Source organism: Diplotaxodon limnothrissa, linkage group LG23, assembly GCF_057381915.1.
Source record: "Diplotaxodon limnothrissa isolate DT_005_m linkage group LG23, D_limnothrissa_male_GT1.1, whole genome shotgun sequence".
NCBI lineage: Eukaryota > Metazoa > Chordata > Actinopteri > Cichliformes > Cichlidae > Diplotaxodon > Diplotaxodon limnothrissa.
In genome coordinates, this window is record NC_140617.1 from 2,620,692 (window position 1) to 2,762,754 (window position 142,063).

At 41.0% G+C, this 142,063-nt stretch overlaps 9 protein-coding genes across 14 annotated transcripts in view; 2 read left to right on the forward strand and 7 right to left on the reverse strand.

The window, feature by feature from the left end:
* Positions 1-7,346: 7,346 nt before the first annotated feature.
* On the forward strand, positions 7,347-9,767 carry LOC146607236 (diencephalon/mesencephalon homeobox protein 1-A-like). 2 transcript variants are annotated; one of them, XM_085348210.1, is made up of 4 exons: positions 7,347-7,500; positions 7,671-7,849; positions 8,722-9,157; positions 9,349-9,767. In XM_085348210.1, exons 1-4 carry the CDS (start codon positions 7,347-7,349, stop codon positions 9,765-9,767), a joined length of 1,188 nt encoding a protein of 395 aa, XP_085204336.1. The 2 variants fall into 2 exon arrangements, with proteins under 2 accessions (XP_085204336.1, XP_085204335.1); XM_085348209.1 differs by having other exon boundaries at positions 7,347-7,498; positions 7,654-7,849.
* Positions 9,768-26,789: 17,022 nt separating this feature from the next.
* On the reverse strand, positions 26,790-43,091 carry LOC146607237 (vitamin D3 hydroxylase-associated protein-like). Of its 3 annotated transcripts, XM_085348170.1 has the most exons (16): positions 42,969-43,091; positions 41,836-42,073; positions 40,819-40,932; positions 39,324-39,464; positions 38,315-38,448; positions 37,912-38,118; positions 37,786-37,826; positions 37,542-37,666; positions 36,185-36,310; positions 35,308-35,405; positions 35,010-35,109; positions 34,780-34,823; positions 34,642-34,681; positions 28,191-28,299; positions 27,617-27,762; positions 26,790-27,269 (listed from the first exon to the last, which is right to left on the reverse strand). In XM_085348170.1, the coding sequence occupies exons 1-16, from the start codon at positions 43,061-43,063 to the stop codon at positions 27,147-27,149; spliced, it is 1,881 nt and encodes a 626-aa protein (XP_085204296.1). In that variant the 5' UTR covers positions 43,064-43,091; the 3' UTR covers positions 26,790-27,146. The 3 variants fall into 3 exon arrangements, with proteins under 3 accessions (XP_085204296.1, XP_085204294.1, XP_085204295.1); XM_085348168.1 differs by lacking the exon at positions 42,969-43,091 and having other exon boundaries at positions 41,836-42,071; XM_085348169.1 differs by lacking the exons at positions 26,790-27,269; positions 42,969-43,091 and having other exon boundaries at positions 27,620-27,762; positions 28,217-28,299; positions 41,836-42,071.
* An 8,125-nt stretch (positions 43,092-51,216) lies between these two features.
* LOC146607238 (vitamin D3 hydroxylase-associated protein-like) lies at positions 51,217-57,085 on the reverse strand. Its single transcript, XM_085347233.1, has 15 exons — positions 56,796-57,085; positions 56,347-56,460; positions 55,861-56,001; positions 55,584-55,717; positions 55,226-55,432; positions 55,088-55,128; positions 54,838-54,962; positions 54,483-54,608; positions 54,295-54,392; positions 53,961-54,060; positions 53,839-53,882; positions 53,697-53,736; positions 53,513-53,621; positions 52,542-52,687; positions 51,217-51,602 (listed from the first exon to the last, which is right to left on the reverse strand). Exons 1-15 carry the CDS (start codon positions 56,973-56,975, stop codon positions 51,480-51,482), a joined length of 1,728 nt encoding a protein of 575 aa, XP_085203359.1. The 5' UTR covers positions 56,976-57,085; the 3' UTR covers positions 51,217-51,479.
* Positions 57,086-67,224: 10,139 nt separating this feature from the next.
* LOC146607239 (vitamin D3 hydroxylase-associated protein-like) lies at positions 67,225-75,255 on the reverse strand. The gene is made up of 15 exons (XM_085348945.1): positions 74,976-75,255; positions 74,528-74,641; positions 74,042-74,182; positions 73,765-73,898; positions 73,407-73,613; positions 73,269-73,309; positions 73,019-73,143; positions 72,700-72,825; positions 70,441-70,538; positions 70,107-70,206; positions 69,985-70,028; positions 69,843-69,882; positions 69,659-69,767; positions 68,968-69,113; positions 67,225-67,347 (listed from the first exon to the last, which is right to left on the reverse strand). Exons 1-15 carry the CDS (start codon positions 75,153-75,155, stop codon positions 67,225-67,227), a joined length of 1,728 nt encoding a protein of 575 aa, XP_085205071.1. The 5' UTR covers positions 75,156-75,255.
* Positions 75,256-76,958: 1,703 nt separating this feature from the next.
* LOC146607240 (vitamin D3 hydroxylase-associated protein-like) lies at positions 76,959-84,325 on the reverse strand. Of its 2 annotated transcripts, XM_085348942.1 has the most exons (16): positions 84,286-84,320; positions 83,695-84,098; positions 81,981-82,094; positions 81,595-81,735; positions 81,318-81,451; positions 80,960-81,166; positions 80,822-80,862; positions 80,572-80,696; positions 80,217-80,342; positions 80,029-80,126; positions 79,695-79,794; positions 79,573-79,616; positions 79,431-79,470; positions 79,247-79,355; positions 78,283-78,428; positions 76,959-77,343 (listed from the first exon to the last, which is right to left on the reverse strand). In XM_085348942.1, exons 2-16 carry the CDS (start codon positions 83,917-83,919, stop codon positions 77,221-77,223), a joined length of 1,773 nt encoding a protein of 590 aa, XP_085205068.1. In that variant the 5' UTR covers positions 83,920-84,098; positions 84,286-84,320; the 3' UTR covers positions 76,959-77,220. The 2 variants fall into 2 exon arrangements, with proteins under 2 accessions (XP_085205068.1, XP_085205067.1); XM_085348941.1 differs by having other exon boundaries at positions 83,695-84,325.
* A 987-nt stretch (positions 84,326-85,312) lies between these two features.
* LOC146607241 (vitamin D3 hydroxylase-associated protein-like) lies at positions 85,313-93,638 on the reverse strand. The gene is made up of 15 exons (XM_085348943.1): positions 93,275-93,638; positions 91,941-92,054; positions 91,218-91,358; positions 90,754-90,887; positions 90,410-90,616; positions 90,278-90,318; positions 90,041-90,165; positions 88,644-88,769; positions 88,466-88,563; positions 88,138-88,237; positions 88,002-88,045; positions 87,856-87,895; positions 87,672-87,780; positions 86,645-86,778; positions 85,313-85,553 (listed from the first exon to the last, which is right to left on the reverse strand). Exons 1-15 carry the CDS (start codon positions 93,497-93,499, stop codon positions 85,431-85,433), a joined length of 1,761 nt encoding a protein of 586 aa, XP_085205069.1. The 5' UTR covers positions 93,500-93,638; the 3' UTR covers positions 85,313-85,430.
* An 11,785-nt stretch (positions 93,639-105,423) lies between these two features.
* On the reverse strand, positions 105,424-116,883 carry LOC146607242 (vitamin D3 hydroxylase-associated protein-like). Of its 2 annotated transcripts, XM_085348813.1 has the most exons (15): positions 116,374-116,883; positions 114,178-114,291; positions 113,869-114,009; positions 113,561-113,694; positions 112,947-113,153; positions 112,822-112,862; positions 110,837-110,963; positions 110,586-110,709; positions 110,387-110,484; positions 110,115-110,214; positions 109,951-109,994; positions 109,816-109,855; positions 109,632-109,740; positions 109,194-109,339; positions 105,469-106,559 (listed from the first exon to the last, which is right to left on the reverse strand). In XM_085348813.1, exons 1-15 carry the CDS (start codon positions 116,620-116,622, stop codon positions 106,437-106,439), a joined length of 1,797 nt encoding a protein of 598 aa, XP_085204939.1. In that variant the 5' UTR covers positions 116,623-116,883; the 3' UTR covers positions 105,469-106,436. The 2 variants fall into 2 exon arrangements, with proteins under 2 accessions (XP_085204938.1, XP_085204939.1); XM_085348812.1 differs by having other exon boundaries at positions 105,424-106,559; positions 110,586-110,711; positions 110,839-110,963; positions 112,822-113,153.
* A 20,990-nt stretch (positions 116,884-137,873) lies between these two features.
* uqcrh (ubiquinol-cytochrome c reductase hinge protein) lies at positions 137,874-140,961 on the reverse strand. Its single transcript, XM_085347717.1, has 4 exons — positions 140,827-140,961; positions 140,498-140,524; positions 140,000-140,161; positions 137,874-138,071 (listed from the first exon to the last, which is right to left on the reverse strand). The coding sequence occupies exons 1-4, from the start codon at positions 140,866-140,868 to the stop codon at positions 138,039-138,041; spliced, it is 264 nt and encodes an 87-aa protein (XP_085203843.1). The 5' UTR covers positions 140,869-140,961; the 3' UTR covers positions 137,874-138,038.
* Positions 140,962-142,041: 1,080 nt separating this feature from the next.
* LOC146607244 (cytochrome P450 2J6-like) overlaps positions 142,042-142,063 on the forward strand; it is a 4,346-nt gene continuing 4,324 nt past the window's right edge. Inside the window, exon 1 of the mRNA XM_085348834.1 lies at positions 142,042-142,063. This exon is cut by the window's right edge and continues 277 nt beyond it. The gene's annotated coding sequence lies outside the window, so the exon portion shown is untranslated.

Sequence of the window (142,063 nt, forward strand, 5' to 3'; positions counted from 1 at the left end):
GTTTTTGCATTTAATCTCGCTAATTTCAACATATCCCTCTAAGGATCTTAAAGCTTAACTTTCGAAAAGAAAAAAACCCTGTACAGCCCTTTTTGGAATCCTGGTGTCTGTTTTTTGTCAGTCTTTTAGTGAAAGCCTGTCAAAAATGGTTAGCTTCTCCAGTGAAACTACTTCTTTGCATCTTAGCTCCCGGTCTTGCCCTGTGTCTGCACAATTTCTTTCTATCCTCTTGTTTCTCTCCTTTTGTTTAGATAAAGCGAGGGATTAGGAAAGATTTGCCCCCATAAAGCAGTGGTTTGATGGGCTTTTATCCCACCATGTTGCTAAAGCTGTGTAGCCCCTGGATTAGGTCTTGACAATAGGAACCCTTGTGCTGGGCCGCAGCCTGAGGGGCACAACCAAAGACCAGTTCTGAGAAAGAGGGAGGAAACAAACCTGCCAACCTCGATATGTCAAGTCTGCCACAGAAACCGTTCAGAGGAGCGGCCCTGGCTACTGCATGGTGCGCCGCATCTACAGGATCATACAAGGATAAACAATAGAGTGAACAACTTGTGGTCAGCCTCACATGTGGAGAATAACTGTGTCTCTATCTCAGTGCTCTCTGTTCACCTCACTTTGGTTTCTACCAAAGTGCTTAATGTAGAAAGTTTCAGATGCATGCTCCACTCTGGGGAGATTTTTATAGATATTGTGGAGTATTTTAAAAATAGCTCTTAAGTGATGGCACTTAAGTCAGCATCAGGTGGGCCTGAAGGCTATTTTGAAAGTGAAATCTGAAGGTTGTGGAGTTAGAAGAAGTGAGGTTAACACAACCACATCGCTAACTGGTCGAATCTGCAGGCTTGAGGCTACATCGTGAGCTGCTGGGGTAACACACCCGAGTCTCTGACTGAGCTTTTGGTGTTTGAGTTGCATTAGATAACATAGAAAAATGACAGTTGCATTGAATGTATGTGTATTTTTTCTTTCTTTTACTATCTCATATTAATATTGTGTCAGTGTATAGAGAGTGCAGAGTACTCTATAAAACGGTACACTAATAATAATTTTACATAAACAGCTGATTTGACAACTGTGTGTATTATGAAAAGAGTTGGCGATAAAAGGGGCGAGTAAGTCACCAGTGTTTACAGCAGATCTATTAGACTCACACTATGTAGGCTATGTGGTAAGCAACAGGCAGCTGTCAGACAAATTAGTGATGAGCACTGACAATTTAGCATTTGTAACATTGCAAGTTAATAAATGCAAAAAGGTGTAAGTTATGTGTTGACATGACGAAATAAAAGGCAGTTAGTGCAGTTTTAAATGTGATGCTTTGCTTTGCTTTTGTCGCACAGAAAGCTGTTTACTTTTAAAATAAGTGTTTTAATACATGAAGTCTGGAAACAAAGTCTATGGAGCTGGAGATTTGTCCATTTAAATCAGGTATTCAACACATATGAGGACGGTCTTAAAGGTGAACGCCCTGCTAATACACAGCTGGAGAATTGCTAATGGCAAGTTGCTTTGTTACTCCAGTCACACAACTCCCATGGAAGCAGTCAATTCTAAACGATACATCAAAATGATTAATTTTACCCAAATGAGCACAAGCTAACCTTGACTAAGAGCATGTGCCGGCCAGAGCAGCTGGTTTGAAACCTAATATATTCATGAAGTTAAAGAAAACCTAATGACAAAAGTTAATGGGCTCTGAAGGCTGAAGGCATCAACTTTCTCCTGGAGTTGATGTAAAATGCCACTTGGAAGTATAGGGAGCCATTTGAGGAGAAGAAATTACAAACACTCATGCGTTATAAACCTGATTAAAAACTGAAGATGATTTATAAATCGCTGCTGCTTCCTCGGCTGAGCGTTGATTCAGGCTGCCAAAGTCCTGATGCAGGGATAAAGTTTTGAGGCGCGAGGATGATTGAGAGCAAAGGCGATAACTCAGATCTGAGGAGAGGCTTTAACATGATAAAGCCTGAATGCAGCCAGAGTGCAGAGAACAATGAGTGTGCTGATAAAATCCACAGAAATCTGAGATGAATTTGGGGTTTAGAAAGTTAGCCTGGGGTGAACAGTGCTCGGATCCTGAAGGTGAGCAGGATGAGAAGTGTGGTTTGAAAATGGTAAATGACGAGGGGTGAACTACGGGTTTTATTCAGAATAATCTTTATCATTAGGCCTCAAAAACAGCAGTGAGGTTCTGCAAGGGATAACAAATTTGGAACTACTGATTTTTTCTCTAAACGTCAATGATTTGCAAATCAATTGACTGATAAATCGTAATATTTTGATAGTTTTTATATTTTACAGTTTTAGATGGTTGAGAACCGAATAAACTTGAGTGAACATTTAAACAAGCAATGGTGACACCAGTGGGACTGGTGATGTTTTGCTCAGAAAAGCAGACATTATATTCACTAAAGGTAAATCAGTATACATAATAATGATAATAATGCATTATTAATAATCCCATTAGTCATGTTTCAAATGACCTGTTTTATCCACATCCGAAATTTAGATTAGATGTTATTAAACCGTTTCAATGAAACAAACATTTTCTCATTATAAATGTCAAACATTCTCTCCGCTTATCACAAGCTCTTAATGATAGACCAGTAAGAAAGGTAAACAAATTCATATACATTTAATTTGTTCTTAAATTGCTCTGTTACACCACATACAATAGACACACTGTTGGGATTTAATCCAGACATGCCTGTCCAAATCGTCTTTTAGGCACCAGAAGTCGAATACTTTTAAAAACTGAGATTATGCCTATTATTTTGACTTAAATTAAAAAAAAACATCACCTGAAAATGTGACATCCCAGAGTCCAGAGTCATGAAGAGCCTCAGCGAGTGTGAGCCCTGAGCTCAACATCATGATTCTGTCCAACATTAAAGAAATAAACAGAAGACAGAGGAACTGGGGCAAGTTCTGCAACATGCTAATAAGAACCCAGACTCACCTCTTCTAAGGGAAAGGGCTGATCTCACCGAATACTACTTTAAAACTGTTTTTCACTCCTTTTTCTTAATTGATAAATAAGCTTATAATTTATAATAGCTACATAACGACTATTAATAACAATATTTTGAAAGCATCTTCACTTTTAGGAAGATTACATTTTAAAAGATTACATCTATAATTTGTCTAAATGTTATTTTACAAGTTAAAACCAATTCTGTAAATCACAGTGAGTTTATTGTCCATTCAATCCCTGCGTGGGAGGGGCTGCTGCTCCACTGGCCTAATATCACTCTAATAGCAGGCCCTCTTGACACTTGCGCTAAAACCCTCAGCCATGCTGGACATTAGCCCGCATTATACGTTCCGTAAAAAAGCTGATTTGAGGAAGAGCAGCTGAGAGGAATTCCTTCTCGCTTTAATTGCTTTAGAAACGGTTCCCACAAAGAGACACTGGACAGATTTACCTCCAGTTTAAGTTCTTATTTTCATCGGTTCACAAGTTAATCCGATTTTTCTTCTCCTCTCTGCCCAAATGCTCTCCGGCAAAAAAAGGCATAGGACAAAACATAGCTTCGGAGTATATATATATATATATATATATATATATATATATATATATATATATATATATATATATATATATATATATATATATATATATATGAAATCGGAACTTATGTTTAGCTAACATGTTTTTAAGACCCATGTGCGCAGTGAAACCCACTTGTTGCTATAAATCGTTGATTTTCATTGTTGCTTTTTCATATTCTGCACTTTCTCGATTAAGCTCTATAAGACACCGACCTTAGCTCAACAACATGAAAAATCTAAAGAGGGACTTTGATCTTTGCTCAAACGCGCTGACGTGAGCTATAAGGCGCATACAGCCTGTTTTCAGACGTCTAAAGTTCTATGAGTGAAGGTGAGCAAAGATCAAATTTAGGATTTTAACCCCCTCCCAGCCCACCTTCGTCTTTCTCCCTCACTCTCGGAGAAAATTCAACAAAATATGCAAGCTTTACATTAAAAGGCTACTTTCGCTGCCCTTAATTCCAGCCTAAACGGTTTTTCCTCGGAAGAAGAAATCTTTTCTAAAAACCTTGAAGAAGAAGAGAGGGGCATTATTGTTTTAATCCTCTTACCAGCAGTCATTTTAAGACATTTTTTGGAGGGTGAAATGGCGTCTTGTCTACCCAATCCTAACCTAAATCCCTCGGGGCCGGGGAGCTGCTGGAGGCAGTGCAGCCCAGCCCGCATCTCTCCATCTCAGCTGCATTCCGACCAAAAAATGTAGTCATTGCCAGGCAGCAGGAAAATAAAATTAATGCACGGAATTAACCTGAAAGTCGCTGTAGTCACTGCAAGAGGGTAGCAAAGGCCAGTAGCTTCTCGTCATTTGCATATCATTTCATTAAGACCCGTGTGATTAACGTTCCCCCCTTCCTTTTGCTGATTTTTATGAGTTTCATCTAAATCAGCTCATATTTCTTACAAACATTAAAGATCATGTGAAGCAAATGTTTACTTTCTAGATTATCTCGGATTTGTTTTCATTATTTTGTTTTCTAAAAGGTTGTTTGGAGCTAAAAATCAATCCAGAAAGCATCACTGACAGGCAAACAAACGGAAGCTTTAATGGACTTTTTTATTTTTGTATTTTCTCTGTAGTGGATTAAGTAATTTTCTAAAAAAAAAATTTTTAATAAAGCAGCATGAAACATACTAAAATTAAAAGTAAAGAATGGCAACTGAGAATTAGAAATGAAAACAAGTACAGGTTCCCCTTTGAAGTGGGTTTAAGCGCTTACTCAGCAACAAATTCTCAGAATAACCCTGTAATGTTGAAATTATGAAATCAAACTCACGCTGTCGCGTAATTTTCTCTTTACATTTGTACAAAACAACTTTAAGTTATCAAGATGAAACTTCGTCAGCCTGCAAAAAGCAACACGCATTTCATCATCACGGTCACCTGCGAGCGATATGCTTAAAACAAGGAGGACCTATAATAATAATGATCATAATAATAGTAATAATAATTGTCCAATGTGACAGAACGTGTTAAAACAAGTACAGCGGCACCTCGGTGCAGCACTCACCCACAAAGTGAGGTGTATAGAAGAGAGGTGGGGCGGGTGGATGAGGAAAGCGACGTGATTGGCACAGAGAGGAAAGCGTCTGGGCGCCCCGGTGACCCCACCCGGAGCGCTTTAAAGGCCGATAGATGGCAGCTCGGCATCCTCCCTCAAGCAGAGAAGCGAGCCGGTGCACGGAGCGGACAGACCGGAATATTCTCAGGATATCTGGCTGAATGAAAAACTGTAATGAACTGAATAAGATGATCAACCACCTGGGGATTTTAGAGCAGAAGATTTGAAAGGCGAATATTCGGCTGAGAAATTTCTATAAGACAGAGAGGTAAGAAGTTTGCTGAACGCAAGTTGGGCATTACAGATCATTTTCCTACAGGTTTTAGATTTTAAACTACACAAACGTTTAAACTAAAACTGTTTTAGCCTTGTCTCTTCTGTTTTTGTCTTCGCTTACATCGTGTTCCAAACTTCCTGATAGAAATGATTCCCAAAGTGCAGCGATCTCGAGGTGTCCAAAATAAACAGTGGCAGCGGTCAATAACAGCACGTGTTTGCTCGGTTTCCCTTTATTTTTGACTGTAAAATAACACGCAGTGTTATAGGATTTGTCAGAAGATCCCTCGGTTCCTCTCGGTGTGTTACTCCATGTTGTTAATTTTCCGTAGGTTAATGATTCCCATTCGCTCTCTCTGCCTTTTCAGTTTGTAAATGGTGATGGATTGACGCCACGCATACAGAACTACGGCCCCAAGGCACTCTTTAGTAAATGCAGTATAACTCATAAATCCACGGCAATTAGCATAATTAGACTTAAATCAGAGCCCGAGGCATCGTGACATTGTCCTGAAAGAAGAGCATTATGTTGAATTTTTAAGCTGTAGATGTGGGGGGAAACTAGCAGATTACATACTTCCAGCCAGAGGCTCATTTAGCAAAATAATGCAATGAAACAGACAAAAAGAAAAAGAAAATTAAAAGCGAAAGAAAATTTTGTATTAGTTACACGGTTTCCTCTCAAACAGTGATTTATACACACACACACACGCCCACCGGGGCCCACGTTTCACGTGTCAGGCCTGATGATAAATTAATAGTCCTGTATAGTTGAAACCTATTTGCACCCACATTAAACAGGAGTCCAACCGGGGATCTTGTGCATATTTCACCGCAGACCTGTCACACGTCGCCGTCAGCCTCTAGGCGCTTGGAACCGGCCTGGGACCCGCCGCAGATTGAAATAAACGGCTCCCACTCGAGGCGAACTCACAGGGAGCAAAGTAAATATTTTCCCGCTATTCTGCCGGTGCAGACTGCAGAGGTTTGGCAGCGATTACCGTGAACTGCGAGCGCGCAAAAATAAACCTTTAAAATATTAATAACAATAATAATCATGATTAAAATATATTCAGTGTAAAAGCTCATTTTAAACCCAGACCGTGGATAAAAAATACTGAAGATAATTTTCACTGGAATATTTTTGGATATAAATTAAACCACTTTAATTTATAATAATAATAATAATAATTATTATTATTATTACTATACAGACTTGTATAAAAATAATAATAATAATAATAATACATGCCTGCATTATAATTCAGTAATAATGATTTTACAGAACTGTATTACAATACTAATAATAATAAGGTAAAATCACCACAAAAAGCCACAGAATAATGCAACAATCCAAAAAAGCCGATATTGAAAATTCTACTTTATACACTACTTTAAAAATACATTTGATCTGAAACAACACTTTATATTAGCAAAATACAAAGCAGATTATTAGCAATGAGATCAATGGAGAATCTATTTTACGACTTTTCTCAACACTAAATTGAACAAAAAGTGTTTGGTGCTGGGGTCTTTAATCAAATGTAATATAAAAGTTATCGATTTTCTAGTTTCCATGTTTTTGATGATATTTTTGACTAAATTGATTTAGTTTCTTTCAGTTTTTCGTTTTACTTTGCTACATTTGTGCGGATCTGACGACACACATGAAAGTTCTTTGAAAATTCTAACTGTATATTAACTCATAAATCATTATCAGTTATTCGCTTTGTTATCCTTTTATAAAACGAACCATCTTCCCTTTGGCGGGAGTCTAAAGCTTGTCTTTCACCTGTTGCCATTTAATTTTCTCCTCTCGGAACAAAGACGCACACAAAAATAAAAAATAAGAAATGGCCTCCTGGAGCTTAAACTTTTCTTTAGAAGTAAGTTTGTTTGTTCCGAGGCCTGAAACTCACAGCAGCTTGTGACTCTTCAGTCAGCTCGCCGGTCATGCAGCACTACGGAGTGAACGGCTACTCTCTGCACGCCATGAATTCACTGAGCGCCATGTACAACCTTCACCAGCAGGCGGCGCAGCAAGCACAGCACGCGCCTGACTACAGGCCCTCGGTGCACGCGCTCACTCTCGCGGAGAGACTGGCTGGTAAGACTCAGTTGCTCATTTTCTATCCCAAATCGTCACTTCCTCCCGTTCTCAGTTAAGTTATTATATTTATGTGACCCTGGCACGTGAAGGTGCTCGCGTGAACATTTAGCTCGTCCCTAAATTAAACTGGTCATGTTTCTTGTTTCTCAACGGCTGTACATTTCAAGACATTATCCTTGAGGCCCGCTATGGCTCCCAGCACCGAAAGCAGCGGCGCAGTCGGACAGCGTTCACCGCCCAGCAGCTGGAAGCTCTGGAGAAAACCTTCCAGAAGACGCACTACCCTGACGTGGTGATGCGTGAACGCCTGGCCATGTGCACCAACCTGCCCGAGGCACGTGTGCAGGTAAAAAAACAAACCCAAAATTCATTTGTCTAGCAGTCTCGTTTCGCTATTAAAAATGTGAAATAACGCAGTCACGTGATATGAATGGTCGTTTTTCGCTGTTTACGAGCCGATACTGTGCTCTTTCAGACTCACTGTCCTATAAGGATAGTCTTACGTTTGTTTTCTTATACAGTGCACTGCTTTTCACCTCTGTTTGAAACTCTGTCATACTCAGATTTAGCCTTTTGTATCTTTTAAAGCCCACCTGCCAAGAGGCTCCCTGATTAGTCAGGTGGGTGCGCAAAAAAAGTGTTCGTTTCGTAGTTTTTCTCTTGGTAAAAAGCCCCGTAAAAGATCTTGGATAACACAGCTTTTAAGATCATGCTTTAACCATAATTAGACCTAGACCAGAAGCTTCTGCAGAAGTAAATGTTTTAAGAAAAGCGTTCAGTCAGTAGGACTCACTTTATCACAGATCAAGGCAAAAGCAGTTCATTAAATATCAGAAAACATATCAAGGTATTCTAATAAGAGTCTTGTAAGACTACAGTTTTTCATTGGCGTGACGTTCTAGACCCTGCAAAATCTAAAAATAAAAATGAAATTGGGGAAATGGCCTGCTGTTTTCATTATTTACACACCTGCTTGAAAGACTGACTGGATCCTTTTCATTAAAATTGTACAACAGGACATTTGCATTGGTAGACGATGAATTTCCTGAGGCTCAGTTTAGTTTTTCACATGTGCACCACATCAGGGGTTTTTGTCCAAAGAGCCATGGTAGCCATACTAAATTTTTACAACACACAAGAAGAAGAATATTAGAATATTAACTTTTAATGTATTTTTACTCTTTTACTCAGGCACTTATCTATTTTTCTATCTGCCAGGTTTGGTTCAAGAACCGTCGGGCCAAGTTTCGTAAGAAGCAGCGCAGCTTGCAAAAGGAGCAGCTCCAGAAACAGAAAGAAACTCAAGGAGCTGCCGAAGGTGCTACAGAGGACTCCAAGAATGATCTCACTACTGCCACTACCCTGGCTCCTGAGACTCGCACTCCTCCTCCTCCCTCCTCCTCTTCATCCTCTCACTCAGAGACAGAGAGGCAGGCAGCAGCACGGCCCCAGCCTGGCGAGATGAGCGTGGAAGTAAACGTCACCTCCCCTGAACCATCAGACAGCGAGTCAGCAGCAGAAGATAATGCTGACAGAGAGGAGGACGAAATAAGAGGAGAGACGAGGGTGAAACTCAGGGAGGAGATTCAGGGGGAGGGGGTACTGCCGACAGGGAGCAGCTCCCCATCCTGTAAACGGCTGAGTCCAAGCTCAGGTAAAAAAAACAAACATATTCAGTTTGTCTTTCTTTTGTAGTCTCTAATCAATTACTTTATTTTAGAAATCCATCCATGTGCGAGATAGTTTTATAGAATTCATTCAAATGGACGGTATATACAGAAGTTATCCATGCAAAAGGTGCGTCAAAACATACTGAAGTCCTCCTTCTCGCTTCCTGTCTTCCAGATTCTCCTTTGAGCTCCCCCGCCTTGCCCTCCTCCAGCAGTGTAAGCAGTGGTCTAGCGCAGAGCAACTCCTACGCTTCGTCTCCTCTCAGTCTCTTTCGCCTGCAGGAGCAGTTTCGGCAACACATGGCGGCCACCAACAACCTGGTGCACTACCCATCGTTTGACATGAGCACGCCGTCCAGTCTGCCCTACCTGGGCATGAACGTTAACATGCCTTCCCCACTGGGGTCGCTGCCCTGCCAGTCCTACTACCAGACCCTGTCGCAGGCTCAGCAGGTATGGAACAACCCACTGTTGCAGGCAGCGCCGGGCAACCTCCCAGGAAGCCTCAACAGCAAGACCACCAGCATCGAAAACCTCCGTCTGAGGGCCAAGCAGCATGCGGCCTCGCTGGGATTGGATACACTCCCCAACTGAAGCTTGGCTGCTCGTTGTACGTGCTTGGCCTCTAGGTCAGGGACTACGCTACAGAATGGAGGCCTGCACAGGAGGTGACCTAACAACACCTCCTCCTGACCTCTCATGAACCAGCAAAAGAACTGTGTGTCCACCCAGAATTCAGAATTACCTCCAAAACCGCAGTAGAACCCTCTCCAGTTTAATGTCAAGATTATTTGCTCTTCAGATGTTGTAATGAGAATCACAAAGTCTGCCCACATTTCAAATTTGTGCTCATACAAATTAATTGCACAGCTGAGATTTTTTGTTTGCTCTTTTGTCGATTTTAAATAAACCCAGTTTCAAAGTATTTGTAAGTACACACCAAAAGAGCATAAAGCATGTTTTAGGGGCTCTCCTTTAACTGAGTGCCAGGGTTGTCAGTTCATGTATTGCCCTTATCCTCAACACCATCATTTGAGCATGCGGCTCACTGCTGGGAGCACACGGAAACACAAAGAACATCTCTGCTGGATAGACCGAAGAGAAAATACGATTATGACAAGAACTCAACGGACTTAATGAAAATCCCACCTGGACTGAAGCTGTGACTGAACAGCACTGTTTAGCACTTGCTTGCATTTGACACCACCTGGTCAATAGAATCAGGAAGTTCTAATGCCAGCTGTTCACTATGATTTAAGCTTCTTCTATAAAGTCACTGCAGGAAGGCTTGAACTCCAGAGCTGTCAGTCTCATTCCAGGACAGATATGAAAGATATATATATAAAAAAATCTTATAATCCTACAAGAACTCGAACTATGCATGCTTGTACCCCACTGAAGCATGGCTTATAGCCACATGACATAGTTGACATGGCATTGGCAGCAGGGTAAAGTTCTGATATCAAATTGGTTACTATAATCTCACAACCAAATACATTTTTCTTGATAGATGACTTTCACAGTCAGAGCTTTCAGGTCAGCTTTCAAGAATCCATTGAGCATTGTAAATATCCTTCAGTATTTGTCCACCTTCCTGAGTAAGGAATACCTCCATGTCTCTTCTTTTTAAAGGATTTAACAGGAAGTAGCCCATGTATTTTCCAGTTTTGGCTTTAAGCAAAGGACCTAACAGAGAAAATGAAGCAAAGAGGAGAATCTGCAGATGAGGCACAGTTAAAAATAATTTCGCACCGCCAACATTTATTTTTGTCAGACTGAACTCACCACTTTTCCTGAGCCGGTGGCTTCAGCAGAAAAATGCACAGGCCAGTTCTCTATGTATTATATGACTGTACATTGAAAACATGTATTTCTCATTTGTTTTAAATGTGAGTAATTTATCTGTTCAATGCAAGGGAATAAATCAAAACATAAGAATGACTTATGTTCACAGCATGAAAATGTCTGTCTGTATTTTTTCATTAACACTTTCAAACCAGCTATTTATTAGGTAATTAAGTATTTATTAAGAAAATGTGACATTGAGAAAAAATCAACTTCTTCATAAAATACATGATAAAACTCTTGTGGGATGAGTTGAAGGAAGTTAGCCAAAAGGTGAGTCTGAAGAAGACCAGGAAAGCCATTTACTTTCTAACCAGGATATTGAACCAGTTACCGTGCCCTCTCACAGACGTTACTTTCCAATGAGAATAAGTTGGCAACAAAACAAGGGTGGGCTTGGCTTAGATTGTGCAGACCAGAGAAAGTCTAGCTCATAATAAATGGTTTAAAATTTCAGAAAACTTACCTTCACTTTTTTATAGTAAAAATTAAATTTTAGTTCCTGTTTTATTGAAGACACCTTGATGATCCATAAATAATTTATCCACAGGGTTCATGCTGAGGTTTACACACCAGATAGGGGAGAACCTGCCACTTGTTCACTCACTGCAGAAGATTTAATCCCAAATGAAATGACTGAAGCACAGTGTCAGGCCCTAAAGAGTCTCCCAATCCACCATCCACCCACCCACTCACTCCTCATACGCTCTCTTTCGCTGCTTCCCCTCTTCCCCCACCCTGTCAGCAGAGGTTTGGCTGCACCGAAACAGAATGCTTCGCCATAAGAAGATTACCTTTGGTTGGAATATCGATGGATTAAGTAAGAATAGAATGAGATAAAATAGGGCTAAAAGGGTTTCTAGAGTCAGCAAAGTTCAGACACCTGTTTTCCCCCTGCTCTGTCCTGCCCCGTAAATCCACGACCATAAAGATTATATCACTTTCTGACTAGCAAAAGGTAGGTGGCTGTTTTAAAATAGGGCATGGTTACAGCGTGTAAAAATAATTTTGGGGGCGCAAAGATCACTCATTCCAATATCCTTGGTTTATTACTTTAAATATGTGGTCAATTTTCCACGGACATCTGGGTTTTGTGTGTTCCTAAAGATCATGTGGATGTATGTTATTGGGAATGGTGTGTTTGTGTGTGCTAGTGTGTCTATGGCAGCTAAGCCGCTGAAGGTTTCCAGGAGCTCTTTGATGTGTATCTGGGCAATGCGCTATTAGAGGGATTTTCCTAGTTGACAGCTCAGAGAATGTGTGGAGGAATTGCGATGCCAGCAGGCTAAAAGAATGCTGGAAACAGGATTAGGATCATATTCTGGCAGCTCCTGTCACTTCATCAATGGGCTAAGGTTTCCTCAGTGACAGCCCTCCTTCTCTGCCCGGTTAAAACCTTTAGTGGGACCATAAAAGGGGTGAGAGAGGGGAAAAAACAATGATTGAATGGTGTGCTATGATTTCTGTGCTGGGTTTGCTCTAAGGGCTTTGTGTTGGGAGGTCTGGGAGGACTGCATTGATTTGGAGGGAGGGGTAGGTCAGGGGGATGAGAAAAAGGTTTTTTGGGGGGGAGAGGCTGGAGAAGGGGGGGGGGGGGGGGCTGCTTTTGGTCTTTCTTGGGAGTTTTACATCCAAATCCAAACAGAAGAGCATGTGGAGGGTTTTTACACTGATGCTAGCAGACAGGGACAGCAGTTTCGTGTCCCCCAGGGGACGACAGCAGCAGCAGGTGGGAAGGAAGAAAGCTGTTTCTTCACTTTGTATAAGCCCTGCCTGCCTGCCTTTGCAACGTGAAGGCTCTTTCACCTTGTGATGGCACAGCGTCTTAGAATCATGTCTCTTTTACACTTGTAGGCTTTCTGAGGTTAAGATAATGCCTCTGTGTAGATAAGCTCTATGCTGTGGTGTGCTGGGGGAGCAGCACAGCAAAGAGGGACTCATCCAGGCTGGAGAAACTGATCAGGAAGGCTAGCTCTGTGGTCGGCATGAAGCTGGACACTCTGGTGACAGTGGCAGAGAAAAGGACATTAAAGAAACTGATGGACATTATGAACAATGCTGGGCATCCTCTGCACACGGCCATAAACAATCAGAAGAGTCTGTTCAGTGACAGGTTGCTTCTCCCCAAGACAAGAACTAACAGACTTAAAAACTCCTTTGTCCCACACGCCATCAAACTGTTTAACTCCTCTCTGGAGGGGAGAGGGAGGGGAAACAGGAGGACAAAGGAGGGGGGAACAACTAAGCTGTAGTGCCTCTTCACCTCACTGTACAATACCTTGTGCAATACTTTTTGTAAATAGTCAACGGTGCAATAGACTCAATACTTGAAATGTGCAATTCACTTGTATTTTTATTTTTTATTCCTATTTATTCTATTTATCCCCTTTGTATATTTTATTTATATTTGTCTCTGTATTTATATATGTGTGTGTGTGTGTGTGTGTGTGTATATATATATATATATATATAACAATTCTGTAACTGTAACTTCGGTCGTTGCTGTGCTTTTTGGAAGTCGAATTTCCCAGAGGAACCCACCCGAGGGATTAATAAAGTTCTATCTTATCTTATCTTATCTTATCTTATCTTATCTTAAGCTTATTTTTGTTTTACAGCGTATAGCCTGTAATGGGCTCCTTAAGTTACACTAGAAACTTTAAAAATGTTATTAAAACATGCAATTGCATTTAAAGTAAACTTTGCAGTACACAATACAATGGGAAACCATATGTTAAGCCCAAACCATTACAGTTTTGCACTCTTCATATGTGAGTCTGAACATTGTCATTGGAAATGGCTTCACTTGAGTTGTTGCATCTTTTCCCTGTGCATCAAATCTTGTATTTGTCATTTCTGAACAGTGCCAGAAAGGAAACAATATCAAACTGAATATGCTTTAACATTACCTTAGAGAATAATGCTTCTCTGTTAGCAGTGAAAATGCTGTAAACATGGAAATGATGATGTCAGTCCTATAGACTGTACATAAAAAGTGGACACAGAAATTAAAAACAGGATTTTGTGTGTGTCATATAACACAGCGGTCCCCAACCGTTTTTGCGCCACGGACCGGTTTATGCCCGACAATGTTTTCACGGACCGGCCTTTAAGGTGTCGCGGATAAATACAACAAAATAAAACTAGTACCGGTACCGAAAAAAGAAGATTTATTGATAACACACGTGAAAAGACCCAGGAAAACCGAGTTAACGATAAAAACAATAACAAAATAACGCTGAAAACCGATAAAAACCCTGAAAACCAGACATTTCACACCTGAGCCGCAACTCTCGCGGCCCAGTACCAAACGACTCACGGACCGGTACCGGTCCGAGGCCCGGGGGTTGGGGACCGCTGATATAATACAAACAGTGTTGGTCAAGTTACTTGAAAAAAGTAATTAGTAACTAATTACTGATTACGTCTCCAAAAAAGTAATCCCATTACTTTACTGATTACATATTTTCAAAAGTAATTAGTTACTTAGTTACTTTTTAAAAACATGATACACCACCTGAATACAGCGGTCATGTCAGTGGGGGGGTCCGGTGCTTTGTCTATGAATGTGACATTCCCGTGGCAGCGTGCTCGGTGCTCGCTCAGATTTGAAGTTAAATTTTTCACTGCAGAAAGAAGCTTTCCTCCCACGCGCGTACAGCGGACGCTAATGTTTTTGTCACTTTTTACAGACTAAAACTTAAAGTAATGTAAGTACGTCCACACTTTAAACGCTGCATGGTCGTACTCTCTCCCGCGCTCCATATTATCCATTGTTGATCTGCACATGTCTGTCACACGTGGTTACGTTATTGTCATGAGACACTCTCACAAATAAAATCAAGACAGTTTAGCAACGCAGTAACGCAGTGTGCTTACGGGAAAGTAACAGTAATCTAATTATTTTTTTGCAATAGCAATCCCTTACATCACCTGTTACTTGAACAAAGTAATCGGATTACAGTAACGCGTTACAGCCCATCTCTGAATACAAATACTGAATAAGCTTAGCAAAGTGTTAAAGACATTTAACCACGTGAAGGGTTCATTTTCATAGTGTTTCACCATCCCAATAAATATAAACTGTTCAAAGAAAGAACACACACTGAGCGTCACGGTTTCTTTGTCAGTAGCCTATAAAGGCAACTTGTATTGTTACAGCACCCACATCACAGTCAGGCAATATGATTTATTTACAGATGTGGACATGGCACACTCACACAGGGGGAACAGCATAAGTAGCTATAATGTGCTAAATCCTTGATCCCTCATCTCTGGTGAAAAATCTTTAAATTGCCCTTTGAACATATCACACGCCCAAGTAAGTCATTTATGCGCTAAGCTGTATATTTTCAGGATTTTTAAGTGCATGTTCTCTAGTTGGGCCTCAGGCTGTGTTGAAGAATAGCTACTCCAACTGGGATTACAGGGTGGTCTCCGGGATGCATCTTGGACCAACTGCCACTATACAGCACCACGAAAAAACACCTTCCCCCAAAGTGAAACTCCGCACTTTGCTCACCCATGTGAAACAATACTTTCACAATACCACAGGAGTTTGATTGTTGGCGACAAGTTATATAATGCTAGGAATTACAGACTAGCATGCAAATGCTAAATCCTCCTCTCTTTCTCCTGAGAAGTGGATGAGACGGACTGTATCTGCAGGCTTCACTCTGGCTCCCAAGCTTTGTGCTACAGAGACGCTCTCCTTTCTCCCCCTGACTTGGGTGATAATCCTGACACGCACTGTCTGCATTTTTTACTGTACGCATTTAAGCGCATTTGCAGAGCATTTATCTCTCCAATGTAAACCAATTTGGCTATAAGGGCCTTGGGCCAAGCAAGGCGCTGGAGGGAAGAAAGGAAAACCCAAACCTAGCAGATGTGCAGAGAAAGGAGGATGGGAGAGTTGGCAAAGATGCGGGGGTTGATGAACACGTGAATGCAGCAAAAAAGGAAAAGCGGAACCATGGGAGAAAAAGAGCATTCGTTGTCCGAAGGGTAAGCTTTTGAAACTTGGGATAGGGGCCTTTAAAGCCGATAGAACGTGGATCACTGAATTGTTGAGTCACAGAATCTGAGAAAATCATATGAAGCTCCCAGTTAATCCTGTCATAGTGAAATCAGTGGGCATACTTTAGGGATCCCAGCCCCATCTGAAGAATTTTGAAGCCTGCAGTATTGACAGAGCTGCTGTTTGATACCGCCTATACACCTGTATCAGCTGTCTGTTAATCTGCCTTCCCCTCCTCCCACTAGTCCTCCACAGCATGCCGCCACTGCTGGTAGTAATGGCTGATGAAATGGACCAAGGACCTAAAAGCTGCCAATCTTGCTGCTTCTTGATGTCGCCTGTAAGTGGCTCTGGTTGCAGGATGAACTTGTCACTTTGATCATCTGAAAGGCAGACTCCTGCTGTGTCAAACATTACTTCCTGCAATTCTGTGGAGCCATAAAGACTATGGGCTCCTTGGTCCCTGAAATGGGACATTAAGACAGAATCATCCTAGTTTAGTTGTGGTGATATCAAGGTGTTTTATTTGCTGGCTCACAGGCAGGGTCTGAATGTGTTTGGATGGCTTTTAAAGTACCTGATCTTATAGCCTAAGGTTCCTGTAAATGAGGTGTTTGCTGCTCTTATCAATGAGACGTTACATGAGAATAACACCTGGCACTGTCTTGACCGTGAAGACCACTGGATGCTTTCACTAGGTGATTACAACAGGTTCCTTCTCTTTCACTTATTTTCTTTTTCAAGTTTTGGTGCTATATTCAGTAGCTTTTATGAAAACATTATGGTATTAATCCTTAAGACTATGATTAGCAAATGCACAGGGTTTTGTTAATTACTTTAAAAAGTGTAAAAAACTAGTTGCTGTGTTGGCGATGCAGATGTATATACGTTTTTTGGACAGTTGCAATCACACACCTGTTCAAATTTAGAAAGGAGCTGTGCAGAATTCACAGTAAGAACTAAGTTACAGGAAATGACTAAATTTACCAGGATTAAAATGTAATATTACGGCATATGTGTATTACAAGCCTATGTATGCTACAACAAGATACAACAAGATATGAACTTTCCCCATCTGTGCACTACCCGGTATCAAAGACACTGATGTGATAGCTACACCTGCAGCCACAAACCTGTGAAGTCAGAAACACCATGCTCCATCTCTTTGCACAACATATTTTAAATCTTATTTGCTATTAATTTCTTTCTCCTCTTTTATCAGTGCTGGTGGCTGGGAAAGGGGTTCTTGCTAAAACCTGCCTGGTTCTCAGCACAGTGGAAACTTCAAACCACATGACACATCCAAAATAAAATACAATAACAGCATTGTATTGTATTGTATAATAAGCAGTTATTAGACAATAACTGAAATAGCCATTGTACTACTTATAAACTCATAAGTCTTTGCATTCTCCAAAGGAGAGCTTATATTAATTGGGCCAAATTAAAATATTAATTTCGTTGCATCAGCTGAAAACAACAATTTTTCATCTGCAATGATTTCCAGAAAGCTGCCAATAACAGCAAAATTTAAGTTACTACTAATGACTAAACACATAACACATTACCATTTACAAAAGAACATTTTTATCCATTTTGCAAAATATTAATGCTAAAATTAAAAAAATCAAAGGGAAAAGGTTTTGATAGTATTGTAAAAAATAAAACGAAGATATGACATAACGACTACACATTTTTGGCATACTAACAAATATTGTATGTTTTATTTTTTCACAATGCTGGACAAAAATAATATTTAAATGTATCGTAATGTCTGCAAAATTGTATTTAATAGGCCAATTTGAAATCAGGCACTTGTATGTGTGTGTGTACCATTACTTCTGTCTCAGATCCTGAGGGATTTATGAACAATGTCAAGTTCCCTCAGAAGACCTGAGACTCTTCACTGCCTCTTAAAGCTTAATGCTCCCTGACTGAGTAGCACAGCAAGAGCCACACACTCTCTCTCTATGTGCCTCAGATAATGCTAAGAACAACCTCTCAATTCCAGCTCTCCTTCTCGCCTAATGTGCCCTCCTTCCTCTATTGCATGCGCATGGCCATTTCCATTCTGTGAAACAGCACTGAAAACGTGGGTGCCTATAATGGAAAACGCTAACATTGTCCCTAATGGTTTCCCATCCCAGGAGAGTTTTAAAACATATGTAAATTTATGTAAGCCTAAGAGAAACACATATTTACAATAGCACAGGGTAATCACAATATGACGACATGGTGCGCTGGCCTTGGAGATGGAGGCGCCATGTGTCATTAGTCTCCTTTATCTCTTTTCTTTTTCCTGTTATCATCAGTGTAACAATCACTCACAATATGAATGAAAATGATCTGCGCTCATCTGTGGGACAGTGATGGAAAGGCTGAGGTGGAGGGGGGAGAAGGTAAAGGAAGATGTTTTGTGCCTTCACGCGCGTCCTCGGGTGCCTCGAGGATGCGCGTTTGTGTAGGTGAAGGTAGTTTATTAAATACTGGCACAGTTCAACAGAACAGTTTACTGAACAGGAGTAATTCAAAGGACACATAAATCTACCACAAGCTAAACATAATATATGTTAACAGCTGATGTTAGATGTACAGGAAAGAGAGAAAGAAGAGTCGTAGTTTAACAGATTTTTGCTGTGGATAATAATCAAAAATTTTCCCGTGCAAATCAGTTGAAAGAAAAGCTGTTGTTTTTTGTACCCTGATGTCAGGGTACAAATGCTCAGGCATTACTTTTGCTACAGTGTTTAACGTTTTTGTCCCTCGTGATTACATGATCTAATTTTTCTCTGAAGCATCTGTAGCACCTTTTCATGCTATCGTTCATAAAATATGAAGGGCAACTAGAATCTCACAGGATTGACTCAACTGAACATATCATCTTTTTAAAACCGAGAATGCTCCACTGTTTATGACACATTGAGCTCTTATTTACAGGATATACTCAAGTTAACATGTTGCCTCTGAAGTCTGCAGCCACTCCTGCAAGACTGAGGAAGAAAACAGGCTTTACTTCTTGCTTTGTTTGTTGTTCCGCTTTCTTGAGTTCATCCTGCCATAGCAGCGCAACACACTGAACCACCACCGACAGACTCACCTCCAGTCACTGCCTGAACAAAATAACACAGCAGCTGGACTCACTACAGTCTTCTGCCTCCATCTACTGACAAACTATGGAACTACTGTATATATCTGTATGACCTCAAGGAGACTAACAAGTGACAAAAACTGTAACAGAATCAGCAGAAAAAAAGATATAAAACTTCTAAAATTATTGGAGTCACCTCATGGTTCAGTTCTCAGTTCTGTGCAGGATGGACCGGCCTTTTACATGCCTGTGTTCAAGGGCCTGTTATTACATTATCATACCCACACTGGAAATCTGCCTGTGCATGAGTGCATTTATTCTGATGTGAAGTCATGTTAAAAAACAGAGTTGATATGATTGTTGAAGACTTATACATCATTTTTACTTTTTTATTTATTTAACAGAAAAAACGTTCATTTCAGCTTCAATATCCAAGAGCCAAGACTCTTTATTGTCATTACATAAGCAATACTGCCACATGTGGTCCAGCAAATGAGATTTAGATAGCATAAATATACTGACATATTATAAATACAAATAGAATGCTTATACACAATTTACTGACATGTTTTAAAAAGTAAAAAGTCTGAGTATACACACACATTAAGTCAAAGTGTGTGTGTGTGTGTGTGTGATTTATTTCTATAGCACATCTAAAATAACAGCTGTTGACCTGTATATTGAAAATAATCAAATAACATAAAAACATAGTACAAGATGACAGAATTTAAGAAAGGAAACATAATATGAGAAAAACTAAGTAAGAAATAAGACAAGTAAATGTCACTGTGTCGCAGGCAGGATGTGGACCCAAATGCAGGACTCAAACTCAAAAAGTTAACTCAAAGAGGCAGCTTTATTGCTGTAGCAATAAAGAGCGCGAACTAAAACTCTGGAAACTAGAGACATGGCACCAAATTGGGGAAAACTAGAACCAGGACTAGGACTCTTCAAGGAACACAGAGGAAACACACAGCATATCAAATTACACAGAATGAGACAGAGGACGCAAGGCTAAACATAACACATGAGACGAGGTACCTTCAAAGTAAGAGAAGACTGGGACTCTCCTCAGCTCTTACTGGAACAGTGGCGCGGCTGCCCCTCTGTTGGTCTTCCATGGTCTCTTGTGTTCTGGGGGCCTCTGGATGTCTGGAGTTTTGATCTCCTCCATACCCGCTTCACACCCTGGAGGACGGGGCTGTGGCCCCCCCACACTCCCTAGCAGATCATTACATGGAGAAACCTTTGGAATGCAAGCATGCTGATCCACACAGGTATGCACACATGGGTATTCACAGACGCGGACTAAAGCTTTCTTGGCTGCTACCTCAAAGCACACTGTGCGCTGTCTATCTTGCGTGCTGCACAATATCGTTTATTATTTAGTAAATATTGATATCTATGACTAGCTAGTTTATTGTGATGGTGCTTTGTTTTCTCTATTATTATGTTGCTCTTTGTTGTTTGCTGTCTCCTCTGTTTGTTTTTTTTTGTTTTTTTGTTTTTTTTTTTTTTTCTCCATACAGGTGACCCAGGAGTTCTTTTTTTTTTCTCTCTCTTCCCCCCCCTTCTCACCGTCTCTTCTCCCCTTTGGTTTTCTTTCTTTCTCTCCCCCTCTTTCTCTCATTCATTCCCCCTGTCCTATTTATTAAAAAAAAAAAAAAAAAAAAAAAAAAATGACAAAGGATGAACTGAAGCTCTGCCATCACGTAATGTCGCATACTGCTGTTTCTGATGTCATTTAAAAAAAAAAAAAAAAAAAAAAAAAAAAAAAAAAAACTGCAGCAGCTGCTCCTCCAAGTTCTATAAAATTTGCAGAGTGCTACTAAAAAAAAAAAAAAAAAAAAAAAAAAAAAAAAAAAAAAGTAAGAGAAGAAAAACAAACATGGTGCACACAGACAGGAGCCTACCAAAGTAAAACAGGAAGCAACAGGAAGCAACAGGAACATGCGTACAGAGACACAGACAGACACACAGAGACATGACTGGGGAAACATGGATAAACATGACAGTCAGCGGGGAAAAGAATGAAACACGAAGAGGGAAGCAAGACACATGAACTCAAATATAAACACAGACATACAGAAAGAGACACAGAGGACAAACACAAGAGGGAATCGAATAATCAAAAGCTAAACAGAACAACGATGGCACTATAGAATAAACTCAAGACAAACAAAGTGGACATAAATCATAATACAAAATGACAAGTATTTTGTAGTTGCTGCTTGTTGGTGTCTAAAAGCCACCTGAAATTATTTCCAGGCGGCTCATTACAGCCATATTGCGTGTCATATGGGTTCTGTTAAAACTGTGGAGCGAATAGTGGCCCGGTTTTATTGGCCCTGCATTGGGTGGGCCAATAAAACTGAAGAAATCCTAATTTAAAAAAAATAAATAAATAAAAAAAAATTTTATAGCTCAAAAAAATAATCTTTATTTTACATTTCGGGAAATGGAGACCGAACACACATGCTCAGGTCTGAATGCAGTAGCAGCCAGCATGGTTATATAGTTCTGCAGCACGTCACACACACACACACACACACACACACACACACACACACACACACACACACACACACACACAGTTAGTTCCTCTTTCTTTTTGTGTCTGATTTCCTGTGCAGCTCTGCACTAAACTGGGCTTGGTTTCCAAAGGCCTCTCTTATTAAAATACATAAAACAATATAAGCAGAAAATAAGCATTAAAAATATATATCTACATCCCAACACTGTCCCTCAGTCTAATGGGCCGGTGGAAAGGCTGAATAAAACTTTAAAGTCCATGATCCGTAAGTTAATTCACGAGGATGAATGCAATTGGGATTGCTGGTTAGACCCTCTGTTGTTTGCAGTGCGGAATCTGCCCCAGGCCTCAATGGGATTTTCTTCCTTTGAATAACTGTTCATCCGGAAGCCATGGAGGTTGTTTGACCTAATTAAAGAAAACTGGGAGGAAGGTAAAGATAAAGTGCTTGTATTACTCCTTTATTCCAGGTCAAACTTACTCACCAAGTGGCAAGGACCCTTCGTGGTCACATGGCGAGGGGGTGACGTAGACCATGAAATGGTATGGTCACACAGGTATAACACCTCAACCTCCTTAAAGCACGGAGAGAGGCTGAAACCGCTTCTGTGCTGACATTTGTCACACTTCCATTCGGTTTGTTCGGAGCCCCAGCCACTTTCCAGCGCTCATGGACCAGGACATGTCCTTCAATGCACATATTAAACAAATATGTAAGACTGCTTTCTTCCATTTGCGCAACATCTCTAAAGTTAGAAATATCCTGTCTCAGAGTGACGCTGAAAAACTAGTTCATGCATTTATTACTTCCAGGCTGGACGACTGTAATTCATTATTATCAGGATGTCCAAAAAACTCCCTGAAAAAACTTCAGTTAATCCAAAATGCTGCAGCAAGAGTCCTGACAGGGACTAGAAAGAGAGAGCAGAAAAAAGTGTTGAGACGGTTCTTTGAAAAACCTGATCAGCCCCTTGACTGATCTCAGCTGGAAGGGTGCCCCAGGTCAAGGTAGCAGTGCCAGGCGGCATTCGTGCAGGTGAAGTAGGCTCTCTGTGGGGAACACCTGCTTCACAGTCCTATTTCTCCCTCCCTTTTATTCTGCCTATTGATGCCTTGAACAGAGGGCTGGAGGCCATTTTGTCCCGCAGGTAAAGGGAGTCACTGCCCTGCGGTCTATATCAGCAGGAAACTGTCAGAGCGTGAATCTTGGTATAGCATTGTTGAGTGCCTGGCCATTCGGTGGGCGGTTGTCGTTCTTTCTATTATCTCCCGGGCTCCCGATTCACCCTCTAGAACATCCCGCGAAAATTCAGAAGCAGATTTGCGATGCAAAAACGCGTCAGTCGCGCTACTTGCTCGCGCGAATAAAAATACGCGCGGCTGTTTGTGTGTTGCATTTTGTGCATTTGACCGTATTGCGTTTACCGCTCAAGTTGGAAAAATAGGAACTCCAGCGTCAAGTCACGCTGCGACAACCATTTAGGAGCCTGGTGACGTGATGCTCTGACCTAGGTCAAAGGGGTAGATCCAGCCAAAGCCCTTCATTCTTCATTCAATATGGAGGAAAGGCTCATCAACGCCGTAGCAAACCACCTGGAGCTGTAGGACACCAGCTGCTTTCTCTACCGAGAATTTAAATATTATTTCAAATAAATTTTTGCAATGACTTATGTCTCAGTTCTACTACACAGCAAATATTGGCACACAACTTGACACATGTAGAATTTATTTCATATTATACTAATGAATCATGCTCACAGGTGTACACACGGGTGCTCACTCACACAAACTACACCCTTTTTGGCTCCTACCTCAAAGCACACTGTGTGCTGTCGATCCTACGTGCTGCACAACTCTCTCTCTTTTTTTTTTTGCTTGTTTTCTCTTTTTTCTTTCTCAGCAGGTGATCCAGGTGATTCATATATGTATTTTTTCTCTGTTTGTTTTGTATTTCTCTTTCTTTCACACCTTTTCACCCTTTTCGTTCCCCCAGTCATGTCTGTCCCGTGTGTAGCAAGTGGAAATAAAATACAATAAAATAAACAATAAAAGCAAAGGTAAATCAAATAGACCATTACGGTAAGGCTGGGATGGTCCATTTGGTAAAGTAAATCCGTTGGGCATCTTGCTTTGCCTTTAGACAATAATTCTGATGGCAAAAGAACCAAACGGGACACCTTGTCCCACCTTTCTGCAGCTTTGATAGTTGGCTAACCTCCCTCAGTGCTACCTTGATCTTAACCTCTAGCCTCCTTCTCCATGGAGGGTACTGCCCCCTTGTGTCTGTTTAACTTGTAGCCACGCATCTCACTTGTCACTGCTGCCATATTGTAAATCAGCTTGTTAGTCTTGGTAATGATGGCTTTAGGTATCGTCCGTAACATCATCTAGCAGACCTTCTGAGGGTACTTCATGTAGTCTGGGTAACCGCCTGTGGGGGGTCCAGGTTTCAAGCTTGGCCATGATCTTATCTTTCAGGTCAGTTCCTCTCACACTCAACGATCCTTCTCCTATCGCACTTGGGGCGTGGTACCATCTCAGGTGGGGGTGATGATATCTCCCCCCTGACCTGGTGTCCTGGCTCCCCCTTGCCGTGGCATTTATGTTGTACCTCATCAATCTCTAGCTGTGAGAGCAGTCCCTTCTTTTGAATGTTGGAACACTGAGCTACTAGTTGTTTCGTCGTCGTGGATGTTGGGTATCGAAGAATCCATAGGTCCCTCATCCTATTCATGTAGCCCCTTCTGCCAGGGTTACTTGCGTAGTAGCATTCCAACAACGCCCTGTTTTTGTCTCTTGCTCACCGATAGCTTCTTGTTCCAGTAGCCCATTTCTTGTCAGGGTGCCCTGGTTCCTCATCACCTGACGCGGACCTTATTGAGCCGGGCGACGTCCGAGCCAGCATGCCTTCATATTCATCTATCATGTCCGCGGTAGGCTCGCTTAGCATGGGGGGGTCTAGCCTTAGGACCCTTACTGGATGCAGACACCCCAGGCGGGAATTGAACTTGCAATCCTCCACTCCAAAGACATGTAGTCTAACCATATATATATATTTAATGTATTGTATTATTTAATGTATTGGTTGGGGTGAAGAAACATGGGTGTGCTACCAATTTTCATACCTGTTATGAATTCTAATTTTCAACATTTTTTATTACATGACTGCATTTTCTCTGAAGTCCGTAATTTAATTTCAAGCTTTATTACGTAAAATTGAGAGCAGAGGACAAAATAAAAAGCCTGGTCTTAAAAAAATATAAAACCTTAATTTTTACAGTTAACATTTATTCAATCTTTAGCAAAGAGTCAAAGAACTTTCTAGATACACTTGCAGAGGGAGTGTGTCATGATTTATGAAACAATTAACATATTAATAATGCTAATGATAATTAAGTTAAGATCTTAACTATATTTAGTATTAATACTAAAAATACTTTTGAATCATACTTGAGTCACACTTTTGTTGTTGTTGTTTTTTTTTTCTTTTGCATGATATTTATTTTGTTTTTGCATGTGAAAGAGCTGAGTTGAATCAATTAACATTTTAACTTTCTAAAGGGGGCAAATTAGCATGAAGATGCAACCTCAAAAATCAGTGGTAGAGTAAAGTTCTGTTGGTTATCTAGTAATAAAGCACTAATATTCATGTTCATGTCAATAATGAACCACATTCTTCATACAACAGCAAAAACTGCTGGGTCAAAAACAAGAACAGTAAGAATCTACTAACAAAATAAAATGCATGACCACAGGTTGAAAGCATGTTTGAAATGAATCTCAATATACTTTGATAAAAGGGTGAACTCTTCTGGTAGAAGTTTATGAGGGGGTGGGGGTCTTCCTGAAACAGCTATTCACAAGAAACAGGTGGACAGTAGCATTCCCCCAGAAGGGTTGGTTTGTTAAATGTGCAGGCAGTCATTTTTTTAAAGGTTATTTAATACAAAATCTTAATATTGAATACATAAATATACATTAATTAGTGTGTAATTACATCTTCCAACAAACTGAGAAATTTTCATAAACTTAAGCTTAATCCTATAAAAATAGGGTCACCACAGAGTGTGCAACATTTGTGGAAACCGTCATGTTCCCCTGACATCCTGACAATGGCTCATCAGGTGGTTGTAGTGTAGGAGGTAGAGCAGCTTGGAAGGTTGCTGGTTTGAGCCCTGGATGTATCCTTGGGCAAGAGACTGAATCCCAAGTTGCTGTCCAATGCATTCATCAGAGTATGAATATGTGTAAATGTCAGCTAGAATGCCCTTAGGTGTAGAAAAAGTGCTTGTGTGACTGTGTTTCAATGGATGAATGAAGCATGTTAAATAAAGCAGCTTACAGTAGAAGAGTGCTACTGTATATAAGAACCAGTCCATTTACTATTTACCAGATGGCTCCATGTGCTAATTACACATCTATTTACAAAATGTTAATTTTAAAGCTTTGACCAACCATGTTGGTCTACTACTTCCATTCATGAAATTTGCAAGGAAAATTTTACCACTCATTTGTTATGATTAAAAGAAAAACTCCAAAATAGAAATCATCTGGTGAATGGCATGTTAAACAAAATGTATGTCTATTGTAAATCACTGCGCATTAACTGCACACGCAGTAACTTTTCATAGGGAAGGAGTTGATAATCAGTAGAGCTCGCCTAAGAATAGCAGTTTTTAGTTTCAAAGTAATTCAGTGAGAGCTGCCAGGAGACGGTTACATGTCAGAAGGGAGCTGTCAACAGACAATTAGTGGACTTAAAAGTCTAAAGAAAACAAAATAGCATTATTTAGCGGGTTTAATACACCTTACTGTGCTGAAGCATATATTACAGGGTAAATATCGGGCAGCAGAATCTACTTTGACCTCTCGAGTATGACGAGAACGAATGGTCCCCTAAAGTTTTCTCATAAAAATAGTATCAATATGTTTATCCTGACTGACAGCAGATGCTGATTTTTAACTTACTTCATTGCGTCCTCCAGCTTTCTTTAACCCAGATATTGTATCATGAATATCTCCGTCATTGTGACTGAATAAGAAGACACACACACACTCAATTCAATTCAATTTTATTTATATAGCGCCAAATCACAACAAAAGTCGCCTCAAGGCGCTTCATAGATACTCCTATACATATAAATTATGTCTGTTTTAATATCTTAGTGATTTCAATTTTTTAAAATGTACTGTTCCATTTATTAATGGCTGTATGTATTTATTTGTTCATTCCCTGTGAAGAACCTTTACATGTGATTTTGGCATAAAGAAATAAAACTGCCTTGACTTTAGCCTGAATTTTAACTGTTAAAATTTATTTAAACTTTACCAAATAGTCAAGGCACAAAAATTGCCAGATTATATTTGTAAAAAAAGAGAATGCTCTGCTATTTATGAAAGATTCAGCTCTCATTTATAGGATCTACTCAAGTCAACACATTGCCTCTCAAGTCTGCAGCCTCTCCTGTGAGACTGAGAAAGAAAGCAGCTTTACTTCTTGCTTTCTTTGACCAGTTGTTCCACTTCCTTCATGAAGCGCAGGCAGAGCTCATCCTGCCACGGCAGAGCAACACACTGAACCGCCACAGGTAGACCCTCGCCACCAGTCACTGCCTGAACACAAAAACACACTCCTGTCACTTAACGCTCAGCAGCTGGACCGCAGTCTTCTGCCTCGAGCTGACTAACAAATTGTGGAACATTTAATAAAGTTCATGTATAACTGAGAGTCAATAAATTACAGAACCACAAGAAAAAATTGTCTCAATCGTCTGATCTGGTTTAGCTCTTGGTTCCATGTAGGATAGATGGGCCTACCCACCACCACACCTGAAATCTTCCTGTGTGTAGTCAGTGTAGTTGAAAGTTGTATTCATTTGTTTAGAAATTTTAAAACTGCATGAAAAACTGGTCTCACAGTAAATGTGTTCAATCTGTCTCCCCACACTGGTATGTGTTACCTCTTTGAGGGACTTGTCAAAACTGTCCTGATAACAGCCCTTATAGTGCTTTAGTTCCTCCTCATCGATCGCAGTCACTGTGGAAACAGTGACTACACCCGCAGGAAATTTTAAGAGATTGTAGAGCATCGTGCAACTGACTGCAGCTGAAATAACAGAAAATACAAGTAGATTAGTTATGATGAAAAATTTTAAGACAGATTCACTTTTCTTTAGCCCTTCAAAATTCTGTTGCTCTTTAATTAACATGTGATTTATTTAGTGTAACAGTGCCTTTATATTATTATTTGTCCAAATGTTCTAATCTACAGGTGACTTTCCTAATTGACTAATGTCTGGAGATATTGTTTTTCTTCACTCTCTGCCTTTTTTGATCATGCATGTTAGCACTAGAGAAGGGCAGCAATCCTAATTTTTTATGAGATAATTGTTATGTGATCCCAAATCCCAGGAACTATGCTGCCACCTAGGAGCATTTCATACATCCACAAACTTATCCTGAGATTACAATAATGAAAAAAAGAGAGAGATAGATGGACAATAATGCTTTTTTTAAATACTCAGTATACCATACTTGAAACTTTGTCAGCGTGCAATAACCTGCTGGCTGGCCCTATCATGGGGGACAACAGCACATCGATATTGCAGCTCCTCCAATGTGCTATTGTCTCTTGAATATAGTCCTAAAGAAAAAACAGGAAATTTTCTTGATCCTTTATACAACTGCGATTCCAAAACATTTGGGAGACTGTGTAAAATGTAAACAAAAACAAAATGCAGTGATTTACAAATTTTGAAATATTTAAACTGAGAAATTTTAATATCTATCCATCCATTTTCTTCCACTTATTCAGAGCCGGGTCACAGGGTTAGCAGCCTAAGAAGCAAAGCCCAGACCTCTCTCTCCCCAGCCACCTCCTCTAGTTTATCCGAGGGAACAACGAGGCCTTTCAAGGCGAGCCAAGAGAAATAACCTCTTCTGCATGTCCTGGTTCTACTCTGAGGTCTCCTCCTATGTTGATCTGTGGAACCAGCACTCCAAAACAGGAACTCTAGATAAATAGTCTAGTCTCTGATCCTATGAGTATTACACAGCAGGCAGTGCAGGGCTTGGATGGAACCGATGGCTGAGGGGAACTGCCCAGTCCTTCTTGAGGTTGGAGGCAATGGGAATGGGATAATGGGATAACCTTTTATAATTCAGACATACAAAACAAACAAACAAATATATTCGCATAAACATATACATAGATAGCTGAATATATATATGTACACACACACACACACACACACACGGGTGTGCACACACACATATATGACATGAAATCACTTGATCATCACGTCCAAAATGGAGTAGGAAGAAGTATGTACATACTTATTAATCCCTACCTCGTGCTTAGCAATCTATTGATTTACAGTAATCATCATTTCTTCCCCCCAGCTCTTGTATACACTTGCTCTGTTCAAATTTAGTAATAACTAGTTTTATCAAACCATGTTTTTAACTGAATCATTTCTTGTGTGACAATTTTCAAGATCTGCTCTGAATGCGCCCTAATGCAGTAAGTAGTTGTATCATCTGTATCATCTGCAAATAAAATAAAATGCAATATATCAGATGCTTTACATATGTCTTTGATGTACAGGATAAACAATTTTGATCCCAATACGGACCTTTGTAGGACTCTACAAACAATGTCTGCACACTAAATGAAAATTCCCCAATTTTCCCAATTTTTCCAAATACCTCTCAACCCGCTGAAGCACAACTCCTTTAACGTCACAGTGCTCCATTTTATCAAGTAATATTTCAATATTTCACGATTAATTTTATCAAAAGCTTTTTTGGATCAATGAAAACTCTAAAGTGTGCATTGTCTTGTTATATTGTGTTTTGTATCTATGTAATTAGCGATGTTTTCAATTAATTCCAGTAATGCCATAGTTGATTTGTTTGATCTGAAACCATACTGAGTCCATTAATATTTTATGTTTATCAACGAATTGCCCATAGCCTCACGAAACCCTGCTTGTTAATGAAAACCTTTTCCAGTATTTTGGAGAATTGTGAAAGTCTGTACATGTAATTTGTGATTTCCATTTTTGTACAATTGTATCACTTTTGTGATGTTAATGCACCAGTTTGTAGAGAGAATTCGCACATTTATGCTTAAAGCTTTAGAGATACCATTAATAGTTTATTTAACAATTTTTGTATCACGGCCATTAAAGTCTGTAGAAGTTTTATTTTGTGGTTTCCCAACAATGTCCATGATTTTCTTTTCTTCCACAGCTGATACAAACATTGAAGTTTGTCTGCTCTCGCTGCAAAACTTCTATCAGTCTGGTCCAACACTTACAAAGAATCTATTAAATTCATGAACTACTTCATCAACATCACTAATATTTGTATCCTTATTAATACCCTATTACACAGGGTAATTTAAATGCCTAGACCTATTTTATAATGGTGTTTAATGTTTTCCAAATCTCTGTTAATGTTTTTCTTCATGTCTAATAAATTTGCACAATTTTTGTCAAAATGCTATTTAATTTACATTTTGTTATATTTATTTTCAGCTTTTTAATTTCATATGGTATATATGGTATTTTTCTTTTTACATGCATTTTGTAATCCTATTGTGATCCATGGGCAAACTGCATATTTTTCTTTGTTGCAGTATTGCTTTATTAGTCAATGCTTGTCATATAATAATTTAAATTTTCCTAAGAATGTCTCATAAACTTTATCAATATCCCTTTCCTTATACACTACCTCCAAATTTCCCCTCAAGTAGGTCACTTTTAAATGCATTCATGGATTCCTCTGTTCTCACCTGTTTTATTTTAATTTATTTTCCTGTTTGTCGTTACTATGATTGTTGTCATATACTGGAAAAAATGCACAATGATCACTGATGTCACTAATTAGAGGGCAATTTTGTTTTCTGATTCATTAGTTAAAATACAGTCTATTAATGTTTTTCTGGACTTATCACATCTGTGTTGAAATCCCCATAAATAAAAAGAATTCTTTGGTTTGATTTTGTATCCACCCACTCCTTAAATGCTGGTTTACCTTAAAACCTTAGATGGTTTTCTATATATGTTGTCCACCAACATAGTCATTTTTTCTACCACCTTGTAAATTTTCTGTTCACAATAGGCATCTCATATCCATACCTACTGCATCTTACCTTCATACCTTATGATTCTGTCTTTACTTTTCACCCACTTTTAACTAGAGCAGAGGTTACTTCATTAACATCACTTCATTGCATTCTCTACTTTTCTATGTTGCACTTTAACATGATTTATCAAACATTCTATCACATATGAATATTAAATCACAATATGAATATACTTCCGTACACGTTTATTCAGTTTATGCTATTTTTCTTCACTAGGATTTATTAATAGTTCAATGACATATGAATATTAATTTCAACACGATTTTCATCAACTTATTCACATAGGACTGCTTTTCTTACTTTTTATTTATAACTATGCCAATCACAATATACACAATATAAGTGTTTTTTGTTTTTTTTAATCACACATGTTAAAATCTGACATTCTCTTGTTTACTTAGTCAATTTGACCAAGACAGGCTCTGGGCTGTGTGCCATGTTTGCATACCCCCTGGGTACAAATAACACCAACAAAGACACACACACACGCACACACACACACCCTTGTTCCCAAATATTTACTTTTCTGTGACCCTCAGGCTGCAGAATAATCACTCTTCCCGCTGGGTGGTGGGTCTGGTATTCTTGGCCATTGGTCCCTGATTCTCTCCCAGCTTGGATTGTTTTTGTGATGCAGCGTCTAGTCTTCTTTTTTTATTTTTATTGTTCTTATCATTTTCACTGAGCTCCATAAACTACAGAGTTTGTGACCTTCCGATCTTGCCTAATTTGGCATGTGGGAATCCAGATCTGCTGCTGTCTGCCAGTGGCTCTCTGTCTCGACTTACTGGCTACATGGCCCAGTGTGTCATAGACCTGCCCCAATTTCCACATGAACTCTTCTGCTCTTCTGCTTTTTTGTCCATCAAATGAGGGATTTTCTCCACTGATGCGCAGATATCTTCTCCCACCTGCAGACATTACGCAGGGTGACCCATGCCTCCTGAGTCACTATCTCTTGGGCCCTCAGATGGAGGCCACATGCGGGCCACTGTGATGATGTTATTCTGCTCCAGCACCAGTTTCTCTGGGTCTATACACCAATTTCTTGGCTGGAGCCTCCCTCGATTTGGCTTCTGTGGACTGCTTCAGCCACCTTCTCCTTCAAAAAAATGCCATTCTCGCCCTGGATTGGTTCCCTGAAGGCCCTCTTCTATACTAATTTTCACATTTGCATCCCCCACTCTCTTGTCCCCTCTTCCTCTGCGTACATTCACTCAGTGTTGTTGACCTTGAACCTTTCTCTCTCTGACTTTTCACCCACTTTTATCTCTGAGGTATCTATGAGCAGTGTTGGGGAGTAATGGAATACATGTACCGCCGTTACGTATTTAAAATACAAAATATGAGTAACTGTATTCCATTACAGTTACCGTTTAAAAAGGTGGTATTCAGAATACAGTTACTTTGTTGAAATAAATGGATTACACGGCGGTACTTCCCTGTTTCATATTGTCGCGGGTCAGGACTGTTTGGGTTTTGTTTGACAGCTATGGATGCCATGGTTACAGGGTGACGCTCTCTCTCTCTGCGTGTTTCCTGGGTGAGAGAGAGCGCCTTTTTGTTGTTGTGCTAAGCTAACAGGCAGAATGCTACAGGTATAGCTCTAAAGAATGTAGCATCATAGGCAGTGTAGTCCGTGCTGCAGGGAGAATGGACTGCCATACCTGTTATGTGTCTGTGAGCGCGAGGAGGGAGAAAAAGGAAAGGTACGAGTTGTCATCGAGCAAAAACGGGAGCTGGAAGCATGTAAATATAATAATAACCACTGCAGCCAAGAAGAGAGCCTGACGAGCCCAGTTGTAAGTAAGCTATTAAGACTCGACTGTACACCGTGTTCGTGTTTTCCTCTGAAAACAATAAGTTCCGTTGGAGCAGCCTTTCAACGCCTCTCTCTGTCTCTCACTAGCAAAGTGACCCAGACAACAAAGTAAAGCTAGTTTTTGGCTACGAGCCCAAGGTATTAGTCAGAGGTCCCTTTACTACGGTGTGGAACAGCAATAGTATATTCACGTAGTTGTAAACAGCATGATAATATATTAAGTAATCCAAAGTATTCAGAATAGGTTACTCTCCTTGAGTAATGTAACGGAATACGTTACAGAATACATTTTGGGGCATGTATTCTGTAAGGGAATAAATTTTAAAAGTAACCTTCCCAACACTGTCTATGAGGTAGAGGTTACTTCATTAAAATCGCTTCATTACATTTTCTTCTTTTCTATATGGATATTAAATCACACATGAAAATACTTCCCTTCATGTTTAACTCACTTGCACCTGACTGCTACAATGCCTCCTGCACCTTTTCGAATGTTTTTAATTTTTTCATGAAAAACATTACCTTATTTTGTTTTTGATGACAGCAAAAACAGACCTAAAAAAGGTGTAAGGGGGTCAACAAAAGCCAAAAGATATGTGAAAAAAAGAGAAATAAAGAGCTGGATGAAACCGATGCAGCTAATTAGCTCAGTATCATGACTCTGATGGAAAAATAAAGTTTTTCAGAGAGGCAGAGTTTCTCAGAAGTAAAGAAAACTGCATCTACATATTACAGAACAATTTCAAAATAATATTTGTCAATGTAAAATTGACAAACAAAAAGACTTTTAACTATCTCATTATCTATGGTACATTATCATTAAATGATTCAGAGACTCTGGTGAAATTTCTCTGTGCAAGGGACAAGGCCAAAAGTTTGTGTTTGTGAACTTTGGGCCCTTGGGCAGCAGTGCATTAAAAACAGGGATGATTTTGTCATGGAAATCATTGCTTTGGCTCAGCAACATTTCCAGAGATCACTGTCTGCGAACACAGTTCGCCATGCTATCCACAAATGAATCTTATGTGTTGTCTTTATACGATCACTCATCTGCCTGCTGTCCTGGATGTTTGGCTGCTAATCTTTGTTATATAACTTTTTCTTTCCACACTGCCAAACTCAGTGTCGACAGCGTTGTTCTAGTTCACTCATCTTCTAGCCTGTCCACTCAGAGCTCCATGCAAGCCTCCAGCTTCATCTTCACCACTACCATACTCTACTTCTAATTGCTATCACCTCTAAGATTCTGCTATGATGGGTCAATCGCCAAACCAGTAGCTGAACTCCGTATCTCAGTAAATCATGTTCAATTCTTCCAAATGAGCTGTCGCTATTGAAATACAGCTTAAAGCTCTAAAGCTCATGCAAACGGGAATTCATATATGAACATAATCCATAAACACCACCACCACCTTCTTTGGGCCAAACCTCTTTAGAATGGACTGACACAAAGTGAAAGACTGTTTTGTGGCCAGACAAATCACAATTTGACATTAGTTTTGAAAAACATGGATGCGGCATCCTTCGGACTAAAGAAAAAGGAACCATCTGGTTTGCTATTAGTGCTCAGTTCAAAAGCCTGCATGTTTCAGTGCCATGGCATTGGCAGCTTGCATATCTGGAAAGACACTTTTTAATGCTGAAAGTTGTGTACAGGTTTAACCTTCACAGACATATGTACAGGTTTAGGTTTAGAGGAACATAAAACTTCCATTAGAATGATATTTTCTTGCTGAAGATATTTGAGCAAGTCAATGCTAAAGTGTATATTGCAGCTATTACAATAGCATGGCTTTGTAGTAGAAGAATCATTTTTCTGAACATGGTATACATTATTTTTTCAGTTTGAATATTAGATTTGTTTTCTATGTGCTATTGTGGATAAATGTAGGTCGGTAAGATTTGCCAATCATTGCATTCTGTTTTAATTTACGTTATACACAGTGTCCCACCTCTTTTGAAATTGTACTGTGATACTCAACCATGCATCATTAGTTGAAAGTTAAAGTTACCTCAACAGCAGCATGTTGCTTCCACAGATCGGAAACAGATCTAAAAAATAAAGCATTATTTTGTGACTTTGCCCATTACATGTATTATATGAAAAAAGAATCATGTACAGATGATGAATTTCAACAATAATTTCTCACCGAACTCCACAAATAGCACTCACGTTGGAAGACAGACGAGGTGACTGCAAAAAACAAGTGAACGTTATTGACTGGCCTGCACAAAGCCATGGCTTTAATCCCATTGAAAATCTGTGAGTTTAAACATTCTGGCACTTTACAACATAGGCTCTATCAGATAAAAGTTCCAAGATTATGTTCAGTCCTGTGCTTGAATTTACACATGTTTGTCACCAAATGAGAAAACTCACCACAGGTTTTAGTAGGAAGGAAAGGATTTTCTTAAACCACTTAGGGAGCGAGTGTATGAAAACCTGCCGCTTCAGAGAAGGGTCCAGAAGTGCCCCTTTCCTAAAATGAAATGAATTATTTACACACACAAAATAACTGTGTTGACACTTAATGACATGTAATGATTTTAGTATTCTACAGTATTTTAGTTTATCATGCTAGCACCTGCAACTTAGCACTGAAAAAAAATCATACATTTATTAGATGTTTTAAGTTCATGAGAAGTGATTAGATGAATTATTAAAAGGTACAACTCACAGTTTTTGTAGAAGGGTGGTAGCACCATCTGCATATACACCCGTTATTAATAGCTCAGGAACAATTTGGCTGATTTTCAGTGGAGCGTAAGGAACCAACTAAAGGCATAAAAGAGAACATTAAAGATGTATGGCTATCAAATACTAGGCAGTGATTATTAGTGTGTGTGTGTGTGTGTGTGTGTGTGTGTGTGTGTGTGTGTGTGTGTACATATTTACACTCTTTAAGCCAAGCAGAAGAAGTTTTATATAAAAAAAAATACTTTTAACAATTTTTTAGATTTTTTAGATGGCTTAACTTTTAAAAGGGTCAGTTTGGACACTGTCTCAGCTGAACTCTGGACACGCACACACATACACATACACTGATACGCACTCACTCATCCCCCCTCCCTTTCCAAACGCCTTCGATGCTTGTTCCCTCCTGGGAACACGGCGGGTCAGGGCCCGCGCTGGAATAATAGCGCAGGGCAGGATGGCTGCTGCGTTTGCTTCGGATTACTCTTCACCCCCCCCCCCAATGTTGTGCTGTGGACATTTATGTGCTTTTTGTGCAGAGGAGGTTTTTTTTGTTTCCCGTTCTCATGCTGTCCTCCCAGGAGCCCAGCATGAGTAGAGGTCTCTTTTTTTCCTCTTGTACTTTCCCATTGTAGTGTATATTTCAGTGTTTTTCTGTAACGCTACCGATTTCCGACTTGTATCCCCATGTGATGTCTGTGTTGTGTGTGTAAGGTCGGGGGGGGGGGGGGTCCCATTTCACAGCAGGGCAACGTGCATGTGGCGAATAAAGCCTTGATTGATTGATTGTCCTGTAACATAACAGGGGGTTCATAACAATTCAGGACAGTAACGATTACATGTGTGTGGTGACGTCTTACTGTGTGCCCTGCTTGCTCTAACAGAGCTTTGACCTCTCTGACACCTCGGACCATGCTTGGAGACGGTTGCAAGTAGCCATCATTTTCCAAATAACCAATCCTAAGAGGTCTGGAGCTTCTGTATATCTGTAGATGAGGACAGAATTATTAGCCCACCAAAGAAAATTTCAGCTTTTTAAAAGTATTCCCAAGTGCTGTTAAGAAGAGCAAGGGATTGTTAACACGGTTTTTTCCAAGCATCTTAATTTTATTTTGGATGGTTACATTATTTTACTTTGGTCTTTGTTTAAACTCACAGATTTTCAGTGGGATTACAGCCATGGCTTTGTGCAGGCCAGTCAATAACGTTCACTTAACAAGTGGGAGGCACATATGCAAACTGCTGTAATTCTCTACACCGTTCACCTGATTTGGATCTAAATACCCTCAAATAAAAGCTGACAGTCTGCAGTTAAAGCACATCTTGTTCATTTCATTTGAAATCCATTGTGGTGGTGTATAGAGCCCAAAATGTTAGAATTGTGTCGATGTCCCAATATTTATGGACCTGACTGTATGCAGGGTCATAGCGAATGTTTTCTTTGAGATTACAATTCCAGGCTTGGTTAAGACATTCACTAGTGTCCTGGCTAAGGTCTTTAGACATATTTCTCACTAGTTTTCTTCCCAAAATCAATTAAATCTTTCAATTTTCACCTCTGCCAGGCTTGTTCTGTACTCTGTGGCTCTCTTTGAATTTCTTGATACTTCTGACTCCACATTGTGACACTTGGAAATGCTGTGATAACTTTGTATAACCATCTCATCCTTTGCAAGGATTAACAATTCTTTTTCTCAAGTTTAAAACTTTATTTATGTATTTATTTGCTTTTTTTTTACATGATGCTTTCTCAACAGCTCAAACCCTTCCTGAGGTTTTTGTACTGTAAATTGGAAAATAGCCCTCAGTTTTAACTTGACTTGAAGAGCTTTGAACATTACAAATGCAATGACTTTTAAAAAGGTCAGCTTTTCCGGGGGTTATTATATTATTGGCCCAGGTTAATTTTGTTGTATTTCTGCTACAGTTCAAAGATTGTGTGTAAACAGAAATAGTGTATGTGTTCAAAAGAAAACTGGTATATTTAGAAATGGTGAAAATGTTGAAAATCGTTTGCTCTCATAAAAAAAAGCACTTGGAAATGTTATAGGAAGACTATTAACTTTGTCCTTTAGAACTTCGTCTTTTAGCATAGAGAGATGTGTTAAGAAAATTAACTTGATTAATTTCTAGTTTCTAACATCTATGAATGATCTGAAAATATATAGAAAATATGATCATCAACAGAGGACATGAATCCCACAGTACAGGACACACCTCCATATTAAAAGGTAATGGTGGAACAGTGGGGTCCAAAGAAAACATGTGGTCACAAAGAAGTGCCTGCATGCACAGAGCCAGGCTGTCCACATCTCTTGCCATGGGTCCAGGTGATGACGACACTAGTTTAGTAGCAAGCATAAAGCAAATGTTTTGAACAAAATGTTCCAGAAAATTTGTGTAATATTATTAGACACTGGTTATATATAATCTGCATTTACTTCATGTGCTAGTTTCTTACCTGACTTTTGTCCTCGACAAATTGAACGAAAACCCTGTAAACTGTTCATTATCCAAAGGTGTTAACAAATAAAGAAACCTTAACTCATCAATTTACAATAATTTTCTATGACTAAAAAGGATCTACCTCAGTCGGTGAGCAGTTGGCTTGAAACCACAGATTCCACAGAATGAAGACGGAAGACGGATACTGCCACCTAGATCAGTGCCTATACCGAGCAGGGAGCCCCCTCCCCCAATGAGAGCCCCCTCCCCACCAGATGAACCACCAGGAGTCTTCTGGGGGTTATGAGGGTTCACAGTCTGCCCGTAGATAGGATTACTGCAGTCATAGCTAAAGGTGGACGCAGACAAACAAAGACAGGTTATGAGTCTTTACATAAAATACACACATGGAAGATGCAAATGGTACATGTATTGGTTCTTATATAGTGTGTTTCTACTCTATCAGGGGACTTAAAGCACTCTCCTCATTCACCCATGAGTACACAGAGTTGTTTTAAATTTGAATTCTTGATTAAAAAATGTACCTCATGAGGGCTTGGGCCAAGTTGGTTTTCACAAAGGGAATAGCTCCTTGTTTCTTCAGGACTTGAACAAGCACACTGTCCTTTTCAGCGGGCTGGTCCAGGTTAATGATCACACCACAAGAACAGTCATGATCCTTGTGAAGTAAATTAAAGAACACAAGAGTGCATCAAAGACTACACAAATGCCATACCTTAATATTTTGAAAACCTGTAAGTGAAATTCAGAGATCATAAATAACATTATTATTAAGACCTTAATTTATACAGTATTCTCACTGAGATTGAGATCTCTTTCTAAAGAGGGACCTGCTTACAAAAAATGCCAAGAAATTGAGAAAGATAAAACAACACAGTAAACGTGATCACAAATTAACAAAGACATGTGTCTAAAACCTTTTTAAATTATCAAATGAAATCAAAGATTGTAACATCATAGTTTTTGTGTAGTTCATTTAATTCATAGGCAGCAAACCATTTAAAACCAGCTTTTCCAAGTTCTGTGGAAATAAGAACTAGAGTCAGTATTTATGTGTTGCTCATGATTTATAAAATTAACTGTTTTAATTCTAATACTTGGTAAAATGGTAAATGGCGCTTTACTTAGTCCCCGGAGTGCTTCACACTACATTCAGTCATCCACACACTGGTGATGGCAGCTACATTGTAACCACAGCCACCCTGGGGCGCACTGACAGAGGCGAGGCTGCCGGACACTGGCGCCACCGGGCCCTCTGACAACCACCAGTAGGCAAATATGGGTTAGTATCTTGCCCAAGGATATTGTGAAACTGCTTGCTCACTGGCTAAGTGAGCAATTTAGACCCACTCCTCCATGTCAGGTTTAGCTTTTTGCAACCAACTTGGCAATGGTGGAAAAGTTCATCTTGAGGTTGGACTCCAGAAAGCAATGGTTGGTGTCCTAGCTGCATTCGTCCATTATTATACTGCCTATAGCGTAACTGCCATTTGTTTGCACTACAAATACATTAATTTATTAAATTATTCTTACCTTAAATGCAATATTTTCTTTGATGCTAACTGGAACTCCGTACAAGAGACCATCCTTGTTGGAGCCAACAGTTGTCAGCTGGTCCAAACTCTCCAGCAAAATTTCAGTGCAGCAGTTCAGCTTTTGGTTTACAGCCAGAGTCTGTTGAAGTCAAGTCAAGTCAAGTCAAGTTTATTTATAGAGCACATTTAAAAACAACCAAGGCTGACCAAAGTGCTGTACAGTAAATACAGATAAAAATACAATAGAACACAATTTCGTAATAACACCTCGCTGATAAAAATAAAATAAAAACAAATAAATTAAACCTTTCTAAAAGCCAATGAAAAGAGGTGAGTTTTAAGAGCAGTTTTAAAAGTTTCTAGGCTTTTGGAGAGTCTGACGTGAGGAGGTAAACTGTTCCACAGTCTGGGTGCAGCCACAGCAAACGCCCTCTCTCCCTTTGTCTTTAATTTATACCTGGGAACATCTAAAAGCATCAGGTCGGCTGACCTCAAAGATCTCCTGGGGCGATAAGTACTAAGGAGTTCTGACAGGTAAGAAGGTGCAGTGCCATTTAAAACCTTAAAAGCCAGCAATAAGATTTTAAAATCAATCCTAAAGGCAACTGGGAGCCAGTGGAGAGAGCAGAGAACCGGAGTGATGTGGTCTCTTTTTTTTGAACCGGTCAACAGGCGAGCGGCAGCGTTCAAATAGGACTGGAAAAACTTTAAGACAGTGCCCTTTAAACCGACACAATGTTGAAGGCGGGATAGCAGTATGTTGTGATCAACAGTGTCGAAGGCTGCTGTCAGGTCCAGGGTTACTAAGACAGCAGCACAACCAGAGTCAACAGTTAAAAGCAAATCATTAAAAACTCTCAGAAGGGCGGTTTCTGTGCTATGCCGAGCTCTAAAACCAGACTGGAACTTCTCATAGAGATTGTTATTGTCAAGAAATAGCTGGAGCTGCGTGAGGGCGGCTCGTTCCAGTACTTTAGACAGAAAAGGGAGGTTGGAAATGGGCCTATAGTTAGAGAGTAGGGATGGATCTAGATTAGGCTTTTTAAGGAGAGGTTGAACAACAGCGTGCTTGAAGGGTGTTGGAAAACAACCAGAACTGAGGCAGGCATTGATCAGGACCAGAAGGAAAGGTCCGACTGAGTCCAGAACCTGCTTCAGAAGCCGAGAGGGGATAGCATCGGTGGAACAGTTGGTAGTCTTAACCTTGCAGACTATTTCATGCAGCTGAGAGAGAGAGATTGGTTCGAACTGATTAACTGTTGAAAGGAAACAAGCACAGACAGATTCAGGTGAACTTATTTACTTTAAAGGGATACTGATCTGTGTAAGCGCTCTGTAAAATATTAAACTCTCACTGGAAAATAAAATAGATTACTTAGTGTTTATGCTAGCTAAAATAAACTGGTGTATATATTGTATTTCGGTCAACCTTCAGATAAAAAGATCTGTGTTATGTTAGGCAGTGAACTCTTGTGTCATGCTGGATAATGAACCTTTTCCATGTAAGAGTAAAGCACATTGTCAGGGTTCAGTGAGCCGTCCTTCAGCTGCTGTGTCAGCTCAGACAGGGAGAGCTTCAGGATCAAAGCAGAGTCAGTCGTGGGAAGCTAGAAGACACAGACCCACACAGAATCATTATGTTATAAAAATTTATAAAGCTGTAAGAAAGAAAGAAAACCATATCAGTGTATAGATTCAGGACTCCTACTTCCTGTACTTCTGCACAATTGTAAAGTGTAGAAGTAAATTTAAATCTAATTTGATATACAAAGAGGTGTTTACAAAGGTTATAAAGCTAGTTATGTAGCTATTTGGTGGTTACGTGTTTTGATATTTACATGTTTACACGTTTGAATGTTTAGACATGCATGTTCAAACCAGTAATATGTGTTATATCTACCTAGTTGTTCTCCCTGTTCTGATCTGAGTTCAAGATTTCCTGGCTTCTGAGAGGCCAGTGAAGTATTCATGAGGGCGGTACACAGAAAGTGTGAGTTGTTGCGGTGTGGAGAGTAAAGAGGCTGCTAAAAAGTTATCCATCTCCATCTTGCTGTTCCTAATTATTCAGAGAGATTCCAAACCATCTAGTGAGCCCTCGCGTTACACAATCACCAGATTTCTACGGTGGTCCCTAGAGACAAAGCACGCACAAAATCCAAAACACTTACAAAAGTTTTGGATTTTGCAAGTGTTTTGGAGTTTGTGCGTGCTTCGTCTTTAGGGGCCACCACAGATCCAACAGAGCAACTTTAGGGTGAGGTGGAACAGGAGACGTGCAGCTGACAAACCGCGTGTGTGAAGTTATGTGTCAACTTGGGCCAACAAAACAAATCCAGAAGAGCAGCATAATATTAATGTGTTTTTAAGTTTTTTGACAACAAAAAGTGTCAGTAATTTGGAAATTAATAACTAAACCTCCGCTAGGCTTAAACTAAAAGCACATCATTTGTTTTGATTTCTATCTAAAGAAAAAGTTAAACATTTCAGTGTTTAAAGCTCTGAACTCTCACCGACTGTTTGTACCGGAGCACCGCCTGCTCTGCGCGCTGCAAGCTCTTATCTCTCCTGTTTCTGGCTCTCTTGATCTTTTCCTCCGCCTGTCGGAGGCTGTTGATCTTTTTCACCCACACAACCAGGTATCCCACAATGCAAGCAACACCAGTGAGCAGAGCCGCTGTCCAGTTGTCCATCTTCACTCTCTTAATAAACAGTTCAGTGTTCTGCGTGGCTTTCGTCTTTGCCCTGTGGCTGCAAAATGCAAAAATCCAAGTGGACCTAACACACAGCTGTTTAAACACGACAGGCTATCTTGTTTTAGCTGTGGGCGGGTTGTGCATGTACCATGCCTTAATTTAGGGGTGGACAGTTAATTTACCCGACGCACCTCGGGGCCAATTGAAGCACCGCTGCGCACTGTACCATACACGCACCATTCTAGCCCATTCGTTCATTTTCATTGCCGACACTGTAATACCCAATCAAATCTCTTAATGACACTTGGGCCTCTCCTACCTTCGCTGTGACTTATTGAAGAGTTTAGTGTGAAAACTTTCAGCTGAAAGGCTAAGACAGAAAAAGAAAATGAAAGTAAAAATGAATTCAGCGCAATGTGTGACATTAAAAGACATATTAGCTGTGGCACCAGCCAATGCCTCGCAGGCGTGTATATATACACGTGTGTGTGTGTGTGTTTGTTTACATGTGTACATAACATGATACCTATCAGTAGAGAAGTGCCACAGGCAAATACTAAAAAGGTAAAAGGTAAAAAAAGAGAGTCATTTATTGCCTTTATAACATATTTTCATTCATAATACTTTGTTGAAACATATTCTGTGGGGTAAATATCATAGTATGTTAATTATTTAAAAAAATGAACACCAGCTACCTTGACCTCAAAAACACATTTTCAGAAGATTGGTATTATTATCTTGCTTCTCATTAAACAGTGACAGCTCATTGCCACTGATTAACTAAAATACACACGTACAAACACACACACAGGGCCATGCAGAGAGGTTTAAAGGGGCGGGTGCTCAAAGTTAAAATGGGGCTCATTGAACCAGGCTGAATAACAACAACACACATTCATCAAGAATCTAATATGGGCAACAAGGCAAAGCAAACGTAGCCAATGTTTTACCTGATGGGTACAATGTTGCTGTTGAGGGGTTGCTGCTGATAGTGCTGGAGGGCAGGGCTGTGTTGATCTGAGACTGTAGACATTAAAAAGTCCATAGGAGAGATGGTAGCTGATTAAACAAGTGTCATGAGATAATAACAAAATGCAAAGATTGGTGACAGCGCTTGGCAACAAAAAACTGTGAGAAATAATTTAGGCTCTGCCTGTGAATCACTCTTTGCTTCTCTTCTTCCTTCCATCCCATCATTTCATATATCACTCTCCACTTGCTGTCTATCTGAGAACAAGGCACAACTTGCTATTGCAATAAACTATAATCTAATTATCCACACCTAACAACTCTTGCACTTAATCTATAATAAAATGATGACAGAAAAATGTTATAGCACTGCCTTTAGTAGCCTCACACAGCGCCTACTGTTTCCTCCTCATGTCCTTACCAGCCATGTCTGGACAATGTTATATCATGAGTAATATTTTTTTTTTAAATCCATCTAAATAAAACACACACATGCACACACAGTGACATTTTAGACCTTCTTCAGAATACCATATATACTATGGGCATCATGGTGCTGATCCAGAATCCTTACATTATTATTTATTACTAGAGCTACAATAATAAAGCAATGAGGAGGGGGAAGTAATAAATATGAAATAATGTATTTATGATGATTCCATTTGTTTCACTATCCACTCTGTGCAGGGCAAAGCTTATTACATTTTTAAACTGTAGAGATACAATCATTTTACTGCTGTAAATTCCAAATTTTGTCTTATTTAAAATATAAATCTAATATAATCTGCTTCTTAATGTATGTTCTTTAAAGTATAGCGTGTGTTTTTTAATATATTATAATTATAATTATTATTATGTGGACATGCATATTAGATCGTTTTTTAGTGAAATATAATCCCTCCAGAAAGACAGGAAAAGCCCGGAAACTTACTTTAAAACTAAATATGTTCCCTAAAACGGTGACAGAGCTACAGACCCATGACAGCCTTACACAGGTAGCCAGCAGCTATGACCAGCACTACCTGTGCAGTTAATAAAAGGACAGGTAATGTTTGTCGCGCTGTTGCACACACAGCATGCTCGTTTGTTTCAGTTCGTCAGTTGCAACAAGACAGCTTACCAACGTGTACATAATTAAGCCAATACTCCTGTGTGCTACACACTACAGTGTACGCTGTACACCTACTTACTGGTTTTGTCGCATCAGTCTGTGTCTCTGAGTTAACTTGTGTTGCTCCTACAGCAGAGTGAAGCTGACCCCCCCACCCACTTGAAACGTAAAGGCAAATAGGCGGAGCGGTTAGTGCTACGTTTGTGCAGATTTGTGCAGGTAAAATTAGCGTTTGTGCTGCTACGGTTTCCGAGATATTAAACTTTATTTTATAGGTCATTCAAAGGTCACCATCCCCCCAGACTGCTCCAAAACGGGCCAAAATGGTCTACTTTTTTAGTGCTACGTTTGTGCTGATTTGTGCAGGTAAAATTAGCGTTTGTGCTGCTTCTGTTTTAAAGATATTAATGAAAATGTAAAGGTCAACCAGCCCCCCCACATTACCCAAATCCAACAAAAGTGGTATCAAACGTTTGTGCTACGTTTGTGCTGGTTTGTGCTGCAAAGATTTTCGTTTGTGCTGCTATCATTTTAAAGATATTAATAACAATTTCTAGAGGTCATCAGAGGTCAACCAGCCCCCCCACATTAATTAAATCAAACAAAATGGGTGTCAATCAACTGTGCTACGTTTGTGCTGGTTTGTGCTGCTAAAATTTTCGTTTGTGCTGCTTCTGTTTTAAAGATATTAATGAAAATGTAAAGGTCAAAAGGTCAACCAGCCCCCCCACATTACCCAAATCCAACAAAAGTGGTATCAAACGTTTGTGCTACGTTTGTGCTGGTTTGTGCTGCAGAAATTTTTGTTTGTGCCGTTATTATTTTAAAGATATTAACAAAAATTTCTAGAGGTCAACCAGCCCCCCCATATTAATGGAATCAAACAAAATGGATGTCAAACGTTTGTGCTGGTTTGTGCTGCAAAAATGTTTGTTTGTGCTGCTAACATTTTAAAATGTTTAATAAAATAACGTCTTGATGCGTGCTTAATCATCCAGGTAAGTAAATCCCAAAAGGTTGATTCTGTTCATCTGGACATTTTCAGTTGGAGAAATGTTTCGTCACTCATCCAAGTGACTTCTTCAGTCTCAGCTGACTGCAGGTTTCCCCAACCTTATAAACACCCGTGAGTGAAGTTGCCCCCCCTACCTTCTTCAAATCGAACAAAATTGATGTCAAACATTTGTCCTGCAAATTATTTTGTTTGTGCAGGTTATGTTTCCCTAATTTTATAAACAGTACATGTACAGTGAGAGAGAGATGTTACATCTGTCTTCACTTGCATCCCAGTCATAGAAGCGTTGGAGGTCGTTCATAAGAGATTACAGGATCATCCCAACCTCAGCAACAGGACCACTCTCAGCACTGATCAGTTGTGTTTGCTTTTGGAACTGTCTTAATTCCACCTATTTTGCATAAGGGTCAGTACAGGCAGAAATCTAGGTGTGCCATGGGTTCCCACAGGCCCCTGGTCAAAGTCACCAAACCAGTTCGTAAGCAGGTACAGGTGTGGCCAGAAGGGTCCTCAGAGGCACTGCTTTTCCACCACAGGCCGCCACACACGACAACACCACAGACTTTCAGGAATATACAGAAACTGTCACTGCCTACATCCCAAAATGCATCGATGATGTCACAGAGACCAGGACTATCACTGTCTGGGCCAATCAGAAACCATGGCTCACAGGTCAGGTTTAAATGCTCCTAAAGTTGAAAAATGCAAGCCTTCAGAGCCGGGAATTAGGTGAGTCTAAGAACAGCAAGGGCAAACCTGTCACGTGGCATCAGCTACAGCAAAGCTTCAGCGACAGCAGAGATACTTGGAGGCAGTGGCAAGGAATACAAACCATCACAGACTACAAGCCCACTCTACAGACCGTGGTGACACAATCCCCAGACAGTGTGTGGAGATCCCTCCACCATCATTACTGAACCCAAGAAGTCATCTATCTCCTGCTTTAAGGACTACCGTCCTGTCAAACTCACCTCCATCATTATTAAGTTAAGTGCTTTGAACGGTTAGTCATGCATCAAATCAAATTATTGCTTTCCCCCAACCTGGATCCATTTCAGTTCGCATACCGGTCAAAACGCTCAACCGATGATGGAATTTCAACTGCCCCTCACTCAGCCCTCACACATCTGAACACTAGAGACTCATATGTCAGAGTGCTGTTCATAGACTTCAGTTCAGCATTCAACACCATCATTCCCCAGCAACTCATTCACAAACTGGATCTGCTGGGGATCAGCACCTTGCTGTATAACGGGCTGCTAGATTTCTTGACAGGAAGACAGCAGACAGTACGGGTCAACAGCAACACCTCCAGCCCAAGAACACTGAATACGGGGGCTCCCCAAGGATGTGTGTTGAGCTCCCTTCTCTTCACTCTGCTGACCCACGACGAGATCTACTACAGGGGTGAAGTTAACCATCTGCCAGAGTGGTACAGCAACAACAACCTGTCCCTGAATGTGGAGAAGACCAACAGTGACTCTACTTCCTCTGCAAACTGAGAAGCACAAGAGATTCAACCCCCATTATGAGCACCTTTTACAGAGGCACAGTTGAGAGTATCCTCACCAGCTGCATCACTGTGTGGTATGACTCCTGCATTGGGTTCTGCAGGAAAAAATGACAACGGGTAGTGAGAGCAGCCGAGAGCATTGTGGGGACCTCTCTTGCCTCCCTCCCCAGGAGATCTACTGCACCTGCCTCATCTGGAAGGTCGTCTCCATTACAGGTGACTCCACTCATCCCTTCAACAGCGTCTTCAGTTTGCTGCCATCAGGAAGGATACTGAAGAGCCTCCAGGCCAGAACCAGCAGACTGAGAGACAGCTTCGTCCATCGGGCTGTCAGGATGCTGACCATCTCTGGATCGAGAAGGGGGGCCCAAGGGTACATCTTTCGCCATCCTACAATGCTGTGATTGTAGCCATTCCCCACTTTCTGTGAATGGTACTCATGGCCATTGATCAATAGGCTTTGATTAGTTGTCATTGATCAATGGTCATAAGAATTTGCATACTAACAATCATGGAATTAACCCCCCGGCACATTGTTCATTCAGTGGCGCTAGTTTCCTTCACTATGCAAATGTACTGTTTATAAGGTTGGGGAAACCTACAGTCAGCTGAGACTGAAGAAGTCACTTGGATGAGTGACGAAACGTTTCTCCAACTGAAAATGTCCAGATGAACAGAATCAACCTTTTGGGATTTACTTACCTGGATGATTAAGCACGCATCAAGACATTATTTTATTAAACATTTTAAAATGTTAGCAGCACAAACAAACATTTTTGCAGCACAAACCAGCACAAACGTTTGACATCCATTTTGTTTGATTCCATTAATATGGGGGGGCTGGTTGACCTCTAGAAATTTTTGTTAATATCTTTAAAATAATAACGGCACAAACAAAAATTTCTGCAGCACAAACCAGCACAAACGTAGCACAAACGTTTGATACCACTTTTGTTGGATTTGGGTAATGTGGGGGGGCTGGTTGACCTTTTGACCTTTACATTTTCATTAATATCTTTAAAACAGAAGCAGCACAAACGAAAATTTTAGCAGCACAAACCAGCACAAACGTAGCACAGTTGATTGACACCCATTTTGTTTGATTTAATTAATGTGGGGGGGCTGGTTGACCTCTGATGACCTCTAGAAATTGTTATTAATATCTTTAAAATGATAGCAGCACAAACGAAAATCTTTGCAGCACAAACCAGCACAAACGTAGCACTAAAAAAGTAGACCATTTTGGCCCGTTTTGGAGCAGTCTGGGGGGATGGTGACCTTTGAATGACCTATAAAATAAAGTTTAATATCTCGGAAACCGTAGCAGCACAAACGCTAATTTTACCTGCACAAATCTGCACAAACGTAGCACTAAAAAAGTAGACCATTTTGGTTTGTTTTGGAGCAGTCTGGGGGGATGGTGATGTCATCAGCAAAAAATATAACTTTTAACATCTCAGATACTGTAGCAGCACAAACGCTAATTTTACCTGCACAAATCTGCACAAACGTAGCACTAACCGCTCCGCCTATTTGCCTTTACGTTTCAAGTGGGTGGGGGGTCAGCTTCACTCTGCTACCTGTGTAAGGCTGTCATGGGTCTGTAGCTCTGTCACCGTTTTAGGGAACATATTTAGTTTTAAAGTATTTAGAACATATTTAGTTTTAAAGTATTTAGAACATATTTAGTTTTAGAGTAAGTTTCTGGGCATTTCCTGCCTTTCTGGAGGGATTATATTTCACTAAAAAACGATCTAATATGCATGTCCACATAATAATTATTATAATTATAATATATTAAAAAACACAAGCTGTATTTTAAAAAACATACATTAAGAAGCAGATTATATTAGATTTATATTTTAAATAAGACAAAAGTTGGATTTTACAGCAGTAAAATGATTGTATCTCTACAGTTTAAACATGTAATAAGCTTTGCCCTGCACAGAGTGGATAGTGAAACAAATGGAATCATCATAAATACATTATTTCATATTTATTACTTCCCCCTCCTCATTGCTTTATTATTGTAGCTCTAGTAATGAATAATAATGTAAGGATTCTGGATCAGCACCATGATGCCCATAGTATATACAGTATTCTGAAGAAGGTCTAAAATGTCACTGTGTGTGCATGTGTGTGTTTTATTTAGCTGGATTTAAAAAAATATTACTCATGATATAACATTGTGCAGACATGGCTGGTAAGGACATGAGGAGGAAACAGTAGGAGCTGTATGAGGCTACTAAAGGCAGGGCTATAACATTTTTCTGTCATCATTTTATTATAGATTAAGTGCAAGAGTTGTTAGGTGTGGATAATTAGATTATAGTTTATTGCAATAGCAAGTTGTGCCTTGTTCTCAGATAGACAGCAAGTGGAGAGTGATATATGAAATGATGGGAAGGAAGGAAGAAGAGAAGCAAAGAGTGATTCACAGGCAGAGCCGAGTTTATGTCACAGTTTTTTGTTGCCTTATGGTTCCAAGCGCTGTCACCAATCTTTGCATTTTGTTATTATCTCATGACACTTGTTTAATCAGCTACCATCTCTCCTGTGGACTTTTTAATGTCTACAGTCTCAGATCAACACAGCCCTTCCCATATTAGATTCTTGATGAATGTGTGTTGTTGTTATTCAGCCTGGTTCAATGTGCCCCTTTTTAACTTTGAGCACCCGCCCCTTTAAACCTCTCTGCACGTCCCTGACGTAGACAATGAGTCCCCCACCTCTGCTTTTTCCGCTGGCCTGCGTGTCCCTATCGGCTCTCACGGATGTGAAACCGCATAGGTCTACGTTAGCCTGTGGCGTTAGCTCGGTTAGCCACGTCTCCGTGAAGATAAACAAGCTGCACTCACGGTATAGTCTGTGGTTGTTCAGAGCGCACAGTTCATCAATCTTATTCTGTAGCGCGTTCACGTTGCCCATTATCACTGTCGGGATTGATGGTTTGAATCGCCTCCGGTGATCCGCTCTCCTCGCTCCAGCATGAGCGTGAGAAAGAGTGATTAACCCACTAACAAAAAATCAATATGCTATGTAATTAATAGCATAACACAGTACTAACTTAGCCTATATGCACAAGAACATAAATAATAAACTTCATTCAACACTGTAAAATTAATTAGCTCCAAGAAATTATGGATACAACTATAAATATAGTTATTTGGCTTATATCGTGATATATATCGTTATCGCCCGAAATGAAAAAGCATATCGTGATATGAAAAAATCTTATATCGCCCAGCTCTATTAACAATATAGCTCCAAGCTACCTCATTGAGCTACTTAGATTATACACCCCTGCTAGAGTACTAAGATCATCTTCCCAGTCACTCTTGGTACTGCCGAGATCCCGGCTGAAGACTAGAGGTGACTGAGCGTTTGCCTTGGCTGCACCCAATCTATGGAATAACCTCCCCATCGCTGTCCGCGAGTCTGATTCCATTCAATCCTTCAAATCGCGGTTAAAAGCCCACCTATTTAGCCTTGCCTTTTTCTACCAGTTAATGCTTGTTAGTTAGTTTAATGCTTATTTCTATCTCCGGTCTATTCTTAACTACTTTTAATCATTTTTAAAATTTTTGACTGTTTTATCCTTTACATATATTGTTCTTTTATGCTTTTATATGCATTTCTTTTGCTTCTATGTTTTTAATGCCATTTAACCTGCTAGCATGTTGGTACTTTGCCATAGCCTGTTACGAACTTGCACGTTCATGTGTTTGTTTTGTGCAGGTGATGTACCTTTTTATGTTAATTCAGCTGTGCCAGGGCCCTGCTCCGATTGGTGCGTGGATACACCGCCCCGACGTGACTGGTTCCAGCTGGAGGACCCGCCCATTAAAAGGAGTCTGGAGTGCTACTGCAGGAGAGGTCCTCGCGTTTCTCCTCATGACCCAGCAGTGTAACTGTGGCAGCCGCTGGCTACAGTGCGGCTTAAAAGTTGTGGAAGTGGAGTGGGTAGGGGTGAGCTGCCGTTTCTTTTGATCACCCGTTTTTTCCTGTTTTGAATTAGTTAAGGAGGTCAGACTCTGTCTTTACTTTTGACTTTGTTTTGGTAAGGTCAGGGGAGCGGGATTTGTGTAGATTTGTTTTTGTTTATTATTTTGGCCTTGGCTCACCCTGAAGTGTTGACACTCCCGTTTTGTTGTTCCTTTTTTTCACTTTGTAAATAAATCACATTATAACGAACGGATTTGTTTCCTGTGGCTGCTTGGGTCTTGGGGTGGGAAGCGAGTGCCTCACTCATGTTATTGCCTGGCCCTAGACGGGTCGTAACAAGCCTTCATCCTTCCCTGTTACTTCATCTTACCCTCTTGTATGTTAAGCACTTTGGTACACCACTGGTTTTAAATGTGCTGTATAAATAAAGGTTATTGTTGTTGTTGTTGTAAACAAAAGCAAATGTAGTATGTACTAATTTGTATATGTATACAATGTAAATCGTAGAATTATGTGCACAAACAGTAATATTACTTTACATACTTATTATTTAATGCTAATTCTTAACATTTTTACACATGTACTAGCACTGTCTCTTTGCCTACTGTTGACATGATTCCAGTTTTCGTTCTTTTAGTGCCTTTTCATACTTTATTACATGAAATGGATGGTAATACGACAAAAGACCTACAACAATAAGAACAAAAAATATGTAATTTTAACAATTACCTTTTTTTTAACCTTCAACAAACAGCCAAAAAACAAAAAGTGCCCAGATTAAGCTTGTAGTGTAGAGAATACTCCACTATTTATGACACCATTAGCTCATTATTACAGGAAATACTCAAGTTAACATGTCTCCTCTCAAGTCTGCAGCCTCTCCTGTGAGACTGACAAAGAAAGCAGCTTTACTTCTTGCTTTCTTTGACCAGTTGTTCCACTTCCTTCATGAAGCGCAGGCAGAGCTCATCCTGCCACGGCAGAGCAACACACTGAACCGCCACAGGTAGACCCTCGCCACCGGACACTGCCTGAACACAAAAAAACACTCCTGTCACTTAATGCTCAGCAGCTGAACGCACCACCTAAATGTGTAATTTACTAAACAGGGCAAAAGAGCACAATCCCCAAATAGTGCTGAAAAGTGTTTACCTAGAAAAAAAATGGATTTGCTGAATTCATGGGGAAGTCATGTGTGTACATGTGTTCATCTGTGATCTCACGTATTGTCAAAGTGCATGCAGCTGAACTTGTGTAGATCCACCAGTAATAAGTAACGGTTGTTGGAGCACAGCTGATGTGCTGAAAACCGTGTGCTGTTTACACTCCTGGAATTATAACTGTTTAAGTGGAGTGTGATAAAACTTTATTAAGGAAAAATGTATTTTTAAAGTTTATCAACATAAATACATTGCTTTAATGTCCATCAAAGGTCTGATTCTTCTGAGGATCAGTGCTGTCCTCCTCCCTGTTTCTCCATTTTTTGGCCGTTTCCCTTTGAACCCTATTGCACAGGCTGTGAAACTGAAGAGCTGGAAGCAGTTTTGTTGCCGCTGGCATTGTGTGACTCCTTTAGGTTAGAGGCTCCAGGTCATCTCTGAAGCTATTGAGCAAATTTAGCATTAAGTGGCTTGGTAGCTCTGTACCTTGGAATTGTTAGTCTGCTTGCCTATCGATCCTGCTCAATGGTTCCACTTGCACATGTGCTGCAATCAGCTGATTTCACTTCATATGCCAGAAGAGGAAAATAGTGACGCAGTCTACAGCGTGGATATAAACATTAAACACGTGCAAATGGATCATTTACAAAAGTCTCTGAGCCCCCACTTCTTAACTGAAGTCTTCTTACTGCACTCGCTTTGGAAAAATCTATTTTTTTTTCATGCCAAAAGTTTGTCCTGACACAACGTGTTAGTAAATCTGGCTCTATGTTCTCACTCAGTCTTATCTCACTGGTACATGTTGCCTACCTCTTTGAAGAGTTTGTCCCACATGTCCTGATAACAGCCCTTATAGTGCTTGAGTTCTTCCTCATCCTTTGTGGTCACTGTGGAAACAGTGACTACACCCGCAGGAAAGGTAAGGAGATTGTAGAGTATCGTGTAGCTAACAGCAGCTTAAAACGCAGAAAAGACAAAACAATTACTTACTTACTTACTCTATATCCAGACCCAGGTTACTTTTTAAATCAAGTAATGTCTGGAGAGTCGTCCTCATCTTTGATGAAATGTCTCTTTTTTTCCTCTTTTCAAAGTTCAGTTGTATTATAACGTGTAACTGTTTTGTACACTAAGGAGCTTGGAAATAAAAGTGTCTGGACTTCTTTAGGTTTCTTGAAGACGTTTCACCTCTCATTCGAGAAGCTTCTTCAGTTCCAAGAGCAGCTGGTGGAGAGTCCCAGATTTTAAGCCCCATGGAAGTGTCCCCAAGAGGGTCATGGACCACCCATTGATCCTATACCTAATCACACCATCCAAGGTGTGAAAACGGGTGTAAGTCACAAGCAGCAATGACGTTTTTCTTTCCAAGCTCCTTAGACTACAGTGACCTGGATGACTGAGTTCACAGACATGTTTTGTACACTGTCATTCTTTTTTTTTTTATCATGTCTATCCAGTTCCCCAGTGATGAAACCCGCTGAATCCACTACAACATGAATTACACTTTAGCTAAACTTCATTTACAAATAGAAGTACTAAACACAATAAAAATTAAACTGGAAAAATAAAGTGTTTTTTTTATTAGTTACTGTTATCTTTTGCCTTTTATATTTTACATATCTTTGTAATTTTCTGAAACTATTAAAGTAACAATATCTGATCTAATTTGTGACTTTTGCGTCACACTTTAAACATCTTTAAAGTCCTGTAATTACATTTTTTTTTAAAACAAAGTGATAAATACAGAAACTAAGTTGTCTGTCATACTGAGTTAATCATACTTGAAAGTTTGCCACAGTATGAGAAGTTGTAGGCTGGTCCAATCACAGGACACAGCAGCACATCAATGTTGCAGCTCCTCCAATGTGCTATTGTCTCTTGAATGTAGTCCTAAAGAAAACACAGGAAATCTCAATTTCTCCTTCAGACTTTCATACGTGACCATGCATCATCAGCTGACAGTACCTCAACAGCAGCATGTTGCTTCCACAGCTCTGGAACAGATCTAAAAATGAAGCAGAACGTTTGGATACAATTCCTAGCACATGGAAATGTAACAAAGAAACGATTCAAGCACAAATGAAGAATTTCAAGGATACTTTCTCACCCAACTCCACAAAGAGCATCAAAGTTGGCAGAAACACGAGGAAACTGCCAAAAAAAATCAGCATCATTATAAATGTTTTATCAGACTGAACTGTGAAGTTAACTGTTAAACCAAGGACTCACCACGGGTTTGAGCAAGAATGAAATGGTTTTCTTCAACCACTTGGGAAAGCCATAAGGAAAAACCTGAGGCTCCAGACAAGGGTCCACAGGTCCCCCTTCCCTAAAATGAAAGAGATCATTGGCACAGGAGAAAACAGTCTGTTCAGAGACACTGAACTGAGAATTACTGTAATGGTTTCAAAAAGAACCACAACCCCATGTTGCTCGTAAAGACAATGGCAGCATGGTGATGTTTAGTGGTTAGAACTAAAAAGAAACAAAATCTCTAAATGTTAGATGATTTAAGTTTAGAAAACAAATGGTACTAACTGACTTATTAAATGGAACAACTCACAGTTTTTGTAGCACGGTGGTAGCTCCATCTGCAAATACACCCTTTATCAAAAGCTCAGGGATAGTTTGATCCATCTTCAGTGGACAGTAAGGGACGAGCTAAAGGCACAAATATCAACACTGAGGACCTATGACTCATATCACATACGTGGCTTGACAGTGATCATAGTGTGTGTGGTGACGTCTTACTGTGTGCCCTGCTTGCTCTAGCAGAGCTTTGACCTCTCTGACGCCTCGGGCCATGCTTGGAGATGGATGCGTGTAGCCATCGCTTTCCAAATAACCGATCCTTAGAGGTCTGGAGCTTCTGTATATCTAAGGGTCAATCTTTTTTACTTCCTCAGTCAATTAAACATAATCAGTTTGCAAAGGTTAAGATTACAGCCTGTAAAGTTAATTCTGTATCTCAGGACATTAATAACAGGTGAGGTAAGAGTAATATAAAGTGAAGCGTTAGGACAACCATGTATCCGCTTAATTTGTAGTTTTTAACCAAAAGAATAATCATTAACAGATTATATGAACCTCACAGTACAGGACACACCTCCATGTTAAAAGGTAATGGTGGAACAGTGGGGTCCAAAGAAAACATGTGGTCACAAAGAAGTGCCTGCATGCACAGAGCCAGGCTGTCCACATCTCTTGCCATGGGTCCAGGAGATGACGGCACTAGTTTCATACGAAATATAAAGCAGTGACTCAAATATTTGAGACAGTTTGTGTCTGTGAAATATTGCTATACAGTGGTTATGTAACTACATTTACTTTATATGTAAAGTACATATGTTTCTTACCCGACTTTTGCCCTCGATAAATTGGACGAAGGCCCTGTAAACTAATCATTACACAAAAGTGTTAACAAAGACAAGAGTTTAACTCAGTGTAACTCAATGTGTAATAAATTTCCAGGAAACTGACTGAATGAGACCCACCTGAGCCGACCTGCAGTTGGCTTGAAACCACAGATTCCACAGAAGGATGCAGGAATACGGATACTGCCACCTATATCAGTGCCTATACCAAGCAGAGAGCCCCCTCCCCCGATGAGAGCCCCCTCCCCACCAGATGAACCTCCAGAGGTCTTCTGGGGGTTATGAGGGTTCACAGTCTGCCCGTAGATAGGATTACTGCAGTCATAGCTGTCAACAGACAGTTAATGAATCTTTGCATATTATTTTCATTCATATTTTCATTATTTGCACATTTGGAATGGACAAAGGCAACTTAACACATGCACTCAGTTTTAAATGTGCTGTAGATTTTTATGTGAGTAACTGATAAAAGATGTACTTTAAAAGAGCTTGAGGCAAGTTGGTTCTCACAAAGGGAATAGCTCCTTGTTTCTTCAGGACTTGAACGAGCACACTGTCCTTTTCAGCAGGCTGGTCCAGGTTAATGACCACACCACAAGAACAGTCATGATTCTAGTGTTGGAAAAAACAAAGATGATAATGTTACATCAAATACCTGAGCTATGATGCTCGAGAATACTGTACCATACTTATAAATACTGATGGGAAATACTTTAACTGTAACTGAAATTTGCATTGCATAACCTTTGTAATACCTTAAATGTAATATTTTCTTTGACGCTAACTGGAACTCCGTACAAGAGACCATCCTTGTTGGAGCTAACAGTTGTCAGCTGGTCCAAACTCTCCAGCAAAATTTCAGTGCAGCAGTTCAGCTTTTTGTTTACAGCCAGAGTCTGTTGGAAAGGAAACAAGCACAGACAGTTTGAGATTAACTTATTCACCTAAAGGGATTTTAATCTTTGTAAAATATTAAACTCTTGTTGGAAACACAAACATTACTTGACACATCAGTCTGTGTTGCTTATATGAATATTTTTATCCAGTGTGTCTAAACTTTAACTGTAATAAGACAATTCTGTGTAAAAAGAACTAAAAAGCAGTGAGTTATAAGTAGGAGTAATGTCAAAAATAAACAACATTAAGATAAGTCTGAGTAATTTAAATGATTACTTGTTTAAAAATGACTTTTGCTGTATTTGATCTATTATGAAAGATTTGTGTCATGCTGGATATTGAACCTTTTCCATGTAAGAGTAAAGCACATCCTCGGGGCGCAGTAAACCTTCGTTCAGCTGCTGTGTCAGCTCAGACAGGGAGAGCGTCAGGATGAAAGTAGAGTCAGTTGTCGGATGCTAGGAGACACAGACCCACACAGAATCATTATGTTATTATTTCTTTTAAAGGCTGCAACAAAGAGACGGAACCACATCCATGTACAGATTCAGGATTCTTCCTTCCACTTTTTTTTTTTACAAACTTTCTCAAACACAGCAATGAGTTCACTGCACTTAAACGGTTTGCACAGTCATAACTTTCATTTTCATGCTCAAGCATGGAGACATTGCAAAGTGCCAGTATTTTGGTATTTAATAACTACACCTCTGCCAGGTTAAACTAAAAGCAGATCATTAGCTGAGATTATCGATAAAGAGAAACTAGAAAAATCCCCAAAGCTCTGAACTCTCACCGACTGTTTGTACCGGAGCACCGCCTGCTCTGCCCGCTGCAAGCTCTCATCTCTCCTGTTTCTGGCTCTCTTGATCTTTTCCTCTGCCTGTCGGAGGCTGTTGATCTTTTTCACCCGCACAACCAGGTATCCCACAATGCAGGCAACACCAGTGAGCAGAGCCGCTGTCCAGTTGTCCATCTTCACTCTCTTAATAAACAGTTCAGTGTTCTGCGTGGCTTTCGTCTTTGCCCTGTGGCTGCAAGATGCAAAAATCCAAGCGGACCTAACAGTCAGATGTTTAAACACGACGACAGGCTTGTCTTGTTTTAGGCGTGGCCGTGTTGTGTACCGTAGCTTCCCTAATCTACATGCACAGCAACATGTCCTTTCATTTTAATAATAAGCCACATTCCAAAATGTAAAATCTAATTAGTTCTCAGAATGTAAATAAATTATGCAAAATCTCTGCCTTAAAGAAAAGTACAGCTTACTTAAGATTGCTGAGTTAGAGCAACTTATTCATTGTGAGTACACAGCAGTAAGAATAGCTTGATTTTTCTGAGTGAGAAATACTAAATGTTAACTGACATAAACATTTATTGTTCAGCAAAATTAAAAAATAGTTTGTGGTAACTTACGTTTTAACATTTTGCTTATGTGACCAAGTGGAGTTATAAAAGAATAATAAAATGACAACGCTATAGGGGAATTTCACCCCCAGGAAATATATATTTAAGAAAAATAGATAAAAGGAATAAAGAGAGGCCGCACAGATTCAAGGATGCACACCGAGGCAGATTGGCTCCAATATTAAAACTGTTTTATTTATAACAAAAATAAATAAAATATTAGAAAATCAAATGTAGCGTCGTGTTGACAGTGTCCTAAAACTTTAGGACACTGTCAACAACGACGCACCACAAGAAGAAAATCACTACAGCCCACCCGGTGCTGTACAAAAGAAAGTGCGAAAATGACCCACCACCTGAGGTCTCAGGGCCACTGGCACGTCCTCCGTTCACCGAAATAAAACACAGAAATACGTTAAAAGAATAAAAGGACACTGAGCGTCCGGCTCGCTACAGATCATAAAAAACTAAAACCAACTTTAATTAAAGAAATCACGCGCGCACGCACACAATACTGGAAGGTAGTGATGGGACGTTCTGTATCGAGGCTTCGGAGCGTGTGTCGAGTAATGGAGGGGGCGTTTCCGCGAAGCGCGTATCGAGGCTTGCTTCATTTATGGGAGGAGCTGAAAATGATGACGTCCGAAGCCTCGCTGCCCGGCTGTACCACGTGACTGGTTCATGAAGTGGTTCGAACTTTGCCGCGAGATATGACAGCGATATAAACCCCTCAGACTTCATTCAAAAATGTGGGTGTTTGATGGAGAGTTGCGGTTAGTGAGAGTTTGGAGACCGTTTGGAGGTTTATGAGTGTGAGGAAAGTCAGGAGAGAATGGAGCCAGCTAAGAAGAGGAGGATGTCCTCCCCTGTGTGGGAACATTTTGATCTTATTCCTCCCAACAAGGTATGTAAATTTCTACAGAAGATGTATTTTCATGATACTGATGGTGCAATACAATTTATGTTGAGCTGTCTTGACTTTTGTACAAGGTGAAGTGTTTTCTATGTGCCAGGGAGCTGGGATATAACAACAACAACACCTTATCCATGCTTAGGCACTACAGAGCTTTGCATGAGAATAAGGGGGACACCGATTGTGGAGCAAGACCAGGTGAGCCATCAAATGCAATGATAATATAGGATGCAGTAATGTTACTAAATGATATAACAATATTATACAACTGTTATAAGTTACGTATGTGATATTTATATTTGTGCTTTATCTTTATTGTCTTTCCTCAGGAGAACAATCTCAAATAGATGAAGACCTGGTCAGCATGGTGATTGAGGACTCCCAGCCATTTAGCATTGTGGAGGACAAAGGATTCAAAAGATTTGTTAAATCATTAAATCCTAGCTATGTTCTCCCCACTAAAAAGGTCATAAAAGCAGTGAAAATTTAGTTTTTACAGAATAAAATGTGAACAGGCAGGACTGAGGCTCAAAGCCTCAGTGTGTAGCTGTCCATACCTCAACGTTACAAAAGCACAACTACTGTCCACACCCCAACCACACCTCACCTCACAGTAAATGATCATTTCCATTTCAAGCATTTCCAAATAATCATTTTCCATACTGCCAGTATAAATATACACAGTGTACTGCCATCACTACAATATACATGTTTTACACACTCCTTTTGTTGTTGACATTTACAGGCTGTGTGCAAAATGCCACACTCTTCAAATTCATGCCAGCTATTATTTTTACGTCCAGTAGGTGTCCTGCTAGAGCAAATGAAGCTTCATGAAGCTTCGCGTTGGGGTGAACCAATTGGATGAAAAGCTTCAGTGCTTCATGGGGCTTCATCTGCCCATCACTACTGGAAGGCGTACGCCCCACGAGTCAACTACAACTCCAGCAACAATCCAGAATAAAATAAAATAAAACCAGGCGAACCAGAAAAAGGTAAGCCTACAGTTTCACGACGAGACAAGACAAGACAGCAGGCTCCACCGAGGAGGAGCCCTCACAACAGCAGCTGGGAAGGCGTTTCACTCTTCCGATTAAGGTCGGGCAGTTTGCCAGGGAGATGTGAAGGCAGCAATCAAACCCTATAACAACAGATAAATATAACCTTAACCTCCGGTAATTGTGAATGCTAATAAAAGTAGTAGGACCGGAGGCGCTATACTCTCACTGGTGGAGATAACTGGAGCACTTCTCTCCGCAACGCCGGAATAAAACAAACTGCCGCGCTGTAGCTGTCATATGATCTACTCGCTTGCTGATCAATCCGTTGTGGTGTGCCAGCATTGGCTGCTGCTTTTTGCCAAACGGATGGGAGGAATAAACCAGGAGAACACCGGCTTTGTCATGGTCCTGGGTCGGTGACCCAGCGCTTTGAGTTTATGATTATTATTTTCTAGTTTATTCTGTTTTTGTATTAGTTCTTGGGGTTTGGTTGTCGTGTTTCTTTTCCCTACCTGTGTCTCCCTCTGTGCTCTGTACAGGTCCCCGAGTTTTGTGTTGTAAAACAGCCTGTGTGTGTCCTGTTTTACTTTGTAGGGCTGTGTCTCGTTATGCCCATTAGTTCCAGCTGTGTCCCCTCCTGTGTGCCGTTTCCTGATTACCTGGTGTGTATTTATATTTTGTGTCTGCCTGTGCTTCTTGTCGCGTCGTCTGTGTTTCTCTGTGAATCTCCTGTGTAGTCTACATTGTTCCATGTTTCTTCGTGTCTTTCTGCTCCTCGCTCTATGTCCTCCATTTCGTATTAGTTTTCCCAGTTTAGGTTTCTGTTCGGTTCTGCCCACACCTTGGTTTTGTGCACTGTAAATAAAACCCACTTGCACCTCCGCCATTGTCTGCTATTGGATCCTCCTTTCTCACCCTCCACACGACTGCCGCCCCAGCCGTGACAGGCTTAACTTTATATGGACTGGCGCCACCCTGCAATCAATATGCAGGTGGGTTCCCAATTAACCTAGTGGCGCAGCCGAGAGCAAGCGCAGTAGAGCGAGCGAGGGAGAGAGAGAAAAAGAAAGGCGAGTAGCCCATCCGGCTATACTTACAAATTAAATGCAACTAAATCCCATTAAATTTGTATCACTGTTGACTTAAAAGATTTCTTGTCCAACAACACAATAAACAATATAAAAGTGTATGTAAATATGAATACAAAATAATAATGAAAAACACTTCTTGTAAAGCGTTAAATCAGCGTAACGATTATTTTTAAACGCAAAAAATTGATCAGCCAACATACTGGAAACTGTTCTCCTGAACAACAAACCACCACTACTGCAGCTGGTGTTATTTAATGTTTTCAATGTTTTCAAATCAACATTTCATATTTTTTATTTTATATATGTATCTGTTACACAGTTTAAACTTTAATAACTTCACAACGAATAAAAGCCTTGGATGTAATCCTTTTGAAACTACGTTCACATAACTTTGTATTACAATTTACATTAATGATATTGGCTGTTGAAGCTAAAGGTTTCCCGAAGGAATTTTTCTGCTGTTTTCTGACCAGCGCATGGATTGTTCCCAAGATCGTTTGTGTCTCGGCATTTTCTGGATCCTGTTGATGTCTGCTTGATGTCTGTGTAAAAGGTTAACATCTGTGTTTAAGTTGAAATGTGTGGCTGGTAAATCTGGATTACACTAATAGTTAAAAAGTTAAGAGATAAAAAGGCTTATGGGGATGTTAGTTCAGTTTATGTCTTCATACAAGGAAAAAAGGGAACCCCCCAGTTATAATTTGGTCTTTGTTATATCGTTCAGTGTTAAATCAGTATTTTCTAATTACACTTTACATCTTCCATGGCATTACTTAAAAAATACCACTAGGTGGCGCATAGCGGCCGGGAGGAGCGTAAACCCCCCTGGGAGGCAAATCTTAAACAAGTTCATGATCTGTGCCTCTTTATTTCAATATACAGGTGGGTTACTAGTCCTCAAAATGACTAATAGGTAACACAGTAGAAGAAATAAGACTGTTGTGAACTCGTGAATGAAAGTATACCGTTATAAGCTGCAGGATCTAGGATCGCACCCCTCCCAGGCACCTGTCACACCAGGGGGGCAACATCTGCTTAGTCGTGGTCGGCTTTGATGACCTCCGCCGTGAAACCTGAGGCCGCTGCGTCGGATTTCTCGACTTGCTGAAGCCCGTGCTCCAGCTCCTGCTCCTGCTCCTGCTCCTGCTCCTGCTCCTGCTCCTGCTCCAGCTCCAGCTCCTGCTCCTGCTCCTGCTCCAGCTCCAGCTCCTGCTCCTGCTCCTGCTCCAGCTCCAGCTCCTGCTCCTGCTCCAGCTCCAGCTCCTGCTCCTGCTCCTGCTCCAGTTCCAGCTCCTGCTCCTGCTCCAGCTCCAGCTCCAGCTCCTGCTCCAGCTCCAGCTCCAGCTCCAGCTCCTGCTCCTGCTCCTGCTCCTGCTCCAGCTCCTGCTCCAGCTCCAGCTCCAGCTCCTGCTCCAGCTCCAGCTCCAGCTCCTGCTCCTGCTCCAGCTCCTGCTCCTGCTCCTGCTCCTGCTCCAGCTCCAGCTCCTGCTCCTGCTCCAGCTCCAGCTCCAGCTCCTGCTCCTGCTCCTGCTCCAGCTCCAGCTCCTGCTCCTGCTCCTGCTCCAGCTCCTGCTCCAGTTCCAGCTCCTGCTCCTGCTCCAGCTCCAGCTCCTGCTCCTGCTCCTGCTCCAGCTCCAGCTCCAGCTCCTGCTCCAGCTCCTGCTCCAGCTCCAGCTCCAGCTCCTGCTCCAGCTCCTGCTCCTGCTCCAGCTCCAGCTCCTGCTCCAGCTCCAGCTCCAGTTCCAGCTCCTGCTCCTGCTCCTGCCAGGATTGGCCTGGTGAGTGACAGATCGCTTTTGAATGACACTTTTGATCTTCTGGACTTTTTCGGTTCCCGTTATCTGGATTTCCTGTGTGTGACTGAGACGTAGCTGAGTGGTGGCGAGTCCAGTGCTCTGTCTGAACTTCTACCAGTGGATTGCTGCTATTTTAACTCGCCACGGACGTCAGGCGGAGGTGGAGGCACAGCGGCTATTTACAAAAAGGATGACAAATGTAAGCAGTGTTTTCTGAAGCCTTCATTCTCCAGCTTCGAACTTACCTCGCTTGAGGTGAGTCACACAAACCCGGTTTTCTGCGCCTCATCTATTGCATGGAAATAAAACAAGAACTTCATAAACGACTTCCATTTTTTCCAGCTGGGATTATGCCCAACTATGATCATGTTCTTATTGCTGGCAATTTTAATATACGTGTGTTGTCCTGATAAACCACTGGTAAAGGACTTTTTGGGCCTTTTGACTCTTTTAACCTGGTATAGTCCGTGCCAGGCCCTACACATGAGCACGGACACACACTGGACCTTGTTCTTTCATGTGGTCTGCCTGTCACTAACCTGGAGATCTGTGACTCTGTGCTCTCAGATCATATGCCTGTGTTATTCAATGTTGCTTTTACACATACTGCAGTTAAATCTCGCGCTGCCGCTCTGCACTGTCGGGTTATTAACCCCTCCACTGCCACGCAGTTTTCTGTTGCTTTTAATCAGCCCTGTGGCCCTTCTGACTTTGTCTCCTCTGATACAGAAGACCTTAATTCCTGGTCTTATTCTTGCTGTCAAACTATCTTGGAATCTGTGGCTCTAGATATCATTTCAAACTCTAAGACTGCTGGAATTGCTACTAGAACACTGCCAAAGAGGCAAAAAGGGAATACTTTGCAAATATTATTTCTTCCAACAGTCATAACCCACTTGTGTTATTTAAAACCATTGAGGCTGTTCTTAATACTCCATTGAATGTCTGTTTGGAAGTTTCTGCTAATATGTGCAATCATTTTCTGAGCTTTTTTATAGTAAAGGATGTCACCACCAGGGCTCTCATACAGCTTCTGACTCTGACCTCTCTGTCTCTGTTGTTTTTACTCAGTTTGAGCTTGTGACTCTCTTGATTTTAGGGGATGTGGTTCATCATATTAGGCCTGGCAAATAGAACTCTTTCTGTCAGCCTTCTCAGTTTTGTATCATCTTCTGCTCAGAATGCAACATTTTCATTATTTATTTATGATGAAATTAAAAAAATATTTTCCCAAAAGTTTACATAATGAATGACATACGACACAAAAGCAAATGTACTATGTACTAACTCATATCACCATCAATGAAAATAAGTTGGGGGTTTCTTATTATTATTTTACAATAATTTCAGTTCAAAGTAATTCAGTGAGTGCTGTCAGGGAACATGTTAACTATCAGGAAGGAGCAGTTAACAGGAAATTAGCCCACTTTAAAGTCCAGAAAGAGTAATTTATCATTTTTATAATATAATTCCATCCAAAATACTTTGAAACATATGCTGTTGGGTGAATATCATGGTATGCTAACTATATTTAAAAAATAAACTGGGTTGCACCAGCTACCTTGACCTCAAAACCTTTTTTCTGAAGATTAGTATCTATAAGTTGCTGCACATTCAGGACATAGATGTTGCAACACAGATTGCTCATTGCCATTCATTAACTAAAATACACACACACACACACACACACACACACACACACACACACACACACACACACACACACGCACACACACAGAGTTTCTGTTTTATATGTTAGTGAGCTTATTTTTTAAACATTAGCTGTGAAGCAATTTAAACACACATGACTTTAGCCTGTACAAATACAACTGACTTGACTTTAGTAAAATACATAAAACGAATGTTACAGACAGCTTAGAGCAAAGAGATATAGGTGTGTTTTGTGCAGATTATTTTCGATACCTATCGTTTAATGTTAATTTTCAATATTTTCAAACTTGTACTAGCACCGTCCCTTTGCCTAATATTGACATGCTTCTAGTTTTCAGGCTTTTAGTGCCTTTTCATGCTTTATTACATGAAATGGATGGTGTTAGGGAGAAATATTTTCATGTATGGTTAAGATGTCCTTTTATACTTCTATATTTTTTGTAGAATAGAATAGCCTTTATTGTCATTGTACAGAGTACAACGAAATTGGAGTGCCACTCCCTTGGTGCAAGATTCAATAATAAATATAAATGTAAAATATAAAAAGTATAAAAAGTACAATAAAACAATCGTAAGTACTCAAACAATAGTAAGTATGATATATACAGGATAGCAGCATTAATATAATGACAGTATGAATAGCAGCATAATATAATGGCAGTGACGGTATGGTATAGCTAAGCAGGTTAAATTGTTTTGTGCTTATTTACTACGGTGATAGCTCTGGGAAAGAAGCTATCCCTGAATCTGTTTGTCCTGGTTTTATGTGACCTGTACTGTCGGCCTGACGGTAATAGTTCAAACAGTTGGTTGCTGGGGTGAGAGTAGTCCTTGATGATATTGCCACCGAGAGTTTGCAGTGACCTCCAGGCTGGGCAGAGAGCAGCCAGTGATCTTCTGGGCTGTGTTAATGACCCTCTGCAGTACTTTCCTGTCCGCAGCTGAGCACCCTGCATACCATGTTGTTATGCCGTACGTTAGGATGCTCTCTATGGTGGCTCTGTAAAATGTCACCAGCAGCCTCTCCTCCAGGTTGTTCCTCCTGAGCACTCTCAGAAAGTGGAGACGCTGACGTGGAGACGAGCAGTCGGATGTGTAGAGCGTAAACAGGAGGGGACTCAAAACACATCCTTGTGGAGACCCGGTGCTGAGTGTGATGGTGCTGGACCGGTGGGGGCCGAGTCTGACAGACTGTGGTCTATTTGTCAGGAAGTCCTTGATCCAGAGGCAGATGGGGGTGGAGAGTCCCAGGTGAGACAGTTTCTGGACCAGGATCTCCGGGATGATATGATTGAATGCTGAGCTGAAGTCCAGAAAGAGCATTCTCACATAGCTTCCTCGGTGCTCCAGGTGACTCAGCGCAGTGTGGAGCGCTATGGTGATAGCGTCCTCGGTGGATCGATTTGTCCTGTAGGCAAATTGGTGGGGGTCCAGACTGGGAGGCAGACCGGCCCTGATGTGCTGACAGACCAGCCTCTCAAAGCACTTCATCACTACAGGCGTAAGTGCAACAGGCCTGTAGTCGTTTGGGCTGGCCACAGCTGTCTTCTTGGCGATGGGGATGATGGTGGAGGTTTTGATGCAGGGCGGGACGGTGTTTGATGACAAGGAAAGGTTGAAGATTTTAGTGAAGACTCCGGTCAGTTCGTCAGCACATGCTCTGAGAACCTTTCCATGTATTCCATCAGGACCTGCCGCCTTCCTGGGATTCACTGACCTTAGAACACACCTCACTTGGTGCTCCCTGAGTGTTAGTGTGCCAGTGCTGGGGGCGGGTGGAAGTGGTGTGGCAGCTGAGGGCCTGGTCGTCTCAAACAGCGTTAACAGCGTTCTCTGCAATAAGAAAGAGAGAATTTATTGTGTCGGTTAAAGCTGATATCAGCATGACAATAAAACATCCCTGATAACAACTGAGGTAAGGTGTTTTCTCACACGGGGCACTCTGTCAAGTGAGATCTTTCACTGTAAGCCAATGACTGTTGCCACGTGGAAAGACTATCAGGAGAACAAATCAGGGAGTGCCAATTCTTAACCACGGCTCTTTCCCTGTGTCATTCTTTCAACCAATCAGACAGATGCACATTCTCATGTAAATCTTTCTATAACTGCTAAGATAGTTTACTCTCTTTTGGAAGTTGACTGCTTGCAGACTGTATGTTAGAGAGTTATTTCTGGGATGCTGGGATGATAGCTCCCTCAGGACTTAAACTCCGGTCAGAGAGTGGGGCACAGAGAGTGATGTCCGGATATACTTTAATGGAAGTTAACAGCAGCTCAACAGTACAGCAGTAGGCATACTTAACGAATGTGGGAGGGGTGGACAGACGTGTGGTTCTGAATAACAAGAAACAAGGAGAAACAATTTTCACATGTAAATATAACAATCGTCACTTCCCAACATCATGCCAATATAATGAACTGTAACACAAATAATCAGCTGAATGCTCTGACATAAGAAAGCCCCACAATCCCATTTGAACAGACAGGAAACAAGAATATCTGCATATCTCAGGCAACAGAAAAGACCTAATGCCCCCAAATTAGGAAAGGTCAGCAATTACATGGTCTTCAGTGCCCTCTAGTGGCTAAATAACCCAACTGCGGTGCACAGATCCAACCCGCAACAAATGCTACGGTGGTAAGTCACATGCCTCTATCAATCTCGATAAATCTCCTAGCATAAACCCCCTGTAATTAACGTCAAAGTACAGCCCGTGCTATAAGTGGGAATGGACTCGTAGAACTGGAGGGATTTTGACTCACATTTGCACAGGAACGCACACGTCTGGAGATCGCTATTCCCCCGCACTCATGGAGAAAAACATGCCTAGTGCTCCTCGGACTCGTGATACGGCAGGACCGTAGCAAACAGTAAGAACAAAGTGGAACTTATCGGCAGAAATTAACACTGCACTTATAGCGATGCGATTGAAATAGAAGGAGACTTTCGGACACACTGTAGTTTTCTGAACAGAAGAGATCCATGTATGTGCTGATTTTTGATCATCCAATGCTTTAATAAATACACCAAAAGATGAAGCGTTTTGACTGCAGGTTCCTAAAAGTGGATAAATGATCATGATAACAATGGTGATAGCAAGACCATATATAAAAGACCCGCCTTTAAAATATAAGAACAAAAAACATAAATGCATAATTTTGCCAGTTAATTTTTATTTAACCTTTAGCAAACAGCCAAAAAACAGAAAGTGCCCAGATTAAGCTTGTAGTTCAGAGAATATTCCATTTATGACACCATTAGCTCATTATTACAGGAAATACTCAAGTTAACATGTTTCCTCTGAAGTCTGCAGCCTCTCCTGTGAGACTGACAAAGAAAGCAGCTTTATTTCTTGCTTTCTTTGACCAGTTGTTCCACTTCCTTCATGAAGCGCAGGCAGAGCTCATCCTGCCACGGCAGAGCAACACACTGAACCGCCACAGGTAGACCCTCACCACCAGTCACTGCCTGAACACAAAAACACACTCCTGTCACTCAATGCTCAGCAGCTGAACGCACCAGTCTCCTTCATCCACCTACTGTGATAAAAAGAAACTCTATAAATATTGGAGCCGCAATAGACTGATCTGGTTCAGTTCTTGGTTCTGTGTAAAGTCATGTTAAGTACATAGAATTGAAGTGAATGTCCAGAGTAATACATCACATTTTTAAATAACATTCCACAGAAAAAATTGCATTTCTTAATTTAGTTATTACAAGATAAAACTGATACTAAGGGAAAAATTAGATTCAAGCAAGTAATGTTTATTATTACTTCAACATGCACAGATGAGTAATAGGGAACATCAAACGATGAGCTCTACATAGCCCGAGACAGATGTGCTACAGCAGCTGATTGAAACCACATTAAAGTACGCTGACGCACATTCACAAGTATACAAAAAATAAATGTATCTGTATTTTAGACTTTACATCAGGGGCTCCTGACTTGTTGTTGCTGCATGAAAAGCTAGCCTGACACTGAGTCTAAGACACCAGATTTATGTGTACGCGTGTACATCTGTGATCTCACGTATTGTCAAAGTGCATGCAGCTGAATTTGTGTAGACCCACCAGTAATAAGTAATGGTGTTGGAGCACAGCTGATGTGCTGAAAACCGTGTGCTGTTCATGATCCTGGAATTATAACTGTTTAAGTGGAGTATAATAAAACTTTAAAAGCACACTTTTACTTAATAACTTTTATCAACATAAATACATTGTTTAGTATGATGTCCTTCAAAGGTCTGATTCTTCTGAGGATCAGTGCTGTCCTCCTCCCTGTTTCTCCATTTTTTGGCCGTTTCTCTTTGAACCCTATTGCACAGGCTGTGAAACTGAAGAGCTGGAAGCAGTTTTGTTGCCGCTGGCATTGTGTGACTCGTTTAGCTTGAAGGTTACAAGTCACCTCTGACTTCATTGAATAAATTTAGCATTAAGTGGTTTGGTAGTCAGTTCCTTGGAATGGTTAGTCTGCTTGCCTATCGATCTTGCTTATCGGTTGCACTTGCACATGAGATACAATCAGCTGATTTCAATTCATATGCCGCAGGGCGAAAATAGTGACACAGTCTACAACGTGGATATAAACATTACTTTTATTTTAAATTGCAGAAAAGAACAAGCGTTAAGTTACAGTGAAAACGTCCAGAACAGAAACAACTGCAACAGTTTTTAATCTACTGCACAATATTTTGAAGGCATTTATCTGCTACAAAAAGACAGGCCAGGAAAATCTGATTCACATTCTCTGTATTTTATCCTCAGTTACTTTGACACAAAGGCATCTGCTGTGATGCTTACACTTCTAATAAAGTCTCACATGTGTCAGCTTTGTTTTTATACATAGATATAACAATAGGAATATGTACTGATAAATGATCAGAATTATAATATTTCTGGATGTCTGCGATAAAACTGAATCAACATCGATATGCAGCACTAATTTTACTCTTACTGCACTTTCTTTACAAAAATCTACTTTATGCCTTTTTAATGCTAAAACCCAGTTTTGTCCTGAGACAACATGTTAGTAAATCTGGCTCTATGTTCTCACTCAGTCTTATCTCACTGGTACATGTTGCCTACCTCTTTGAAGAGTTTGTCCCACATGTCCTGATAACAGCCCTTATAGTGCTTGAGTTCCTCCTCATCCTTTGTGGTCACTGTGGAAACAGTGACTACACCCGCAGGAAAGGTAAGGAGATTGTAGAGCATCGTGTAGCTAACAGCAGCTGAAAGTGTAGAAAACAAAAATAAAGAAACATAAACACCATTCTTAGCCTTTACAAATGCAATTATTGTTTAATTTAAATATAATTTAGTTAATGCAGTAATGCCTTTGCTTTGCTCTTTATCCAGATGTTGTAATCCAGGTTACCTTTTAATCAAGTAATGTCTGGAGACAGTTTCATGACTCTTACTGTGCTGCACTCTGTCCTGTAATGCCCAGTTTTCCCAGCAGTAGACAAAAGCAGTCGTCCTCATCTTTGATGAAATGTCTCTTTTTCTTCACTTTTTTAAGTCCTGTCACACTCTTGTATTGTAACATGTAACTGTTTTGTTTCTTATATGTATCCGGTTCCCCAGTGAGGAAACTCTCTGAATCCACTACAACATGAATTACACCTTTAGCTAAACTTCATTGTTTAATTTAAATATAATTTAAATAGAAGTACTAAACACAATAAAAATTAAACTGGAAAAATAAAGCGGTTGTTTTCTTAGTCCCTGCAATCTTTTGCCTTTTATAGTTTACAGCTATCATAATCAGCCATACTTAAAAGTTTGCCACAGTATAAGAAGTTGTAGGCTGGACCAGTCACAGGACACAGCAGCACATCAATGTTGCAGCTCCTCCAATGTGCTATTGTCTCTTGAATGTAGTCCTAAAGAAAACACAGGAAATCTAAATTTCTCCTTCAGACTTTCATACGTGACCATGCATCACCAGCTGACAGTACCTCAACAGCAGCATGTTGCTTCCACAGCTCTGGAACAGATCTAAAAATGAAGCAGAACGTTTGGATACAATTCCTAGCACATGGAAATGTAACAAAGAAACGATTCAAGCACAAATGAAGAATTTCAAGGATACTTTCTCACCCAACTCCACAAAGAGCATCAAAGTTGGCAGAAACACGAGGAAACTGCCAAAAAAAATCAGCATCATTATAAATGTTTTATCAGACTGAACTGTGAAGTTAACTGTTAAACCAAGGACTCACCACGGGTTTGAGCAAGAATGAAATGGTTTTCTTCAACCACTTGGGAAAGCCGTAAGGAAAAACCTGAGGCTCCAGACAAGGGTCCACAGGTCCCCCTTCCCTAAAATGAAAGAGATCATTGGCACAGGAGAAAACAGTCTGTTCAGAGACACTGAACTGAGAATTACTGTAATGGTTTCAAAAATAACCACAACCCCATGTTGCTCGTAAAGACAATGGCAGCATGGTGATGTTTAGTGGTTAGAACTAAAAAGAAACAAAATCTCTAAATGTTAGATGATTTAAGTTTAGAAAACAAATGGTACTAACTGACTTATTAAATGGAACAACTCACAGTTTTTGTAGCAGGGTGGTAGCTCCATCTGCAAATAAACCCTTTAAAAATAGTTCAGGGATAATTTGATCCATCTTCAGTGGACAGTAAGGGACGAGCTAAAGGCAAAAATGACAGGATTAATGACCTATGACTCGTAGGGCTATGCGATATGTCGAAATACACTCAACAAAAATATAAACGCAACACCTTTATTACTGCTCCCATTCCCCATGGGATGGACGTAGAGACCTAAAATTCATTCCAGATACACAATATAACCATCCCTCCCAAACAGTGGTCACAAATCAGTCCAAATGTGTGGTAGTGGGCACATCTGCTATATTGAGATAATCCATCCCACCTCACAGGTGTGCCACATCAGGATGCTGATCTGACATCATGAGTAGTGCACAGGTGTACCTCAGACTGCCCACAACAAAAGGCCACCCTGGAATGTGCAGTTTTTTGCACTATTGGGGGTCTGGGGACCCAGAACCGGTCAGTATCTGGTGTGACCACCATTTGCCTCATGCAGTGCAACATATCGTCGCATGGAGTCTATCAGATTGTCAGTTGTGGCCTGTGGAATGTTGGTCCACTCCACTTCAATGGCTGTGCGAGGTTGTTGGATATTCGTGGGAACTGGTACACGCTGTCGTATACGCCGGTCAAGCACATCCCGAACATGCTCAATGGGTGACACGTCCGGTGAGTATGCTGGCCATGCAAGAACTGGGACATTCTCAGCTGCCATCTGCCCTGAACAATGTGAACCATGATTCATCCGTGAAGCGCACACCTCTCCAACGTGCCAGACGCCATCGAATGTGAGCATTTGCCCACACAAGTCTGTTACGGCGACGAGCTGGAGTCAGGTCAAGACCCCGATGAGGACGACGGGCATGCAGTTGAGCGTCCCTGAGACGGTTTCTGACAGTTTGTGCAGAAATTGTTTGGTTGTGCAAACCAATTGTTCCAGCAGCTGTCTGGGTGGCTGGTCTCAGACGATCTTGGAGGTGAACCTGCTGGATGTGGAGGTCCTGGGCTGGTGTGGTTACACGAGGTCTGCAGTTGTGAGGCCGGTTGGATGTGCTGCCATATTCTCTGAAACGCCTGTGGAGACGGCTTATGGTTGAGAAATGAACATTCAATGCACGGGCGACAGATCTGGTTGACATTCCTGCTGTCAGCATGCCAATTGCACGCTCCATCATTGCTTGTGGCATCTGTGGCATTTTGCTGTGAGACAAAACTGCACATTCCAGGGTGGCCTTTTGTTGTGGGCAGTCTGAGGTACACCTGTGCACTACTCATGATGTCAGATCAGCATCCTGATGTGGCACACCTGTGAGGTGGGATGGATTATCTCAATGTGGCAGATGTGCCCACTACCACACATTTGGACTGATTTGTGACCACTGTTTGGGAGGGATGGTTATATTGTGTATCTGGAATGAATTTTAGGTCTCTACGTCCATCCCATGGGGAATGGGAGCAGTAACAAAGGTGTTGCGTTTATATTTTTGTTGAGTGTATATCAGATGACTTTATGAAAACATCTATCATTTCAAATTATATGCTATCGTTTGGCATGGTGTCGCAAAATAAACTGTTTACAGCAATATTTTTTCATCGGGACACAGAGAATACCAGCTTAGCCAGTGAAAATGAGGCAACAACAGGTAGCTCCAAATGGAAGGACCAGTCAAAATAAATCAAGGACCTTATTACCTCTGAAGCATGGACATGGTTTGGTTATGAAAGGACTGACGCGGAGCGGAAAACTGTACTATGCAAATTACGCTGCAAACCACTCACCACCACAGACTCAAACACGACAAACTTCTTCTACCACCTACACAAGAATCATGTGAAAGCGTATGGAGCGAGTTTATGGATGGGAAGCAAAAAAGAGTCGTCAGGTGCTCAAAATAAACTTTAGACTCAAACATTAGAACAGGCTTTTCCCCGCAGCACGCCATGTAATAAATACATACAAATAGAAATTGGAGCCCCTGTCACAACTTATGTTTAAAAATGTATAACTTCATGCATGGCTCAAAGTACTCGACTCCAGGTACACAACGCCCAGCTGAAAATACTTCACGCAAGTCGAGTTGCCCGAGATTTACAGAATTTACAGAAAATGCCCTGTTTTGTGATATCTATTGTTATCAGGATGAAAAATGTCCTATATTGGGATATGAGATTTTGGTGATAGCCCTAAATCACATACGTGGCTTGACAGTGATCATAGTGTGTGTGGTGACGTCTTACTGTGTGCCCTGCTTGCTCTAGCAGAGCTTTGACCTCTCTGACGCCTCGGGCCATGCTTGGAGATGGATGCGTGTAGCCATTGCTTTCCAAATAACCGATCCTTAGAGGTCTGGAGCTTCTGTATATCTAAGGGTGAAGAATTTTCATTTCCTGAGTCAATTAAATATAATCAGATGTTTTTGCGAAGTTTAAGATTACAGCCTGTAAAGCGTAATATAGAGTGAAGGATTAGGACAACTATGTATCGGTTTAATTTGTAGTTTTTAACCAAAAGAATAATCATTAACAGATTATATGAACCTCACAGTACAGGACACACCTCCATGTTAAAAGGTAATGGTGGAACAGTGGGGTCCAAAGAAAACATGTGGTCACAAAGAAGTGCCTGCATGCACAGAGCCAGGCTGTCCACATCTCTTGCCATGGGTCCAGGAGATGACGACACTAGTTTCATACGAAATATAAAGCAGTGACTCAAATATTTGAGACAGTTTGTGTCTGTGAAATATTGCTATACAGTGGTTATGTAACTACATTTACTTTATATGTAAAGTACATATGTTTCTTACCCGACTTTTGCCCTCGATAAATTGGACGAAGGCCCTGTAAACTAATCATTACACAAAAGTGTTAACAAAGACAAGAGTTTAACTCAGTGTAACTCAATGTGTAATAAATTTCCAGGAAACTGACTGAATGAGACCCACCTGAGCCGACCTGCAGTTGGCTTGAAACCACAGATTCCACAGAAGGATGCAGGAATACGGATACTGCCACCTATATCAGTGCCTATACCAAGCAGAGAGCCCCCTCCCCCAATGAGAGCCCCCTCCCCACCAGATGAACCTCCAGAGGTCTTCTGGGGGTTATGAGGGTTCACAGTCTGCCCGTAGATAGGATTACTGCAGTCATAGCTGTCAACAGACAGTTAATGAGTCTTTGCATATTATTTTCATTCATATTTTCATTATTTGCACATTTGGAATGGACAAAGGCAACTTAACACATGCACTCAGTTTTAAATGTGCTGTAGATTTTTATGTGAGTAACTGATAAAAGATGTACTTTAAAAGAGCTTGAGGCAAGTTGGTTCTCACAAAGGGAATAGCTCCTTGTTTCTTCAGGACTTGAACGAGCACACTGTCCTTTTCAGCAGGCTGGTCCAGGTTAATGACCACACCACAAGAACAGTCATGATTCTAGTGTTGGAAAAAACAAAGATGATAATGTTACATCAAATACCTGAGCTATGATGCTCGAGAATACTGTACCATACTTATAAATACTGATGGGAAATACTTTAACTGTAACTGAAATTTGCATTGCATAACCTTTGTAATACCTTAAATGTAATATTTTCTTTGACGCTAACTGGAACTCCGTACAAGAGACCATCCTTGTTGGAGCTAACAGTTGTCAGCTGGTCCAAACTCTCCAGCAAAATTTCAGTGCAGCAGTTCAGCTTTTTGTTTACAGCCAGAGTCTGTTGGAAAGGAAACAAGCACAGACAGTTTGAGATTAACTTATTCACCTAAAGGGATTTTAATCTTTGTAAAATATTAAACTCTTGTTGGAAACACAGACATTACTTGACACATCAGTCTGTGTTGCTTATATGAATATTTTTATCCAGTGTGTCTAAACTTTAACTGTAATAAGACAATTCTGTGTAAAAAGAACTAAAAAGCAGTGAGTTATAAGTAGGAGTAATGTCAAAAATAAACAACATTAAGATAAGTCTGAGTAATTTAAATGATTACTTGTTTAAAAATGACTTTTGCTGTATTTGATCTATTATGAAAGATTTGTGTCATGCTGGATATTGAACCTTTTCCATGTAAGAGTAAAGCACATCCTCGGGGCGCAGTAAACCTTCGTTCAGCTGCTGTGTCAGCTCAGACAGGGAGAGCGTCAGGATGAAAGCAGAGTCAGTTGTCGGATGCTAGGAGACACAGACCCACACAGAATCATTATGTTATTATTTCTTTTAAAGGCTGCAACAAAGAGACGGAACCACATCCATGTACAGATTCAGGATTCTTCCTTCCACTTTTTTTTTTACAAACTTTCTCAAACACAGCAATGAGTTCACTGCACTTAAACGGTTTGCACAGTCATAACTTTCATTTTCATGCTCAAGCATGGAGACATTGCAAAGTGCCAGTATTTTGGTATTTAATAACTACACCTCTGCCAGGTTAAACTAAAAGCAGATCATTAGCTGAGATTATCGATAAAGAGAAACTAGAAAAATCCCCAAAGCTCTGAACTCTCACCGACTGTTTGTACCGGAGCACCGCCTGCTCTGCCCGCTGCAAGCTCTCATCTCTCCTGTTTCTGGCTCTCTGTATCTTTTCCTCTGCCTGTCGGAGGCTGTTGATCTTTTTCACCCGCACAACCAGGTATCCCACAATGCAGGCAACACCAGTGAGCAGAGCCGCTGTCCACTTGTCCATCTTCACTCTCTTAATAAACGGTTCAGTGTTCTGCGTGATTTTCGTCTTTGCCCTGGGGCTGCAAATTGGTTTAAATGCCACATGGATCTAACACACAGCTGTTTAAACGCGACAGGCTTGCCTTGTTTTAGCTGTGAACTAAAGTGGGCGTGGTGAGCATGTAGGGTTGATTAACTTCAGGACAGACAAAAAGCCTTTTTTAGTTACTCATTAACCAGTAGCCACCAACAACTAATATGAGCGTGAGAAAGAGTGATTAACCCACTAACAAAAAATCAATATGCTATGTAATTAATAGCATAACACATAAACTTCATTCAACACTGTAAAATTCATTAGCTCCAAGAAATTATGGATACAACTACAAATGTAGTTATTTGGCTTATATCGTGATATATATCATTATCGCCTGAAATGAAAAAAGCATATCGTGATATGAAAAAATCTTATATCGCCCAGCTGAATTAACAATATAGCTCCAAGCTACCTCATTGAGCTACTTAGATTATACACCCCTGCTAGAGTACTAAGATCATCTTCCCAGTCACTCTTGGTACTGCCGAGATCCCGGCTGAAGACTAGAGGTGACTGAGCGTTTGCCTTGGCTGCACCCAATCTATGGAATAACCTCCCCATCGCTGTCCGTGAGTCTGATTCCATTCAATCCTTCAAATCGTGGTTAAAAGCCCACCTATTTAGCCTTGCCTTTTTCTACCAGTTAATGCTTGTTAGTTAGTTTAATGCTTATTTCTATCTCCGGTCTATTCTTAACTACTTTTAATCATTTTTAAAATTTTTGACTGTTTTATCCTTTACATATATTGTTCTTTTATGCTTTTATATGCATTTCTTTTGCTTCTATGTTTTTAATGCCATTTAACCTGCTAGCATGTTTGTACTTTGCCATAGCCTGTTACGAACTTGCACGTTCATGTGTTTGTTTTGTGCAGGTGATGTACCTTTTTATGTTAATTCAGCTGTGCCAGGGCCCTGCTCCGATTGGTGCGTGGATACACCGCCCCGACGTGACTGGTTCCAGCTGGAGGACCCGCCCATTAAAAGGAGTCTGGAGTGCTACTGCAGGAGAGGTCCTCGCGTTTCTCCTCATGACCCAGCAGTGTAACTGTGGCAGCCGCTGGCTACAGTGCGGCTTAAAAGTTGTGGAAGTGGAGTGGGTAGGGGTGAGCTGCCGTTTCTTTTGATCACCCGTTTTTTCCTGTTTTGAATTAGTTAAGGAGGTCAGACTCTGTCTTTACTTTTGACTTTGTTTTGGTAAGGTCAGGGGAGCGGGATTTGTGTAGATTTGTTTTTGTTTATTATTTTGGCCTTGGCTCACCCTGAAGTGTTGACACTCCCGTTTTGTTGTTCCTTTTTTTCACTTTGTAAATAAATCACATTATAACGAACGGATTTGTTTCCTGTGGCTGCTTGGGTCTTGGGGTGGGAAGCGAGTGCCTCACTCATGTTATTGCCTGGCCCTAGACGGGTCGTAACAAGCCTTCATCCTTCCCTGTTACTTCATCTTACCCTCTTGTATGTTAAGCACTTTGGTACACCACTGGTTTTAAATGTGCTGTATAAATAAAGGTTATTGTTGTTGTTGTTGTAAACAAAAGCAAATGTAGTATGTACTAATTTGTATATGTATACAATGTAAATCGTAGAATTATGTGCACAAACAGTAATATTACTTTACATACTTATTATTTAATGCTAATTCTTAACATTTTTACACATGTACTAGCACTGTCTCTTTGCCTACTGTTGACATGATTCCAGTTTTCGTTCTTTTAGTGCCTTTTCATACTTTATTACATGAAATGGATGGTAATACGACAAAAGACCTACAACAATAAGAACAAAAAATATGTAATTTTAACAATTACCTTTTTTTTAACCTTCAACAAACAGCCAAAAAACAAAAAGTGCCCAGATTAAGCTTGTAGTGTAGAGAATACTCCACTATTTATGACACCATTAGCTCATTATTACAGGAAATACTCAAGTTAACATGTCTCCTCTCAAGTCTGCAGCCTCTCCTGTGAGACTGACAAAGAAAGCAGCTTTACTTCTTGCTTTCTTTGACCAGTTGTTCCACTTCCTTCATGAAGCGCAGGCAGAGCTCATCCTGCCACGGCAGAGCAACACACTGAACCGCCACAGGTAGACCCTCGCCACCGGACACTGCCTGAACACAAAAAAACACTCCTGTCACTTAATGCTCAGCAGCTGAACGCACCACCTAAATGTGTAATTTACTAAACAGGGCAAAAGAGCACAATCCCCAAATAGTGCTGAAAAGTGTTTACCTAGAAAAAAAATGGATTTGCTGAATTCATGGGGAAGTCATGTGTGTACATGTGTTCATCTGTGATCTCACGTATTGTCAAAGTGCATGCAGCTGAACTTGTGTAGATCCACCAGTAATAAGTAACGGTTGTTGGAGCACAGCTGATGTGCTGAAAACCGTGTGCTGTTTACACTCCTGGAATTATAACTGTTTAAGTGGAGTGTGATAAAACTTTATTAAGGAAAAATGTATTTTTAAAGTTTATCAACATAAATACATTGCTTTAATGTCCATCAAAGGTCTGATTCTTCTGAGGATCAGTGCTGTCCTCCTCCCTGTTTCTCCATTTTTTGGCCGTTTCCCTTTGAACCCTATTGCACAGGCTGTGAAACTGAAGAGCTGGAAGCAGTTTTGTTGCCGCTGGCATTGTGTGACTCCTTTAGGTTAGAGGCTCCAGGTCATCTCTGAAGCTATTGAGCAAATTTAGCATTAAGTGGCTTGGTAGCTCTGTACCTTGGAATTGTTAGTCTGCTTGCCTATCGATCCTGCTCAATGGTTCCACTTGCACATGTGCTGCAATCAGCTGATTTCACTTCATATGCCAGAAGAGGAAAATAGTGACGCAGTCTACAGCGTGGATATAAACATTAAACACGTGCAAATGGATCATTTACAAAAGTCTCTGAGCCCCCACTTCTTAACTGAAGTCTTCTTACTGCACTCGCTTTGGAAAAATCTATTTTTTTTTCATGCCAAAAGTTTGTCCTGACACAACGTGTTAGTAAATCTGGCTCTATGTTCTCACTCAGTCTTATCTCACTGGTACATGTTGCCTACCTCTTTGAAGAGTTTGTCCCACATGTCCTGATAACAGCCCTTATAGTGCTTGAGTTCTTCCTCATCCTTTGTGGTCACTGTGGAAACAGTGACTACACCCGCAGGAAAGGTAAGGAGATTGTAGAGTATCGTGTAGCTAACAGCAGCTTAAAACGCAGAAAAGACAAAACAATTACTTACTTACTCTATATCCAGACCCAGGTTACTTTTTAAATCAAGTAATGTCTGGAGAGTCGTCCTCATCTTTGATGAAATGTCTCTTTTTTTCCTCTTTTCAAAGTTCAGTTGTATTATAACGTGTAACTGTTTTGTACACTAAGGAGCTTGGAAATAAAAGTGTCTGGACTTCTTTAGGTTTCTTGAAGACGTTTCACCTCTCATTCGAGAAGCTTCTTCAGTTCCAAGAGCAGCTGGTGGAGAGTCCCAGATTTTAAGCCCCATGGAAGTGTCCCCAAGAGGGTCATGGACCACCCATTGATCCTATACCTAATCACACCATCCAAGGTGTGAAAACGGGTGTAAGTCACAAGCAGCAATGACGTTTTTCTTTCCAAGCTCCTTAGACTACAGTGACCTGGATGACTGAGTTCACAGACATGTTTTGTACACTGTCATTCTTTTTTTTTTATCATGTCTATCCAGTTCCCCAGTGATGAAACCCGCTGAATCCACTACAACATGAATTACACTTTAGCTAAACTTCATTTACAAATAGAAGTACTAAACACAATAAAAATTAAACTGGAAAAATAAAGTGTTTTTTTATTAGTTACTGTTATCTTTTGCCTTTTATATTTTACATATCTTTGTAATTTTCTGAAACTATTAAAGTAACAATATCTGATCTAATTTGTGACTTTTGCGTCACACTTTAAACATCTTTAAAGTCCTGTAATTACATTTTTTTTAAAACAAAGTGATAAATACAGAAACTAAGTTGTCTGTCATACTGAGTTAATCATACTTGAAAGTTTGCCACAGTATGAGAAGTTGTAGGCTGGTCCAATCACAGGACACAGCAGCACATCAATGTTGCAGCTCCTCCAATGTGCTATTGTCTCTTGAATGTAGTCCTAAAGAAAACACAGGAAATCTCAATTTCTCCTTCAGACTTTCATACGTGACCATGCATCATCAGCTGACAGTACCTCAACAGCAGCATGTTGCTTCCACAGCTCAGGAACAGATCTAAGAATGAAGCAGAACGTTTGGATACAATTCCTAGCACATGGAAATGTAACAAAGAAACGATTCAAGCACAAATGAAGAATTTCAAGGATACTTTCTCACCCAACTCCACAAAGAGCATCAAAGTTGGCAGAAACACGAGGAAACTGCCAAAAAAAATCAGCATCATTATAAATGTTTTATCAGACTGAACTGTGAAGTTAACTGTTAAACCAAGGACTCACCACGGGTTTGAGCAAGAATGAAATGGTTTTCTTCAACCACTTGGGAAAGCCATAAGGAAAAACCTGAGGCTCCAGACAAGGGTCCACAGGTCCCCCTTCCCTAAAATGAAAGAGATCATTGGCACAGGAGAAAACAGTCTGTTCAGAGACACTGAACTGAGAATTACTGTAATGGTTTCAAAAAGAACCACAACCCCATGTTGTTCATAAAGACAATGGCAGCATGGTGATGTTTAGTGGTTAGAACTAAAAAGAAACAAAATCTCTAAATGTTAGATGATTTAAGTTTAGAAAACAAATGGTACTAACTGACTTATTAAATGGAACAACTCACAGTTTTTGTAGCACGGTGGTAGCTCCATCTGCAAATACACCCTTTATCAAAAGCTCAGGGATAGTTTGATCCATCTTCAGTGGACAGTAAGGGACGAGCTAAAGGCACAAATATCAACACTGAGGACCTATGACTCATATCACATACGTGGCTTGACAGTGATCATAGTGTGTGTGGTGACGTCTTACTGTGTGCCCTGCTTGCTCTAGCAGAGCTTTGACCTCTCTGACGCCTCGGGCCATGCTTGGAGATGGATGCGTGTAGCCATCGCTTTCCAAATAACCGATCCTTAGAGGTCTGGAGCTTCTGTATATCTAAGGGTCAATCTTTTTTACTTCCTCAGTCAATTAAACATAATCAGTTTGCAAAGGTTAAGATTACAGCCTGTAAAGTTAGTTCTGTATCTCAGGACATTAATAACAGGTGAGGTAAGAGTAATATAAAGTGAAGCGTTAGGACAACCATGTATCCGCTTAATTTGTAGTTTTTAACCAAAAGAATAATCATTAACAGATTATATGAACCTCACAGTACAGGACACACCTCCATGTTAAAAGGTAACGGTGGAACAGTGGGGTCCAAAGAAAACATGTGGTCACAAAGAAGTGCCTGCATGCACAGAGCCAGGCTGTCCACATCTCTTGCCATGGGTCCAGGAGATGACGGCACTAGTTTCATACGAAATATAAAGCAGTGACTCAAATATTTGAGACAGTTTGTGTCTGTGAAATATTGCTATACAGTGGTTATGTAACTACATTTACTTTATATGTAAAGTACATATGTTTCTTACCTGACTTTTGCCCTCGATAAATTGGACGAAGGCCCTGTAAACTAATCATTACACAAAAGTGTTAACAAAGACAAGAGTTTAACTCAGTGTAACTCAATGTGTAATAAATTTCCAGGAAACTGACTGAATGAGACCCACCTGAGCCGACCTGCAGTTGGCTTGAAACCACAGATTCCACAGAAGGATGCAGGAATACGGATACTGCCACCTATATCAGTGCCTATACCAAGCAGAGAGCCCCCTCCCCCAATGAGAGCCCCCTCCCCACCAGATGAACCTCCAGAGGTCTTCTGGGGGTTATGAGGGTTCACAGTCTGCCCGTAGATAGGATTACTGCAGTCATAGCTGTCAACAGACAGTTAATGAGTCTTTGCATATTATTTTCATTCATATTTTCATTATTTGCACATTTGGAATGGACAAAGGCAACTTAACACATGCACTCAGTTTTAAATGTGCTGTAGATTTTTATGTGAGTAACTGATAAAAGATGTACTTTAAAAGAGCTTGAGGCAAGTTGGTTCTCACAAAGGGAATAGCTCCTTGTTTCTTCAGGACTTGAACGAGCACACTGTCCTTTTCAGCAGGCTGGTCCAGGTTAATGACCACACCACAAGAACAGTCATGATTCTAGTGTTGGAAAAAACAAAGATGATAATGTTACATCAAATACCTGAGCTATGATGCTCGAGAATACTGTACCATACTTATAAATACTGATGGGAAATACTTTAACTGTAACTGAAATTTGCATTGCATAACCTTTGTAATACCTTAAATGTAATATTTTCTTTGATGCTAACTGGAACTCCGTACAAGAGACCATCCTTGTTGGAGCCAACAGTTGTCAGCTGGTCCAAACTCTCCAGCAAAATTTCAGTGCAGCAGTTCAGCTTTTGGTTTACAGCCAGAGTCTGTTGGAAAGGAAACAAGCACAGACAGATTCAGAGAAACGTTTTCCCCTGAAAGAAGTTTTCATGCTTCAAGGGGATGAACATTCCTGTCAAAAATAAAAAAGAGAGACAAGTCCTGAAAATTAAAATAGTTACTTGATTACTAATGATTACTTCTAAAAATTAGCTTTTGGTGTATTTGAGCTATTATGAAAGATTTGTTTTGTTATATTAAGTGAACCTTTGTGTCATGTTGGATACTGAACCTTTTCCATATAAGAGTAAAGCACATCCTCAGGGGTAAGTGAGCCTTCCTTCAGTGTCTTTGTCAGCTCAGACAGGGAGAGTGTCAGGATGAAAGCAGAGTCAGTTGTCGGATGCTAGGAGACACAGACCCACACAGAATCATTACTTCAAAAAAACATTTAAAGCAAGAATTTAAGACTTAGTATCACCTCTAATTTTGTATCCTGGTCATGGAACAACCTTCAGAACACATTAAAGCTCTCCCTGACAGAGTTCATAACACTCAAAAAGACTTATGTAACCGAAGACTGTTATTGCCATTTATAAGCTGGATCTGTATTTTTGTATTATTTTGTCTCTAACTACTTATTAAGTGTTTTGATGTTATATTTGAATTGTAACTTGTAACAATGTAAGGGTTTGTCCTCTTGACCAATTTATCCTTGAAAAACTGATGTTAATCTCAAGGGATTTTTCTGGTTCAAAACTAAATAAAATAAAATAAATTAAATTAAACAAAAAAAAGCATTGAACCAGGATTTTTCCTTTGTGTTCCACCTCTGTATACTTAATTACTTGTGTAATTAAGTAATACCCTCACCCTGAGGCTCTCTTACGCCCTACACGTATAATTAATTTTGCAACTGTGGAGAATTTTTCTGTCTTTCCTGAAACTTGCCTCCTCCATTCCTGACTGTTCCCTATCTCCCATGGTTGATGATTTTGCTAGCACCCTTTTTTCCACATGCTCCTCCATCCTCAATACTGTTGCCCCTGTTAAAATGAAGCGCCCTAGATAATTTCCCGATGTTGGCTAAACGATTCTACACGTGACAGTAGTATCCCCCGTGGCCAACTCCGTGATGCCTTGGGTTCCTTTGATAGTTTCCTCACCGACACTGTTAGTGACCTGGGTGTGTTTTTGGATAGCTCTTTTAAATTCGACAAACAAGTGTCTGCTCTTGTCAAATCTTGCTTCTATCAATTGCGTCTTATTAGCAAGGCCAGACATTATGTCCCGCATAGAGACCTGGAAAAGCTTATTCACCCCTTTGTGACATCTAGGTTAGATTATTGCAGCTCCCTTTACTTTGGTCTTAACTCTACTCTTCTCCATAGACTACAAATTGTTCAGAAAGCGGCTGCGCGTCTCCTTACTGGTAGTGGGGGGCGTGCCTCTATTAACGCTGTCCTTGCCGACCTGCACTGGCTTCCTGTTAAGTATCACATTCAATTCAAAATCCTGCTGCTCACCTTCCGAATTATTAACAATATAGCTCCAAGCTACCTCATTGAGCTACTTAGATTATACACCCCTGCTAGAGTACTAAGATCATCTTCCCAGTCACTCTTGGTACTGCCGGTACTTTAATTTATATATTTTATCTTATTCTTTCCCAGTTAAATTTACCCTTCAGTCTAATTTGTGTTGTACAGTTATTTCATTTTTAACTTTAATCTTTATATTTTATTTTATTCCTTCCTAGTTAAATTTACCCTTTTTAATTTTCATATTTATTTCCTATCTTATTCAGAGCCTTTTCTTCTTTTCTTTAGGTCACGAGCAGTTGTCCAAGCATTTCACTGCATATCGTACTGTGTATGACTGTGTACGTCACAAATAAAATTGGAATTTGGATTTACCAAATTGTTTGTCCATAGTTCACCAGGTTTGAACTAATATCTCCAAAGATTAACTTAAACAATTCAAAGTCCAGGGCTCTGAACTCTCACCGACTCTTTGTAGCGGAGCACCGCCTGCTCTGCCCGCTGCAAGCTCTCGTCTCTCCTGTTTCTGGCTCTCTTGATCTTTTCCTCCGTCTCTCGGTGGCTGCTGATCTTTTTCACCAGCATAACCACGGATCCGACAACGCAGGTAGCACCAGTGAGCAGAGCCACTGCCCACTTGTCCATTTTCACTCCCTTAATAAACTGTTCAATATTCTGCAAGGCTTGCATTTTTGTCCTGTTGCTGCAAACTCGACTAAATGACAAGTGGACTTTACACACGGTTGTTTAAATGGGACAGGCTGACCTTTGAGCAAAATAAATAGGCGCGTTAAGCAAGTAATAGCTCCTACTTTAATAAAACAATGACGCTCACTCACTGCGCGTGCGTACTTCCAAATAACACGGCACTGTGAATGACAGAGTAAACAAAAACAACAAATATGTGTTGAAGTGCGTGTGCATCCAAATTAATTACAGGAAGTCCATTTAAGACTTCTCCTTAGAACGATCACCTAAACATTTTCACGTAAGTTCTGTATTTTATAGTGATTATTATCATTTTTATATTAGGATAAAGGAGAGCCGACCGCTTACTCGCCTCTTTTCCCCTTTCTGCACCGCATCAGCTGTTAGCTTTCCGTGACCCGGAAATTATTCTCCCTCCGGAACAACGGATATTAGTGTTTCGAGTTTAGTTACTTTTGACATTATTATATATATAACTATATTAACAACAGTTTCAACCTTTATTATTGTCACGATGATCATGTCATAATTCCGTTTAATATATGAAACATTTTACAACAAAAAAACAACAACAACAAAAAAATCAACAACAACCCCAAAACAAAGCCGCCACCCCCCCCCCCCCCCCCCCCCCCCATCAGAGATCTTCGGGGCAGGTTTGAAAGATCAAATCAAATGTAATACGGCTTATAAAACAGGAACTATTTATTTTATTCGTTTATAAATATCAATGTCAAACCACTACATTAGAAAAATAAATGGTTTGTTTTAATGTCATTAGCAGATGAACAATACACATATAGTGAATGTTATGGTCATTTTGGGCTAATAATTTCTTTGAAATGTCCTTTTTTTCCATGGTGGGCCGATTGCAAGCTGTACCTCAGAAAGTTTTGGTAACCCTCAACAAGCTTCTGGCATAGTTCTGTCTGGATATTTGACCGCTTTTCTTGTCTCATTCTTCTCATGTCTGCATATATTGTATGTGTACATATTTAAGTATTTCACATAGTTTGCTTGTTTGTTTGTTTGTTTACTTGTAACCGTTTGAATAAATTTGTGACTTTTTTGTAATATTGTTTAGTATGCTTTTTGGTCTTTTTATTGTCTGTGAGGTTATTTTGGTCTATACAAATAAAGCAGACTTCCCTAATGATTTCACATTTTATTTTCTCAACAAGATCTAGCATGTTTGCTGTTATGGATATAAAGAAATATAAAGCATAGATGGGGATAGCAAGACAAAAAAAACACATGGTTTATTAAATGAATGTATGAAAGAAAGATGAAAAATGAAAGAGTTAGAGTTCCTAAAGCCTTTAGGAAACAATCAAAGACCAAAATAAACACAAAATGAATAGACTGTACTTGTACTACTAAGATTCATCCACCATTTATGACTCGATTAGCTCATTATTACAGGAAATACTCAAGTTAACATGTCTCCTCTGAAGTCTGCAGCCTCTCCTGTGAGACTGAGAAAGAAAGCAGCTTTACTTCTTGCTTTCTTTGACCAGTTGTTCCACTTCCTTCATGAGGCGCAGGCAGAGCTCATCCTGCCACGGCAGAGCAACACACTGAACCGCCACAGGTAGACCCTCGCCACCGGTCACTGCCTGAACACAAAAACACACTCCTGTCACTTAACGCTTGGCAGCTGGACACACCACAGTCTCCTTCATCCACCTACTGACAAACTCTGAAACTACTAATACATTGTGTGTATATCTGCATGGCAACAAGGAATGTGACAATATTTCTAGTTACAATAGTCTGATACGTTTCATTTCTTGGTTTTGTGTATGGATGGGCCTTTTACATGTTGGTGTTAAAGAGTCTGTTTAATCATTATACCCACCACCACCACACTGGACATCTCTAAGTACATAAATGCTCCCGGAACCATAATGTAAAGTCATGTAAAGGCAGCTGGTTTCCCTATCTCTTATACAGCATTTTCTTTAATAAAATGCAAGAAAAAAAATGCTGGTTTCAATGTTCCCAGTCTAAGGGCTTTTTAACTTTAAACATATTGTCAAAGTTTTGGTCATCTGTTTGTTAATTTGTTGGTTATTTAGTGGAGATGCTTTTGAGTGCCCATTGTGGTTTCTCAATCCAACTATTAGAATAAACAACCAACACTGTGAAAACACTTAAAAAAAATTCTCTTACCCAATCGGTAACATTCAGAATAAAATTACGTGCCTCACAAATGTTTCACATGATGTTACTTATCAGGGCTGCAATATAGAGCTGTTGCATTAATTTAATTGCCATTTTGAAATACACAGAGGATTTGGGGAATGACATCAAGTAAAAGGTCCACTGATCTCTTACTGACACTATTGATTGGTCACCCATATTGGACATTTAACATTAGTGAAACAGGTCAACAGCTGTAAGTTCTATGGCATCATAACATTATCGTGGTCATCACAGTTCTATCCTGTTAAAGAAGCTCAGAAATGACCTCACTTTTAGAAAACCTAAGAGCCCTAACTTCCACTAACAAGCCAGGCTGGTCCAGGACAGAAAGATGCAGGTGACTGAAACCCCCCCAGAAATTTATTCTATAATAAATTCATCTATAGTTTAGGCTTCACATCCGTGTCTCCTGAGAGATTATGCCTGCATGAAAACCTAGTCTTACAGTAGATCCAGCTCCATATATTTCACCAGTCTTCCCTCACTGGTATGTTTCACTTACCTCTTTTAAAACCTTGTCAAATTTGTCGGGATAGTGCTCGAATTCCTCCTCATCCTCTGCAGTCACTGTAGAAACAGTGACTACACCGGCAGGAAAGTTTAGGAGATTGTAGACAAATGTGTAATTGGTATTGACTGAAAAAAAAAACATTGAATGATGAAGAATACGGAAAGAGAATTCTTTCTTTAACCAATACAAATTTTGTTGCCATTTCATCAACTCATGATTTGGAAATTTTAATAAAAATGCATTCACATTGCCATTTGTCTTAATGTTCTAATCTACATGTAATTCTCTTAACTGAGTAATCTCTATAGCAATGGTGGGCAATAAATTTTCCCAAGGGGCTACATGTGAAACTACAACTGCCTTGGAGGGCTGCACTAATAAGTGGAACTTTGTGAATCTTTAAACAAAACAGCTCTGGATGAATGTTGCTCTCCATCTGGCTTGAAAGAAATTGCAACTTTCCCATGAAAGCCTTCATCAAGTTGTACAAATGCCTTCTATTCAGCATCGCAGGGCTTTGGAATGTCTTTGCCTTTCTTATCACAACACCTCCCAGTGTATATTTCAATGCAAATGTAACAAAGTCAGCTCCAGTTCAAAATTTCAAAAATTTGTCCGTGTCAGGTTTGAACCACAGCAGAATGCTCTCCATAAACTTAGTACACCGCTCTCCTCGGGACTTCACTGAATACTAAGAGGGAATGTCTTGTAAAAACAAAAAGATCCCAAAATCAACACTACTTTCTGCATCATGTTTTTTTGTATGTCAGGTGACATCCTTCAGGGGTAACAGACTAGCATCTCTCAGAAATGGCTCTTCCAAAATAAATGACAGGAAAGCTGTAATCTCTGGAACATGTACATTTTAGAAAACTAACAGTCACCTAAAAATATTTCTGATCTTATTTGTGACTTATGTTTAAAACTAAACATCTTATAGTTTACCTTGAGATTACAATTTGTTGAGAACAAAGTGACGCACAGACTATGCTGTTTTATTGTACTCAGTGTACCATACCTGAGGTTTTGCCACAGTATAAGAAGTTGTAGGCTGGTCCAGTCACAGGACACAGCAGCACATCAATGTTGCAGCTCCTCCAATGTGCTATTGTCTCTTGAATGTAGTCCTAAAGAAAACACAGGAAATCTCAATTTCTCCTTCAGACTTTCATATGTGACCATGCATCATCAGCTGACAGTACCTCAACAGCAGCATGTTGCTTCCACAGCTCTGGAACAGATCTAAAAATGAAGCAGAACGTTTGGATATAATTCCTAGCACATGGAAATGTAACAAAAGAAACTGAGATTCAAGCACAAATGAACAATTTCACGAATACTTTCTCACCCAACTCCACAAAGAGCACTCATTCTGGCAGAAGTGTGAGGAGACTGGGGTAAAAAAAAGTTTCATCAGAATAAACTGTCAAGATCAAACTGATGTATGAATTCATATACATCTGTCAGAAGACGAAACAACGCACCACAGGTTTGAGGAGGAATGAAATTATTTTCTTCAACCACTTAGGAAGCCTGTATACAAAAATTTGTGGCTCCAGACAAGGGTCCACAGGTCCCCCCTCCCTAAAATTAAAAAAGGAATCCTTGGCACATGGGAAAGTAGTCTGGTCAGAGAAATTACTGTAATGGTTCCAAAAAGAAGCACAAGCCCATGTGCCCTATAGATAATGTCAGAATGGCGATGTTCACTGGTTAGCGCTGAAACAAAAATTACATTTCTAGCTATTAGATGATGTAAGTTAACAAGAACATATTAAGTAATTATTAAAAAAAAAAAAAGATCCAACTCACAGTTTTTGTAGCAGGGTGGTAGTTCCATCTGCCAATAAGCCCCTAAGCCACAGCTCAGGGACAATTTCATCCATCTTCAGTGGACAGTAAGGGACAAACTAAAGACATAAATAATATTAAAGACATATGGCTCACATAACACACTTGACCGCAATCAGTGTGTGTGGTGACGTCTTACTGTGTGTCCCGCCTGCTCTAGCAGAGCTTTGACCTCTCTGACGCCTCGGGCCATGCTTGGAGATGGATGCGTGTAGCCATCGCTTTCCAAATAACCAATCCTTAGAGGTTTGGAGCTTCTGTATATCTAAGGGTGAATCATTTTGAGAGATGAGATGGTGAGATAGCCTTTATTTGTCAGTTGCAGTATCAGTATATGTATGTGTGTGCATGTCCATAGTTCAGCTGAGACAATGTCCTTCGCCCTGCCAGGCTAAGTAAACAGCCAAAACAGCTGTGTAAACAGCTGGCGCCAAAGGGGTATCCGCATAAGTGATGGTGGTTTTTACTTTAGTGCGAACAGCTCATTTGAATTTCAAAGCAGTTCTACAGTCCAACACTGGTCTCTCAATCTCCCGTTGGAGAGCCGCGAGCTTCGCCATACTTGCGTTCTGTGATGTTGTCATTTCTTGTGCTCAAGGAGCCAATTCTGAGAACTCACGGCAGTGTGCCTTCCCGAGATGTCATCCAATTTGCGCCCAGAGATGTTATTCCGGGCTAGCCCTTCCGAGATGTATCCAGTCTGCAGTCAGAGATCTTATTCTGAGTATTCACAGCAGCCGTAGCCTCTCCAAGATCTTATCCGTGCTGACTCAATGAGACCATTTTGAGAAACTCACGCCTCTCCCATCGTTCCAATCCCAGCGGGCAGCCTTGTGGGGGTTTGAACAGCCAGTTCCGCTTCCTTAATTCTTCGATAACTCAGGGCCAAGCCAGCTCCAATCAGCCAGAACCCTGTTACCATGGTTCCGAATAGGTAGATATCTTCAGCACTCAGGCTCACCCGAGCCCAAACTTCTCGTTGAGAAAGGGGTGTCAATTGCATTCAGAGACCAGTTGATCCAATCCATAATTCCTCTTTTAGATTTTAGAGAACAGACTGTGAGAGAGTGTTCCAGGGAAAATACAAAAAAAACCACGAGACTAGACAAGGACATAAGCAGGGAAGATAAGGGAGAGGAGAAAAAGTGCGCCCGCCTCCTCCGAGAGCCAAAGAAGAAAGGAAAAGATGGCCTTTAGTTAACTTGTTTTTAAATATAAATGTTAATGTATTGTTTATTCTAAGACATTAATACATTTAATAAGTGTGTTAAGACAATAAGCCATTTCATTAATTTACAAGTTTGAACATTTAGTAACTATCTGGTCAAAGTCCAGTAAAATAATCCTGAACAGTCTTCATTTCACCTTCAACTTTCAGGTTAACCTCCTAGCACCTGGCGTCCACATATGTGGACATCACATTTTGGGTTGTGTAGACCAAAATACTACATACTACAAGGGCCTGATGTCCACTTACAAGGGTGTTATACTGCCACTGTATGAGGCAATTACAAAAATTGTCATCAACAGACACACCTCCATGTTAAAAGGTAATGGTGGAACAGTGGGGTCCAAAGAAAACATGTGGTCACAAAGAAGTGCCTGCATGCACAGAGCCAGGCTGTCCACATCTCTTGCCATGGGTCCAGGAGATGACGACACTAGTTTAATATAAAACAAGAAGCAGTAAACCATATTCCCAGACTGTGGAACATTACAGCAGTTATGTAACGTCACATTTTACTTTGTTTAGTAAGTAGATATGTCACTTACCTGTCTTTTGCCCTCGATAAATTGGACGAACTCCCTGTAAACTAATCATTACACAAAAGGTGTTAACAAACATAAATGCTTAACTCAGCAATGTGTAATAAATTTCCAGGAAACTGACTGAATGAGACCCACCTGAGCCGACCTGCAGTTGGTTTGAAACCACAGATTCCACAGAAGGATGCAGGAATACGGATACTGCCACCTATATCAGTGCCTATACCAAGCAGGGAGCCCCCTCCCCCGATGAGAGCCCCCTCCCCACCAGATGAACCTCCAGAGGTCTTCTGGGGGTTATGAGGGTTCACAGTCTGCCCGTAGATAGGATTACTGCAGTCATAGCTGAATGTGGCCAAAGACATATGGGTAATGAGTCCTTGCATATTATGCACACTTGTAATGGGCAAAGACAACTAAATAAGTGCACATAGTATTTAAATGTACTCCAGATTTATGTCAATCTCTGATAAAAGATTTACCTCAAAAGAGCTTGAGGCAAGTTGGTTTTCACAAAGGGAATAGCTCCTTGTTTCTTCAGGACTTGAACAAGCACACTGTCCTTTTCAGCGGGCTGGTCCAGGTTAATGATCACACCACAAGAACAGTCATGATTCTAGTGTTGGATTAAAACAAAGACAATAATTGTACATCAAATACCTGAGCTATGATGCTCAAGAATACTATACTCAGTCCTGTTTACACTGAGTAGGAGACGCTCTGTATCTCACTGTACATCTGTATAGTGACAATAAAAGCATTCTGTTCTATTCTATAACATACTTACTAATACTGATGGGTACAGAAGAGGATTAGGACCAACGAAAAAAAAGTGGGCACGTCTTTTTTTTTTCTACTTTTCTCAGAATTCTGGAAAAGAAGAAGAAAAAAGACGTGCCCACTTTTTTTTCGTTGGTCCTAATCCTCTTCCGTAGATGGGAAATACCTTAAATGCAATATTTTCTTTGATGCTAACTGGAACTCCGTACAAGAGACCATCCTTGTTGGAGCCAACAGTTGTCAGCTGATCCAAACTCTCCAGCAAAATTTCAGTGCAGCAGTTCAGCTTTTGGTTTACAGCCAGAGTCTGTTGGAAAGGAAACAAGCACAGACAGATTCAGACAAACATATCAATCTTTGTAAGCCCTCTGTGGAATATCAAAGTCTTTTTGGAAACTCAAATATTTCTTTGGCACATGAATCTGGTTTGCTTTCATAAATATGTCTATAAACCTTAACCGTAGCAAAGACACAAGTGTAAGTAATAAGAAATACCTAGTTAGCTGAGAGTATACCTAAAGTAGAACACTGATACAAGACTGGAAAATGAAATTGATTATTTAGTGTAGACATTATCTTTTGCTCTATTTTATCCATTATGTAAGCTCTGTGTTATGTTAGGTCAGGGGTGGGCAACTCCAGGTCTCGAGGGCAGGTGTCCGGCAGGTTTCAGATCTCACCCTGGGTCAACACACCTGAATCACATGATTAGTTCAATACCAGGCCTCTGGAGAACTACAAGACATTTTGAGGAAGTCATTTAGCCTCTTGAATCAGCTGTGTTGGATCAAGGACACATCTAAAACCTGCAGGACACCGACCCTCGAGGCCTGGAGTCGCCCACTCCTGTGTTAGGCAGTGAACCTTTGCGTCATGCTGAACACTGAACTTTTTCCATGTAAGAGTAAAACACATCCTCAGGGGTAAGTGAGCCTTCCTTCAGTTGCTTTGTCACTTCAGATAAAGACAGGCCAAGGATGAAAGAAGAGTCAGTGGTTGGATGCTAGAAGACACACAAAGAACCATGTCAGAAAAAAGCTGCAACAAAGAACTAAAACGGTATGGATCTACAGAATCAAGATTCTTTATTTGCCAGTGTTGCATCTCCCTACCAAATTGAATAAAAGACAGCTTGCTAATGATGAAATAAACAGCAATGAAGACGTATAGAAGGAAAAACCCATCGTAAATTGTGTAGACAACAATGTGAATAGAACCAGAACAGGCTCAAGAAAACTGAGCACTGACTTTTGTATGGACCTATCAGAGGGATGAATTGCTCAAAAGCATTTTGAGTAACTCACTGCATTTAGGCATGGAAGCATGTTCAAGATGACCTGCTCAGATTCATCAAAATTGTGAAGAAACGTGATTTATGTGACTAAACGTGGCATGACTGTCAGTGCCAGATGTTCCGATCTCAGTATTTTAAACGCTACTGATCTACTGAAGTTTTGAAAATGCCTTGTTGATGTTGATATACATATACTCAAAAGTTTAGTGGCTTCTCGACAAGAACATCGACAGGCTCCTGTATTTCTTATTATGCTTATAAATGACATCACGGGCAGAAAAGTAGCTTCTGCAAGGGTTTCCTTAGAATAACAGAAAAACCATATTTACTTCTAAAGAAAAAAACAAATACCTGATTGTATTCGTTTTCGGATGGCTGCTTTGCTACATTAGTGCAAGATAATGCACTAATGTAACAAAGTTCAAATCTTCTTCTTGGTGTTATTGAGTTCACTGTACTCTTCTTCTGATTCTGGTCTCTAAATTCACCAGAATCTAATCAAATAGAGGACCTTTATAGTGTGTTGGAATAGGAGATTTGCATTATGGATGTACAGCCAACAACTCACCAAAACTGTGTTATGTTTTTGTGTCAATTTGGATCAAAACTCTAAGAAAACAACTAGTTGAATCTCTGCCAGGAAGAATTTGGGGGGTGGCTTTAAAAGAAAAGGCAATCTAATCCAGTAATAGCAAGGTGTCTCAAATAACTTCTCCACAGAGTGTAAATGCAAAAGACAATCTAGAAATAGCAGTAGGTTATTATCGCTGTGTTTGTCGGCTAAGTTTATTTTTTTTTGCTCAAGGTAAGCCTGCTGACAACAAAAGCTGTCAGTGATCTGATAAATTATGTCAGGTTCGAACTAAAAGCAGAAAATTCAATGTTAAACTTTCCCCCAAAAAACTCCTAAATTAAGGCTGAACTCTCACCAACTCTTTGTATCGGAGCACCACCTGCTCTCCCCGCTGCAAGCTCTCATCTCTCCTGTTTTTGGCTCTCCTGATCTTTTCCTCTGCCTTTCGATGGCTGCTGATCTTTTTCACCAACACAACCACAGATCCCACTGCACAGACAACACCAGTGAGCAGAGCCACCCTCTGACTGTCCATCTTCACTCCCTTGAGAAAATCCTGGATGTTCTGCAAGGCTTGCATCTTTGTCCTGTCACCACAACTCCAGTTTTAAACGGCACAGGTCAGCCTTAGTCAGGCTTAAGTATGCTAATCAAGAGGGCGCTGTTGTGCCTAAATCGTTGTCAGGGACCAAGCAGTAAAGCATAAAGGACACAGCTGTTTTAATTCAAAAAGGGGGTTTTATTGACCCAAAAACATGAAGATATATTTAACAAAGCCAAAACTTAAACAGGAAGACCAATAAAAGAGGTCAACTCAATAGACTAAACTCAAGATAATAATTAACAAAACCTCAAACAAACATAAGATAAACTGACCTGCTGAAATGGGGGAACTTAAACACTGGTTTAGCTAAACCAAATGACACACACGGGGAAAATAAAATGGCTGCCATATAACCAACTAATACAAGTCAATTAAACAAACATGAAACACCCCCCAGGCAATGAAGCATGTGGTGCTATCCAATTAGGCTGTGAGTGGTACTTCAGGTCTCCCAGCCCTTTGCCACACCTTTTGCCAGACATAAACACACCAGCAATGTTTTGGTTCTATAACATTTTTCTATTATTACTTTATTATGAATTATAGGTGCAAGAGTTTTAGAGTGTGGATAATTAAATAATAGATCAATGTAATAGCAAATTGTGCCTTGTTCTCAGATTCACAGCAAGTGGAGAGTGATAGATGAGATCAGGAGATGGAAGGAGGAAGAGAGGCAAGAATGATTCACAGGCAGAGAAAAGTTTGTTTCTCACAGTTTTGTTCCCTTATGGTTTCAAGCACTGTCACTAATCTTTGCATTTTATTATTATCTCATAACACTTGTTTAATCAGCTACCATCTCTCCTATGGACTTTTTAATGTCTACAGCAGGAGTGGGCGACTCCAGGCCTCGAGGGTCGGTGTCCTGCAGGTTTTAGATGTGTCATTGATCCAACACAGCTGATCAGGGCTGGACTGGGACAAAAAATCAGCCCGGGCATTTTGACTAGTTACCGGCCCACCATGGTATTATAGGAAAAGCCATAAAGCCTTTATAATAAACTTAAACCTACACCATCCTCCCTATTCTGGTATTTGTTAAGGTTCAAAATATTGGGGATGGAGACAAGAGAAAAAACCACAATAACAACACTGGTCCGGCCGGGTTGAGTCAAACGATGATTTAATGATCACACACGTGGGAGATGGACACTGATGCAGACAGCCTCAAAATCTCAAAATGGTGGAGCATTGCTCAAACTTTTATAACCTCTGGTGCCTCCACCTTATCATAAAAAGCCTAAACATTCACATGCTCTCTCTCACACAGCGCCTAAGCTACGACCTTGGCTCCCTGTTTATCTGCTCCTGCTGAAATGGGGCAGAAAACTCCAGCACACTCTGTTCTCTTCTACTCAGACAAATTAGACAATAACCTCCTGCGAACAGTATTTCTTATAACTCAGCAATATAATGCATCATAAAACAATATCATTCATTCACAACAAGTCAGCAATTTAATGTAATGCAAATCAGTTTAACTAATGCAATAGTTATCAGCTTCTTCTAATTCAGGAGAATAATGCAAACTAAAACTACATAATAATTCACAATCTTTAATTAGGGGTATAACATGGCATAAAATAATATCATAATTTTACATATTCTAAACAGTACTTAGCAAAACTATAAAACAACCTAATTTATAATTACATATACCTCACTAATAGGGTTGCCAACTCCCAGCAAAAAAAGAAAAGAAAGAAAAATAGGGAACCACTCCCCCACCCTCTGCCTCAAGATGCTTTACTGACAAAACCGATTTTAATTTAATGCACGTATAAAACAAATGCACAGACATCTATTATTTTTCTCCAGTAATTAAATAGATTTAACATCTTTCTTCAACAGAATTGCAGACTGCACAGATGGTATCTTAACAAAGGAAAGAATACCATAACTTACTAGGGCATATACTAGACTTAATATTTACTGAATACAATAATGGATTTCTATACATTTTACATCAGATAAAAAGTTTGGTTGTAAGATTCAGATAATTATTTATTAAAAGGTAGACATCATGACCAGCAGCTTTACAGCTGTGGCTCCAGCAAACATCAGCTGATACTAGAAATTAATATTAAATAAATTCTAACAACAGCTGATCAAGCTTAAACGTGCTGCTGCTGTTTACCGCGACATCCGCTGGTTTCCTCTTTCTGGCGCAAAGTGGGCGATAAATAAACAAGAGAGAAAAGCCGATCAGCTGATCATTGATCAGTTTCATGATTGAAGTAGAAACAGGAGAGGGAGGGGGAGAGGATGAGAGAAGAAGAGGCAGCTGTGCAGCGTAAACACAGAATAACTCCAGCTTTGTGTCTTTTTCATTGTAGCTGAAGTCCGGGACAAACTGTTCCTTTTCACCTCAATACCAAACGCTTGATATTTTCTCTGAATACGAGACGATTCCGTTTTTTACGGGACGGTTGGCAACTCTAATAATTAGCCTTATGAACAAAATAAAGTTCAACATCAGTAACATAGTGAAGGAAACGGTTTCCAGGGCCTAATCCGTGGATCGACTTCCTTCGAGGCGTGGACGTCTATCAGCAGAGAATGTACCTTCACCTATCAGCAGAGAATGTCCCTTAGTCTGTAACACAGTCAAATATATTCTCAAGTAATATTCAAGCATGCCATTCAGCGTGTTAGTACGAGCTCGGGAGCAGCTTGGGAGAACAAGAAAACAGAGACTGCTTCAGGTTGTCTTCCCAAATTGACTCAACTTTATTCACAAGTACAACAGTTTATATAGAGGGTAAAATTCATGAGACAGCAGATTATCAGTTTAAACCAGTACAGACCAAGATAAGGGAGCGTCTTCCTGCCCTTGGGTGAAGAAGCATCCTTTGTGTAGTTTATTAGTTCAGCTACAATTGTGATTATCTCAGCGACATATTTTCAAGGCACAAAACAAAGAGTTCTTTCATTAGTGAAATCTGAAACAAACCATTTGGCCTTCAACAGGCGTCTAAAAGATTAAGAAACTAATGTAGCTGAGGGAGTGATCTCTGTGGTATTTCAACCTTGTACCAGCCTGTGATTCTCACACATCAATTCTTGGGTCAAAGAGAAAAATAACTAAAACAAAGGGGCCTTATTGAATGACAGAGTTTTCCTGTATAATGTCACTATAAAACAATATCCAGTAAATGCTACCATGGTACTAAAATACCTAACAGTTCCCCTCTTTTATTATTTTTAAAAATAATAACTCAAATAGAAAGGAAAAATCACAAATGTAATAACATAATATAAAAAGCAAATCATAAAATGTAATAGTTCACAACCTAATGTTCAATATACACATCAGGAACATCATTGGTAACATCTGGCACATCCTCAGGATCAATTTGTGCTAATTGCAAATACATTGAAGTAGCTGTACTGGTAGCTATATGGGTTATCATTGAGAATGTGGCTTGCAGAAATGTGAACAGGGTTGCACTTTACAATACGAAATAGTAAATAAAAATCCTAAGGTTAATGCAGTAGATATGATTAATAACCTAAATATATAAAAAAGACAGTTCTTTAGTCGTCTCCTGGCCTGGTCCCAGGTTCGAGAGACCCCGTATAAGCGTCGTGTGATGACAATGGGCATTTCATTTTCTCCATTATCAGGATGAAACGAGTCTATCTTTATCAGGTTAGACATTGTGTGGTACTCTAGGCTTTCTGTTCCTGCTGGATGTTCAAGTACCTTGTTGTTGTTCAGGCGGGGGATCAAAGGGCTTTCTGAATCTTGGCTCTTTCAGGCGTTGTGTGTTAATCAGTGATTGTGTGTGTGTAGGTGTATTGGATCCGGGCGTTGGCTCGCCTGAGTCGTCATCTACTTGATCCGACGCCTTAGGTGGTTTGGTGGGGCTGGTCTTAACCCTGCTGGCATGAATCCACTGAGGTTGTCCGTCTGTTAGGATGCTGGTTCTCGTCACTGCAAGTACAGTCTGGGGGCTGGAACACGCGGCCTCCCCGAGTGCCCTTGGTTTTAGCGACTTTACCAACACCGCATCTCCTGGTTTCCACGGATGGGTTGGATCTATGGAAGGGAGAGGCTGAGAGAGACAAACTTTCTGATAGTTATTATTCAGTGTTTCTACCAGGTTATGAACATAGTCAGACAATGCAGTGTCTATGTCCCCTTCCAATAGCGGTGCCCCTCTGGAGGCTGACCATGGTGTTGGAAACGGTCTTCCCATGATTATTTCAAATGGAGATAATTTGGTTGCTGCGGATGGAGTCATTCTAATCTCGCAGAGGATTTGAGGAAGTAGTTTGATCCAGGTCATTCCTGTTTCTATCATTGCTTTAGTCAGGCGATTTTTTATGGTCCTATTCATTCTTTCTACAACTCCTGAACTCTGAGGATGGTATGGCACATGATATTTCCAGTCTATTGCTAGAGTTTTAGCACACTTTTGAATTACTTCTGATGTGAATGAAGGTCCTCTATCACTGTTAATTTGGTGAGGTATTCCAAATCTGGGTATTATTTCATTGCACAACTTTTGACAGACTACTTCTGCAGTTTCTTTTGATGTTGGGTAAGCTTCTACCCATTTACTAAATTGGTCCACTATTACCAGTAAGTACTTGATGCTTCCTTGTGCTGGCATGTGTGTAAAATCAATTTGTAATGTATGAAATGGGAAATCTGGTTGTGGTAAATGCTGATGTTTTGCTTTTGAGCTACCTACATTAGTTCGTGCACATGTTAGACAGGTTGCTAATATGCGTTTTACTGCGTGTGATGTTTTCTCGATTACAAATCTTGATTTTATTGCTCCTATTACCCCTCTTTGTCCGACATGACTCACACCGTTAAAAAATGCCCACAAGGATTGGCAGTAGTGAAGATGAGAGGGCAATCAAACCCTCAAGGTTTTTGTATAAGCCGTCTCTGTTATCTAAGGTACAATCATTACTTTCCCAGTAAGTGTAATCTAAGGCAGAGGCCTGCTCTTGTATGAATTTTAGGTCAACATTTGCTTCTAAATAGTCTGGGAGTGTGACAAGTGGCAGCTGTAAAGGCAAAGATAATACTTCCTTTCTGGGTGGTTGCTGTGAGGCAGCAGCTGCTTTCGCGGTTACGTCTGCAAGAGCATTTCCCACTGCTTCGTCTGTGTCAGCCGTGCTGTGCCCCTTCGTTTTAACAACTGCAATTGCCGATGGCAGCTGTATAGCCTGCAAAAGTCTTAGAACAAGGTCAGAATTAGCGATCGATTTTCCATCAGCAGATCTAAATCCTCTTTGTCTCCACAATGTGCCAAAGTCATGCACCACACCGAATGCATAACGGCTATCAGTGTAAATTGTTACCCGCTTATCCACATGGAGCTCACAGGCGCGTATTAAAGCCATGAGCTCTGCTTTTTGTGCTGAGTGAAATGGTAATGAGTGAGCCTCTAGTATGATGTCAGGCAATGTCACCACCGAATAGCCACAAAGAAATGAGTTGTCATTTGGTTTTGAACAGGACCCGTCCACATAAACAATGACTGAGTCTGGGATTGGTGTCTGCTCTAAGTCTGGGCGTGGTGCTGTGGATTCCTGTATACGTGTCATACAATCATGATCGTCAGGGTCGTCTGAACCATCCTGTCGGTCAGAGGAACACAGCATACGAATGAGTAAGTGTGCTGGCGAATTGGGTGTGCTGCTTGCTTTTATAGTGAGATTTGCTGTTGAAGTCAGTGTAGCTTCATAACCTGAGCGACGTTGTGCGGTCATGTGTTGTGTAGTTATGTTTGCTAGAATGGTCGTGACCTGGTGATTGGTGTATAGAATAGTGTCATGTGAGAGTGTGAGCTTCTCGCAGTCCCTTATCATGATAGAGCAAGCTGCTACTGCTCTCAGGCAGGCCGGCATCCCCTGAACTACCGCAGGCAGAGTCAGGCAGACCCAAACAAGGGGCGGAGGTCAGCGCTCCCTGTAATGCATTGAAAGAGGCAGTCATTTCTGTGGACCACAGTATTCGAGGAGGCTTGTCTTTTTTGCAGCATTCACGCAGAATGTGGTCATGAAAAGAACAGTCTGGTATCCACTGTCTGCAATAGTTCACCATGCCTAGGAAGGACAGCATTTCCTTCTGTGTAGTGGGCTTAGGGACGGAGGTCACAGCTTTGACCCTGTCTGTAGTCATGGAACGTTGTCCGTGAGACAGTGTAAATCCCAAATATTGAACAGAAGTCTGACAGTACTGCATTTTCTTTGCTGATGCTTTGTGGCCAGTCTGTTGGAGGTGCTGGAGTAGCATGTGTGTGGCAGTTTGACATAGTTTTTCACTTTCAGCACAGAGGAGGAGATCATCCACATACTGGATCAGAGTACAGCCCTCTGGAGGAATGAAGCCGTCCAGGGTAGCACGTACCACCATTGAGAAAGCCGCAGGGCTGTCTACCATGCCTTGGGGTAAGCGAGTCCATGTGTACTGCTTATCTCTATGTGTAAAAGCAAATATCGGCTGTGTGTCCTCATGCACAGGTACTGAGAAAAAGGCGGAGCACAAATCCACCACAGTAAAATGTGTAGCTGTTGCTGGAATACCTGTCAGTATGCTGGGAACATCTGGGACAAGAGGAGGTAGAGGCATAATGACTGCATTAATTTGCCTTAAGTCTTGTGTGAAACGCCATACGCCAGGTTTGTTAGGCTTTGGCACAGGATTGACAGGAGTGTTATATGGAGATACTGTGGGCTTTATTACTCCAGCTGTCAATAAATCTCCTATGATGATGTCTAAGGCTGCGGCTTTTTCAGCGGAAATGGGATATTGCTTGACATATACCGGCTTGTTGTTTTTCAGCTGAGCATGATAAGGTGTACAGTCAATAAATCCTACATCATTCTCACCTCTTGACCATAATGTCATGTTTTGATATTCAGCTGGCAATGTGACAGCAGAGATAGTACAGTGTATGGGGTAGGTTAGATCTGTGTGTCGACATGGTGCAGTAATGTCATAGCCTATGTCTGAGTTATGTGACAAAACCACTGTTTGGCCTTCACTGGTGTGAGCAGTTATCATGTTGTTGAACAGTGTGAGAGAAACAAATATGTGGCTTCCAGGCATGGGGCTACCTGGTAACGGTGTTTGCACATGTTTTTGACACAGAGTGTGACGTGGGATACCAGTCAGATGGATATTGAGTTCATTCTCCGCTGAGGCGTCCAGCTGACACAGAGGCTGTTCCTTCTCCATGGTGTCGGTGCATAGGGCAGAGAAAACATAGCTGTTATCAGTATCTGCAAACATTTCACCCTTTGTGTTAAATGAAATACACAAGTTCATTTTTGCCATTAAATCTCTGCCTAATAGATTCACAGGCGAGTTTGGAATAATTATGAATGGATGATATGTAATTTCGTCTGGTTTTGGGCCCCAGCGTGTTTTTAGAGAATGAGTTTTGGGGCATTGCACTAGAGTTCCGTTTATTCCCATGGTGTTGATGCACACAGAGGAAACAGGCCCACTATAGAATTTTCCAGACAGTGAACTTTTAGTGGCTCCACTGTCAACTAAAAAGGAATAAATCTTTTCACCTATCTCTATATCTAACATGGGCAAGCTTTCTGTGTTACGGGACAATTGCAAATGCAGCATCGTGTGTAGTGCTTCACACTGTCCCTCATCTTCACCTGGGCCTCTCTATTGTCGGTCCAGCCTTTCGTTATCATATGGGTGGGGATTAAAATGTGGATTATAAGGTTGCTCCCTAAGTGCAAAGGGGCCATTATTTTGATGTGATTCCTGTCTGCGTTGCCAGTTACCTTGTCTGTAAGAGCTCTGCTGACGCCTAGTGGCAGGAGCTGGTCCTGTGTTTTGTGGTTGAGACCTACGTGCTGCTGATTTGCATTCCCTCCTCCAGTGTCCTATTTTTCCACAGTAAAAACATACGTCTCCACTCCTATCTCTCCTTCTGAAATCTCCCTGCTGCGCTTGTTGAGGGGGCGGGGCCCCTGCATACATCATTTTTTCACTTTCCTCTGAGCCTTCAACATCAAAATTCAACATCATCTTAACACTTTTAGCCTTCGTGCTGTTGGGGAAAAGATCTGCACCAGCTTTTGTTTTGACAAGTGTGATAAAGTTCTTTATTTTCATGTCATAGAGATTATCAGTGGCAGTCAGCTTCAATAGTTGTGAACATTCTGGATGAATATTGTTTAAGAATGTTGTTATGAAAATCTGATCATTTCCTCCTTCAGGCATGCATGCCTCATTAGTCCAGCAGTGTGTGAAACGTTTCATAAAAACTAGAATATTCATCTGGCTTTTGCTTGCACATGGTTACTGCATTTAAATCAATTTTATCTCTAGACATTGTGAGCAGAAATTTCTTTAGATTTTGAAAAAAGGCTGTGATTTTGTCATCGTTTATCCACAAAAACGAGGTGGTGTTGGCTGCTTGGTCATTTTTAGGGTCTAGTTCCTCTACTTCTTCAATAAGCTGAGATTCAGTCACACCTGGAATTCGTTGACATAATATATATCTATAGTCAGGCCCACCCAAGTGGTGGTATCTGGTACTTCTCTGTAATGCAGAAACAAAGGCTGTAGGATTTTGTAGAGGATCGGGAAGTTCTTTAATGGTTGCTGCTAACTCTGAAATTTTAGGGGGTTGAATGCAACACATGTCCCCTATTATCATGAACGGGAGGGAGGTGCTGACGTCATTAAATTGTGATCCCTGCTTTTCTTTATAACGGGTGTTTTTGTGGGGGCCCTCTTGAGTTTTTTCCTCTTTTTTCTGCTTTAAGTAGTTCCTTATTAAATTTCTGGTGTTGGTTATTGCTTTTGGCACAGTCAAACCATTCGCTACTCTAGTGTGGCGCTGAACATGATTATCTATGACGGAAACGGCTTGCTGCAGTTCAGCTTCCGTACGTTCAGTTAAAGGATCTTTCATGATTTCCTCACACTCTGCCATTAACTGTTTTGTTTGCTTTTTATGTTCCTGTAACTCTCTTTCTCGTTCAGTGTATTCTCGTTCCTGTCTTTGATCTAGGTTAAACCAGTCATCTTCTTCTGATTTAGGTGTCATTTCAGTGCCTTCCTCACTCTTTTGGGATTTTGCTGTTATATCAGGATATACGCGCTGGTGACGTGCAGCCGCCGCAGCAGCTATTAATTCTGTTTTTTCATCATAAGGCGGCGGAGCCGTAGGTTGAACGGATGGGCATATAAGGCTAGTTTTTTCTGCAGTGGATTTACTAGAGCCTACACTGGCTTGATTTAAAGCATTTACGTCTGGCTCGGGTCCTTTTTTCCATAGTGGTAGCATGCGATTGATCACATCACGACATTCTATCATATATTTTTTACAGGACTTTTTAATCAGCCTACTTTCCTTATCACAAATAGTATTTAACATTTCTACTGACCTGTTTTCTGGCGATAATCGTTCGGGATAGGGCTCCGGAAATACATTAGGATGCATTAAACTTACAGTTCTTAAGTTCGAGACGAAATCAGTCACGTAAGCACTTCCGCATGTTCTGGATACGTAATCATGGAAGTCTTCATTGATTCACGAGCGTGGGTTAAACGTAACCGGAAGTGGGAGTCGTACTGAGCCGCTATTTTTATATTTTATTTTTTTCGGTTTTACAGTTAATTTTGATTTTTTATCGGACCCGTCTAAGGTCTTTGAATTATTCTGACCCATGGTCAGTGATTTCCAGAGGGGTTTAGACGCTTTGAAGGATTTAAGTTAGTTTTTATTTTTGCTGTGGCACACCTGAGGTTACTTGATTTTTTGCTAGCAATTTTATCTTTTTAGTGAGCAACTTCTCACTTTTTAACGAGCAACTTCTCGTTTTATGACCCCAGGCAACTTCCTGTGTCCTTTCTGCTGGTGAGCAACTTCTTAGTTTATGACAGCAGGCAACTTCCTGTGTCCTTTCTGCTTTTATTTACAAAACAACAGGCAACTTCCTGTGTTTCTATGTGGGCCACTAACGAAGGCTCCTCAGCGTATCCCGTTTCTATGTGGATCACTGAGAAAGGCATAACACAGTCTTATAAAATAAAAGACGAGTGCCTACCTTCGTCAGGATCCCACTTCTGATACCAAAATTGAAGGAAACGGTTTCCAGGGCCTAATCCGTGGATCGACTTCCTTCGAGGCGTGGACGTCTATCAGCAGAGAATGTACCTTAGTCTGTAACACAGTCAAATATATTCTCAAGTAATATTCAAGCATGCCATTCAGCGTGTTAGTACGAGCTCGGGAGCAGCTTGGGAGAACAAGAAAACAGAGACTGCTTCAGGTTGTCTTCCCAAATTGACTCAACTTTATTCACAAGTACAACAGTTTATATAGAGGGTAAAATTCATGAGACAGCAGATTATCAGTTTAAACCAGTACAGACCAAGATAAGGGAGCGTCTTCCTGCCCTTGGGTGAAGAAGCATCCTTTGTGTAGTTTATTAGTTCAGCTACAATTGTGATTATCTCAGCGACATATTTTCAAGGCACAAAACAAAGAGTTCTTTCATTAGTGAAATCTGAAACAAACCATTTGGCCTTCAACAGGCGTCTAAAAGATTAAGAAACTAATGTAGCTGAGGGAGTGATCTCTGTGGTATTTCAACCTTGTACCAGCCTGTGATTCTCACACATCAATTCTTGGGTCAAAGAGAAAAATAACTAAAACAAAGGGGCCTTATTGAATGACAGAGTTTTCCTGTATAATGTCACTATAAAACAATATCCAGTAAATGCTACCATGGTACTAAAATACCTAACACATAGCACCCACCCAGCTGTATAGAAACTCTGTCATGCTAGCTAGCACGCAGTACGAAAAAGTCAACACAACGAAAATAAACTCCACCTAAACTTGGTTCATATCTGACCCAGATGGACTGCAGGTTATAACTTCTTACCTGAAGTTCAGTTCACCTGACACTCGGACCAGCAACCGCTTCGGGTCTCTCCTCTTGCCTCCCTTTTCCTTCATCCACCTGCTGGCTTCCACCACTTGCTAATGTTATTGAATCTGTGGAAGCTCTGCGATAGCCACCACACGAAGTAACGAATAACAAGCCTATTTAAATCCCAGTAACGAGTAACGCCTTCCTGGTTTTGGCATAATAACTAGTTACCGTGCTCGTTACCACAATAATAACGTAGTTACTGTAACGCGTTACTTAATAACGCATTAGTCCCAACACTGCTCACCACATATCCAAACCAACATTATGACCAGCAGCTTTACAGCTGTGGCTCCAGCAAACATCAGCTGATACTAGTAATTAATATTAAATAAATTCTAACAACAGCTGATCAAGCTTAAACGTGCTGCTGTTGTTTAGTGCGACCTCTTTCTGGTGCAAAGTGGGCCAGCCTGGTTCTGCCGGAGGTTTCTTCCTGTTAAAAGGGAGTTTTCCTTCCCACTGTCGCCAAAGTGCTTGCTCACAGGGGGTCATATGATTGTTGGGTTTTTCTCTGTATCTACTGTACAATATAAAGCACCTCGAGGTGACTGTTGTTGTGATTTGGAGCTATATAAATAAAATTGAATTGAAAATTGAATTGAATTGAAAAATGTTTATAGAGGTCATACTTTTATCAAGGGGTATACATTTGTCATGACTGACTTGAGTAGCTGAGTAAGTTAAAGGGTTGCTAGATCAAGACTAGCAACCCTAAAACGGAGAAACCTTTATTATCTAGCGTGCATCAAGACTTAAAACATGGAGCAGTTGAGTCAGTTTTAATTCTCACATGTTTAAACTGCCTTGCTCACTACTGCTCAGGTTACCTGTTGGGAAGTTTTGAACAAAAAGCCTGTCTTCTAAAAGCTATATGGAAGTTCTGGAAGTTTTTTTTTCAATAATATCAATAATACATGAGTTCAAAATACAGTCGTGGAATGTGGAAGCTGCTCTCTTCTGTTGTTTTTTTGGCTACATTATTACATGCTGTAAATTCAATTCCAAAAAATTGAAAAAGTTCTACATTTTGTTTGTACATTTTTTTTTTTACTGAAGCTCACTTGATAATTACAACAAAGTGACAACAAAGCCCAAAACTCGTGACAACCAATCCTATATAAGGGTTTCAATCATCAACAATGCATGCAAGTGAAACAGTGTGACAACCAACCCCAGTCAACCCTACTGGCAGTGCAGAGGATGCTCAACCCTTTGACACATTTAAATAGCATTTATGGGGAAAACTCAAGTGATAGGTTTGTAGCTTGAACCTATTCGCTGGAACGTTGAGGACAATATAATTACACAGCAAGCAAGACACGAAGTAGGCAAAGTTCTTCATGTTTCTCGTGCATGGGAGAGAACCGGACAAACGCCGTTCCTTCGCTTGACCCCAGTTGCTCTCGTCCGTTCTCCCGTAACACTACTCTTTTATTGAGGTTACATGAATATGCATAGGTTCATGAACATATGACGTCTACATACACACAAAGAGTACCTTGCCTTTGTGTGTGTGTGTGTGTGTGTGTGTGTGTGTGTGTGTGTGTGTGTGTGTGTGTGTGTGATCTGTGTGAGGTCAAGATGTGACCCTGTGAAGACTCCCCAAAGCTGGTGCCAGGAGTCTAGCGGGTCCATCTGAACAAAAGGCTCTTATACTTAATGAGATATACGTGTGTTTGCCATATATCAACAAGAGAAGATACGACCTCTCCTAGGAGGTGTGTGATCTTATGCCAGAACACTCTGTAGAGGAGTGAACGCACTCCCCTCTTCATGCTACACAGAGTTGTTACAGACCTCCTAGGATGAGACATTCTTTCAATCTACAAATGATTATACACCTCTAAGCATATATGGTTAAATATTTCTAAGCATAATTGGCAATCAACAATACAAAACCTAACATCAAGTTAACGTGTCTCCTCTGAAGTCTGCAGTCTTTCATGTGAGACTCAGAATGAAAGCAGCTTTACTTCTTGCTCTGTTTGACCAGTTGTTCCACTTCCTTCATGAGGCGCAGGCAGAGTTCATCCTGCCACGGCAGAGCAACACACTGGACCGCCACAGGTAGACCCTCGCCTCCAGTCACTGCCTGAACACAAAAAAAACACACCTGTCACTTAACGCTCAGCAGCTGAACATACCACAGTCTTTTGCCTTCACCTACTGACAAACTGTGGAATTTCAGATACAGATTATGTATAAGTGCAAGGCCAGAAGACCTGCAAAAAGACTAAGATGAGACAATAAATGACAGAACCACAAGGAAATGATACAAAACACTGACAAATTTTGGAGTCACAATAGTCTGATCTGGTTCAGTTCTTGGTTCTGTGTAGGATGGATCAAATTGGGCAATGACCTTTCCGAAAGCACTGGAGGGTTGCCCATTATTGGACATTCTTTATGAGATGAGATGAGATGAGATGAGATGAGATGAGATGAGATGAGATAGCCTTTATTTGTCAGTTGCAGTTACCCACAACCGAGATTCAGATTCAGAAGACTTTATTTATCCCCAAGGGGAGATTAAGAGACTGACTTTGCCGACCGTACATACAATAGACAAACATCACATTGGGGAGACAGGTCAGGCTGGGTAGCTGGCCGGTCAGCAACACGAGCAGCGACCCGGGACCGAACAATGGAAAAATGCACAACATCAGGAAAGACAAGGAGAAAAAAGAACTCCCCCAAGACTGAGCTCCAACAGGGGGATCAGTTTGAGAACAGAAAAAAAACACCTCAGCGCATAGTACATGAAAAACTCTTAATACACCATAGAAACACATGACAAGCAACAGGGATGGATAAAAGGTGAGAGACAGCCACTGTAGACAGCGCATCCAGGCCTGCAGCATATGCGCTGGTTCCCTGTGATCCACCGTCTGCATTGGGAGGGGATAAGCATTGAAGGCATTTGGAAGGGGAGCGGGGATGAATGTATATCTGTGTATGTTCAGAGTTCAGCTGAGAGAGTATCCTTTGCCCTGCCAGGCTAAGTAAACAGTCTTCCAGCCAACCCAAGTGGCCTTGCGTAGGATAGGGGAGGAAGAGTCTAAACACCGTCCGTTATCCGGGAGAATTTGTTTTGTTCAGCTCCAGCCTTGAGACCACAGCTGTTGCCGAAATGGTAGCTACATGAAATGATGGTGTTTTTTTCCTTTAGTGCGAACAACTTACGTGAATTTCAAAGCCGTTCTAGCAGTCCGACACTGGTCTCTCAATCTCCCGTTGGAGAGCCGTGAGCTCAAAGAGCAAATTCTGAGAACTCAAGACCGCCGTGAGCTGTTATTCAATTTTCGCTCATACATATACATATATACATACATATATATATATATATATATATATATATATATATATATATATATATATATATATATATATATATAAAATTGGCAAAATGGAGAATGGCTGATTTTGAAAAACAAAAACTATTTAGTACTTTATATTCTTTCTTTTATATTTCCAGAGGTCTAAATTGCAGTAACAAACCCTTTTTAATCTTCACAGAGGTGTAATAGGAACATGACTCTGATGGCCATGTCTACAACAGCACAATTGAAATAATCTGCTAATATTCATTCATTTATCATATTCATATAAATCAGATACAGAGTAAGACTGTCCACTTCAACCTTACTTTCACATTTAAGTTACTTTGCAGCCCTCCTGTAGGCCCCTCACATGCAGGAGGTGGAATGTAATGTATGAAACTTATGGGCAGTGGTTACAGTCTTGCTGCCTGTATGTTAGAGTTCTCACTGACTGGTTGAGACGGTTGGTACCCTCACTTGACTGATGTAGTTAAACAACTCCTGCATGACTCATTTCAATCTCATCTCTGCTTTTGACAGATGATGTGCTCCTGTTGGCTTTATCAGGTTGTGGTATCCAGCTCTAACTGGAGCGGTGGGTATAAGAATTTGCACTTCCAAGTCTGAGACTGTGGTCTTCAGCCAGAAAAGGACGGAGTGCCTACTTTGAGTCAGGGAGGAGTATGGTCATGAGCTTTGGGTTGTGACCGAAAGTTCAAGATCGCAGATCCAAGCCTTCTCCAAAGGATTACTGGACTCTCCCTTAGAAGTAGTGTGAGGTGTTCAGCCATCCGAGAGAAGCCAGAGTAGATCTGTCACTTCTCTACATTGAAAGGAGCCGGTTGAGGTGGTTCGGGCATCTGATTAGGATGCCTTCTGGACACCTTCAGGGTGAGGTATTCCAAGCATGTGCTACATTGGAGACATGATATCTCTCATCTAGCCATAATAAATTATCTATAGTTTAAGCTTTACATCTGTGTCTCCCAGAAGATTATTTCTGCAGGAAAACCTGCAGTAGCTTAAACTACACTATGTGTTCAATTAGTCATCCCTCACTGGCATGTGTTACTTTCCTCTTTCTTTTTCTCTTTTTTGAGTAATGACACCAACTTTGATACACCTCAAACAGGCAGAAACATTTGACCTCACACAATGCAATTAATTTGCATGAGTGTAATGTCTTTGATACGCTGCTTAGAAATGGTGGTTCTCAAAGTGGAGCCAATGAGAACCCAATGAGGTCAGAGAACTGATTTGCAATTGGAATCGCTAAATTCTTATCTATTCCCATCCCTACTTGGTAATCTGTATGTTTTTAATCACATCTTTGTGTAGCATTCCAAATAAACTGACGAGTGACTATGTTTTCAATCAGTCTTATCTCACTGGTACATGTTGCCTACCTCTTTGAAGAGTTTGTCCCACATGTCCTGATAACAGCCCTTATAGTGCTTGAGTTCCTCCTCATCCTTTGCGGTCACTGTGGAAACAGTGACTACACCCGCAGGAAAGTTAAGGAGATTGTAGACAACTGTGTAACTAATAGCAGCTGAAATAACAGAAAATATAAATATATTATTATGTAGAATATTTATTAATATTCAATATAATAATTAATATTGAAATTTATTTGTCCAGGCTGTCAGGCTGCTCTTGCCAAAGTAATGTTAAAAAAAGCAGTTACAATCAAAGAGTCAAAGTTGTGCTGTGATTCAATGCAAAATCACAAAAAATAATCCATTCTCTAACAGGGAGTTTATCAGCAAGTGTTTTGTGGCTGAAATTGGACAAACTGTGATAAACAGAACACTATGTTGTCACTTGTACTGAGTGTATCATACTTGGAATTTTGCTACAGTAAAACAAGTTGTAGGCTGGTCCAGTCACAGGGCACAGCAGTACATCGATGTTGCAGCTCCTCCAATGTGCTATTGTCTCTTGAATGTAGTCCTAAAGAAAACACAGGAAATCTCAATTTCATCTTCAGATTTTCATACGTGACCATGCATCATCAGCTGACAGTACCTCAACAGCAGCATGTTGCTTCCACAGCTCAGGAACAGATCTAAAAATGAAGCATATCATTCCTAGAACATGTATAATATGAAAATCTAACAAAGGATGAAGTACAAATAAAACATTTCAAGAATACTTTCTCACCGAACTCCACAAAGAGCCCTCATGTTGGCAGAGACACGAGGAGACTGCAGATAGATAGATAGGTATGCATTATTCTGCTAAATCACTCAATCCGGTGATTTAAATAAACAGACCATCTATTTGACTATTTTTGTATGTGTCTGTCACAGAATTGGAGGGCTTACCTTAGATTTGAGCAGAAATGAATGGATTGTCTTATACCACTTAGGAAGACGGTAACGATGAAACTGTCCCTTCAGACAAGGGTCCTCGGGTCCCCCCTTCCTAAAAAGAAAGGGCTCATTAGCACATAAGAAAAAAGCCTATTTTGAGATACTTAACTAATTAATGGAATAGTTTCAAAACCAGTCAACACCATCGTGTGCTCAAGAAGACAATGGCAGCATCTCTAGGTATTAAAAACCTATTAACTAAACTGTTAAAAGAAAAAACTCACAGTTTGGTTAACAGGCTGGTACCTCCATCTGCTAAAAAACCCTTTACCATTAGTTCAGGGAAAATTTCATCCATCTTCAGTGGATGGTAAGGGACCAACTAGAGAAACAAAAGCCAACATTAAAAAACATGACTTGAAAATGATTGTTATATGTTTTTGTTTTTGTTTTTGTGTGTGTGTGTGTGTGGTGACGTCTTACTGTGTGTCCTGCTTGCTCTAACAGAGCTTTCACCTCTCTAACGCCTCGGGCCATGCTTGGAGATGGATGCATGTAGCCATCGTTTTCCAAACAACCAATCCTTAGAGGTTTGGTGGTTCTGTATCTCTAAGAGGGAATCACTTTTTGTTTTTAATGCTCACATGAAATGAGACCATTTATGCATATATATGCACAGGCAATTACAACAAAGGATTATCAACAAGTGACATGAATCCCACAGTACAAGACACACCTCCATGTTAAAAGGTAATGGTGGAACAGTGGGGTCCAAAGAAAACATGTGGTCACAAAGAAGTGCCTGCATGCACAGAGCCAGGCTGTCCACATCTCTTGCCATGGGTCCAGGTGAAGATAGCACTAGTTTAACATGAAACAAGAAGCAGTAAACAAAATTCCCTGACTGTTTTTTCCCAGGACTGTCTATCAGTATCCCAATTTTGACTCTGTATATATGTAGTAGGGGTGCAACGATATTCGTATCGATATTGAACCGTTCGATACAGTGCTCTCGGTTCGGTACGCATATGTATTGAACAATACAAAATTTGTAATTTATTTTATCAGCTTTCCTTCTGACGATGCTGTCTGTGTTGAGCGCTCAGTGAATCTGCGTTCGACTACTCCGCCTAGGCTGCACTTTTGAGCGCAGATCCACTGAGCGCTCAACACAGACAGCATCGTCAGAAGGAAGAGCGCAGGGCAAGCTAGCGAGACAGAAGTTAAGCTCTCCTTGCAACATGGCAAATTGAACCTCCCCCACCCTCATTCAGATCTGGCCTTTGGAACTATTTTGGTTTTCATGTGACGTATGACCCTGAAGGTAAGCGAGTCATGGACTAAAGTAAAACAGTATGTTGGATGTGCCACGCAATGCTCAATTACATGGCTGGGAACTAGTGCGTTAGCGCAGTTAGCTCGTTAACGTGTTGGCCGTCTAGCCCCATGCACGGGTGATCAGGGGTAGCTCGTTAACGGAGATTTGCAGTGTTGTGGCGTTAAGGTCATTTCAACGAGATTAACCTGACAGCACTAGTGGGAACACAACGAATATGACTGCACATTTACGCCGACATCATCCTAGTGCAAAGACAAGTGGAAGCAGACAAAAACAACAAGCGCGTATGCTACAAACTTTAACCGAGTCATTTAGACAGCCGTTAGCACATGATTCTCCTTATGGGGACCTGATATGTTTAATATGCTGCTGAGAATATAGCCCAGAAGAAGCGGATAGTATAGCTTTTATTTTGGAAAGAGCCATTTCTCTGTAATAAACTCTCTTTTCCAAAGATGAGTGATTCCTCAATCAGATACAGGGCTCGCAATATCGCTAGCCCGACGTCCCGGGGCTAGCGATTTTTCCAGTCGGGCTACCAAAATCTATCTCTGCCCTGCCCGTCGGCCTATCGTAGGAAGGAAAAATATATGTCAATGCTTTTGCATTCTTTCAGAAATGTACCTGGGTAATTATGTCATTGGCATCGGTGAGCCACTGTCAATATGTGACATTGAAATCGCGTTTGAATTTGCGCTTGTTTTTTTGCTTTCACTTTGCAATCGCGCAAACTGTGTATAGAGAGTGACAGCACTGATTGGTGAGTGACGATAATTTGTGCACCAATTCCTCTGACATCGTCTTATCAATCGTTAGCTTACTACGCAAACATGACAAGTGAAATCTCCCGCAGCAAGCTTAAACATGTGAGAGGTTGATCGCGCAGAGAATCGCTGAGCGTTATGTGAGTGCCTGTGTAAGAGCAGCAGGATATATATTTCAGTTCTGCTGAGCCAAATAAGACAGGTCAGGGTGAAGAAGTGACAGCCAAAGAAAAGCTTACCACAAAACGGAGAAGTTATGACAAATCAGCCTATAAGGCAAAAAGAAAGTGCAGCTTTATGGTTTCATGGACAAAAGAATTTCTGTGGCTGTGATATGATGAGCTAAATAACCAGGGCTGCACATAAGTGGTCTGCAGGTGCGCATTCGCTGTCAAAATAAAAAACACGCACAAGGGTTAGGGTTAGGGTTAAATTTAAAAACTGTACTTTTGAGTTAAAATATATATTTATAATTTTAATAAATGACAAATTAAAAAGGCATGAACATTTTTTTTGTATCGAAAAAATATCGAACCGTGACACCAAAGTATCGAACCGAACCGAACCGTGAATTTTGTGTATCGTTGCACCCCTACTAAGTAGATATGTCACTTACCTGACTTTTGCCCTCGATAAGTTGGACAAACTCCCTGTGAACTAATCATTACACAAAAGGTGAGATAAAAGTTTTTCTCAGCAATGTATAATAATTTTCCAGGAAACTGACTGAATGAGACCCACCTGAGCCGACCCGCTGTTGGTTTGAAACCACAGATTCCACAGAAGGATGCAGGAATACGGATACTGCCACCTAGATCAGTGCCTATACCAAGCAGGGAGCCCCCTCCCCCGATGAGAGCCCCCTCCCCACCAGTTGAACCTCCAGAGGTCTTCTGGGGGTTATGAGGGTTCACAGTCTGCCCGTAAATAGGATTACTGCAGTCACAGCTGAATTTGAACAGACAAGAAGGTGAGAAGTCTTTGCATGTTATGCACATGTGGAATAGCAAACACAACTGACTGAGTTTTAACCACATCAGACATAAAAGGCAGATGGGGTATTGTCATCACCCCTCCAGGTGGGCAGAGTGGATACCCAAGTTTGTGAATGTGATAACTCCAGAATTAAGTGAGGTGACATAGGAATTTCGAATTGGTGTATCTTCTAAAAATCTTGGATGACTTTGAATCTCAATGACTTCGCCCTTAAGGTCATAGGTCAGCTTTTCTAAAAATTACCCGGATTTTCAAATTTATGCCATAGGTGCATCTAGGAGGCTGACGGGCAGAAATGGCAGACACCGGTATTTTTAAATTGGCTCTAGATTTATGTCAATCACCGATAAAAGATTTACCTCAAAAGACCTTGAGGCAAGTTGGTTTTCACAAAGGGAATAGCTCCTTGTTTCTTCAGGACTTGAACAAGCACACTGTCCTTTTCAGCGGGCTGGTCCAGGTTAATGATCACACCACAAGAACAGTCATGATTCTTGTGTTGTGAAAAAAAAGAGAAAGAAAGAAGAAAAAAGATGATAATGGTGCTTCAAAGATGTGAATAATAATGCTTGGGAATGCTATAAGTTAGACATAACATAGAAATTAGTTAGAAATACTGACCAGAAGGCCTGCAATTGATATTTGCATTATTTAACCTTTGTAATACCTTAAATGCAAGATTTTCTTTAATGCTAACTGGAACTCCGTACAAGAGACCATCCTTGTTGGAGCCAACAGTTGTCAGCTGGTCCAAACTCTCCAGCAAAATTTCAGTGCAGCAGTTCAGCTTTTTGTTTACAGCCAGAGTCTGTTGGAAAGGAAACAAGCACAGACAGTTTGAGATTAACTTATCTACCTTGAAGGGACCTTGATCTTTGTAATCACTCTGTAAAATATTGAACTCTTGTTGGAAACATTGAACCTTTTGGTGTATTTGAGCTATTATGAAAGATTTGTGTCATGTTGGATACTGAACCTTTTCCATGTAAGAGTAAAGCACATCCTCGGGGGTAAGTGAGCCTTCCTTTAGCTGCTGTGTCAGCTCAGACAGGGAGAGTGTCAGGATGAAAGCAGAGTCGGTTGTCGGATGCTAGAAGACACAGACCCACACAGAATCATTATGTCATTAAAAAAGCTGCAGCAAACAAATAAAAGCATATGAATGTAGAGATTTTCCACTTCTTTACAAACTCTGTCAAACGTGACAATGACAATTCACAGTGCTTAAATGGTGTCAATGGAAAACTGTATTTAGTAGTCAGTATAATCTTTTAGTGATATAAGTTTGCATATGGTAAAATACTGCATGTAGTTATTTGTATTAGGAAATATTTAACCATGTATGCTTAGAGGCATATAATTAATTGTGTAGTGACAGGATGTGTGATCTCTAACAGGCTGCAGGCTTGGTGTGCACTCCAGGAATGCACCCCCACGTCCTGGGAGCATGAGAGTTCCTACCTTGTTTTATCGTTTTACGGTAGGATTAACGTAGCTATGTCTGTTTTAGTTTAAGTGCTTTAACTGCTGGACTTCCTCACCGTGTTATCTAGGGTGAACCATCTAGGGTGGGGGAGACTACCGTCTTTGTGACCAAGGATGTACCTTTTGTGCTTTCATGTTATATGACCCTTTGATCAGCAACACACACACACACACACACACACACACACACACACACACACACACACACACACACACACACACACTGAAGTATAAAATAAAGACCGGGGCAGTTTCTCAGCGCGAGTCTCAGTTTGGAGGCTGCCCTTGCTAGCAAGAAGTTCTGTGTGTTTCTCTTCTCTGAGTCTTTACTGAAGAAGTGTTTTAGAACATTTTCCCTAACAAATGGTCTCCACAATTACCAGATTTAAATCTGACAGAGCACCCTTAGGATGTGGTGGAACAGGAGATTTACATCACTGATGTGCAATCAACAAATCAACTGCAACTGGTAATGCTATTGTGTCAATATGGACCAAAATCAAACAAACGACCTAGAATAGCTGCATATTATTGGTGTGCTTTTAACTTTTATTTTAATGCTCATGTTTAAAAGCCCTCCTGCCAGCATGGCAGGTAATGGCCCATTGAAGTTGCCCGTATATGACTTACTTTTGTAACAATTTTGAAATGCTCTAAATAGAAAAAATCCTGTTTCCACAGGATAATTTCACCTTAGATCAACAGTATACAACCTCACGATGTTACCATATCAATTTCAATTACTTTGGAAAGTAAAATCAGACTGACTTGATATTGACATGGTATCACTGTGGGGCTTTATACTGTAAATACAGAGTGAAATTATCCTGTGGAAACAAGAATTTTTCTTTTTAGAGCATTTTGAAATCGTTAGAAGAGTAAGTCAAATATGGGCAATTTCAGATTTCTGTGGTTGGATAGTGTTGATATAAAATGCAACTAGTCTTTGTAAATATGACTTTTGCTTTTAACTCATTCACTGCCAGGGTTTTTGAGCATTTTTACTCATTTTTGAAGAGCCACAGAAAACTGTGTGTTATGATCATATAAACGCTGAACCGACCAAAATGAAGAACAGACTCTCTTCTTCCATCCAAAAAAAAAAAAGCTTGTTTCTACCATTTTCCATTCTTTAGTAATCAGCTGTAGAAGAGAGGTGGGTTCCACCAAAAATGCCTGTTTTGACCACAAAAAGGGAGAAAACGAGCTTTTTGTGAAAAATACATTTCAAGCAGTCTGATGTTCACTGACAAGCTGCCCGAGGTTGTATTCTAGCCCCTCCCATTGAAAAACGTAATTGACGTCTATAGACGTCAATGGCAGTCAACGTAAGTTTTTCAATTGACGTCTATAGACGTCAATGGCAGTGAATGAGTAAAGAGCATTCTGAAGTCATTGAAAGAGAAGTTCAAAAATGAAAATTCACAGGGCTTTTACTTTGAAATCCAAAAGGAGATGGCTTTAATATTGACATGTTATTTTGAAATCAGGTTTCAACATCTTTTGCCATAATACTTTGAATACACAGGGAATGTAAAACAAAGTGGAGGCTGGCTTGACTGCAATGCTTGAATTGGAGGCTGGCTTGACACCAGTGCCAGGTCTGAACTAAAAGCACATAATTTGTTTTGATTTCTATCTAAAGAAAAAGTTAAACATTTCAGTGTTTAAAGCTCTGAACTCTCACCGACTGTTTGTACCGGAGCACCGCCTGCTCTGCCCGCTGCAAGCTCTCATCTCTCCTGTTTCTGGCTCTCTTGATCTTTTCCTCTGCCTGTCGGAGGCTGTTGATCTTTTTCACCCGCACAACCAGGTATCCCACAATGCAGGTAACACCAGTGAGCAGAGCCGCTGTCCAGTTGTCCATCTTCACTCTCTTAATAAACTGTTCAGTGTTCTGCGTGGTTTTCGTCTTTGTCCTGGGGCTGTAAATCATCGGCAGAGCGGGTAGGGAGGCTTACTGGGCTTAAGCCCAGGTTGTTTCAGAAGCCCAGGGTTTTTTGGAATCTAGTTTATTTCACAGTTAGATGCCTGACTGACAACTGTATAAAAAACGACACAATATTTGAGGCACATAGCGCGCAAATTCCCCCTAAATTTGGTATGATCCGAGCTCAGCCGACTGAGCACAGCACTTACGCACGTGAGCGAGGGGGGAGAAGCTGCTGCCTGCGAGTTTTCTGTAGAAGTGCAGACAGAGGAGAGCTTAAGTTTGACCAGGTACCAAAGCAAATCATTCCTACTGTACAAATAATGTAAATATGACGGTGTATCACAAAAGATTGATATCAAACTGATCACTTGACCCATATTACGTTACTTGCTCTTCGAGTGAATCAACAAATGGCGAAATGAAAAGCCGAACAACAACAATGCTGTTTTTTTCAGTCTTAGCTTACATGTATGTTTATTTCATATTTTCAGTTGTTACCCTCCACGGCTAAATAAAGCACTCTAAATCGGTTTCAGTTATGTACTGATGACCACAACAATGGACATAAGGGGCTTCTTTCAAAGAAATAACTCAGGTAGATGTTATTTTATATATTATGCTTTGTATGTTGTTCAGTATATTTCTATGCAAAACAAGAGTAATTTCAATACACAGCAGTATATTCACTGTTTAAACCAGATATTTACACTTTAGGGGGAAAAAAAACATAAAACATTTTTTTTACTGTTGAACATCAATTTAGTAATTTTTTTTTTTTTAGATAAATAAATATTGAAATATTTTTTGAATTAGTTAAATGTCAGAGTAAAGAGAGAGAGAGAGAGATGTCTATTTTTTAGCACTTTCATCAACCTTCCTTTCATATCAAACATCCTTGAAAGAGTAGTTGTCAAACAGCTAACAGATCATCTGCAGAGGTTTATTTGAAGAGTTTCAGTCAGGTTTCAGAGCTCATCACAGCACAGAAACAGCTTTAGTGAAGGTTACAAATAGGGCTGAACGATTATGGAAAATAATCTAATTGCGATTTTTTGCCCCAATATTGCGATTGCGATGCGATATGCGATTATTTTTTAAGGTCTTTGTCTTCTGTATTATTAAACAAAGACAAGCAATACATCATATAGTATGGCCAATACTATATTACATTAATTTTAAACTGTTCTTTCCTGGAAGACAGACCTCTGTTATGATGACATGAGGTGATGCATGAATTGATGACTGACATTTTTATTTAACTTCTTCAATCACAACAGTATATTTGAACATACACAATAGTTTATTTTTAGCTTACAAACATCTGAGCATAAAGTGCTGACAAGGAACCCTGGTGTAAACATTAAAATGAAAGTCAGTACAATGTGCAGATTGCAGAAATATACATAAAAAAAATCAGTGGCTTTACCACACTCAGTTTTTCGACATCTGTGAACTACTAGACAGTCATTCAATTAAAAAATAATATTAAATAAATAAAACTAATAAATAAAAAATACACACATCTTACTGATCTCTGCAGTCAGTAACATTACACATAAAGTGCAAACATAATAGCAATTGTATAAACACACACACAAACACGCCTTTAAAGTTTAAAGGCGTGAAATTGGACGGTCTAGCCTTCTGAATCAGAAGGCTAGTTCTGATTAGCGTCACCGCTGTCTCGGTGGAGTTTAATAAACTCGGCCGTCTGCTTCTTGCTATCTAAAATATAACCAGACACTGGCGTAAATTCTCGACTGTCTCATACTTCTGTTTAATAAGTTTTCTGTTTGACGTTTAGTCAGCTGTGTGAAAACCAAGGAGGAACCCACCCGGGGGATTAATAAAGTTTTATTTTATCTAATCTAATAACTTTAATCTCAGCCAAACCGATTTACTCACGAACAAACAAAACACTGAAAAAAGCCCAACAATAACATTTTTAGGTTGTCTAAGTGACTTATATATCACGTTTAACCCGAGCAGCGAAACTCCGCGGTGATCTGAAAATGATGTGCCGGGAGTTGTGCCGTTCTCGGCCGCATCAGTAACCCTCGAGCTCCCGGCTAGCTGTCGAGCTGGTGGGTAGCAGACGCCTCTGAAAACGTTGAAGCACTTTTGCAAATATGGGATATCTTGATAAACCGAGCAGATATTTGATGTTTACACAACTACTTTCTCGCCTGAAAATATTTTAAAAGTTTATTTTGTGACCCAGAAAGATTAGTATGAGTAATTTTAAAACTTAGTAGCGGCCGCCATTGTTGGAAACTGGAGTTTGGCTGGGCCGCGCTATGAATTCTGGGATATGGTAGTAATTTGGACAGCCTTCGGCGCGTCGCTGTGACGTAATCGGTCTACAAATGCGGCCTCAGGAGGATGCAGCCCATGAATTTGGACATGTCCAGAGTATAATCGCAGCCTTTGCGGTTAGAAAATTGCACTTGATCATGTCGCGATATTATCGCAAATGCGATATATCATTCAGCCCTAGTTACAAATGATCTTCTTATGGCCTCTGACAGTGGACTCATCTCTGTGCTTGTCCTGCTAGACCTCAGTGCAGCGTTCGATACTGTCGACCATAATATCCTATTAGAGCGATTAGAACATGCTGTAGGTATTACAGGTACTGTGCTGCAGTGGTTTGTATCATATCTATCTAATAGACTCCAGTTTGTGCATGTAAATGGAGAGTCCTCTTCACACACTGAGGTTAATTATGGAGTTCCACAGGGTTCAGTGCTAGGACCAATTCTGTTTACATTATACATGCTTCCCTTAGGCAGCATCATTAGAAGACATAGCATACATTTACACTGCTATGCAGATGACACCCAGCTCTATCTGTCCATGAAGCCAGATGACACACACCAATTAGTTAAACTGCAGGAATGTCTTAAAGACATAAAGACCTGGATGGCCGCTAACTTTCTGCTTCTTAATTCAGATCAAACTGAGGTTATTGTACTCGGCCCTGAAAATCTTAGAAATATGGTATCTAAGCAGATTCTTACTCTGGATGGCATTACCTTGGCCTCCAGTAACACTGTGAGGAACCTTGGAGTCATTTTTGACCAGGATATGTCCTTCAGTGCACATATTAAACAAATATGTAAGACTGCTTTCTTCCATTTGCGCAACATCTCTAAAGTTAGAAATATCCTGTCTCAGAGTGACGCTGAAAAACTAGTTCATGCATTTATTACTTCCAGGCTGGACGACTGTAATTCATTATTATCAGGATGTCCAAAAAACTCACTGAAAAGCCTTCAGCTGATCCAAAATGCTGCAGCAAGAGTCCTGAGAGGGACTAGAAAGAGAGAGCATATTTCTCCTGTTTTGGCTTCCCTTCATTGGCTTCCTGTTAAATCCAGAATTGAAATCAAAATCCTGCTCCTCACATACAAGGTCTTAAATAATCAGGCCCCATCTTATCTTAATGACCTTGTAGTACCATATCACTCTATTAGAGCACTTCGCTCTCACACTGCAGGCCTACTTGTTGTTCCTAGAGTATTTAAAAGTAGAATGGGAGGCAGAGCCTTCAGTTTTCAGGCCCCTCTTCTGTGGAACCAGCTTCCAGTTTGGATTCAGGAGACAGACACTATCTCTACTTTCAAGATTAGCCTTAAAACTTTCCTTTTTGCTAAAGCATATAGTTAGGGCTGGACCAGGTGACCCTGAATCCTCCCTTAGTTATGCTGCAATAGATGTAGGCTGCCGGGGGATTCCCATGATGCATTGAGTTTTTCCTTTCCAGTCACCTTTCTCACTCACTATGTGTTAACAGACCTCTCTGCATTGAATCATATCTTTTATTAACCTCTGTCTCTCTTCCACAGCATGTCTTTATCCTGTCTTCCTTCTCTCACCCCAACCGGTCGCAGCAGATGGCCCCGCCCCTCCCTGAGCCTGGTTCTGCCGGAGGTTTCTTCCTGTTAAAAGGGAGTTTTTCCTTCCCACTGTCGCCAAAGTGCTTGCTCATAGGGGGTCATATGATTGTTGGGTTTTTTCTCTTTATCTATGAAGCGCCTTGAGGCGACTTTTGTTGTGATTTGGCGCTATATAAATAAAATTGAATTGAGTTGAATTGAATCAAATTTAGGAGTATATATGCACGAAGTTTATTGTGTCTTTAATTAATAAGAAAACTCCAGACGATTCCATTCTGAGCTTAAGAAACTTGGATGCATATAAGACACCCCAAAACACAGAGCCCGTTTTTTTGACATGGGAAAATCAAGAGATATCAAGCAAGACACCAGGAAAAGAATTGTGGAGCTCCATAAGTGTGGCTCAATTTCTCACCCCAACCAGTCGCAGCAGATGGCCCCGCCCCTCCCTGAGCCTGGTTCTGCTGGAGGTTTCTTCCTGTTAAAAGGGAGTTTTTCCTTCCCACTGTCGCCAAAGTGCTTGCTCATAGGGGGTCATATGATTGTTGGGTTTTTCTCCGTTTCTATGAAGCGCCTTGAGGCAACTTTTGTTGTGATTTGGCGCTATATAAATAAAATTGAATTGAATTGAATACAATTTGGGTTCCATTTGCAATTAAAAAATACAGACAATTTCTCTCTTTACTTTGAAATTTAACAAATATGTTTTTTATATTTATCAATCTAAAATAAATAAACATTTAGTCTGATTTGATGTTTTACAATTAAAAAGTGTTTGTGTTTTTACCTGAAGAGTATGTAAACTGTATATTTGATGATGTTGGTGTTTGGCTTGATTGTCAGCACAAAGAGGGAGAGAGAGGAACAGAGAGGGAACAAGAGCAGGTGAGACAGACATGTTAGTCAAATGGTTGTTTGCCAAAACTCATCAGAACATGTATCCAGTCCCTAGTGTATCTTTTTAGGTTTGTTATTTTTCAAATTCTATATTTATTAAGTTATGCAGGCTTGTTTGCACAACAAGGCTAAATAGTTATGTAAATTTTTCTGAATCTAAATAGTGTACTTTGGTAGAATTAAAAAATAATATGGTACAAATTATGTATTGAAAAGCAATACTTGAATAATATTGACCCTGAAAATGTCATCAATAGGTTCGCAAAACTCAGGCCTCAATGATACAGTCTCATGTTACCACAATAAAGAGGTGTTGTCAGTGTCGTGCAGGTCTATGATGATTTTCAGTGCTACTATCATCTAGTTTTGATTCTGGTTCTGTCTTGGTTAAGCTCTAAAGTAGTCCAGATTTTGAACTGTTGTAGTCCTGTTTTAATTCCGGGTCAGGTCAAAATGCAATTGACTGCCTTCTGTTGTGTGATCGGAAGAGGTCTCTTGAAACGTCATTGGGAGTGTGAGGTGAGATAAGCTCTCTTCTGTGGGAATTTGTAACATGTGTTTTTGTACATTTTAACTTGTGTGACCACAGGTTTTTATGCTGTGTTCAGCCCTCTGGTTCTCCAAATGATACTGTCCCTCAACGATTGTTAAAGGAGATTGCCTAGGACAGGCTGTTCTTACTATTATAAACAGCAGTTTGATATCTGGTGTAGTCCCTGCTCATTTTAAGCATGCAGTAGTACAACCCTAGTACAACCCAAGAAACCTGTCTTGCAGGCATTCATGGTACTGCTTTGAATTGGTTTAGGTCTTATCTTTCTGTCAGAACTGTGTTAACTTTTTAGTGTATGAATCCTTTTCTGCTGCTCTTCAGTTTGAGGTTCGCAATTCTAAGGCCTCTGCCCTTTTCATTACATTTACAGCCCTTGGGAACCATTCTTAAAAGGCATGGATTATCCCTCCACTGCCAAAAATTGCCAGATTTATCTGCCTCTGAAGCAGAAAGATGCTTTCTCCATTAAACCGCTTCTGGCATGTCTAGAAGATATTAAAACATGTATGGCCCTAAACTTTTTAAAATGTAATTATCATTATTATTATTATTTATTTTAAATTAATTTATAGGGTTTTTTATGTCAAGTGTACAGCACCTTGTTTTCAGCTGGGAGTTGTCTGAAAGTGCTATATGAATAAATTGATTGCTTCCTAAATAAAGCTTGAGCCAAAAAGCGAGTGCTGTCAGGGCACACAGTGACATATCATAAGGTCATAAGGGAGCGACTGTCAGAGTTTTACCCCTGATACTGCTGGATAAACAGAAGCTCACCCAGGAACGAGGTCACACAGAGCTCAAATTTTCACTCGCGAGACGGAAGCAGTTGTCTCCAGCCCACTTCAACTTGCTTTCCCTCTGCAGGCTGTTTTTATTGGTTACACACATGAATATTCATAAAGCTTGTTGCTGTATTACCTATGAGAAATTGCTATAACTGGTTACAAAGTGTGATTGTGCTGTGCCAGGAAAAAAATCTAAGGAGTGAAAGGGTCAGACCCATACGAGCATAGTGGAGCATAGTGGAGTAAGGACGTTAGCGTGCTGCCCAACTTGATGACCAAGATGAAGGAAAAGAAAAACAGAAGGGAATTATTGCACATTGCTGGGTAGAACTTTTATCTTTGTTAACACCTTTTGTGTAATGATTAGTTCATGAGTAGTTCATCCAATTTATAGAGGGTAAAAGTCAGGTAAGTGACATATCTACTTACTGGACCCATGGCAAGAGAATGTTCTACGTGAACAAAGGCGTAAAAAGAACACAGTGTTAGTTGTTTCCTTATTTCTTATTAATGTTCACAGTTTGAGCTGCTCTAAAATGCCTTTTTTTTTTAAATTTACTCATTAACCAGCAGCCACCAACATCAGAAAATGAATACAATACAGAGTGAGTACACCACTAACAAAAATCACTGCTATGTGATTAACAGCCCAAAACTCTGTTATGAACATATACATTCTATGTTATAAACCAACTGAGAAACCTAGTTAAAGAAAAAATAATATGAAATAACTTATTTTCAGTGACTAGCTTTTGTGTGCTAAAGGAAAAAGTTAAAAATTTACCAATTGTACTTTGGTCTACCCAATTCTTGCCACATAGTAAAATCCCAAATGTTGCACTTGGAACAGAAAACTCCAAAATAACCTCCGTTTTAGCTTTGACCACTCAGTTTGGTTTACTGACTTTCATTATTGAAATATACTTTTGTGGCGTTTGAATTTTAACCAGATTAACTGATTGTGAACTCACATATTCGTTAATGTCACTATTTTACTTGTTAGGACAAAAAAGGGGGGATGGAGCAGAGGAAGCAGAGGTCTCACAGATTACACCTATGCTCCTAATTTTCTAAAACAATGAGATTTGCAGGAAAGATAGTGCCGGTCCTAAATCAACTCAATCATTTGATCACTTATTTATGATCAAATAAAAAAAAGATTTCTCTCAAAGAATTTATATGATGAATGGGAAACTAAACAAAGGCAAGTTTATTAATATAGCACAATTCAACAGCAAGGTGACTAAAGCAAATGCACTATGTACTAATTCATATATGCATACAACGTTAATCATTGAGACTTACTACCACATGCAGTAATTGCTCATGAGGAACAAAGTGAACATCATTATCAATGAAAATACATTTTTTTATTATTATTAAAAAATGTATTTATTTTCAAAGTAATTCAGTGAGTGCTGTTAGGACACATGTTACCTATCAGAAGGGAGCTGTCAGCAGGCAATTAGTGTACTTTAAAGTCCAAAAAGAGAAATTTATTGTTTTCTAACACAATTTCATCCAAAATTCTTTGTTGAAACATATACTGTCGGGTAAATATCACAGTATGTTAATGGGCAGCACTGTGGCACGGTGGTTAGCACTGTTGCCGCACAGCAAGAAGGTCCTGAGTTCAATTCCAACATCAGGCCGGGGTCTTTCTGTGTGGAGTTTGCATGTTCTCCCCGTGTTTGCGTGGGTTCCGGAGTACCCGGAGGTACTCTGGCTTCCTCCCACCGTCCAAAGACATGCAGCTTGTGGGGATAGGTTAATTGGATAATCCACATTGTGAATGTGCGAATGAATGTGAGTGCGAATGGTTGTCTGTCCCTGTGTGTTGGCCCTGCGACAGACTGGCGACCTGTCCAGGGTGTACCCCGCCTCTCGCCCTATGACAGCTGGGATAGGCTCCAGCGCCCCCCGCGACCCTGAAAGCGGGAGCGAATGGATGGATGGATGTTAATGATATTTAAAAAATTAAAATAGGTGGCACCAGCTTCCTCAAAACCTTTTTTCAGAAGATTAATATCTGTCTGCAAACGGAGATATTGAAACACAGATGGCTCACTGCCACTGATTAACTAAAATATACACACAAACACTCACGTACTCATGTTAGTGACCTTATTTTTTAAATATTGCTTAACTTTCATTTAACCTTTAGCAAATAGACAAAAAACAACATGTTTAAATTGAGCTTGTAGTGCTTGTAGTGTACTCCACCATTTATCAGCTGGTTAGCTCATTATTACAGGATATACTCAAGTTAACATGTTTCCTTTGAAGTCTGCAGAAAAGTTTATTTACAATCACCAGGTGAAATATAAACAAAGTGCCGGGTCGAGATTTCCAGGGATCAACGGGAAGGAGGGGGGGAGGTCCGTACACACAGTCACGATCACACGCCACACTCCTCTTCTGCCCAAACACACTCTCGCTCCGCTGGCACCACACCACACTGCCAAACTCAGGAATCCAGGGAAGGTAAACAGGAACAGGCCCAGGGTTTGTACAGCCTGTACACACCCTGGAGTCTTTGGCGGATCTAGAGGGGTGGTATGGGGGTGCATGTGCCACTCTAAAATGATCTCTTACCTCCTTAGTGCCACCCTCTTTGTGCATATGACAGTGTTGTTCATTAAAATAAGATGGCATTAACACTTTGAGCCTAGCAGCAATTAAAACTGAATATAAATTGTAACACTGAATATAAATTCTAAAACTTTTTGGTAGCAACTGATGCCTGTGACTGTGCCAGAGCACATTTGAATCAGCACCATGGGCATCATAACACGGCCATCATGGGGTGTATCTGGGATGATCAGGAAGAGGAGTACAGAAGTCTGGTGAGGAACTTTGTCGCATGGAGTCACACAAACCACCTGCAACTCAACACCTCAAAGACTAAGGAACTGGTTGTGGACTTCGGGAGGTCCAGAGCAGGTCCACTGCCGGTTCAGATAGAGGGGGAGGAGGTGGAGGTGGTCAACAAGTACAAGTACCTCGGGCTGTGGGTGGACAATAAACTGGACTGGTCATGCAACACAGAGCACCTGTATAAAAAAGCCCAAAGCCGACTGTACTTCCTCAGGAGGCTGAGGTCTTTTAACATCTGCAGGAAGCTCCTGAGGATGTTTTACCAGTCGGTGGTTGCTGGAGTACTTTTCTATGCTGTGGTGTGCTGGGGGAGCAGCACAGCAAAGAAGGACTCATCCAGGCTAGAGAAACTGATCAAGAAGGCTAGCTCTGTGGTCGGCATGAAGCTGGACACTCTGGTGACAGTGGCAGAGAAAAGGACACTAAAAAAGCTGCTGGACATTATGGACAATGCTGGGCATCCTCTGCACACGGCCATTAACAACCAGAAGAGTCTGTTCAGTGACAGGTTGCTTCTCCCAAAGACAAGAACTAACAGACTTAAAAACTCCTTTGTCCCACACGCCATCAGACTGTTTAACTCCTCTCTGGAGGGGAGAGGGAGGGGAGACAGGAGGACAAAGGAGGGGGGAACAACTAAGCTGTAGTGCCTCTTCACCTCACTGTGCAATACCTTGTGCAATACTTTTGTAAATAGTCAACAGTGCAATAGACCTCAATACTTGAAATGTGCAATTCACTTGTATTTTTATTTTTATTCCTATTTATTCTATTTATCCCCTTCGTATATTTTATTTATATTTGTCTCTGTATTTATATATGTGTGTGTATGTGTGTGTGTGTATATATTGTAACGTTCACAAGAACCAGACGGTTGGGGTCTCAGTTTGTCCGTTTATTCGGCACATAAGCCAGCGGGTTGTTAACTCAGGGGGAAGCGCTCTCGAACTACACCTCTCTTCAGCCTGGCACACACACAGAACAACCAGGTCCCCCCACCCCTTCCTGTACACCACCCTCACTACTTCCTGCAGCCCAACCAAACATGAATCTTAAAGGAACAACAACAGTGTGCAGAGAAAACCAACATGTCACTGTCCAGTAACACTTAACCATCGTTACACTGCCCCCCCAGCAATAAGTTCCTCGTCCCCGAGGGAACGACACAGTCTCTGAGGCGGGGCGGTAGCCTACGTTCCCTCCTTGACCTCCTGAGCCCCTGAGGAGGACGCGGAGCTTCGGGGCTTTGGGGTGAAGAGTCCGAGGGGGGGGAACGCAGCCCCGGTCGGGGACCCCTCTGAGCAGGGTCATGGACGCTCTGTACACGTCCCTCTGGAAAGGAGGGGAGGGACTGTCCTCTGTAGGGGGCCATCCGGTCTCTGTGCAGCGCTACTATCCTCCCCCTAGGAGGCAACTGCACCCTGTAAACAACCTCCCCCACTCGCTCTAGGACGCTGCAAGGCCCCACCCAGCTGCTATCCAGTTTAGGACACCGTCCCTTCTTCCTCTTTGGGCTGTAGACCCACACCAGCTCCCCAGCACGGAAGTGCCTCCCTTTAGTGGTGATGTCGTAATTCCTCTTTTGGCGCAGGCCTGCCTTCGCCAGCTGCTCTCGGGCGTAGGAATGTGCAGAATCCAGCCGGTCCTGCAGCTTCCTTGCGTAGTCCCGGCCCGGTGGTGCCTCTGGCGCGTCCGGGGGTTTCCCAAAAGCCAACTCTGCAGGAGTTCTCAGCTCTCTCCCTAACATGAGCAGGGCAGGCGTACATTGGGTGGAGTCCTGCACTGCCGACCTGTAGGCCATGAGGGTAAGGGGAAGATGGTAATCCCAGTCCCGTTGGTGTTCTGAGGTAAGGATGGCTAGCTGCTGGGCCAGCGTCCTGTTAAACCTTTCCACCAGCCCATCGCTTTGGGGGTGAAGTGGGGTGGTGCGGGTTTTCTTAGTCCCAAGGCGTTCACACATGGCAGCAAATACCTTGGACTCAAAGTTACGCCCCTGGTCACTGTGGAGGGTCTCTGCTGTTCCAAAGCGGCTGAACATCCCCTCCACTAATACATCAGCGACCGTCTCAGCCTCCTGATCTGGGATGGCGTATGCTTCCGGCCACTTGGTAAAATAGTCCATGGCCACAAGAACATAGCGGTTTCCTCTGTCTGTGCGAGGAAATGGGCCCATGACGTCCACAGCTACTCGCTCCATTGGGGCTCCTGCTGGTTGCTGCTGAAGCTGAGCCCGGGACTGGTCTTGTGGCCCTTTGTGTGAGGAGCATGCATCACAGCTGCGGCAAAAGTCCTCCACATCCCTCCGCTGTTGACCCCAGTAATAGCCCTGGCGGAGGCGGCGAAGAGTCTTGGAGACCCCAAAGTGGCCAGAGCCAGTGCTCCCATGGCAGGCTCCCAGCACAGCTGACCTCAGCGACCTTGGCACCACAACCTGCCACCTCTCCTCCCCCGTGGCAGGATCCTTCCAGGCACGCTCCAACACCCCCTCCTTCAGCCTGAGAGCTGCAAACTTGGCCCACAGCCCCCTGGTACAGATGGAAAACCCAGTGACCTCATCCCAAAGGGGTTGCTCCCCCTTCTCCAGCCACTGCAGGACCGGCAGCAGGTCTGTGTCTTGTTCCTGCCGTGCCCTCCACTCCGCTGCATCCACCACCAGAAGAACCCTGCAGGCGAGCTGTGCTGCTCCGTCTATTGTCGTGAGTTCCCGCTCTATTTCCTCTCGCTTCTCACAGTAACGGCAGCCAGCTGCAGCACATGGGCGGCGAGAGAGGGCGTCTGCGTTAGAATGGTGCGTCCCTGCTCTGTGCTCCACGGTGAAATTGAAGGCTTGGAGCTCCTCCAGCCAGCGAGCCACCTGTCCCTCTGGCTCCCTGAAAGACATCAGCCACTGAAGGGCAGCATGATCAGTTCTGACAACAAATGCTGTGCCGCACAGGTAGTATTTAAAGTGTCTCACCCCCGCCACCACAGCCAACAGCTCTCGTCGTGTGACACAGTAGCGCCGCTCGCTCCTGTTCAGGACCCGGCTGAAGTACGCCACCACCTTCTCCCCTTCCGGTCCAACCTGCGACAACACAGCTCCCAGCCCCACATTACTTGCATCAGTGTCCAGGACAAAAGGCAGGGCGGGGTCAGGGGGGGCAAGGACTGGGGACTCTGTCAGCGATCTGCGGAGGGTGTCGAACGCCTGCTGACAGTCCTGGGTCCAGATGAAGTCACGGTCCTTCTGCAGCAGGTGGAAGAGTGGTGCGGCTATGGAGGAAAAGCCCTTCACAAACCTCCTGTAATAAGACGCCAGTCCTAGGAAGCTTTTGAGCTGTTTCTGGTCTGCTGGTGTGGGCCACTCGGTAATGGTGTGAATTTTTTCCTCCAAAGTGCTGATGCCCTCACGACCCAGCTTGTGGCCCAGAAACTCCACCTCCCTCCTCATGAAGTGGCACTTGTCGGGATGCAGCTTCAGGCCTGCAGCCGCCACCCTCTCCAACACTTGTCTCAGGGCATCCAGGGCAGCATCAAAGGAGCTCCCGTGCACTAGAAGATCATCCAGGTAAACCAGACACCGTTGCCGTGGGACGCCAGCCAGCACACTGTCCATGAGCCTCTCGAAGGTCGCAGGAGCGTTGCAAAGGCCAAAACTCAGGACTTTGAACTGCCATAGTCCCCTGTTAGTGCAGAAGGCTGTCTTCGGTCTGGATTCCGGGGACAGTGGCACCTGCCAGTAGCCACTCCGCAGGTCCAGGGTGGAAAACCAGGAGGACCCGGCTACTAAGTCGAGGGACTCATCAATCCTGGGAAGGGGGTAAGAGTCTTTCTTCGTCACTTTGTTGAGTGGTCTGTAGTCCACACAGAAACGCATCCTAGGACTTTTTTTCTTAGGCACCATCACCACCGCGGAGGCCCACGGGCTATCAGATGGTTCTATGATGCCCGCCTTCATCATTTCACACAGCTCCCTGTCTGCAGCCTCCTGATGAGCCAGGGGCAGGCGGCGGGGGCGCACTTTAATAGGCTGGGCATCCCCGGTCTCAATGACGTGCTCTACCAAGTGTGTCAAGCCAACATCACTTTCTTTCAGGGCAAAAATGTCACTAAACTCTTTTAGTACCTGCCATAGACTCTCTTGCTGCTGTGGAGTCAGCCCCTCACAGTTCTTTGACCAGATACTCCTCACTGCTGAGAGCCTCTCCTCCTCCTCCTCCTCCTCTGCTCGCTGTTCTGCTGGCGGGTCTGCAGGGGTCTCTGCGGTGGAGGTGGACGCCGCGGCAGATGCTGTGCAGACCGGGGGAGGAATAAGCGGCACCTTCTTCCCATCAGGGAGTACGAGGAGGCCTTTGCCTAAGTCCAGTACACCACCAATGGCTCGTAAAAAATCCAGCCCAAGGATGCAGGCGTCCTGCACGTCAGCCACCCAGGCAGCATAAGACACACCGAGGTCCCCCACCTTGAACTGGAACACTCCCTTCCCTCTCATTGGGGCCAGATCACCGGTCACAGTCTTAAGTTGCACGTTAGTCGGTTGTACAGCAGCTCCGGTTGGGACAATATCGGGTCGGACCAGCGTTGCATTGGATCCCGTGTCCAGCAGGGCCGTACAGGACACCCCCGCAATCGTCACTGGAACATGGCAAAAGCCGCCAACCTGGGTCCAGCCCACAGTGATGGCCGCACCGGGTGGAGGTGGCGGTGGTGTGGGGATGTCGTTCTCCCAGGCCCGTGTACTCCCGCCTACACGGGCCCGTGGGCGTTTCCCTGAACCGCTGCAAGCTTGGGGCACTGCCTGATGAGGTGTCCGACTTGTCCACATCCCCAGCAGCTCTGAGGTCGGCGGTGTGGGCCAGCCCGAGGGGAAGGCGACTGCAGCGAAGCTGTCTGCACCAAACTGCACAGGCCCGCTGGCGTCTCCATCTGTTCCACAGGTGCTGACACAGCCCTCACCACGTGTGCGTCGTCAGCGCCCCAGAGGATCCTGCAAGCATCTCCCTCTCCAACGCTAGCTCCAGGGCTGCACTGAGTGTGGCCGGCTGAGCAAGCTGAGTTTGCATGCGGAGCTCTTTAGGGCTCAGGGCCTGCAGGAACTGGTCCCGAGCTAACTCCGCCTGCACTGATGGTGGCATGCTGTCATACGCCCTCCGGCAAAGGCACTCGACTTCATGGGCCAAAATGCGGAGGGGCTCACCTGGCAATCTGCGTCTGTTGTGGAACTCCGACCTCAGCAGCACTGGTTGGTTATACTGCCCGAAGCGCCTCTGAAGTGCTCCGACCAGAGCATTATAATCTCCCCTCTGCTCCTCGGTCAGCAGCAGCAGGCATGCAGCTGCATCCTCACACAGGCACAAAGCCAATTGGAGAGCTTTATGTTCCTCAGACCAGCCAGCTGCAACAGCTAACAGCTCGAACTGTGCGATAAACACTTCCCATGGCGTCTTGCCGCTGAACTTAGGCGTTTTTATATTCGCTGCAGCTTGCTGGGCGCCGCCATGTTTGTTTACATCACGTGACGGCGCGCCAAGCGAGGTCGACTCCTTCCCGCCGGAATCGCGGCCGCTGTGCGAACAGTTCCCGAGCCTAGTCAAACCTGGAGAAAATCCAGCCTCGGCAGACAGCCGCAGCGCCGTTTCCCTCACTCCATGGGCGGGCGAGCGCGGACGAACCTCCCTCTCCTCCGTCTCCTTCTTAATCCTGCCCGGCAACATCCTCGTCTCGTAACGGCAAGCGTCGCCGGCAACAGGGTCTCGGGCGTTCTGGGGTTCTTTTTTTCTTTCTTCACTTCTGACACCAATGTAACGTTCACAAGAACCAGACGGTTGGGGTCTCAGTTTGTCCGTTTATTCGGCACATAAGCCAGCGGGTTGTTAACTCAGGGGGAAGCGCTCTCGAACTACACCTCTCTTCAGCCTGGCACACACACAGAACAACCAGGTCCCCCCACCCCTTCCTGTACACCACCCTCACTACTTCCTGCAGCCCAACCAAACATGAATCTTAAAGGAACAACAACAGTGTGCAGAGAAAACCAACATGTCACTGTCCAGTAACACTTAACCATCGTTACAATATATATATAATATTCTGTAACTCTGTAACTTCTGTCGGTGCTGTGCTTTTTGGAAATCGAATTTCCCAGAGGAACCCACCCGAGGGATTAATAAAGTTCTATCTAATCTTATCTTATCTTATCTTATCTTATCTTATCTTATCTTATCTTATCTTATCTTATCTTATCTTATTTCAGATTTGGCACAGGTGGTTGGTTGTTACACCGTGGAAATGGAATGAAGGTGAGTGTCATTAATCGTCTGGGGTCACAGGACACGCCGCACCTCCAAATCACATGACTGATTTAAGCTGACATAACAACAAGCTGCAGTCACGCTGAGTCTCTATTTCAGCTCGTGTTGAAAGTTCGGATTTCAAAGTATACATCAGTTTCTAAATTTTAATGACAGGCCACAAAATCCAGAGTTATAATAAAAAATAAAATAAAAAAAAATTAAAGAAAGGTAAAAAGCCACCTCTTTCCTATTGGTGGAAACGTACTATGTCGACCAATAAAAAAAATTGCAACACATGATTTGGTTGTTTAGCCCTCAGGGAGACCTACGGCCATTTTTTCGTCCTCAGCGTTTTTTAATATTAGGCCATTTTCACTGTGTTGAATAGAATATAGCCAAACCTTCCAACCCTTTTTTTTTTCCTTTTTTCTTTAGAATTGCAGTCTCCGTTTATTCGATTAGCTTAAAGTGGCTAAGCTACAAACCGCCATCCACTTGAGGTCCTAGAGCCATAAATCGCCCCATTGACTTCCATTAAAAACGCTATTTCACTGCAGAATTATTACCGTTAACATCTGGGTGATGGCTTAGGTTTCATTTTTGTTTTGGACAAGAGGCCTTAGAATTGTAATTTTTTTATTTGTCCACCGGGTGGCGCCCTTGCTCCACATTTGACCCGGGGCTGGAAAACAGCGGGCTGCTTGGACAGACCTGCGGGGAATGAAGCCTCATTTCCGGCGTCCAGCAGCGGCTTCGCCCGCTGATCGGGCGGGACCATTTTCGGCCCCTAGGACCGTATGAGGGTGCTTTTTTTTTTGTAGTCAACAGGAAATGACGTATTTGTTGTTACGTGGTATCGGATGTGTGTGCTGCAAAAATGAGTCCCCGGTGATCGTGCCCCGGTAATCGTCGCGACTTACCCCGGCAAGAATGCACTTATTTCGGCCTAGAGGAGGAGCACTTGCCGCCTGGAGACCATTTTCTGGTCCTGAAAAAAAAAAAAAAAGGCGATCGAAATGACTGTTGGTGCCAATCTTTAGTCCATCTAAAGGCCTAATTATAATAACAATTGAATATTACCTCAAATGTTTTTTTTGGAAAATATTCAAGTTTTATGTTTTTTGGGGCAAAAAAAGCAGTGCGCTCATGTGACGAAACCGGGATATAAAGGGTTAAAATCCGCGAAATGTAATTAAAACTTGACATGAATATTTCAAGGAGAAGTAGGTCTAAAAGATTGGCTAATTTAAAGTGGAATAAAATATTAATGTATAAATTTTTTATAGCACTTTTTTGGGCGTGGTCGATTGGGACCGATAGTGTGTGCATTTTATGAAATGCGCTCCTGCAAAAAAAATAAAAGGCGATCGAAATGACTGTTGGTGCCAATCTTTGGTCCATCCAAAGGCCTAATTAAAAGTACAATAAAATATAACTTTCAAATGTATTTTATGGAAAATATTTCATTTTTTCATTTTTTTCGCCAAAAACGGCCGTGCGCCCATGTGACAAAACCGGGATATAAAGGGTTAAAATCCGCGAAATATAATTAAAACTTTATATGAATATTTCAAGGAGAAGTAGGTCTAAAATATTGGCTAATTTAAAGTGGAAAAAAATATTAATGTATAATCTTTTTATAGCACTTTTTATGGCAAGGTCGATTTTTGGCTCTAGGACCTCATAAGGGGTACTTTTTTTAGGACCCCCCAAGGGTTGGGAAGTTTTGGGAGTGACAGCAACGAGAGAGAGAGAGAGAGATTGATAGCGAGTTTTGAGATGTGAGAGATTTGTGACATTTAGCGTGGAGTGTATAGTTAGTGTGTTGTGTTGAACTTAGTGTGTAGTGTATTCCTTGCTCTGTTTTGTGTGTCAGTGAGGGTACTAATGAATGTCACACAGGCAGATTGGTAAACACTGTCTCCAGGTGGAAAATCAGAGGAGTGTTACACCTCCTGCTGTCAGGCCTGCAGGTTTATGCCTGTGGTGTTCGTGGCAGACAAGTAATTTTCTTTTTTACTTGTGGGGCATCTTATTGTGACACTTGATTCTTCTCTCATTTTAGTTATAGTAGTATTTTTAAATGGTTGTACAAATAAATAAAACAATTTGAAGGTGAGATACAAATGTAAAATCAAAAGTAGTCAAAAATGGCCCAATAAATCATGAAAAATTAGGTTTCAATGTTTGTTCATGACAGTGCAGATCTCTGACATTTTGTGTAAATTTAAGCACGTAACAATTTGATTTTTTTCTAACAAAAAACTTTGTTAAAGTTAAGTTAGACTTTTGTTGTGTTTGTAAATGAATGGTTATTAACATTCCAGAGAAAATGGCATTTTATTAAAAATATTTAACAATAATACTCATTAACTCAGATTATTTTTGATACACCCTAGTGATTTCTTAAGGGAAAATCAAATACAAGCAGTTGAACGTGACAGGGAATGTGGGGGATGACATGAAGTAAACATGCAGCTGGCTGAGAAAGAAAACTTCTCTGACACCATTGGTGGGTCACCGGCTATTGGACATTCTTTAAATTTTTTTATATTATTGAAACTGAAATGCAGCAGACGAACAGCTATACTGTAGGTTCCCTGGTATCACATGACTATCACATTTCTTAAGAAAATTCAGAAATGACTCCACTTTTTAAGGAAACATAAGAAGGCTGACTTCAACAATATGCACAGAGTAATAGGAAACATCCAACCATGAGATCTACAAAGCCTAGGACAGATGTGCTACTGCAGTGGCTGAAACCACATTAAAGTACACGGATACTTTAATTCTGAAGTAGAATCACCGTGGTGATCACTTACAACAAAGATAGCATGTGCCTTGCCTTGGTCTGCGCCTGCTGGTGTAGTCTTTTGGGTTCCTGCCCTTTAGCCTTCACACCTAATTCTCATCATACCATCAAAGACAGGTTTTTATGGTCCATGTTCTTTGGAAAGGAATTACTAAATATTTACCAGTCATAATCACCTGCCTGTCAAGCCCCCGCTGTCTCTGCCTACTTAAGGAACTCTAAACAGTCACACCCGTTGCTGCCTTCCTTCTGGAAAAAATCAAGTAAGAATCTAATCCAATCAGCACATTAAGGCTTCCTCTCTTCAAACCAATCAAATTATTCAAAATATACTTTTGGGTTCAGGTCTTACATTAGTCTTCCACCATAACTGCCTTGGTGGATATGACATTGCTATGGTGTGAGTGGATCAAAGTGACATAAATTTTGTCATCAGCTGGTGAGCATGGGGGTTCATGCAGATGTCGACATGAGTACATGTTTCTTATCTGCTGGATACCAAAAGTTGCTCGGCATCTGCTGGCCCAAGATATGTTTTGCTGCCATTTCAAGCAGCAATGCGCATCTACATTTTTATAAGGTAATATAGAAGCTGAAGACACGAGTGTACAATCATTATTCAATTCAATTTTATTTATATAGCAAGCACTTGGCGACAGTGGGAAAGAAAAACTCCCTTTTAACAGGAAGAAACCTCCGGCAGAACCAGGCTCAGGGAGGGGCGGGGCCAACTGCTGCAACCGGTTGGGGAGAGAGAAGGAAGACAGGATAAAGACATGCTGTGGAAGAGAGACAGAGGTTAATAACAGATATGATTCAATGCAGAGAGGTCTATTAACACATAGTGAGTGAGAAAGGTGACTGGAAAGGAAAAACTCAATGCATCATGGGAATCCCCGGCAGCCTACGTCTATTGCAGCATAACTAAGGGAGGATTCAGGGTCACCTGGTCCAGCCCTAACTATATGCTTTAGCAAAAAGGAAAGTTTTAAGCCTAATCTTAAAAGTAGAGATAGTGTCTGTCTCCTGAATCCAAACTGGAAGCTGGTTCCACAGAAGAGGGGCCTGAAAACTGAAGGCTCTGCCTCCCATTCTACTTTTAAATACTCTAGGAACAACAAGTAGGCCTGCAGCGTGAGAGCAAAGTGCTCTAATAGGGTGATATGGTACTACAAGGTCATTAAGATAAGATAGGGCCTGATTATTTAAGACCTTGTATGTGAGGAGCAGGATTTTGAATTCTGGATTTAACAGGAAGCCAAAACAGGAGAAATCTGCTCTCTCTTTCTAGTCCCTGTCAGGACTCTTGCTGCAGCATTTTGGATTAACTGAAGGCTTTTCAGGGAGTTTTTTGGACATCCTGATAATAATGAATTACAGTCGTCCAGCCTGGAAGTAATAAATGCATGAACTAGTTTTTCAGCGTCACTCTGAGACAGGATATTTCTAACTTTAGAGATGTTGCGCAAATGGAAGAACGCAGTCTTACATATTTGTTTAATATGTGCGTTGAAGGACATATCCTGGTCAAAAATGACTCCAAGGTTCCTCACAGTGTTACTGGAGGCCAAGGTAATGCCATCCAGAGTAAGAATCTGCTTAGATACCATATTTCTAAGATTTTCATGGCCGAGTACAATAACCTGAGTTTGATCTGAATTAAGAAGCAGAAAGTTAGCGGCCATCCAGGTCTTTATGTCTTTAAGACATTCCTGCAGTTTAACTAATTGGTGTGTGTTATCTGGCTTCATGGACAGATAGAGCTGGGTGTCATCTGCATAGCAGTGTAAATGTATGCTATGTCTTCTAATGATGCTGCCTAAGGGAAGCATGTGTAATGTAAACAGAATTGGTCCTAGCACTGAACCCTGTGGAACTCCATAATTAACCTCAGTGTGTGAAGAGGACTCTCCATTTACATGCACAAACTGGAGTCTATTAGATAGATATGATACAAACCACTGCAGTGCAGTACCTGTAATACCTACAGCATGTTCTAATCGCTCTAATCGATTATAGTCAACAGTATCAAACGCTGCACTGAGGTCTAGCAGGACAAGCACAGAGATGAGTCCACTGTCAGAGGCCATAAGAAGATCATTTGTAACCTTCACTAAAGCTGTTTCTGTGCTGTGATGAGCTCTGAAACCTGACTGAAACTCTTCCAATAAACCATTCCTCTGCAGATGATCTGTTAGCTGTTTGACAACTACTCTTTCAAGGATGTTTGATATAAAGGAAGGTTGGAGATTGGCCTATAATTAGCTAAGACTGCTGGGTCTAGAGATGCTTTTTAAGTGAAGGTTTAATCATTAACCTTTACTGTACTGTAGATTCATTACATTTTTTACCAGGATTTTGATGATATAACAATACAGAAGCTCAGACATTCAAAGGCAATGCAGATAAAGTTACTGCAATAGTTTGAAAAAAAAGAAAAAAAAAAGAGACCTGGAAAAAAAAAAAAAAAAAAAGTGATTTCTTTGCTTCTGGGGTTGACTTCTCCTTGATTTTGTCTAACTGGTGGAGAATACAGCAGCAAGTACTTGTGCTCTCAAAAGTGGTATGAATGGCATGGAGCTGCGGCGGTGTTCTGGGAATCCATCCTACCTGACAAACAATCCTACCCGTTGTTTCTACGCATGCGCACAACACGAAATTCAGTGGCGAACCGTCATACCTATGCAAATATAAGCTACTAACGTAAAATTAAGTGCCAAACTGTCCTACCTTTTCAAATGTGACGTACAAGCATACTTTAACAGCTAAAATTAAGTGGCAACCCGTCCTGGCTTTATAATTATAAGCTACAAGCATACTCTTATGGGCAAAGTTCAGTGGCAAACCGTCATACCTACTGACAGCAGAAATGTGCATAAACTACTTACAGCAGGACGTTTTGCCAAAGTAGGACGTTTTGTCAGAACAGCGGCACCACTGTTTGTGTAAAACAGAACTGATGTGGCCATCATAGTTGGGATATCAGTAGTTGACTTGTTGGCGGAGCTGGCTTGCTGAAAGAACATTTCAGCAAGTATTTACCAGTGACTGTAGAAAAGCAGAGATTTTATCATATTGTAAAAATATATATATTTTAAAAAAAAAAAATCACCATGGGGCAGATGGTAAGATGTTTAAGTCATCATCTTTAATGAAATGTTGACTCAGACATGTTAAATACTTTTTTACATGAGCAGATAATGTATACACTTCAAGTTACAACATACAGTAGATCCACAAATGGATGTATTTTACTCCAAGTTCTTCTTACGATACAATATGTGAAGAAAGCCATTAGCCAGTGGTCAGTTACTGAGAGCTTCATTTGACAGAATGGAACAATTTATGTGCCACCTGTAGAGAAGACATACAACAAATAATTCATCAGTGCAAACAAACAACACAGACATTTCATATCACTTAAGTTACTGCTCTTACATGTAGGCCATACAAATGGATAGTTTCTTGTATATGTTGCTCTTATGTTGGCAACTGCCAGATAAAGGTGTGTCATATTGCCATGGTAAGCTAAAGTTAACTTCATGTATGAGGGACTGCAGCTTTGCTTGCAAATGTTGAGTAAAAATGTAATGATGATTATCTCTATGATTTCTGATAAAAATCTCCCTTCAGTCACATTTATCTAAGCCTTCAGGAGATCAAAAATGTCTTCAAGAGTAAAAGCAGTCCTACTTTACACATCATAATACCACTCACTTTCAGGTTTGCACTCATACAGAGCAAAACATGGAGCTCAGTCATAAAACCGAAGGCCAGGTCTATTTATTAGTTTAGTTTATAATCACAATCCAGATTGCTCAATCAACTACAATTGGTTATAGATCAACTTGAAACTGGAGAACAGCAGTTCTTGAGACAGACAGTGGAGGTGGAAACACTGTCTAAAGATTTAAAAATTCCTCCAAGAGCATTCTTAAAGTAACAACAACTTTGGGGGTTGTTATTTATTTTCTATTAAATAATAAGACAGCCTAAGCAGCTATTAGCATTTATTATGATAAAAGAACAGTTTTTACAATTCTAACAAACTTCAAAGTCAAACTTAGGTATGCCCACCTTTATTATTCAACACAGCCTGAACTCTGTTAGGCAAGGTTTTCTATAATTTCTTTAAGTAACTTTTAATAACTCCCAATACTTACTGAAAGGGCTTTGAGAACTACTGCTCAAAATCACTTGAAAGATTCTGACACCCTCACTTTGATTTTTCAGACTCCTGAACACTCAGTGACTGGACTGACACACACACACACACACACACACACACAAAAGACTTAAAAACAGTTTTTACCAAGCCATACGACACATCAACCACAACACTTAAACACACAACACAGCACTCAGAAGCTACCCTGCAGCTTCACAAGTACTCTGTTTAAACTGCACTGGTCACTTCACTTTATTGTTATTGATATTTATATTTAAAAGTGCAATACTGTAATTTTCTGCTGCTCATTCCTGTGCAATATCCCATCTGCCCTCCCGTCATATTTCTTTTCAAGATTTTCTTATTTAATCACTAGTGTACATATATTTATAGATACATATATATTTAGTCATCTTTTCTCTTTTACCATGTCTCTCTAATATTTTGCTCCTTACTATTTTTTTTAATTATATTTTCTCCTACTGTATCATGCTACTGAGTGACTGCTGCTCATCAAACACATTTCATTGCAATGTTGACCCTGTGCTAACTTGCATATCGTTAGCTTCATAGCATAATTGCCTAAGTCATTGACTTAGGCAATTATGCTATGAAGCTAACGATATGACAAATAAAACCGAAAACAGAACACACACACACACACACACACACACACACACACACACACACACACACACACACACTCTATATCAAGCACTTATCTGCAAAATCTCATACACACATGCCTTTTTTAAGTTACTGTTTGTAAAATGCTCAGTCTTTTAGCACAACCCACTGTCATTGTTGCACTTTTCTATTGCACCGTTTTTGTTTTGTTTTCTTTATTTTGCAATTTTTGTACACTTGCACTTTATGTAGTCCTCTGTTGATTGTCTGTTATATGTTATACATAGCACCATGGTCTTGGAGGAATGCTGTCTCACTTCACTGTGTACTGTACCACAGCACATGGTTGACGTGACAATAAAGCCACTTGACATCGACTCTTTGAAAACAAAACATAAAGAAACGAGGGACTGAGAACACCTGCTCTTTTGTCAGTGTTTTTTTTTTAGTCTTTCTGTCTGGTACAGCTGCCTAACGGCACACTTACACAGTGGTCTCGAGCATGTAGGAAGTCAAACAGCTCCTCGGTACAGTCCTCCTCCGTTGAAGACCGGGAGCCAACTCTGGTCTCACATTGCTCCAGATGTTCCCAGGTGTGAATGCAGTGTTCTGTCTCCGCACACTTCTGCCGCAGTGATTCAATAGGATCCTGAAGGAGAAAGTTTAACACTCAAAGCAACTGGCTTTCAATAAGAGACACATATGTGTCAGTGTCCAAATGAGTGCAATGCCATATAGCTGAGGAAAAAAGGAAAGTCCATTTGGAAAGAAAAAAAAATCCATGAAGTGGGTGGTTTGTTTTTGTTTTCTTTTTATATACGGGAAAACTGCCACACATTTTTTTCAAATATCAAATGACAAAGTAAATTATCACTTTTTGTTTTTTTAAATTGGTTTTGTTCAGTAAAGACCAAAATAAAACCATCAGTCATAATGGGATATATTAACATACTTTGATTCTGTTCAGGTTATTTAATTAACATACCACCATCTCTTCCTCTTCTTCCTCCTCCTGAAATACACAAGACCAAATTAATAACACCAATAAACCACCACCCTCGAGAAATTGTTATCAATTGCTTTTGTATCGATTCATCTTCACCAGTTAGTCCGTCATTATTATCACTGACTGCGATTTGATTCTACTGCGTTAATTAACCTTTAATCTTATTCTGAACAGAGATGTATAGAGAGGTTGGCTAATGCTAATGTCAACTAAGGATGCATCGTAGTTAGCCTCGGTGTATTAGCCTATAAGCTGAACGTCAAACGTCACTAGCTTACGAAATCGTATCTGTAACAAATACTAAGAACCTCTGGTTCTCCGTTCGTGATCCTTTTCTCCTCGAAAACCATGATCTGGTCTTATCCTTGAATCAGCTAGCTGTCAAATCTCAGATATTGGAGGACACACCAGGTCATACGAGCTAATAAGCTAACGAAGGCAAACACTTCCGGTTGCTTAACTTTCAAAATCAAACTGCTCTTCGATCATTGCCTGAACTTGGAACAGAACTTGGAATCCTTTTTTTTGCTCGATACGCAAACATGCCAAAGTTTCGCCTCGACTCACAGACGTTTTACATTGAAAGTTCCAAGTATTTATTTAAATGACATATGTTTTATTTTGAAGTTAATCATCTACTTCCCCCGAGGGTAGGATATCCGAGTTTTATCAGTTTTAAGATGTGAACGCAAGGTGCACATTACAAAGCCACTTATTTGTTTTTAAACCCATATAACAGATAATGCAATTCATTCATTTGAAACATGAGCCAAATTTTTAATGCACGACGACTTAAAAATTGTTACACTCTATACTACCATCGTGTGTTAGGAAGTGGTACTACATTATGAATTTGGCCACGTTCTTAAAGCCCTTTTTTGAGTACTTTGTTCTTCCTTTGTTCCCTTTAGAGTTTTTTGCTTCAAATGGGTCATCTGAGTTGCTTTCCTGTTTCAACAATATGAAATAGAGTTAGTTTGTTAAATAAGGTGAGAAGAACACCACTGGCTTTCCCAGAACTCTTCTGAAATGAAAGCTTAATGGCAAATACAAACCAAGCAAAGTTCTCATGGAATGGAAACAGGATTTTAGTTTTGGTACATTTAAAAGTCAGCCTTGAAGAAACGCAGATCTGACCATGGTTGGTTGTGAAAACATGTCGTTTTATGATCATGCAAGGCTTTAAAAATCTCACATCTTCCACTCTGTCAAATGGCAAAACTACAAACTCATTTTCAAGATTCCAATGAGCATTTTTTTTTCTGTGTATGTTAGTGTTGCCCCAAAGATAGCAGTTTTAAAGTGGTAAAAATAAGAACTGAAGTATTAACGTTTGGCTATTTCTTAAATCTAATCAAGCCACCCTCAAGCCAAAAAGATTCTCTACTGTTGAGCAACAATACTTGATTTTAGCAACCTAGATTAAAAATGTTTTTCACATCCTTTTTTCTCCATGAAATAAGGCCAGAGTTCAGAGTAAACTTTATTTGCTTTACCAAGTGATAGTAATACTGAGCTTCGCCCTCACTGCAGTGATAGCACTTG

Coding starts and splice junctions, on each gene's coding strand:
- LOC146607240 (XM_085348941.1), bottom strand. CDS start 83,919: ATGCAAGCCTTGCAGAATATTGAACAGTTTATTAAGGGAGTGAAAATG. Junction 82,095..83,694: donor TGCTCCGCTACAAAGAGTCG/GTGAGAGTTCAG, acceptor TGTGTCTCCTAG/CATCCGACAACTGACTCTGC. Junction 80,127..80,216: donor TAGAGCAAGCAGGGCACACA/GTAAGACGTCAC, acceptor TTGTGCCTTTAG/CTCGTCCCTTACTGTCCACT.
- uqcrh (XM_085347717.1), bottom strand. CDS start 140,868: ATGGTTTTCGAGGAGAAAAGGATCACGAACGGAGAACCAGAG. Junction 140,525..140,826: donor TCACGAACGGAGAACCAGAG/GTTCTTAGTATT, acceptor TGTGTATTTCAG/GAGGAGGAAGAAGAGGAAGA. Junction 140,162..140,497: donor AAGAAGAGGAAGAGATGGTG/GTATGTTAATTA, acceptor TTTCTCCTTCAG/GATCCTATTGAATCACTGCG.
- LOC146607236 (XM_085348209.1), top strand. CDS start 7,347: ATGCAGCACTACGGAGTGAACGGCTACTCTCTGCACGCCATGAATTCA. Junction 7,850..8,721: donor TGCCCGAGGCACGTGTGCAG/GTAAAAAAACAA, acceptor TCTATCTGCCAG/GTTTGGTTCAAGAACCGTCG. Junction 9,158..9,348: donor ACGGCTGAGTCCAAGCTCAG/GTAAAAAAAACA, acceptor CCTGTCTTCCAG/ATTCTCCTTTGAGCTCCCCC.
- LOC146607237 (XM_085348170.1), bottom strand. CDS start 43,063: ATGGACTTTTTAATGTCTACAGTCTCAGATCAACACAGCCCTGCCCTC. Junction 42,074..42,968: donor AGCAACATTGTACCCATCAG/GTAAAACATTGG, acceptor TGCATTTTGCAG/CCACAGGGCAAAGACGAAAG. Junction 38,119..38,314: donor TTGGCCCAAGCCCTCATGAG/GTACATTTTTTA, acceptor GTCCACCTTTAG/CTATGACTGCAGTAATCCTA.
- LOC146607242 (XM_085348812.1), bottom strand. CDS start 116,622: ATGATTTACAGCCCCAGGACAAAGACGAAAACCACGCAGAACACTGAA. Junction 110,485..110,585: donor TAGAGCAAGCAGGACACACA/GTAAGACGTCAC, acceptor TTGTTTCTCTAG/TTGGTCCCTTACCATCCACT. Junction 109,856..109,950: donor AGGGCTCTTTGTGGAGTTCG/GTGAGAAAGTAT, acceptor CTTCATTTTTAG/ATCTGTTCCTGAGCTGTGGA.
- LOC146607241 (XM_085348943.1), bottom strand. CDS start 93,499: ATGCAAGCCTTGCAGAACATCCAGGATTTTCTCAAGGGAGTGAAGATG. Junction 90,617..90,753: donor TTGCCTCAAGCTCTTTTGAG/GTAAATCTTTTA, acceptor GGCCACATTCAG/CTATGACTGCAGTAATCCTA. Junction 87,896..88,001: donor AGTGCTCTTTGTGGAGTTGG/GTGAGAAAGTAT, acceptor CTTCATTTTTAG/ATCTGTTCCAGAGCTGTGGA.
- LOC146607238 (XM_085347233.1), bottom strand. CDS start 56,975: ATGGACAACTGGACAGCGGCTCTGCTCACTGGTGTTGCCTGCATTGTG. Junction 54,393..54,482: donor TAGAGCAAGCAGGGCACACA/GTAAGACGTCAC, acceptor TTGTGCCTTTAG/CTCGTCCCTTACTGTCCACT. Junction 53,622..53,696: donor AGCAACATGCTGCTGTTGAG/GTACTGTCAGCT, acceptor TGTTTTCTTTAG/GACTACATTCAAGAGACAAT.
- LOC146607239 (XM_085348945.1), bottom strand. CDS start 75,155: ATGGACAAGTGGACAGCGGCTCTGCTCACTGGTGTTGCCTGCATTGTG. Junction 70,539..72,699: donor TAGAGCAAGCAGGGCACACA/GTAAGACGTCAC, acceptor TTTTGCCTTTAG/CTCGTCCCTTACTGTCCACT. Junction 69,883..69,984: donor GATGCTCTTTGTGGAGTTGG/GTGAGAAAGTAT, acceptor CTTCATTTTTAG/ATCTGTTCCAGAGCTGTGGA.